This window comes from Heptranchias perlo, chromosome 16 (genome assembly GCF_035084215.1).
Source record: "Heptranchias perlo isolate sHepPer1 chromosome 16, sHepPer1.hap1, whole genome shotgun sequence".
Classification (NCBI taxonomy): Eukaryota; Metazoa; Chordata; class Chondrichthyes; order Hexanchiformes; family Hexanchidae; genus Heptranchias; species Heptranchias perlo.
The window spans coordinates 48,334,856-48,465,731 of record NC_090340.1 but is presented as its reverse complement, the minus strand read 5'-3'; the positions used below and the strand labels follow the sequence as shown (position 1 = coordinate 48,465,731).

Sequence of the window (130,876 nt, the reverse complement as noted above, 5' to 3'; positions counted from 1 at the left end):
TTGGCAATTGCAGTCTGTTGGGCCTCTTCGTTGTACAGCCCAATGGGGTGGTATCAGATACGTGCAATGCCACTAGAACATCTACAAGTACAAAGAGAGCATCACTAATAAAAAATCAGCTGATCAGGTCAGCTAAGGATCTGGATTTCATGAGACCAGTTTTTAAAAGAAGATTGCTTCCCAAACATTGAGCATCGCTGCAGTATTATGGGGGCCACATCAAGCAGCATGCTACAGCTGGCCGCTCGGGTGGAGGAGTCCGCTAGTTTAAGTACACAACTGTTTGTCAACATTGCAGTGTGTGGGTGGCCTGGCCTGTGTCAGTAGGCTTCTTAAAGCTGTATGTAGTATATTTATTTATCTGTATTTTTGTTGCTGTTTGGCCTGATTTTTTTTTTGGCATTGCAAGATTTTTATTCCCTAAAATGTATATCCTCTGGTCTTACTTTCTGACTAAATTTTAAACTGTACTCTGGGTTTACCTTGTTTATATAATTTCATATTTTGAGTAGAAGCTTTATGCAGCAGACCTTAAGGGATAGGAGCTTCATACATTGCTGTGTTGTTTTGATTAATAAATCACAGGGGAAAAAAAATCATTGACATGCATAAGTGTCCGTATGAATTAGGAAATGAATTAGGCGCAAGTCCAACATTTGCACGTATAAAATTAATCGCTTTGAGAAACAATAAAGGCTGTCTTTTTGTTAAATGGAAATTAAATTCAAGTATGAAAGGTTCCCTTTCTGAGTTGGCTGAAAGTGAGCGTCATTAATGCTGGTTTGCTATCCAAACTACAGTGTTGCACATGTCTGCTAAAAGCAGATAAAAGATTCAGCGGTCATCCTAGTTAGTAGCTATACAATTTGTCATATTGTCAGGTGAGTGTTACAACCAGAAAGATTGATTAACCATCCTGTTTGAAGTCTGTTTGAATGATCCAAACTGTGAGAATTAGATATTAATATGTTAGAGATTACATTACAATTAAAAAAGAAAAGAGGGAGTAATCTTATTCACGTGATCTGTCACATGGATATGTTGAATGTGCTTTTTCTAAATAGGATTAAAGCAACAGAAAACATTTAGGTTAAATGCTTAAACAGGAAAATAAATTACAAAAAATATTTTGCTGCTAATTTCTTTCTGCAAAACCTGGAACCAGAGACCTCCTCGATGTTAAATTATCTTATGTTCTCCCGCTGTTCTATAACATGGAGCACACACTATGTACAATTACAATCTTGGGGATAATATTAACCAAACTCGCCCAGTGGGAAATTGATGCGATCACATCGGCCGCCCGTTTTACATTGAAAGTAAAATCGAGCAGTGGATAAAACAGGCGTAGATCTGATCGTGTCAGTTTCCCCCCGGGGAAGTTAGGTTAAAATAACGCCTTTATTTTTTCAAATCAAATCTACATTTATAATTGTTTATTCTTAGCATGCAGTTGAACAAAGAGAGTGAAAGGTAGATGGCAACTTGCAGCGGTTTTAGTGCCTTATCTTAACTTTAAATTTAGCACCTTTACTACAGGCACTAAAATAAAGTGCCCCAACACAGGTGGGCAGGGAAGTTCTCCTGTTGTCCTGACCAACATTTATCCCTCAACCAACATTGCTAAAAGAGATTATCTGGTCATTTATCTCATTGCTCTTTGTGGGATCTTGCTGTGTGCAAATTGGCTGCCATGTTTCCCCACATCACCACAGTGACTACACTTCAAAAGCACTTCATTGGCTGTGAAGTGTTTTGAGACATCTTGAGGTCAGCAAGGCGCTATCTTACCCACACTCACACTTTCACGGAATAATGTATTTGAATTCCTAGGTTTCTGTTTATCCAGCATATTTCTGTTGTATGCTCCCATTCCTTGATTTTCAATTAAAATATATTATCTCACACTTCTCCACATTAAATTGCACATGACATCTGCCTGCCCTTTCTGTCTATGTACTTCTTAAGGCTTTTAGTCTGCTCACTGTTTGCCAAACTTCCTACTTTTGTGTTGTCACAAATTTTGATAGCTGATACTGTTCAAGTTTGAATCATCTTATATATATATATATATATATCTATAAAAGTGACCCACATTGACTCCTGGGATACACCACCTTCAACTCTTCTCCAATCTGAGCAACACCCCTTTAACCCTAATCTTTTGTTTCCTGTCCATCAACTAACTGTCTATCCATGCTGCTACATTTCCTCCTACCAGATGCCTGAATTTTTGTAACAAGGCTCCTGTGAGACATTGTATTGAATGCTTTCTGAAATTCCATATGCAAAATACATTCCTTATGCATCTGATACAAACACTCCTAATTCATACGGAACCTTGTAATCTCCTGCGAGATAAAAACCTGGGCCAATTATGGAAAAAAATCTGGAAAATTTCTCTCCGACCCGCGTTAGGTGATTAAAACTAGTACAGGAGATCACATAGACCCAGATTTATATTATGGGATACCTACCTCTTGTACAAGGTGATCTCCGCCCCAGCTAGAAACAGGTCCAGCTCTGTCTTGAAGGAACACAGCAAATCAGCATTCACCACACAAGCCGGCAACCTGTTCCCCAGGTCTCCTGTTCTCTGGGAAACGAAGAACTGCCTAACATCCAATCTGGTTCTGCCCTTACATAACTTGTGAGTGTGACCCCATGTCCTCCCTAGCCTTTTCAGTTGAAATAATTGGTCCACATAAACATAATCTAGTCCCTTTGTTATTTTATAAACTTCGATCAAATTGCCTCTGAGTCTATGCTTTTCAAAAGTATACAGAACCTGCTCTTTGAGCCAATCTGGGTAACTAAGGTATTCTAAACTAGTTATTATCCAGTGGCCTTCTTCTGCACCCTTTCCAGAGCCTCAATATCCCCCACCATATGAAGAGACCAAAACTGGACACAGTATTCTAACTGAAGCCTAACCATGGTCTAGTCCAAGGACAAAATGGTATGCTTTGTTTTATAGTGAATTATCCTGTGAATACAACCTGGAACGTATTTGCTTTAGCTGTAGCTTCATGGCATTGGTTATGATCCTTAACAGTGATATACCAAATCATCAAAATCTCTATCTTTCACCACTGGCTTTAAATATGTTCCCTATAGGGTGTAACTATATTCAGCATTTGATCTGCCCACATGCACTTTTCCAAGTTAAACTACATCTACTGCATGTTCTTTATCCAATTGGTCACTTCTACAAAAAGCCCTATTAAATTTGTAAAACATGGTTTGTCTTTAACAAATGCACACTGGCTGTCCTTGATTAACCTATGCATTTCCAGATGCTAATTTGATCTTGAATTATGAACCATATCAAAGTAAATCATACCACAGCAAAGGGAGCGGAAAGAAAAAAAAATAGAATAACAAGAGCATGATTTGATGCAAGTATCAATTTCTTGTATCTAGCAATTGAAGCTGGGCTGCTTTTTTTTTCTACAAAGTAAGACCCACTGGTATCTTGCTTTCACTTCCTATTCTTGCCACATCCAGTCACATGTAAGTCTACATTGATTTGTGATATTTTTGCTGAAGTGTCTTGCGAAAGAGCAAAGACTTTGGGGGAAAAATTGGATAAGGGCCGTTTTTGGGCGAGGGTAGCGCAATGCCCTAATACCCCGCACCCAATGGCCTCTGCACAGGTAGGATGAGACTTTCGTCAGACCTGAGGACTCACCTGCAATTTGAGTTGAGAATCAGCATTGGATTCCATGCAATTTGCACTTTCCACCAGCAGAGGGAGCTCCAATCTCTTAAAGGCAGACTGATTGTTAGAAATCTCTTAAAGGTAGCTGGTACCTGTTATCTGCTGAAAATAACAGTCTGCTGTCTGCATGGAGATCAGACATCGCACACATAAAACACAGATGCAGGTCCCATCCCTATGTTTACACACTGATGAGTTATGTTAAAACATTGAATAAAGGTTGGGCACCACTAAATCCCACATCCTCCAATCTGCCAATCTGAGTTGATACCAGGCCTGAGAGAGTGCGTGCACCAAGGTTCTCTGCTGATGCACTAGAGGCCTTGGTGCAACAGGTGGCTAGAAGGAAGGACATCCGTGGGAGGGGAGGGGGGCAAGATGCCCTCCAGACATATACCCAAAAGGCAGTGGGAGGCAACAGGGGACGAGGTCAATGCCAGGCGCACAGCATCATTAACGTGGATGCAGTGCAGGAAGAAGTTCAATGTATTGACATGAGTGGTCAAGGTGAGTGAGGTCAACTGTCATGTGGCTCCTCCTACCAACTACACCACACACTACACCCCCCATCACCCACATATCAACAAACTCTTTCCATCAGTACTCAACTCTTCCAATCAGATGTTTCCTTTCATCCTTACACATTACCACTGTTGCAAGCCATCCACCCACAACTTACAGGCCACACACACTGGCAGCTATTCAACCATGACAGGCACATCACCCAGACACATGTCCTGCTTTCTTGGAGGAGAAGATGGAGCATATCAGAAGGCAGCAAGTGGCAGTGGCCTGTAGCCCCTCAAGCCTGTTCTGCCATTCAATGAGATCATGGTTGATCTGTGACCTAACTCCATATACTCGCCTTAGCCCCATACCCTTGGTTCACAGAAATCTATCAATCTCAGATTTAGAATTCACAAATGAGCTAGCATCAACTGCCTTTTGCAGAAGAGCGTTCCAAACTTCTCCCACCCTTTGCGTGTAGAAGCATTTCCTAACTTCACTCCTGCATGTCCTGGCTCTAAATGTTAGGCTATGTCCCCGCATCCTAGTATTCAAGTATAGGAGACCTCCAAAAACAGTTACAAATGTCTCGGCAGTCAGAAGTAATAATCCAGCCACTAACCTGTAAATCCTGCATGGTCCCTTTAAATAACGCTGGTGGGGGTCCTTCAGGCACTCGGGATTAAGACTGTGCGTTGAGTTGAGCATTAAGTGCCAAAATGTTGTCTATCACTTTAAATCAGCGTTGCACACTGATTGTTTCCATTTTCTCCTTACTTTACATTCAGCCGACGTTCGTTATCTGCACCTGCGCTAACTCCTATACCAAGATGGCGTCCGGCGCATATCACGCTGGAAATGTGCGTGTGCAGCCAAGACGCCATCTTGGATGTCGGAGAGGTCGTGCAGAGCTGAAACAACGGACGCTACACGGTCCAATTTAGCGCCCAATGAGTTTACCAATGAAACACTTCATGTGCTCGTAATGATTACCCTGTTATCCTCTTCCAGAGCCTATGTGTTGTAAAGCTGTGTTTGTGTTTGAATTTCAGTCAGGATCCTTGGTGTTGTTCCATTGACTTTGGCTAGACTTTCGAACAGGACACATCCAAATTCCACAGTAATTGCACAAGTGCTGACAGTCACGCAATCTGAGGGGCATTTAGTTTAAACTTAAAGGTCCAATTATTTCAGTGAAATATCATGGTTAGATTAGAATTAGGATAATGAATGAAATCATGTTAGTTAAGATCCTCTTATACAGTGACCTTAATAAGGATTTCACAATTCTAATTAAACAATACTCACAAGAATCAGATTATAGTTATGCTGTTACATACAACAACTTGCATTAAATGGTGATTTTAACGTAGGAAAACGTCACAAGGCATTTCACAGGAAGGCAATAAGACAAAAACTGACACTGCACCAAAGGAGGAGATATTGGGATAGGCAACTAAACGCTTGGTCAAAGAGTTAAGTTTTGAGGAGGGTCATAAAGGAGGAGAGGTGGGGAGACAGGAAGGTTTAGGGAGGGAATATACATTACTTGACTTTCTGCATTTTAAACTATGAACTACATATTTTTACTTGCTGGACAACATGGCATTATAGTGTAGCATCATTACTGTTTTTCATTGTCTTATCTTACTTTCATGTTGCACTATTAATTTTTTCTTTAATTCCTTGATGCTTTGAAATCTGCTCAGTACATACCACAAATTACTTAGCACACTTACTCCAGGCAGTAATGTTCAATCTAATGATTTGTAATCATATTTGTCAGTATTTTATTCCATAGAGCACTGAATAATCTTCACAACTTTAAAAATGAACAGCCACAAAAGGGTCCAATTTCTACCCCTATCTGTCAAATTATATAAAAATAAGAATGTGTTGTTAGAAGTCACACTTAAACCAGAGCTTATATTAGTCAGCATTAATTCTAGGTCAGCAACAATGTAGGAATTTTTATAATAAAGGTTATAGGTTTTGATTACACAAAATGAAGAATAACGATTGCATTCCAGCCACCGGATGTGCTAATTTATCTCATTAGGTTATCGGTGTTACTGTTCTCTTACTCCAATTGTTGGCAGCAATTCACTTTGGTTACTGCAAACCACAAAGAAGTTCTTCAAAGTTTAATTTTCAAATGATTAAAGTCCCAGGTAAGTGCCATTGGACAAAGGAACAATTTTATGAACCTGAATATATGGATCCTCTCTGAGGTTAAGCTATTGGTGCTGCACCTGTTATCCCACTCCTCAAACAGAGCGACTATTAGATAGAATTCTTTTCTCCACTGGTGCAAGCTGGGGCCTGCATATAGTGACACCACTATTCCCGACCAGAATGGAGATGATTGAGTAATTCCCCCATTAATCACGCCTGGAGGCCGCACTGCTGTAAGTGACTGGGATTGATTTTACGCACATAATTTGTCTTATGTAACTATCCTGCACTCACTGCGTTTTGCTGGAGAAAATACCGTGCTTTTATTGGGAGAAGTTGCTGCAGTTTCTGTCATAAATTTTGTTTGCTGCAGTTCGAAGAGACTCTTTTTAAATAGACTCTGTAAATAGATTTAGTTTGCTTTGCTGTTTGCTGAGTAAATAAACTTTGTTTGTTTTGCTGTTTGCGAAACTTGCTGTAAAATACATGTTTGCTGTAAGTCCTGCCATCAGTCCCGCCCCACCTCCAACTCATTGGCAGACATAATGGTGTCAATGACACTCTGCAAGCCTGGGTGGGGGGAGGGAGAGGGGACTCACAATTCTCTAGCAGCAGACATTTGCAGAAAAATTGTTGTAGCATAATAGGGGAAACAAACACAGCACAAGCATTAATTACACACACTTTGGGTTTGTAAATAAATGATTTGGTACTTTATTTCTCATTTGTCTCAATCATTTGTAAAGTCTCTAGAATCTCAAAATATACATATTCTGTCCAGTAAATGAAATGTCTCAAATGATTTCTTTTCTATATCGGCTACTTGGACACTTTGTACATTTTTATATGATTGCAATAGCCTATTGTTGATCCATATAACTCATGATATTTGAATAAAATCATAAAATAGTGAACACAATACAAAAATGTCAGTCACTTTCATAAAATTTAGCCCGTCATTCTTTATATGAACTGGTTTTCAATCACTTGGTTAAGGCAGCATCAGGACATCACCAGGGGGAGATGGTTTAAGTTTCTCTTCCTCAGTTTGCATTGTACATACATCCCTCATGAAATTGAAGTTGCAGATCCCTCTACACTATCCGTGATGCAATATATAGCACACTGCGAACATTTTGCACACTTCACTAGGTCGTTGTATAAGGCAACTTTGAATTAATCCAGACATCTTCAACTTTGTTTCAGCTTTCCAAATGTACCTTCAATAACACACCTCGTACATTTATGCGCCTGGTTATAATTACATTCCACTTCATTTGATGGGTTTTGCACATGCCCATGAAATATGACCTTGAACCATATCCATAGTTACACAAGAGCCATCCTCACAGATGTTCTGAACTACCTCTTGTACAATTTTTTACACTGCACTTAGCAGCACCAGTATAATTACTGGTATGAGCCTGGTCATTTGTTTGAGGAAATCAAACTATGTTCAAATGATAGAGGAACAAGATACTGCAAGTAGATAATCTAACATTTTTAAAAAATTTTTCCTCCCCCTCTGCTTACTTTGCTATCCACTTTCCATTGCATTTAGATTCTTTTGCACTTTATTTCATGACTTTTTCAAAATCTTTTCATTTCTGCGTTTTGTCTCTTTTATCTAATTTTACTCTGTATCTTTTTATCATTGGGGATCCTTAAATTGTTGCAGCCTCACACTTCAGACTAAGCCTCATCTTCCAGATTAAACCTATACTGGTTAGTTCAACTCCATAACCGTGTGCAATTTCAATCATGAATTTTAGATTTATTTTGAAGGTATTGATTATATTGATGTATAATATTTATTCCAACAATATTAAAAAAGAATCATTAAGAGAGTTTAAAATGTCAATAATACCACTTTAAGAAAAGAAAAACTACAGCAAGACTATTCAGCCCATCAAGCTCACTCCACCCAGAGTCTATGTATAATTATTCTATAATAGACTTCCTCTCTATACTAGCTGTTGATCCCCTACTACTAAATTCCTTCCCCTAAAAAAGTTGTAGTATTTTAATATTGCTATAACCTTTAATCCTCTTTCTTAACAAATATCAATCCAGCTCTATTTTAAATGTACTAATTGAACTCAAATCAACTACTTTCCCTGTGAGTCTAGTCCACATGTCCATGATTATGTGAAGTCTTTTTTGATCTTTAACCTTGCTCAATGCTTTGTACTTTGATCACAAAATTACTTAATTCAGGATGAAATAAATAAGACACTTCTCTTGATTGCTTCACTACACAGGCTTAAATGTGCACTGAAATTCATAGAAAAGAGAGTAAGAGCGTGGTGTGAGAGCCACCTGGGGACATGGCGGGGTCAGACTTGGCGGGAGGGTCGGGCATGGCCGAGGGGGGGAGGGGGGAGTCCGATCAAGTGTGTGGGATTGCGGCATGTAGGCTTGTTGGGCCTGGAGAAAGTACTCCTGCTCCTCCTGGCCCACAAGCAGTGCAATAAAGGCACTTACCTGCTGATCCTGGCCTTCTCACCTCCTCTTATGTGGTGTGAAGCAGAAGGCCCGGGAATCCCGGCCCCCAGCAGTTAAAAATAAAAAAGCTGTCAAAATGGAGGCCCACAGCCGCCTTAAAAGCATTCACTGACCGACCCGCCTCCTAAGAGCGGGTTGGTTGCCCACTCCACGACCCACCTCCGTTAAAACCGGAAGTGGGCGTGTTGGGGGCGGGTTTTAGTTTTTTAGAACTTTTACCTTCCCACCTGCCCCCAACCCACCCGTTTGTGGGGTTAAAATTTCCCCCCCATATATTTTTATTTTTTTGTACTCAGCTCCTTTTCAGGAATGAATATGCCATGCAGATCAAGGTATAAATCAGCGGTAACTGATGCACGGCCCAGTTCTTTGAAATTTTTTGCATCAAGTACAAGTAAAAATGAAGATTTCTTGGCATCAGTAGACACGATGGAAGAAAGCAGGACACCTGAAAAAATAAATTTCAAACATGAGCTTAAACTTTCTCCATATTTAGTAATCTTTTAAAAATTTATATTTACTTCAAGTTTAGTGTCAGTGCAAAGTGGTTTCAGTTGCACACTGACACTAAATTTGTGCAGTGTAAATTGGATATTAAAGCCGAACTGACTCCAAAGCGAAGAGGAATCTTATCCCACTCTCCTGTCATGAATCTGGATTCATGCTGCATTCACATTATAATTGAAGCATTAGTGTGAACTCAATTACTTTGTACCAGGACTATAGTTGCAGTGTAAATGCACCTGTAATCTGGTATAATTAATATTATTTAAGGTCTAGAATGAGGGGTCATACGGCGCTAAATTAGGCCGCGTAGCGTCCATTGTTTCGGCGCTACATGGCCTCTCCAACACCCAAGATGGCATCTTGGCTGCGCACGCACATTTCCAGCGTGACATGCGCCGGACACCATCTTGGTATAGGAGTTCGTGCATGCGCCAGAAGCATGTAAAGTAAGGAGAAAATGGATACAATCAGTGTGCAATGCTGATTTAAAGTGGTAGACAACATTTTAGCATTTAGCGCTCAACTCAATGCACAGTCTTAACCCCGATCATCTGAACGTGTCTTAGAGTGCGTGGAGGACTCCCAACAGCGCTATTTAAAGGGACCATGCAGGATTTACAAGATAGTGGCTGGATTATTGCTTCTGGCTACCAAGACAGTTGTAACTGTTTTTGGAGGTCTCCTATACTTGAATACTAGGACTAGGGGATGTAGCCTTACATTTAGAGCCTGGATGTGCAGGAGTGAAGTTAGGAAATGATTCTACACGCAAAGGGTGGAAGAAGTTTGGAACGCTTGTCTGCAAACAGCAGTTGATGCTAGCTCAATTGTGAATTCTGAATCTGAGATTGATAGATTTCTGTGAACCAAGGGTTTTAAGGGATATGGGGCTAAGGCGGGTATATGGAGTTAGGTCACAGATTAACCATGATCTCATTGAATGGGGGATCGGGCTCGAGGGGCTAAATGCCACTGCCACTTGTTACCTCCTGATATGTGCCACCTTCTCCTACAAGAAAGCGGGACGTGTGTCTGGGTGATGTGCCTGTTATGGTTGAATAGCTGCCAGTGTTTGTGGCCTGTGAGTTGTGGGTGGGCGGTTTGCAACAGTGGTAATGTGTAAGGGTGAGAGGCAGCATCTGATTGGAAGAGTTGAGTACTGATGGAAAGCGTTTGTTGGTATGTGGGGGATGGGGGTTGTAGTGCATGGAGGAGTGGATGCGGCTAGTGGTGTAGTTGGTAGGAGATGCCACTTGACAGTTGACCTCACTCACCTTGACCACTCATGTCAAACCATTGAACTTCTTCCTACACTGCGTCCATGTTCATGATGCTGTGCTCCTGGCATTGACTGCATCTCCCATTGCCTCTCACTGTCTTTTGGGTATATGTCTGGAGGGCCTCTTGCCCACCCCCCTCCCCCACCACCACCTGCGGATATAGGATGTCCCTCTTTCTGTCCACCTGTTGCACCAAGGCCTCTAGTGCATCAGCAGAGGACCTTGGTTACGCACTCTCGCAAGCCTGGTACCAACTCCGATCGGCAGATTGGCGAGGTCTGGCATGAAAACTGGAGGATGTGGGATTTAGTAGTGCACAACCTTTATTCAATGTTTTAACAAAACTCATCAGTTTGTAAACATAGGGACAGGATGTGCATGTGCGATGTCTGATCTCCGTTCAGACTCCGTGCAGACAGCAGACTGTTATTTTCAGCAAATAACAGGTACTGGCTACCTTTAAGAGAAAGCTTGCTTTTAAGAGATTGGGGCTCCTCCTGCTGGTGAAAAGTGCAAATTGCATGGAATCCTCGTGTCAAAGCAGATTTGGAACGCTGTTTGAAGGTAAGTCCTCAGGCCGCATGAAAGTCTCGTCCTGCCTGCGCAGGAGTCATTGGGCACGGGGTAATAGTGGATTGCGATACTCCCACCCAATAATAGGCCCTATCCAATTTTTTCCCCCCCCCATAGTCTCAAGATAAGGGGTCAGCCATTTAGGACCAAGATGAGGCAAAATGTCTTCACTCAGAGGGTTGAGAATCTTTGGAATCCTCTACCCCAGGGGGCTGTGGATGCTCAGTCGTTGAGTATATTGAAGACTGAGATCAATAGATTTTTTGAATGCAAACAAAATCAAGGGATCGGGCGGGAAAGTGGAGTTGGGGTAAAAGATCTGCCATGATCTTACTGAATGACAGAGCAGGCTCGAGGGGCCGTATGGCCTACTGCTGCTCCTTTTTCTTATGTTCTTAATCTAGACTTTAGCTGATATTGACAACAAACTAACTCATAACTAAATTCCACTTGTTTTGCTGATCTTATTGCCCTCTGCAATTATGATTATGAATCCCAGACCTTTGCATGACCACAACCTGTGAATGTAATTCTAACTTACCAAATATAGAGTAAACAGGATGCTTTAACTCAGACAACATGCGTGATCATTGATCAGGTATTCAAGTAATAAAGTAAAAACAATCATAACTGGCTGTAAGAAGATGTGGATGCATCTTAAAAATAGGTGAGCCAAATGACACACTGGTTGGAGGGTGCAGACTGACTGAAATAGAATTGAAAATTACCTGGTAAGGTAATAGTAACATCAAGGACTCAATTTCTAAAAGTGAGAAAATGTTAAACATTAGGCCTCAATATACATAGCCCAGAATTAACTGTAGGTCAATCATCATAGGCCACAGCCAGGGCAAAGGGCTGTTCTAGCAATCTCTGTAACCTTAAACTTTAAAATAAAACTTTTATAACCTCACTGCAGTCAATGTTTCTGTCTGACCTCAGTGCTGGCCTAGCCCAATGACATCGAGCTCGCATAAGAGAGAGAAATAAGCAGTCAGGGGTCATAGGAACAGAAGTAGTCCCTCAAACCTGTTCCGCCATTCAATTAGATCATGGCTGATCTACACCTCAACTCCATTTACCCACATTTGTTCCATATTCCTTGATACTCTCACCCAATAAAAATCTATCAATCTCAGTCTTTAAAATTCAAATTGACCCAATGTCCACAGATTTTGGGGGCAGCGAGTTTCAGATTTCCACTACCTATTGCGTAAAAAAGTGTTTCCTAATTTCACTCCTGAATGGCCTAGCTCTAATTTTCAGATTGTTCCCCCTTGTTCTGGATTACCCCATCAGAAGAAATAGTTACTCTGTATCTACCCTATTGAATCTCTAAATCATTTTAAATGCCTCGATTAGATCACACCACAACTGTCTAAACTCAAGGAACACAAACCAAGTTTGTGCAATCTGACCTCATAATTTAACTCTTTAAGCCCTAGTATCATTCTGGTGAATCTGCATTGTACCCCCTTCCAAGACCAACATATCTTTTCTGAGTAATACTCCAGATGGGGTCTGACCAACACTACGTACAACAGAAACATCACTTCCTCACTTTTGAATTCCAACTCTCTAGCGATAAAGGCCAACAATCCATTAGCCTTTTGATTCTTTTTGTACCTATGCACTAGCTTTTAGTGATTTGTCTACATGGACACCTAAATCCCTTTGATCTTCCACAGCTCCTAGTCTCTCGCCATTACGAAAATATTCTGATTTGTCTTTCCGAGATCCACAATGGATGACCTCACACTTCCCCACATTGCACTCCATCTACCATAGTTTTGCCCACTCACTTTGTCTCTCTATTTATTTTTCTAACTTCTTGCTCCCATCAACACAACTTCCTGTGCCTCCTAACTTAGTGTCATCTGAAAACTTGGATATACAACTCCATATTCCTTCATTCAAGTCATTAATATAAGTGGTGAAAAGCTGAGACCCCAGTACAGATCCCTGAGGAACACCGCTTATCACATCCCACCAATCAGAGAACGAACCCTTTGTCCCTACTCTCTGTCTCCTACCTCCCAACCAATTACCAACCCATAACATAAGGTTCCCTACAATTCTGTGCACTCTCAATTTTGCCAATGATCTCTTGTGCAGAATCTTATCAAACGCCTTCTGGAAGTCGATATAGACAATATCCATAAACAATCCCCTATCCACCATTCTAGTAACCTCCTCAAAAAATTCAACTAGATTGGTCAGATATAACCTACCTTTCACAAATCCATGCTGACTCTCTTTGATCAGTTGATACTTGTCCAAGTGCTCAGTCACTCTGTATCTGATGATAGACTCCAGTAACTTCCCCACACTTGATGTTGAACTGACAATTCTGTAATTACCTGGTTTCTCCCTCCCTCCCTTCTTAAATAATGGAGTGACATTTGATTGATTGTTGGTGTAAACACATAAGAAGCCATTGGGATGAAAGTGTGAGAAATGTTATTTCAGCCAAGAAAAGACCATTCAACTTATCCATTGGGAAACTTTGTGCGAGATGTTTGGGTTTGGTTCTGAATGGGCACGATATTGGAGGTGCGCCTGGGGCACCCACCAACAAGGCAGTTGGGAAACCCGAACCAATTTCAGGTTAGGGCCTCCTTAACATTTATTTTCAGTGAGCTGCTGGCACCAAACGGGCACTTTACTGCAGCTCATCGATTTGTTGAGGAGGAAAATCGGCTAACTACCACACAGTCGGCAGGTAAGGGAGTCGGATTCCAGGGGTGGGGTGGGGGGGAGGGCAGTGGGCCAGAAGAGTTATGTGGCTCCTCCCAGCCCCACAAAAATATTTTAATAAAAACAAAATAACGTACCTTTTGGGAGAGGCCTCCAGCAGTTTCTCTTAGGACCGCTGGTTAGACCTCTCAACGCCTGGTGAAAGTGGGACTGGCATGCGCTGTGTATGCCTCAGCCATTTCTCCTTGGAAGTTGCATTCAGATTCCCACAACAAGTGTTGAAGCCTGTTTGCATCTTTAAACAGCCTCCCGCCTGTTTTGGACAGGAGTGCTGTGTGCCCATTCAAAGGCTTGCCGAAACTTGATTCAGGCGGGCACAAGATCCCCACCAGATATTCGACTGCTGGTAGACAGTTTTTCAAGAGAAATGGGTGGCCACCAATTGAAAATCACCCTCTTTAACTCTCCCAATATCCAGTCATATTTTGAATGTCCCTTATGTTTCTGCCTTTAATTACTACCCTGCCCACAGAATATTCCAAGTTCTTCCTGGTATCTGTTTAAAATTCATTATTCATCAATGCAAATTTCTGGCCTCTGGTCCTATTTTCCTGGTTTAATTTGAAGCAATATACTGGATGTACTTTAAGTATACCATTTAATATTTTGTGTACCTGGATGAGCTCACCCCCTCCCCCATCCACCTTCTTTATAGACTGTAGAGTTTGAGCTTTTCTAGCTTTTCCCCAAAGCTCGTCGCTTTAAACTTCTCCGGACCCTCTCCAATATTCACATTAACTGCTGCCATTGTTCAGTTGCTTTAGGTTAAGGAGCACTTACCATCATCTTCGTCTTTGGCTTCTGGAGCTTTGACGAACACTGGCTCGGCTGGCCAGCATTGTTCTTCCATCCACTCAAGGTGGCTTTTGATCTGAATGTCACATTTAATTATCTGGAAAAAGATTTATTTTTCTTTTTACAACAGCATGCAGTAGAAATTTATCCTTAATAGGACAGTCAATTTCCATATCAGATTAATAAACCGTACTGCAAAAAAAAATCTTCAGCAACATAGGAAAGAAAATTCAGGCCCCAACCCCAGCAGTGCTGGTACAGAGTAAATTGACTGGATGAAATCTGCACACAAACATATAGTCTAGTCACATTTTTCTAACACCTGATACATAGACACACAGAATGGTAACATGAGCAGTGCAGGTTAAAGGTTTAGCTCCCAAAAAGAAAATGAACACCCTTAAAATGAAACGGTATAAGAAAGCAATACCAATATTAACCTCTAAACAGAATTCCTCATATATTAGCAAGCATTTTAAGGCAATAGAGTTTTGTCTCAGAAAAGATTACAGATTCATTGTATTTACATTTGGGGGTCGACCAGTTTCCGGTGGGCTGGGGAGGTGTGGTGGGAGATAGAGTGTGTGCAAAACGCATGTACTGGAGAAGATTTGAGACCCTGGCTATTTTACACTGAAGGACAGAAATCACCCCCTGTACCTTTTATAATGATAGCCAGACCAAACAATAGTATTATCTAGTGGCAAAAATATTGTACTCTTTGGGATTCTGCTTTGAAGTGTCAAAATTCAGATATCTATGAAGCTTATTTTGAATATCTAATCCAATAGTCTCTCTAGATTGCTATGGAACACAGAAGCATCCTTGAATGTGCTGCCAAGGCAAAAGAATATGTATACTCACTCTATGATGCCAGGGATTGAATGCAGATTCTTCCACCACCCCAGAACTGATTAGATTACCAACACCAACATTCACAAATAATGGACAATCAACTTCCAAAAAAACATACAGCTCTCCCATAAGGACTAATGAACCCTCTCCAATTAGACTGCCAGGGAAACCACCACATGTAGATCACCTAGGACCCTGTTGAGACAGGTAAGTAAAGGCCGACCTTTGTTGCAGTGCTTGCAGTTGGTCATTCATCACCTAATAGAAAACTTAATGGATCATTTACATATTTAAAGGCACGGATCAACTCAAAATGATCCAATTTGTAAAAAGAAAAATAGTAGCCATTTATGAGGAAACCACAAGTAACTCAATACAGGTCACTTGCATTCTCCACTTACGCCTTGTCCAACTCACATATATATTTAATATTCTACCTTTGTTGGAACTGGTCGCCACTCAAATTTAGATGCTTAAATGTATCTGTACTTTTTGCCATTGTAATCATAATTTATTCGAGGAAGTTCTATTCCTGGAAAACAAAGAAATATGTTGTGATATTATTTCGAATATATTTTTATGGTTGAGCTATTTAACAAATAAACCCTTAATAATAATGCTGTATCTTTGAACATACAGATGAACTGCCATGTCTAAATTTTATGTTATTTGTGTTTCATGCTACTCTCTCTTTTTATGTATCTTTGTGCTGGAAGAGCTGGGGTAGGCTGTTTTGTACCCACAATGCTGCTCCATAACTGCCTGCTGATTTTCTTCTTTAAATTATACATTTTTATATTGTTGCCTTTCTTTCTATTATTTCTGGTGGTTGTTAATTCTGATAACTTTTCATTATAACATCCCATCTGTTATGATGTTAGTAAACTCTTGGTTATTAAGGAGGATCAAGGGTTTTTTTTTAGCACTATTTAGCTCTTATTTGCAACAAGTTAAAAGTTCATAATTACACAATACATAATATTTTAGAACAACAGAATATTAACTTTTATTTAAGTTACCTTCAAATAACACTTCAGGCTTGCAGTACACATATCCATCTTTCTCCTTCAGTGCATATGCTGTTGTGTGTTCAAGTCTGACAATGTTTGTACCCAACTCTGTGTTCTATAAAAGTAACAAACATTTAAAACAGATTTTTCCTCCTATTTTCTCCCCTTAGCCCTCACAGTTCTATCGATCCTCGGACCTCTTGCTTCGAGCGCGCACTGTGAATCACAGCAGAGTCTGGGCCCAAAATCGGGCCCAAGCGAATTTTTACCCCACTACCTTTTAATCACAATTGTAAACAATTTTACAACACCAAGTTATAGTCCAGCAATTTTATTTTAATTTAAAATAAAATTGCTGGACTATAACTTGGTGTTGTAAAATTGTTTACAATTGTCAACCCCAGTCCATCACCGGCATCTCCACATCATTTTAATCACAAAATGGAGTCCTCAGTAGAAGATGGAACCCAAACACAATCTCACTTAATAGCTTCTCTAACAGTCTGGAGGCCTGCCAGAAATGATGCCTGGAAAATAAGCAGGATTCTTGTGAGTGAGTGAGGGTGAAGTGGTCACCCGATGGATACGTTGCTTTGAGTCAGGATGACAATGAAGCAAATGCATCAGAGGGTGACTATCAGACAGATGGATTACATTGGATCAGGATTGGGGTGAGTGGGAGAGGTGGGTGCACAAATTGGGGGGTGAAGAAGTGCACAGAAGGTGAAGGTAACTTGACACTGAGCCTTAAGTGGGTGTGAGGAGTGATGTGATGGAGTGGGCTTCGCAGGGCAATGTGAGGGAGATAATGTTCACGACAGAATGCAGGTCAATCAGTAACTGTACTCACTTTTCCTGACCTGACCGTGCGATTTTTTTCTCCAGGTTTCCCACCCGATCTATCCATCTCAGCCTTGAATTTATTCAATGACTCAGCATCCACAGCCCCAAGGGGTAAAGAATTCCAAAGGTTCACAACCCTCTGCGTGAAGAAATTCCTCCTCATCTCAGTCTTGAATGGCCGACCCCTTATCCTGCGACTATACCCCCTAGTTCTATACTCTCTAGCCAGGGGAAACAATCTCTCAGCATCTACCCTGTCAAGTCCCTCATAATCTTATATGTTTCAATGAGATCACCTCTCATTCTTCTAAACTCCAGAGAGTATAGGCCCATTGATGACTGCATTTCCTTTGTTACAAGCTCCTATTATTTTGTGATTAATACTCTGTTCAACGGTATTGTTACTATTAGGGGGCCTATAAACTACTCTTACCAGTGTTTTCTGCCCCTTGTTATTTCTAATTTCCACCCATATTTATTCTACTTCCTGATCTTCCGAGCCAAGATCCTTTCTCACCACTGTCCTTATGTCATCCTTTATTATTAGGGCTACACCCCCTCTTTTTCCATTCTGCCTGTCTTTACTAAATGTCATGTACTCTGGAATATTTAGTTTGGGAATATTTAGAGAATTTGGCACATGCCTGTAGAAACCTCTTGGTCGCAAACCAGCTGCGCACTGATAGAGTGATATCCTTTTCTATTGATGAACATTCCTGGTTCATGTGGAGGTGCTCGGATTGCCATGTGTGTGCAATCAATTGCGCCCTGTACCCGTGGGAAGCCAGCCAGAGAGTGGAGACCCACTGCCCTCTCAGTCTGGCTGATGTTGTCAATGGGGAAGTTGACATAGTGGAATGCCCTGGCAAACAAGCCATCTGTGACCCGTCATATACACTTACGGGCAGACGACCGAGAGATCCTGGTGCTGTCACTGGTAGCGCCCTGGAAGGTAGTTGAGGGTAGTGGTGACTTTAACTGCGATGGGCAATGCTTGACCACCAGGTCCTGTCGAGAGCAGCTCTGCATGAAGGAGCCTGCAGATGTCTGTGACCACCTGGCTACTCAAACTTAGCCTTTGTAGACACTGCTCCTCAGAGAGGTCCAGGAAGCTCAGCCTCTGCCTTTAGACCCTCTCACATGGCTAGTGCCTCCTGCGATGTCGGGCCCTCCGTTGTTCTCCTCTCTGCTCTTCTGCAAGACTCTGTGGCGCACCTCTGTCTTGTGGAGCTCCAACTCCCAGAACTGCACGCTGTGCCTGGTGTGGATGGTGATGTGCCTCGTCCTCAGATGTAATGCTGAATACATCCATTGCGCCCCCCCATCCTGATGGTGTCAGTTTGAAGGGGTCCAAAATGCAGACAAATATGTCTGAACAGAAGAATTCTGAGTGTGAACAAAGAAATCTGAGTCTAAACACTACGAACTCCCAGCCAAGTGTTTGTCTGAGAGAACTGCTTGCTCTGCTGCAAAAACTCACTCTTAATCCCCATTTGTCAATCACCGGATTAAATGTCCGGCTGCTGGCTGCAACTCGCCTCTGTTTCCATGGCACATTTCAGAGGCCACTGGAGACACATTCAGGCGGAGTTAGAATCGTTTGTCTGCCTCAATCCCCATAAATTTAATTGATTTAAGTACTTAACGATGTTAATTCCCCCTTTCAATGTCATCCCGCTGGATTTAATTGCCGGCGGGACTTCCGGGTTTCTGAAGCGTGTGCGCACCCAGATGCATCTGGGTGAAACTCATTTTTTGGCATGTTGGAGCTGGGACTCGTTCCTGCTCCAAACTTTAAAAATTTTTGCTGCCCCCCCCCACCAACCTGTTCTTCAGAGTTAAAATCATGCCCCATGTCTTTCAAACAGATTGATCTCCCAGTTCTACCATTGAGCCCTTTATACAATCCTATTTTATTGTAGCAAAATGGCTGAAGTTTTACCTTGTCATGCTCCAATGGAATTACAAATCTTTTGCAACATGGAAGAGTGAAATTTTTGCAGTGCATTTCAAATTCATTGTCATCCAGCTTCATGTTTGCTAAATAGAACAGTTCATACAAACTGTTGTCTTCATATGCAATAATATCGAAGACAACATGACTGTCTTCCTCATACGCACTGACATGATGATAAACCACTAACGCATCCGTGAAGAACTTCGTGGGTAAAGCCTTCTTTGTTTTTCTGTCTATGATAAGAATATATGTCTGAAAAACATAGAATTGATAGTATAGTGAATTCAAGAAATATAAATGGGAATGCTTTCTAGTGTCCCTCAATTGGCAGCACCTTTGCCTCTGAGTCACAAGATTGTGAATTCGATTCTTACAACTGAAATTTGAGCTAATAATCTAAGCCAGTTTAATACTAGCGGACTGCTGTATTGTCGGTGGTACAGTCCTATGGATGAGACATTAAATTGAGGTCACATCTGCCTGTTTAGGTGGATGTTAAAAACCCTGTGACAAAAATGAAGCATTGGGTTACTGGCCTGAATTGAACCCAGTTATTGCATATTGATGAGTATCGAGAGTATGTTGCATCCATACAATACCCATGCACTTTGTTTAGAGTTTAGATTGGTTAAATGTAAAAGAAAGACTACCTTTTCACCTGGGTACCAACACAGACAGCTGGCCCAGTTCACTCCTTTGAAGTAGGCTGTAGCCATTTTAAATATATCCAGTTTAAATGGCTGTTCTATGAAGACAATGTAGTTTTCGGTCATACCAAAACTATGGTAGTAACTGGGACTGAGCAGCGAGCGACAAGCAATGGAACAGAATATTTCACAATTTTTAAAGCATGAGTTCTTCTTGTCATCTGTTTGTTTCAAAATAAAGAAACAATAGTTACAAAATTGCAGAAAATAAAGATTTTAAAAACTAATATGGCACTTTGCAACCATGCAAAGTAATGGAAGTTCATAGAAAAGTCCAGTAAGGGGAAAGTACTTCTTAACAAACTTAGTTGAATTTCTCTTATTCAAATTTGAAGCTGTGTACTTGCTGCCCCAAATCCCAGCCCTATTTATATTATTACTAGGGTGGAATTTCATGATGGCTGTTCCAATGACTGAGTGGCTTTAGTCAGTGAGTAGCTGAACCACAGAGACCTGGAAGGTTTGATTTTTGGTCTGTGCTGAGATGACTGCTCTCAGCTGGGGCAGTAGTGGGGGGGGGGGTTACAATTGGTTGCAGTTCCCTTGGATTGGGGGGGACAATAATCAGCCAGGCTTCCTCCTCCTGATCACTATCTAGCAATCCCTGTTGGGAATGCCCTTGTGGCACCTTGTCAAAACTGACCCCCAAGGCTCACATGTGAATTGTGACTTCATGGGAGATGCATCAGAGACAGAAGTCATACCCCAGCAAAGAGTCAGCACCTTCAGGAGAAAAAAATTGGCAAGAAAACAAAAAGGAAATTTTACGAGGGTATTTCTACACAAAGTGTCTGCTTCTAAGGGTAAGAGGGCAGCAAGAGGTGACTGAGAGACAGCAGCAAGTGCATAGGCTATAGAATTTTATCATTTATTATATTGCAATGCATGGCAGGTGGTGACTGGAATTTGAGCGCTGTGGGGAGAGTAGTTTAGTTACCTGACTGTAGTCGCACCTGCACCTTGCAGCCTGCACCTGGTCCCAGCGACAGAAAGACAGGTCGAAGAAGCCTGTGAGCAGAGCGGGAAGAGTAGAAGATGCCATCAGAGCCTCGGAACAGGGCAGGAAGATGCTGAAGAAGTCAGTGAGTAGAGCAGGAACAGTAGACGATGCTGATGGAGCCTCACAGTGGGGTAGGAAGATGTGGAAGAACTTCACAAGGTTGGATATTTAATCGTTTAGTTATTTTATTACAGTTTATGTTTTAATGCGCTGGGGCGGGGAGGGGGAAGAGGGGTAGAACGGGGGCAGAGTTGTACGCGCAGGGGGCCCGAATGTTCTTGGTGCCCAGAGCCCCAGGAATTCTTAATGCGGCCCTGGGAGCACTAATGCATCCAACTGATTGTCCTGTCCATCTAGGAAGTCCCCACTCGAGACTGCTCCATTTTGTTTTGGACTTCGGTACTTGACCATCTGATTTTTGGGTGCTTTGAATTCAAATTTGTATCTTCCCCTAGTTTAGTATCTGTCAGAATTTTAATCGAGTTATAGAAATTGTTAACATTGAACCAAAATGTGTGGCTGTCATTTACTGCTGATGTGTTCTGGTGCAGTTTCTATAAAAGTGCCAGCTTGACTCAGGTTGATAGCCCTCTCACATCTGAGTCAAAATGTTCCAGATTCAAACCCACTTCAGAGGTGACCGCATAATCTATGCTGACACTTCAGTGTAAAATTGCAAGAGTGCTACATTGTTGCAGGTGCTGTCTTTCAAATCAGACGTTGAAGTGAAACCCAAAGGCCTACTCAGATTGATGTAAAAGATCCCGGCCCAGAAATTGGATTTCTCTGAAGGGTCCAATATGACGGACGGTGTGCGTGAGCTCATTCCGTGCCGGAGGTGCGCCACCAGCCATAATGGTTAGGACTGCACCATAGACGTTTAGGGCGTGTGCCTGCTACTGACGTTAAGCCCATTGCATACGCAATGCCCGTTTCAGGCCCCTTTGCAAAATTAGACTGAGAATGACTGCAGCATCAGTGACTGCTGGAGGCTGTCACCTGAAAGGTAAGTTTGAAGTTTTTTTACTTACTGTATTGTGGAGCCAGGAGGATCAGGAAAGCTTCTCCCAGCTCCACATTAAATCTGCAGGATGCTGCAGGCCACCGCTCACCCACCTTCTGATTGCCTCCTACCTCTCCTGAAGATTTTGGCTGGCCTCTGAGCCAACCAATCCAGCTACACCACCGTCCCCCCCATCATTAACTCCGCCCCCCACCCACAACTGGCAAGCTGCCTCTGGAACCGCGAATGGTGCCCTCAGCTCACTGTTTCTATCCTAATGAGACTGGCGGACCAATTTTCCATGGGCCTGCCATCGGCCTCATTAAGTGTGTGCAATCTGTACAGCACCAGGAACATGCCCCAGTTCAAGCATGACCCAATTTCTAGACCCCCATGTCACTGAGCAGTGAGATGTCCTGGTCAACATTCCTGCTTGAACTTTCAGCACCAAAAAATGGATTATTTGGTCATTTCTTTACTGTTTGTGGAACCTTGCAATGCACACAATTGGCTCCTGCATTTGCCTGCATAACAACAGTGATTGCACTGCAGAAGTAATCCGTTGGTTGTATAACACAGTGAGATGTGCTAAGGATGTTAGAAGGCTCTATATAAATGCAAGTTCTTTATTTTTTTTTTATTCGTTCATGGGATGTGGGCGTGCTGGCGAGGCCGGCATTTATTGCCCATCCCTAATTGCCCTTGAGAAGGTGGTGGTGAGCCGCCTTCTTGAACCGCTGCAGTCCGTGTGGTGACGGTTCTCCCACAGTGCTGTTAGGAAGGGAGTTCCAGGATTTTGACCCAGCGACGATGAAGGAACGGCGATATATTTCCAAGTCAGGATGGTGTGTGACTTGGAGGGGAACGTGCAGGTGGTGTTGTTCCCAAGTGCCTGCTGCTCTTGTCCTTCTAGGTGGTAGAGGTCACGGGTTTGGGAGGTGCTGTCGAAGAAGCCTTGGCAAGTTGCTGCAGTGCATCTTGTGGATGGTACACACTGCAGCCACAGTGCGCCGGTGGTGAAGGGAGTGAATGTTTAGGGTGGTGGATGGGGTGCCAATCAAGTGGCTGCTTTGTCCTGGATGGTGTCGAGCTCCTTGAGTGTTGTTGGAGCTGCACTCATCCAGGCAAGTGGAGAGTATTCCATCACACTCCTGACTTGTGCCTTGTCGATGGTGGAAAGGCTTTGGGGAGTCAGGAGGTGAGTCACTCGCCGCAGAATACCCAGCCTCTGACCTGCTCTTGTAGCCACAGTATTTATATGGCTGGTCCAGTTAAGTTTCTGGTCAATGGTGACCCCCAGGATGTTGATGGTGGGGGATTCGGCGATGGTAATGCCGTTGAATGTCAAGGGGAGGTGGATAGACTCTTTCTTGTTGGAGATGGTCATTGCCTGGCACTTGTCTGGCGCAAATATTACTTGCCACTTATCAGCCCAAGCCTGGATGTTGTCCAGGTCTTGCTGCATGCGGGCTCGGACTGCTTCATTATTTGAGGGGTTGCGAATGGAACTGAACACTGTGCAATCATCAGCGAACATCCCCATTTCTGACCTTATGATGGAGGGAAGGTCATTGATGAAGCAGTTGAAGATGGTTGGGCCTAGGACACTGCCTTGAGGAACTCCTGCAGCAATGTCCTGGGGCTGAGATGATTGGCCTCCAACAACCACTACCATCTTCCTTTGTGCTAGGTATGACTCCAGCCACTGGAGAGTTTTCCCCCTGATTCCCATTGACTTCAATTTTACTAGGGCTCCTTAGTGCCACACTCGGTCAAATGCTGCCTTGATGTCAAAGGCAGTCACTCTCAACTCACCTCTGGAATTCAGCTCTTTTGTCTATGTTTGGACCAAGGCTGTAATGAGGTCTGGAGCCGAGTGGTCCTGGCAGAACCCAAACTGAGCATCGGTGAGCAGGTTATTGGTGAGTAAGTGCCGCTTGATAGCACTGTCGACGACATCACTTTGCTGATGATTGAGAGTAGACTGATGGGGCGGTAATTGGCCGGATTGGATTTGTCCTGCTTTTTGTGGACAGGACCTATCTGGGCAATTTTCCACATTGTCGAGTAGATGCCAGTGTTGTAGCTGTACTGGAACAGCTTGGCTAGAGGCGCAGCTAGTTCTGAAGCACAAGTCTTCAGCACTACAGCTGGGATGTTGTCTTTGCCCATAGCCTTTGCTGTATCCAGACCACTCAGCCGTTTCTTGATATCACGTGGAGTGAATCGAATTGGCTGAAGACTGGCTTCTGTGATGGTGGGGATATCGGGAGGAGGCCGAGATGGATCATCCACTCGGCACATCTGGTTGAAGATGGTTGCAAACGCTTCAGCCTTGTCTTTTGCACTCACGTGCTGGACTCCGCCATCATTGAGGATGGGGATGTTTGCAGAGCCTCCTCCTCCCGTTAGTTGTTTAATTGCCCACCACCATTCACGACTGGATGTGGCAGGACTGCAGAGCTTTGATCTGATCTGTTGGTTGTGGAATCGCTTATACACACTACTTTGAAATAATCTATTTTAGTCAAAAAGTATTTTTTAACCAGAGTAACATTTTCTTCTCAATGTTTCTTGTATTTTCTCACCCTTGTGTAAAAAAATAAATTGTAATTTAAATAGCAATATTTTGCTAAAGTTGAACACTTCACAACATTTTGAACATGTAATAACAAAAAGCGTAAAAAATAACGAAGCAGATAGCTGAGTCAGCAAATAAACCATGTGATGTGGTACTGTACTATAACAATCTCTGATCCGATATCCAGTTTCTACTGTCAGTCGATCTCTGCTGCAACACAGTGAGAGGCACTACATTGGCTTCCGTGCCTCTGACCTGAAAGGAGCGGGGGGGAGGGAGAGGAAATAAGCCAGGGCTCCCACACCTTGTCAATGATCCCTTACCCCATCAGGAGCTACTTCTTCAAGAAATAATTTATTTCTTAAAAAACAAGCTGACAAAAACTTTTGCTTAAAGGAAATATCAAATAACATAACACTGAACCATACATACAAACTAAAACCAAAACCAATCTTTCAGACTTCACCAGATGATAAAACTTGATCAGTGCAGTTACCTGGCTTAGTATTTGGTATCTTCACAATCAGGTACTTTGTTTTGCCTTTCCCAGCAATAGAGGTGTCCATGTTATAAGTGTTTCCATTTCCATCATAATGTGGATGAGATGTTGCCAGGTTCAGAGCAACATATTTTGTGTAGTCAATCTATTTAAAATGTACCAAAAGTAAAATAAGCCACCTTTGATCATCCAGTGTCATTTACCACTTTAAAACACACACTTTTTTTTATTAATTTGCACTTAAGAAAATGATTTTAGCAAAAGTTCAATTCATAAATATTAGAAAGCACATAGAGAATTAAAAATTAAAACCATTTATAAAAATTCCACTCCCAAAAATAGTGCCGCAGTGATGCTGGACACTGATGCTGTAAAAGGTACTGTACCATGAAACTCAGTTTTTCTGAAGGGGCTCAGGAATATAAAACAGTGCTTGAACTTTGGGACCTTTCAGAAGGACTCCAATGGTTTTCTCCCATTCCTGTACATTATTTCAAGGCTTTAATATGTTTGTACCACTATGAAGTAAAATCTAGGCCCTTCCCCACATGTCGGGTGAGACAATCAAAGGGATGAGTCACATCAAGCAGATCTTGTACACCTGCTATTCGCTCATTCAAGTGATATTAGTAGAGGCTTGGGAGTGGGTAGCCTAATCATCCTCCCTTCCAGAAAATGGTATGTAATGCAAGTGAGACAATAAACTTTAATTCAGGAGGAAGTTTAAAACAGAAGCATTCCTGGCCAATTGTTGCAACCTAAAGATATCTAAAATGATATCATAACTGTTGAATATATGTCAGTTAAACATTGGTAACCATTTAAGTGTAAACACAACAGTTTATAGAGATATAAATCAGAATCCCTCCAACAGAGTTTCTTTTAATCAATCTTACCTTCTCCAATGTATCAAGAGATGTAGGGTCTATTCTTCTGATATAGTTGACCTCTGATGAAGCATAGTAATCCTCACCATATTTAATTATATTAATCAAACAGTTATCAGTGAAATCAGGAATAGCATGTGAGAGATAGGAAAATGCCCTGTAAAATAAAAACAAAGGCATGTTACTTGCTTACTTTTAATTCAATTGTTATCCATTTTGAGTCAAGGTACAATGGAACAATTGATAGAGTTAACTGTACTAAAGGAATTGGTTCTGATAAACTTAGTAGAACTCAAAGTGGATAAGTCACTGGACCCTGATGGTGTGCACATAGGTTGTTGAAAGAAGTCAGAGGAGAGACAGCACAGGCTCACAGCAGAATTATCGCTAAGACCGTGAGAGAGGGTTAGGAGAAATTTCTTTACCAGAAGGCTGTTGCGAGTATGGACTGCTTTGCCACAGGGAGTGATTGAAGCAGAGGCCATTGCTTCTTTTAAGGGAAAATGGGATAAATATTTGAAGCAGGGAAAGGTACAAGGCTATTAGCAGGGCATGGGGCAGTAGGACTCGTTTTAAAATCCTGGAACTCCCTTCCTAACAGCACTGTGGGAGAACCGTCACCAGACGGACTGCAGCGGTTCAAGAAGGCGGCTCACCACCACCTTCTCAAGGGCAATTAGGGATGGGCAATAAATGCCGGCCTCGCCAGCGACGCCCACATCCCATGAACGAATAAAAAAAAGATTGCTCTACAAAGAGCTGGCACAGGCACAATGGACCTAATGGCCACCTTCTGTGTTGCAAACTTCTACAATTCTATGGTATAGTATTTTTTTGATAGTAAAATAACTAGGAAACATCAGTACTTCCTTTCATGCTTACTGGGAAAAAATATTCTTGCACGGATCTGAGTAAGCCATTGTGCCGAACTCTGACACCACAATCCTATTGGCTTCTATGTTATTCTTGTAAGTGTCACTGCAGAGGTACTTACTTCTGTAGAATACCTCACCTAGATTTAAGAATATAAAAGCCAGTAATCACTCCGGTTAGTAGAAATTAATTTTCAATTCCCAACTCTAGTCTTGGAAACTCAGAATCTGAACTTTGTAATATTCATCCACTTTCTATCGTACAACTTTAGGTTCTGTGATCTGCTGCACTTGCACTACCTCAATTAGTCACAAATTGTCCTGCATCCAAATGGTAGTACCAATCTGCATCAATTCAGGTTTGGAAATGACTAGGACTCATCCTAGTACAATTGAATGCTGATGAATATATACAGAGTGCTAAAATATTTGGAGTTAAAAATGTATTTGTTTTCCTGCTACTGGTACTTATGTCACTGCTTGATTTAATTCCATGCAGCATTCTATACTCCCATTAAGAGTAAGCAATTGGCATCCATTTCTGTGGGGCTTTTGTGTTGGTGCCAGTTTCACAATGGGGTGTCAGCAAGGCAATGACCTCACACATAATAGAATAATTAAGGATAATTTCCTTCACATGCATGGGACACAGTAAAGAAAACAGAACACTAAGGCTGTTGGACACATCTGCACAATAGGCAGAGGACCACAGCTAAAATATCTCTTTTTCTTGCCAAATTTGCATCCCTCCCATCTAAAGGCATTGACTTCTTTCTGGTTATATATCCATGGGTGCTGAGCTATGGGACACTGGGTGGCTCTCATTAGGAAAAAGGGAACAAAGATAGCCATAATGGACCAATGGCAGCCGACAGTGAGGCTTGTATTTTTCCCGTGTCACTCTGAGAATTTCACTTTTTAATTCTATGGGACTACAGTTCTGTATTTTCACTTCACTTGTAATATGACATAAATCAGATCTCCTTCTCACCATGTGCTACTATCAGACTACCCAGAGCAGTACATGTATTGATCTATTGCTGCTATTGTAACATCACATTAACTACCATCACTGCTCTCATTATTACAGCAGTATAAACTACACAGAAGTGACATTCAATTTTAAATATATCAGAAATATCTCTGAACAACTAAAATAAAAACCTGCACTGAATATGTTTCTAGCCATTTCTTTAATATAGAGGTTGTTACACTATTACACAGAGATAGGGATAAAAGATTAGTGACAAAACATTTGATGAAAACAAAATAACATTCATGAGACTATATTGAGTTGATCTGATTTTTAACAGTTTTCAAATCCAGCTTATTGAAATCTCTGTAAAGCCACAATTTAGCTTTACCTGACAAACATGAACCATTCCTCCACTGGGCCATTGACAAACATTTTTTGAAGACTATCCATCTAGATCTTGCACGCAGATTATGTGTTTAATGAAGCCCCGCATACCTAATTAAACTAACGGACAGTGAGAATGTCCATAATTGTCCTGATATTTATCATTTTCACAAATGGAAACAGGTTAATGGTGTTCTATAGTAACATACCATTTTCAAAAGTGAAACTATGCAGCAGTGACAACCCATCAAACCAATGGTTGTAGACAGTGGGCATCATTTTAGCACCCGCTATCGGGTGCGTTCCTGGCGGGAGCCCCCGAAAATCGGAGAATCCCGGAGTGGGTCGGGAGCCCGACTCCAACCCGCCCACTTCTGGGTTCCCCACTGACACGCTGGCGTGCGCGCGCAGCCCCCGCTGGTGGGAATCCCGCAGGCAATTAAAGCCAGCGGGGTTCCACTTGAAGCTATTTGCTTTGCTTGTTCAGGTCATTAACTGACCTAATTAAGGGATTATGTGAGGAGGGGTGTGATTTTATAGCAAACTGGGACTGTTTCCCATACTGGGGGAAACACTCCCAGTTCAAATGGACCTGTTGCAGCTGTCAGCCTGTGGCAGCTGCAAAGGTCCATTTGACGGGGGGGAGACCCTCACTCATTGCAGGAGGCCACTCTGTCACTTGGGACAAAGTTTGGCCTCCACCAACATCCTCCTGACAATCAAAGTCACCAACTTGCACACTTACCCCGGGGTCCAGAGACATGTACCTACCTTGCGGACCCCCTCAGATGTACATCTTCCGGATGGGGGCCACCGTAGCTGCAGTCATGACCTCCTCGGAGGGCGAACAGCATCACCAGCCTCGCCATCCACGCCGTCCACCTCTGACACGTGGAGCTCCACAACAGAGTGCTGTGACACATCCACCTGCACAGCAGGAGGGAGGGCTACTGCAGAGAGAGATGCGTCGCAGAGGGTACAACCCTCGCCACAGGGTCCACAGACTGAGGCTCAGCTTCCTGGACCTCTCTGAGCAGCAGTGCACAAGGAGGCTCAGAGTCACTCGACATGTAGTCGTGGACATCTGCAGCCTCCTTCATGCCAAGCTGCTCCTGGCTGGCCTGAGCACCATCTTCTTACCTGTCGCTGTCAAAGTCACCACTGCCCTCAACAACTTCTCCTCCGCATCCTTCCAGGGTGCCACCGGGGACATCGCCGACGTCTCTCAGTCGTCTGCACAAAAGAGCCCTGCAAATACACCTACACCCACTCTGCAGTGACACAATGGGTGTCATCAGTTGTGGGTCTTCATAGTGATCCTCAGGAAAGGGCATTATTGCACAAACCAGACAAGATTCGCAAAGACATGGCAGTAGTGGTGCCAATATATGTAATGTGAGTTGGTCAGAAATGCAATATAAGTAACAACCATGACAAACCCTCAAACACCCTTGTGCATCCCCTTCATGCTCACGACACGTTTGCCTTACGCTGCCTACTGCACATATGTGATGCATGCCCTGTGGCTGCAGCACAGGTAGTGGCAGGTTGAGTGAGGCTGACCGTGAAAGAGATGCACGAGAGGGTGAGTATGAGATAGAGCCATGAGATTGTATGAGGATTGGGTTGAGTGGTAGTGGTGGGATGAGTACTGGCGAGGTGAGTCAGTGCAGGTAAGATGAGGATGAGGTTTGAGTGGGTATGAGGGGTGATGTGACAGAGTAGTGTTGGCAGTGCAGAAGGAGGTGTGGGGTGGGGGCGGTGATGTGGCAGACGGAGTGTAGGGGAAAGAGTAAGTGTACTCACTTCGGCTGATCTACTGAGGTCATTGGAGCGCCTCCTGCATTGTATGCAGGTGGGCGATATGTTGGTGGTGCAGGTGACCTCCTCTGCCACCTCGAGCCAGGCCTTCTTGGTGGCAGAGGCAGGCCGCTTCCTCCCGCCCGCCGGGGGGAAGATCTCTGTCCTCCCCCTCCTCCTCACCCCATATATTGATACCTGGAGTGAGGCATCATTAAACTGGGAGCAGCCTTCCCCCTGGGCTGCTCCATGCTGTAATTTTTTCTATTTGTTGCAGCATCTGTCAGTGGAGGACTGCCCCTTTAAATAGAGCTCCTCCAACTGACAGATCTTACTGCGCATGCATAGCCCGCCCGACGCGCAGATCAGCAGTGGGGAACCCGGAAGAGCAGGTAAGTGGTTCCAATTGGGCTGCGATCGCGCCGGTGGCAGACTAATTTCACCGGGCGCGTTACCCACGCGCCCGATAGCCCCCCCCTGCCGCGAACCCGCAGCCCTGCTAACATCGAGCCCAGTGTCTCCAATTCTGTGCATGCCTGGTCCATTTCGAATGAGTGTCCTTTGCAGCCATTGTGGAATTTGACCTATTTATAAAATCCGTAAAATAAAATCCGTAAAAAAAATCTTATTGCATAGATATTTTTACAGCCCATGATGTGGAAATTCAATGCAATGTAAATAATACCTTGTACACATTAACAAACGAAACACATGCATAGTTGATAGTGAAGAGGATAGCTGTAGACTCCAAGAAGATATCAATGGGTTGGTGGAGTGGGCGGAAAAGTGGCAAATGGAGTTCAACCCGGAGAAGTGTGAGGTAATGCACTTAGGGAGGGCAAACAGTAAAAGGGAATACGCAGTGAACGGGAATATATTGAGAGGGGTAGAGGAAGTGAGAGACCTTGGAGTGCATGTGCACAGGTCCCTGAAGGTGGCTGTACAGGTAGATAAGGTTGTGAAGAAGGCATACGGAATGCTTTCCGTTATTAGCCAAGGTATAGAATACAAAAGCAGGGATGTATTGATGGAACTGTATAAAACGCTGGTAAGGCCACAGCTGGAGTATTGTGCGCAGTTCTGGTCACCACATTACAGTAATTGCTCTGGAGAGAGTGCAGAGAAGATTTACAAGAATGTTGCCAGGGCTTGAAAATTGCAGCTATGAGGAGAGATTGTATAGGCTGGGGTTGTTTTCCTTGGAGCAGTGGAGGCTGAGGGGTGACTTGATTGAGATGCACAAAATTATGAGGGGCCCAGATAGAGTCGACATGAAGTACCTGTTTCCTCTAGCGGAGAGTTCAAGAACTAGAGGGCATAGATTTAAACTAATTGGCAGAAGGATTAGAGGGGATATGAGGAAAAACTTTTTTACCCAGAGGGCGGTGGGTGTATGGAATTCGCTGCCTGAATTGGTGGTAGAGGCAGGGACCCTCAACTCTTTGAAAAAGTACCTGGACCTGCACCTAAAATGCAGTAAGCTGCAGGGCTACGGACCGGGTGCTGGAAGGTGGGATTAGAATGGGCACCTGGTTGTTCTTCGAGCTGGCACTGACACGATGGGCCAAATGGCCCCCTTCTGTGCTGTATCTTTTCTATGGTTCTATGCAGGTCCTGTTCCTTATTAGCAATTAAAAGCAGCTCTGGTGATTGCAACAACTTCCGGTACAAAATTCTCCATCTGTTATGTTGCTACGGGCCTTTAAGAGCTGCTGTTTCTGTCACCAGCAAAATTCTATCACCACCCCCGATTCCGAGTGATGGCAGAATCTGAGTCGTTAGTCTTGCCCAAGATTTATTTTAAAATAAACTGAGCCCAGAAACACAGCAAGTTCGAAACAGATGTGTGCAAGACATGATTTACGCTGGAAAATGAAGATCAACTTCTACAAATTTAGCGCTGATGCGATGCGGTTTCGACTTCATGCAGACTTGAAGTTCGTGCAGTTGAAACCAGACCGACTCTGAAGTGAAGGAAAATTCCTTCTTCCAGGGAGTCTCACTCCAGTTGGCCCTGGTGTCTGGCCAAGTCCTCACTGGGCTTTTACACTATACCTGTACCCTTGGTGCAACCATTGTAGTTGAATGCGCCCAAAGTAAACAAAGCGGCTTTCGGTTACCAGTTTTGGTCCCGGTACATTTTGATCTTTCACAGAAAGCAGCGCACGTCAAAAGTGCAACAGGTTAGGACATGCGCAGTTACTTTCTAACCAGACACACAAACAGTAGTCCAAGATCTGATCAATATCGGTTATTTCCTGCGATTTGCAGTAGTTTAAAGTGCTGAATTGCTGCGGTTGGTATAGATTATATAATTTCCACCGTACGAATTTTAAAAATGCCAAAAAATTTTGATTTGCAATATACAATATATATTTTTTTAGTTTCCATTAAACTGAGTCACAACCAATGTTTGATTATACTGTAATCAACAATACTTCTTACCTTGAATTTCTGCTTTGGACTTTCCCTTTTATTGTTACTGAACAGCGATTGCACGGCGATACAGGGCGCGGACACTGCACTCAGTGCCCGCACTACCCCAACCCTTTCACTTTTTATACGGCCACACGTCCACTCTACTGAGAGCGCCATCAAGCTATAGGTTATTCGGTTTTCACGCACTGTATTGCTGACCTAATGTGGCGGAAAGCAAAGCACAAACCGGAACGTTCTAAGTAAAGGCATACTCCAATATACAATGATAGTTTTGCTTTCTGTCCACAATCATACAATTGGAATACCGCAACAGTAATACAACAGTCCAATGGGTAGATTTTTTCTGCCCCACTTTGTGCCACCAATTTCAAAGTTGAAAGCTCTTATTTTTAAGAACGACTTTATATGAATATCTTGTTTACAGCAAGATTTTGTAAGCCAGATATCCACTTTCAACAATCTTGCAAAGTCTTGTTGAACTTCTTAATATTCTTAACATAATCCTATCAAATTTTCAGATCTTGGCAATCCCGTATTTTTGCCTACACTTACTTGCATTAAACATTAAAGGAATACGGTTGTAAAGATGTCTAAATTCCTGCTCAGAGGACGATTACTTCCAAACTAGTCTTAATAATTGAATGAAAACGAAATTCGAGATTCTGACTGTTTACAATAAGCATAGGAACACTTAAAATAAGAAATTGTGAATACTAACCAGCTTCTTTGATGTTTTCCACTCAAAGGCCTCAGCTGTGACTGGCCACAAGTGTCACACACGAACGTTCCACTGAACTCCTAGCTTTGGTTGCATATAAACCGGATGAAATTAACCTATTGAAAAGTTTTTTTTTTAAAAAAGCCAAAATATTTCACAACCCGAAATGAGCCACAAAGCATTGAACCACGAAAGTTATCAGCCGATTAAGCTGTGTCTTTACTCCAGAAACAATTTTCAAGATTCTGCTTTCACAAACCGCACTTGCCTCAGATCTAACAAGCATGAATATAGATTTTAAAGTAGTATCTTTATTGTTAATAATCTGGTTATGTATTTGAAAGAGCCAAACAATTCAAATGATTACTGTTACTACATTCAGGAATCCTAAGTGCAGTGCTCTTTTAAAGCAATCTTATGCAAGGCACTTCAGCATTAACCAACTTAAATGATTTTAGGGAGAAGTTTACAAAGCACCATGACTAGATAGTTCTTGTAGTTCAACCACAAGTTGATCCACAATTACTGTCCCGAGTATTTCTATGAAATGAATTTATGTTGTATTTCAAACTAACTAAATTGAATCTAGTCAAAGAAAAATGGCATTTTTCTAGCCTATTTAAATGAAACTGATATTTTTCAGCATATTGACTTGTTCTGTCTGAATTCTCAGCATCTGAAGTTTATGAAGTCACAGAATTAGCTAATTTGATTTGACACCATGTGATTAGAAGCAGCTATTTTCTGTCCACAAATCTGAAATAATTAGTCTGCCGTTTAGTTTTTCAAGATTTGTTGACAAATTCCTGGCCACTCAGAGAACTAGGAATTAAAACAAAACTAGCTAATAAATTACCATGTTATCAAATTCTTACTTTTCTATGAACATTAAGCACTTTCAGATGCATATTGTTACAGAACCCCCAATTGCTTTAAAGCTGGGAGGTGAAAGAGCACTATCCCACCACTTGGCCTCTACACCTTGCACAGTATAACTCCCAGCCCATTGCAAAGCTAGATTAAAATATTAGCAGGCTGTACAGTGGATGGCCCAGAGCTTTTCTAAGCTTGAATTTGAATGTTAGAAGGGAGGGGATACCTCCACACACTCTATTTGAACATTAACATTTAATTGACCGGCAACCATCGTCACCATGCAGAGTGAAAGGCATCATTGGCAGCACGATGACTGCACATCACGTTCCATAGATACTAGTTTGAGAGTGGTACCTGTAGTAAAACGCCATTCTTATTGCGCTATACTTTATATTGTGCAAATAAATCACTATGCTTTGATTAAGACAATCACTTGGGTCAACAAATATGTCCAACATTATAAGCTTGTACAGAACCTTTACTCTATTATAACTCAACATGGTACAAGCTTGAACCTGTCAGAGTATAGGTGATTTTGTTTATTGGTATAACAGGATTTTGACAGAGGGAACTGTAACATGGATATTTGATTCAAGGCCACTGATACAATCCCAATTTCATCAGGTCAGCACACTAGTTATCATTGAAGCAATAAAAGGACAGTTGTTATTTTGCAGTAATTAAGTACATGCTTTGTATAAGGGTTTGTACGCAAATTATTATGTCACATTATCTGAAACTAATGGACAGGAAAATGACGTCCAGCTATACCACTGTCGTTTAGCACTAAGCCTACCAAACTGAGAGGAATGCATGTATGGAAGGAATCAAAATGTTGGAATTGCAAGGGGAGGAACATGCATTTTATTTAACAAGAAAACCAATACAGTATTTGATGATAAACCATACACTTGTTCAATATTTGCACATGTTCAGTAATGACCTAAAAATGTAATATGGAAGTGCAATTTCATTTTGAAAGATGAAAACATTGTGTTAAATGCAATATGAGAAATTAAAATGTATAGCTGTGCCTTTGCTTGAACATGCCAAAAAAAAATCAATATTAATCTTTGAGTAAAGTGCTTCATTTCAATTTGTAGGCTGCAAGAACTGCTTGAAATTTGTAGGATATCATTACAACTAGTGTTTAACATACAAAGGGAAATCATCAATTGTTCCCACTTCTGTTTAATATCCAGTAACCCATTTCTGAAAAGAGATTGTGAGAAAATTGGGCAAGGACAGGCTGGAACTTGTGCCTCCAATTTCATGGCCAAATAGCCTAATAAAACCAACATAACGACATTCTGCAAAGTAACTAGAGGGCTGTTGCAGCCTACAAAATGAAACTCAGCATGAGTCTTAAGGAGGTGGAGACAAATATATAAAGTGTCGATGTATAAATTAGAGTCACTAGTGATGTTCTTAATGGAAAAAGCAATCTTGGCAAAATAGCACTCAGGCAAATTTCAGACTTTTATTCAGTAATACATGTATTGGCTGTGATCCATGATTCCTATAATCAATTATCTTTTATGTTGATGCCTGGACTAGTCCACTCTCACCTCCAACAAGTGTGAGGACCTCATTGACTACTTTGTTACTAAGATTGAGACCATGCGTTCAGCTGCCTCTGCCTCTTTCCTTCTTCCCCTAAGCCACCAGGTCAAACTTTCCCTACGGTTCCCCCTGCCCTAGCCCTGAACTTGCATTTCTCTCCTATCACCCCTCAAGTCTTCTCTGAGCTCATCTTGACCATGAGACTCACCTCAATCCTATTCCCACCAAACTGCTGACCACCCAACTTCCCTAAGACCCCATGTTAGCTGATATGGTTATGGTTCCCTCTCCTCAGGTACTGTCCCCCTCCCTTTTAAATCTGCTGTGATCACCCCTCTCAAAAAACCCACCCTTGACCCTGGTCCTTGTAAACTACCACCCTATCTCCAACCTCCATTTCCTCTCCAAAGTCCTTGGACGTGTTGTCACCTCCCAAATCCATGGCCATCTTTCCTGCAACTCCATGTTCGAATCCCTCCAATCAGGTTTCCGCCCCTGCCACAATACTGAAATGGCCTTTATCAAAGTCACAAGTGACACCCTTTGTGACTGTGACATCGATAAACTCTCCCTCCTCATCCTTCTCAATCTGTCTGCAGTGTTCGACACGGTTGATCGCATCATCCTCCTCCAATACCTCTCCTTCAGCCAGCTGGGTGGGACTGCACTCATCTGATTTCGTTCTTATCTATCCAGGCACAGCCAGAGAATCACCTGCAATGGCTTCCCACTCCCACACCGCTACCTCTGGAGTCCCCCAAGGATCTATCCTTTGGCTCCCTCCAATTTCTTATCTACATGCTGCCCCTTGGCGACATCATCTGAAAATAGATCAGGTTCCACAAGTCTGCTGACAACACCTAGTTCTACCTCACCACCACCTCTCTCGACCCCTCCACTGTCTGATTTATCACACTGCTTGTCAGATTACTGGGTGAGCAAAAATTTCCTCCAACATTGGGAAGACCGAAGCCATGGTCTTCGGTCCCCATCACAAATTCCATTCCCTAACCACCGACTCCTCCCCTCTCCCTGGCTACCGTCTGAGGCTGAACCAGACCATTCGCAACCATGGCGTCCTATTTGACCCGGAGATGAGCTTCCACCCACTTAACCGCTCCATCACCAAGACCGCCTACTTCCATCGCTGTAACATCGCCCCTCTCTATCCCTGCCTCAACTTATCTGCTGCTGAAACCCTCACCAATGCCTTTACCTCTAAACTTGATTATTCCAATGCCCTCCTGGCCGGGCTCCCATCTTCCACCCTCCATAAATTTGAGCTCATCCAAAACTCTGCTGCCCGTATCCTAACTCGTACCAAGTCCTGTTCATCCATCACCCCTGTCCTCGCTGACCTACATCGACTCCTAGTCCAGGAATGCCTCGATTATAAAATTCTCATCCTTGTTTTCAAATTTCTCCATGGCCTCGCCCCTCCTTATCCCTGTAACCTCCTCCAACCCTACAACCCCACGCAATCTCTGCTCTCCTCAAATTCTCTGGCGCATCCCTGATTTTAATTGCTCCACCATTAGCGGCTGTGCCTTCAGCTGCCTAGGCCCTAAGCTCTGGCATTCCCTCCCTAAACCTCTCCACCTTTAAGATGGTCCTTAAAACCTACCTCTTTGACCAAGCTTTTGGTCATTTGTCCTAATAATATCTCATGTATCTGTCAAATTTTGTTTGATAATCATTCCTGTGAAGCGCCTTGCGATGTTTTACTACGTTAAATGGGCTATATAAATACAAGCTGCTGTTGGACTACAGCGGTCATGCTCAAAATTTGTTGAAGCTGTCCAAGAATGTTACATATGCTCCTCCTAGTGGCAGCGTGCTGTTACCCTCCATTCCTCCAACATCCTAATAAAAACAGGCAACAGCAGATAGGATTTAAACTCTTTATTTCAAAATATAAACATATTAAGACAAAACAAATTTTGAACTGTCAACTTCCATTTTAATTTTCACATAAATAATCAAATTAATCCATCAAAAAAAATCAGAGCCCAAAACAACCAACATATTAAACTCATCCACACAACAGAATATAATTATATCAAAAGAATATATCTAAAATGAACCAGGTACCTACTTAAATGTTTGGAAAAGTCGAAAGAGCAAACTTACCATTACAATACTTATAGTGCAAGAATGAATTATAGAATGAGTATTATTAAAGCATTTCCCACATTTTAGGTAGTTTAGCTCAACATGCTTTTCAGGAGGCAGCCCTGATCTTCATGGTCCATGAACATGTTAATATTATTCTAGTTTATATTATAACAGCAGGTAATCATCATTCAGGCACCACTGGAACAGGACTGTAACAAAATAATTTAAAGGCATTATTTGTATTAAGCCAATAGAAGAACCAATTATAGCTTGACCAGCAAAGTAAATGCTTCAAAGTTCCAAAACTGTGTGGTGTTATTGTTTTGATACAATTATATTTTTAACAAGTTTGATGATTAAGCAGAGTCAATTTCCTGGTTATTTTACCCGATTTGGTTACCAGTTTCAAAACTGCACCTTAGCAAAACTATAGCCTGTTTTGGAAAGAATTCCTGCCCAAATGCATTTATCCTAAATTGTTGAAGATTGAGGAGCAGAAAACTGCTGACAAACATGTAGAGTGCACTGTATTAACATAGAAAGTGTTAGTCTTCAAAAATAAATTAGCAGATAGACCGCTATGGGTTCTAGAACAAGTGATAATTTTACCACTTGATTTTGTCTCAATAGTTTTTACTAACACAAGACAAAAATCAATTGTTGGAATGGACTTGGTTGTGTTGCAATTTGATTATGTCCTTAATCTAAAAAGGTTACTGAAACAGTTGAGGCACAACTGGATGAATTTAGGGCATCTGTTGAATTGATTATAGACTACCAACTTAAAATCAAAGCTACATTGTAGATAACACAAATATTTAGGCATTTCTGACAAGACTTTACATGTAGGAGTGAAGCACCTTAACCAGAGAATATGGTGGCTTGTTCACAACACACACACACACACTATTCTGATGGGATGAAAGCACTACCTTTTTCAATGGCAGGTTTCACACAAGGAAAGAGAATATTAGAAGGGGCTACATCATCTTGCATTAAAAAAGTTTAAACTTTTGAAGACTTGATTTCCAAAAGCACCATTACAAAACTTGGGACGCCATGGCTGTTGCCATGTTGAACACATCCAGATTGGCACAATATTTTTTCCCCCTCTTGAATGATCTAGTCCCTCCAAGTCTGAACTGCACATATTCAAGTTACAATTTAAAAGGTACATGCAAATAATTTATGCTGTATAATATCTTGTATCCCAAGATGCGCATATTCCTGCTACTTGTGGTAACAAACATTCTAGAAAGTACAGTTAATTGTAATCAGTATGTATTTCCATGACTGGTATTTCTACAAGTCATACATTGTTAACATATCAGCATTTTGAGAAGAACAGGACAGGCATTGACAAGAGGCACTTATAAAAAGGCCAGATTTTGTTCAAATTCTTAACTGTGTTAGTGTTCTTGTTTGGTTAACAGAGCAATGGCTGAAAATAAACCTGCCCCATAAATGTTTCTTGGGCTTCAGGTCTATTCACAGGAGACAACCAACCAATTGTTTATGTATGTTCTAAAGATATAAAAAGATATCAACCAAGCATACCTAACTAAAGCAGCCCCACCGCCCTATTCTTTACAGCAGAAAGATTCTCTTTACTTTATCTCCTGGTCTTTGAGTCTATTGCCCATGCACAAAAGACATCAGAACATTTTACTGGAAATAACAGTCTACAGGAAGAGTGCACACATTCTGCAGGACAAATTCACTTCAGAAGATATATACAAAAGAATTTTTAATCCTTTCTTCTCCCCATCAAGAAGTTTGCAAAATTCTCAAAATCAAGTCTGAAAAATAAAATCCTTGCAGCATTTTCTAAAACATGCAATAAAACTTCAGATGGTCACTGGTTCTGTGCATGTTGATAATGTAGTCTTTAAAATATCCAAGTCTTGTGGGCCTGTGCTAAGACTACAAGCATGCAGCCAAGTATAGTATTTTCACTACAGATCTGAAGCACGCTTGAAAATCAACTACGCATCTGTACATCATATTACTGTAAAAGCATTTAGGGCTTTCCTGCCAGAAAATAATCACTTTATTTTAAATTCAATAATAGAGATTAAGATTTTAATAGCTGCACATCCCTTAAAAGCTCATCCTTTAATATACAAATTCTTTTTAATTGAGACCAGCTTTCATAATGGTTTAAGAGTGAAAGCAGCCAATCAAACTAATAAGTGAAAGTAAATGTTTTTGGGCATTATACAGATTGTACATTTAAGTGTCACTGTAACATTGTACAAAAGATGATGCAGGATTATACACAGGTGTTCAGGATTAGATGCCAACCCCACCTTCAATTCCTCAGAGCAGCCAACCTGAAAAACATTGAAAGGTCACAAGAGCTTCAGTAATAATTAAAAAATACTTATTCACATTGTAATCTTTAATTTTAAAACAAAGCTCTAGATTATGACTTACAACAAATAAAAATGTCATCCTCTATTTTGTTTGTGGGGGTGGGATCATTGTACATTAATACCACCTCAGTGATCACTTTACCACAAAGCAAAAAAAGTGCTGAAATAATTACTGCCAAAGCTGAAAGCAGGAATGCATACAACTTATTCATTATTGCTATTAGATCACAGTTTTATTAACACTAATTGATCTCCCATGGCATTGCAAATGGATAGCCTGTGGTCCAAGATGAAGTTGTGTGTAACCTGCCCAGTCCCTTTAAGGAATTTGCATGGAGAAGTGGTGTAAGTTGGCACACCCTGAGGACAATTAGAGATTAATTGTTGGAACTTTCTGTAGATTGGCAGCTGTTTATAAATCTGTAATTCTTGCCTTTGAGGAGAGACTACATTACCAAGGTCAGAACAGCAGAAAACGACTAGCTTGCTTTTTTTTTAAAAAAAGAAAAATAATGTTGAGATTTGTTGCTGTTTTATTAATGACATATGAACCTATCAAGGTAAGTATGATACACAATGTGCATTGGTCTCAAAGCATTACACAAGTGTCATGGTCATGTGCTAAGCCCAAGGCATATAATCTGTGGCATTGCTCACAGGTGCTTTGGAGTATAATTGTAATATTTAACTATTAATCTGGCCTGTCCCTTTAAGGCCACTGGACAGCTACTCCTTGTGTGGGAAGTAGTCTAAATAGATCCGGAGGTTAATTAGAAGTAAGTTATTGTTGTTGGCCGTTTCTCTAGATTGGAAACTGCTTAGTTCCTCGTCATCTTAACAATTTCTCCAGGTTATAGCGGTCAGAAAAGCTGCTGGGTTTCTTTTCCATACAATTTTTTTTAAAAAAAGAAAGAAAGATTGTACAGTTGTGATTTGTCGGTGTGTTATACAAAGCAACATCTGGAATATGGTCGACGTTCTCAATTTATATAACCTAGCAGTTCTCCCATGGCACTGCTCACAGTTAGGTCAGGCATTTTTATAAAAGGACAAAAGCATATTACAACATGTAATGCACAAGGCATTATTCTGCTGCTAGAGTGAAGCTGTGTGCAACACGGGGTCTCTTTAATGCCCCAAAATCCAATTGCTGTGCCTTCTTGAGGTCAGTTCGAAGCAATTGCTCTTTGGCAGATACTCAGGTCAGTTAGAAGTCAAAATGCCCTTTTATAATTTTCACACTTTTTAAAAAAAGTGTACATTAAATTTGAATCAAAGTGTAAGCCAATTAAAAAATGTGACGTAATGGATGGAAAATGACTACTATTGTACATGGCCATTCTGCACTCCACTGTTAGACAAGTTTGAGTGGAATACCTTTATTACTGGGAGGTACAATAGTTTTATAGGCTTGTACAGGCCTACTCGTACAAAGTAAAAGGTAAACCAGCATGAATCAGATTCATTGCTGAGTGAATGATCTCCTTTTATTTCAGCTTTTGTACTGCATTTAAATGCTGAAATTATCAAAAGAACACTGGATGAAGTAATGGTTCCTGTCAGGTCTTTAAAAATTCCAATGCCAGGATCTAAAAGAAATTATTTTGTTAACATGCTCATTATTTATGATACAGGATGTGTAGAACAATGTGTTTGTATGGAGGTTTTGTAAAGTTTCCTTCTTTCTCTCGTTCTGGAGATTTCCCAAAACTCAACAACTCTAATAAACTCAAGTGTGGTGGAGCAACAGTCACAGACCTACAATCCAATGGAGAGCTGACATTCTAATTAGTCACCATAGACAGGATCAAACTGAACAATCCTTCAATACTAAAGAAATTATGAAAAGGTCATCGAGAATTGATATTCTGCCATGAGATCAACAGCATATTCAGTAAATACTAAACCATGTTTACAAGGAGCTAAACACATCTATAAAGCAAATCCAGTTACTACTTGAATCCTATTGCACTTTATAAGATTAAACAAAAAAAACTAAAGAGACTTCTATTCTATTCAGATATCGGCCACAACAACTTGAGATGTAGCTGTGGAATCAGGGGACGCTTACGGCAGACAGTAGAAAAGGGGAACGTGGCTCTCCCTGGGCTGTACAGCAAGTAGACTGTGAGCACAGAGCACGAGTGCCAGATAGTGGGTACGGAGTGCAGACGAGAAAACGGCCCAAGAACGGTCTGCAGACCAAGGAACAGGAGGTGGGGATGAGGTGGCAGGTCTGATTATTCTATGGGGTAAAAGAGTGGCCGGGGAGCAGGGGGGGGGGGGGGGGGGAGGAAGGAAAACAGCAAACTACATAAAAGAAATAAGAAGTTAATACTCACCTTTAACAAAATAGTTGAGTTTAAGAAACCAGGAATTGTCAGGCCACCCAGTGGCTAGAAAATAGAACTGCAGCTGTACCAATCACCATCACATTCCTTTGAGAAATTCTATTAAGCCAGCATTCCCATCACAGGAATAGGGTTACATAGAATTTCTCAGTGGAATGTGGCAGGACATAGCAAAGTTAATAATACAGATTTAATAGTGACACTTCAATTATATAAAATAGTTCATAGCATCATAGGAAATGCCCATTCAAACTCACTCAACATCGCCCATAAAAGTTTTGGTGCAGTTTTGTTGCATTACTTTTCCCAGGGCCACTACAGTAAGAATGTTGCCCAAAGTCTACAATTTATCTTCAATGTTATATAAAAATAATTTAAAATGCAAGTGCCCCACAGCTCCCACCTTTTTGAAAGCTGGTCCTGCTTGTCCTGGTCACGAACAGAGGATTCACCAAGGGATGCTGCACCATCTGGGAGCTGGTTCAGTTGGTCCATGATTTCCAAACCATTCTCCTCTGCAATCTGCACAATGAGACTATCAACCTGTTCCTGAGGAGTGGTCAGTGTCATTGCAGAGCTCATAGAGTCCTCCATCACCTAAAAGTATACACATGCCTCTGAGTAAAATAGTAGCTATAAATTAAGCAAAATTTTACATTTAACAATAGGGACAGACAAAAAAAAAAGGGAGACATGAGAAATATTACAACAGGTTAACGTACAATGAACAGTAACATTTATGGGAAATGTGACATATTTTAAGAGTAACGGAAGATCCGAAAAGAGACACACACATTTCACCTTAGTCTTCCAACTATGTAAAAGTTACATTTGAAGTACTTACTGAAGTGTGGACGTCAAGGTTCTGAACCTGTTGTTCAAATTTGTCCATTACAGCAGAAATTTTTTGTAGGTCCATGGATTTCAGTGCTTTATCCAGTCCTTGCGTAACACGCGCCATATTCTTTGTAACCTAGATATCAGAAAAAAACTCCTAAGTCTGTTTAAAAATTGATTAGCCTCAGAAACTAATATGGGTTTGGTTACCCGGGCCTCAATTATGAATCAAGTGCTCAACAAGTTGCACATGTCCAGAAGTCTATCCTACCCACCCAACTTAAGTGCACATCATTGGCTTTAATTTTCCCACAATTAAATATTAATCAACTATAACCTCTTGGGAGAGTGATCTAGAATCTGTGGTGCACAAACAGAGACAGCATAGTAACAATGATTACACCAACAAATCTCAATTCCACGCCACATCTCATTTTCTCAATCTATATTTCTGTCTCCGAGGACAGTGTGCTGAGAGTTCGGTAAGTGTGGGAGTTTGGTGAAGTGGGGGAAGGAGGTGCTGCTTTGCCTTGCTTTTCCTGCAGAGCGGTAGTGGACCTGAGAGTAGAAGACAGAGATTGTGGAATAAAAGCAGCAGCAGACCTGCACCAAGAGACCACTACTGTGCGACATCACAGGGACTTAACTCCTGGACCTAAGATAAATAAGAAGCAAAAAGTAATCCAAGTGGGACGTCACCAAGGAAGAGGTAAGTGATTGGCTGGTGAGTATTTTCCTGCTGAATTTGTCTAAGGTTAGAGTTTGTGGATTCTCTGGTCTCTGTTGTGTAGTGGGGGACTGCTGTTCAGCAAGGGCCCTTGAGTATACCTTTTTAATTGAAGTGAAATTGGTGGGATTCATTTAATTTGAATTAATTAGTTAAAGGGTAAGTCATGTCAGGACAGCCCAGCCCCGTGTTATGCTCTTCCTGCTCTATGTGGGAAATCAGGGACCCTTCCGGTGTCCCTGACGACCATGTGTGCGGGAAATGTATCCAGCTGCAGCTACTGACAAACCGCATTGCGGCACTGGAGCTGCGGATGGATTCATTATGGAGCATTCGCGATGCTGAGAACGTCGTGGATAGCACGTTTAGTGAGATGGTCACACCGCAGGTAAAGGTTGTACAGGCAGGAAGTAATTGGGTGACCACCAGGCAGAGTAAGAAGAGCAGGCAGGCAGTGCAGGGGTCCCCTGTGGCCATCCCCCTCTCAAACAAATATACCGCTTTGGATATTGTTGAGGGGGATGACTTATCAGGGGAAGGCAGCAGCAGCCAACTTCCTGGCACCAGGGGTAGCTCTGCTGCACAGGCTGGGAGGAAAAAGAGTGGAAGAGCTATAGTGGTAGGGGATTCTATCGTAAGGGGAACAGACAGGCGTTTCTGTGGCCGTAAACGTGACTCCAGGATGGTTTGTTGCCTCCCTGGTGCCAGGGTCATGGATGTCACTGAGCGGCTACAGGGCATTCTCAAGGGGGAGGGTGAGCAGGCAGAGGTCGTGGTCCACATTGGGACCAACGACATAGGTAGGAAGGGAGATGAGGTCCTGCATCAAGAATTTAGGGAGCTAGGTAGCAGATTAAAGAGCAGGACCTCAAAGGTTGTAATCTCTGGATTACTCCCAGTGCCACGGGCTAGTGAGTATAGAAATAGGAGGATAGAACAGATGAATGCGTGGCTAAAGAGTTGGTGCAGGAGGGAGGGTTTCAGTTTCCTGGATCACTGGGCCTGCTTCTGGGGAAGGTGGAACTTGTACAAGTCGGACGGGTTGCACCTGAACCAGAGCGGGACAAATATCCTTGCGGGGAGGTTTGCTAGCACTGTTGGGGGGGGTTTAAACTAACTTGGCAGGGGGATGGGATACAGAGTGGAGCTACAATAGGGGGTGATGTGCAGCCAAATACAGAGAAAAAAACAAGTCAGCTTGGAAGACAGGGCAAATATGTAAGGGCAAGGCTGGATGGCATCTATTTTAATGCAAGGAGTCTTGCGAATAAGGTGGATGAACTGAAGGTGTTGATAAACACATGGGAGTATGATATTGTTGCTGTCACAGAGACATGGTTGAGGGAGGGGCAAGACTGGCAGCTCAATATTCCGGGGTACAGAATCTTCAGGCGAGACAGAGGGGGAGGTATAAGAGGAGGGGGGGGGTCGCAATATTAATTAAAGAATCAATTACTGCCATAAGGAGGGATGATATATTAGCAGGTTCCTCTAATGAGGCCATATGGGTGGAGCTTAAAAACAAAAAGGGGGCAAGCACTTTGATGGGAGTGTACTATAGGCCCACAAACAGTCAGGGGGAGATCGAGGAACAGATATGTAGGCAAATCTCAGAAAATTGTGCAAATAATAGGGTAATAATCGTGGGGGATTTCAACTTCCCCAATATTAACTGGGATACTCAGAGTGTAAAAGGCTTAGAGGGTACAAAATTCTTAACGTGCATCCAGGAGAGCTTTTTGAGCCAGCATGTAGAAAGTCCTACAAGAGAGGGGGCGGTACTGGACCTAATTCTAGGGAATGTGGCCGGCCAAGTGGAAGAAGTGCTAGTAGGTGAGCACTTTGGTGACAGTGATCATAATTCGGTGAGATTTAAGGTGGTCATGGAAAAGGACAGGGAGGGGCCGGAAATAAAGGTTCTAAATTGGGGGAAGGCCGATTTTAATAGGATAAGGCAGGATCTGGCCAAAATGGACTGGGATCAGCTGCTTGTAGGAAAATCCGCATCGGAGCAATGGGAGTCTTTCAGAAGGGAGATTGAGACCATACAATGGCAACATGTTCCCGTAAAGGTCAAGGGTGGTTCCAAGAACTCCAGGGAACCTTGGATGTCAGGGGATATACGAGAATGGATTAGGAAAAAAAGGAGGGCTTTTGGCAGATACAAAAGGCTAAAGACGGAGGAAGCCCTAGAGGAGTACAAAAAGTGCAGGGGGATACTTAAAAAAGAAATTAGGAGATCAAGGAGGGGCCATGAAATAACACTGGCGAGAAAAATAAAGGAAAATCCTAAGATGTTTTATAAGTATATTAAGGGTAAGATGATGACTAGGGAAAAAATAGGGCCCATTAGGGACAAAAATGGCAATGTGTGTGTGGAGCCGGCAGATGTAGGAGGGGTTCTAAATGAATTTTTTGCATCTGTTTTCACTATGGAGAAGGACGATGTAGACATAGAAATACGGCAGGGGGACTGTGATATACTCGAACATATTAACATCGAGCGGGAGGAGGTATTGGCGGTTTTAGCAGGCCTAAAAATGGATAAATCCCCAGGCCCGGACGAAATGTATCCCAGGCTACTGTGTGAGGCAAAGGAGGAGATTGCGGGGGCTCTGACACATATATTCAGAACCTCTCTGGCCACAGGGGATGTGCCAGAGGACTGGAGAACCGCTAATGTAATACCATTATTCAAGAAGGGGAGTAGGGAAAAACCGGGGAACTACAGGCCAGTGAGCCTAACATCAGTGGTAGGAAAATTATTGGAAAAAATTCTGAAGGACAAAATTAGTCTCCACTTGGAGAAGCAAGGATTAATCAGGGATAGTCAACATGGCTTTGTCAAGGGAAGATCATGTCTGACTAATTTGATTGAATTTTTTGAGGGGGTGACTAGGCGTGTGGATGAGGGTAACGCAGTGGATGTGGTATACATGGATTTCAGTAAGGCCTTCGATAAAGTCCCCCACAGGAGACTGGTCAAGAAGGTACGAGCCCATGGAATCCAGGGTGCCTTGGCACTTTGGATACAAAACTGGCTTAGTGGCAGAAGGCAGAGGGTGATGGTCGAAGGTTGTTTTTGTGACTGGAAGCCTGTGGCCAGTGGGGTACCACAGGGATCGGTGCTGGGTCCCTTGCTGTTTGTGGTCTACATTAATGACTTGGATATGAATGTAAAAGGTATGATCAGTAAGTTCGCTGATGATACAAAGATTGGTAGGGTGGTAAATAGCGAGGAGGATAGCCTCAGTCTGCAGGACGATATAGATGGGTTGGTCAGATGGGCGGAACAGTGGCAAATGGAATTTAACCCGGAAAAGTGCGAGGTGATGCACTTTGGAGGGACTAACAAGGCAAGGGAATACACAATGAATGGGAGGACCCTAGGCAAGACAGAGGGTCAGAGGGATCTTGGTGTGCAAGTTCACAGATCCCTGAAGGCGGCGGAACAGGTAGATAAGGTGGTAAAGAAGGCATATGGGATACTTGCCTTTATTAGCCGAGGCATAGAATATAAGAGCAAGGAGGTTATGATGGAGCTGTATAAAACACTGGTTAGGCCACAGCTGGAGTACTGTGTGCAGTTCTGGTCGCCACACTACAGGAAGGATGTGATCGCTTTGGAGAGGGTGCAGAGGAGATTCACCAGGATGTTACCAGGGCTGGAGCGCTTCAGCTATGAAGAGAGACTGGGAAGATTGGGTTTGTTTTCCTTGGAGCAGAGGAGGCTGAGGGGGGACATGATTGAGGTGTACAAAATTATGAGGGGCACAGATAGGATGGATACTGAGGAGCTTTTTCCCTTTGTTGAGGGTTCTATAACAAGGGGACATAGATTCAAGGTAAAAGGCGGGAGGTTTAGAGGGGATTTGAGAAAGAACTTTTTCACCCAGAGGGTGGTTGGAGTCTGGAACTCACTGCCTGAAAGGGTTGTGAAGGCAGGAACCCTCACAACATTCAAGAAGCATTTGGATGAGCACTTGAAATGCCATAGCATACAAGGCTACGGACCAAATGCTGGAATATGGGATTAGAGTAGACAGGGCTGATGGCCGGCGCGGACACGATGGGCCGAAGGGCCTCTATCCGTGCTGTATGACTATGACTCTATGACCTTTGTGCCGTCTTCACCTCCTGCCCAGTCCAAGTGCCTTTGCTTCAGCAAAATTTTAACATATTATCTTGTTGCTGCTCCTTCCTGATACCACGAGACAAATCCAAGAAGCAGTACTGGCAGGCAGAGCGATCCTTGTGCTCTGAAATAAGTTTAAATATAATAATAGGCTTATTTCATAGTGTGAGGGAACTGGAGGAGAATTTTCTTGAACTCAAAATTAGTGTTATATTGTAGAGGCACATTGAGCAGGAGGGGCAACTGCTTAGTGCACTCGAGGTCCCATCGGCACTATTTGCATATCTGTGGCACATAGGCATCTATTAATATCAAAGCCGGCATATGGAGGATGGTAACGAATTCTTTTAGAAAACCAACGCACTGCCAGCTATTCCTTACCCCTTTCATCGTAATTGCCGTCTGCACCTTCGATGCCACTGCATCAACTCGGGAAGCTGTCCGTAACCAGTTCAGACCTTCATTTTTCTTTCTGATTGCATTTTCTGCATAGATCTTTGCTCCTTCAATGTTTTTTTGTTGAAGAGCCTTTGAAAAAAGCCGGAAGGTGGTTACCATACTAATATTTCACCTTCTGGTTTTACTGCTTAAAACTGGAAATATACTCACAAATGAAACTGTGCAGACGCTAACAAAATACGCATCACTTGTAAAACATAATAAAAATGACAAATGTAGAATTTAAGTAAAAGCAAAAACAAAGCTGCAGGGGTTAAAACGAGTGAGCTTTCATGGGCCTTTCCTGTGACACCATTAAATACTATACAATTGAGTGTAACACTTAAACATTATTGACAATTATTTGCATATTTGTGAAATAGACTTTAAAGATGTCATTATCTTTGACAGTTCTGCCCTGCTCCCAACCATCTACTAGTTACAGAATCGGATCTAACCAACAAGTGATAAAACAAATGGAGCAAGAAAATGCTATCCAGTCCATTACACGCATTCCATCTGGTACATTAAAACAATATTAAAAAGAATGTAATTAATTAAGTTGGTTTTAGCTGGGGTAACTTCAATTATGTATACAATATATGTAAAGCGAGCGCTAACCTTCTTCACTTTAGCTTGTTCAGATTTAGAGTCCTTTTCTGCCTTCTTGGCCAATCTCTCCAGCTGTTTTGATGTAAACTGTAAAAGATTTTTACTTAAAAAATAAGTAACTTTCTGCATATAGGGCAAAAATGAAGAGCAAAGCGATTCCTGTCCTTTTCCAGTAAATAATCCTCCTTGCCACAGTTTTTTGGGCATGGTCCCACAGGTTATCCAAGTGACCACTTTTCATGTATGACCCTGAACAATGAGTGTCAACAGACTTAACCATGGGCAACATCACAGTTGAGCCTGAGACCATGCACATACACGAACTTTCCAGTGGCAGGAAGAGGAGATGGAATTACTGGATAATGATCCAGATGAGAAGCCCTGGCATTTTTCTTTCCATAGCCTAGGCACATGAAGCCAACAGTAGTACCCCACCGCACTGGCTTTTCTGTCCAAGACCAGCTAACTCAGCGAGACCAAGAATTAAACCTGCAACCCGATAGCCAGAATAGAATATTTTATTAATAATCAACATTACAGATTGTTAATGTTATTCCTCATTTTGGTACTTGGTAGACAAATTCAAGTCTGGGGAAATTCTCCAGGTTGCATTCAGAGTCCAAATCAATGCCAATACAGATTTGAACTGAGTGCCTCATGGGATTCCAACCATCTTGAGCTGTAGATCCTGAGCCACTCCAAATGGGAGTTTTAAAGTTAATCTGGCATCTATATGAATAGTCCACAGGGCTGGAATTTTAATTTTTTATCTCCACAGTAAGTAGAACAGATTAAAAAAAACCTAAAAGGAGGAGCAGTATTCATTTAAAGAATACATTACCAAGGAGATGCATCCTGAAATATAACAAATTTCTGATCAGTTTAGCCAGCTGCATAAAACAAACAATAAATTCTAGAACCGAATGAAGTCATGAGATTGTTAGCATAAGCTGATAAAAAAGAAAAAGACTAGCATTTATGTAGCACCTTTCATGACTTCAGGACATCCCAAAGTGCTTTACAATCAATTAAGTACTTTTAAAGTGTAGTCACTGTTGTAATGTAGGAAATGCGGCAGCCAATTTGCGCACTGCAAGGTCCCACAAACAGCAATGTTATAATGACCAGATAATCTGTTTTAATGATGTTGGTTGAGGGATAAATATTGGCCGGGACATCAGGAGGAACTCCCCTGCTCTTTAAAATAGTGCCTTGGGATCCTTTACGCCCAACTGAGAGGGCCGGCAGGGCCTTGGTTTAACATCTCATCTGAAAGACGGCACCTCCAACAGTGCAGCACTCCATTGGAGTGTCAGCCTAGATTTTCTGGAGTGGGACGAACCCCTGACCTCCTGATTCACAGGCGATAGTGCTACCCTGATATGGTGAACCCTGAAGGATTGTGTTCTCCGAAGTCAGCTGCAGTGACGATACAGAATAGGATCACTCTCATCCACATCACTCACCCAGGAACGGTACTAAATCTTGCAAATGGGGCATAGCAAGTGGCGTAGAAAACAGTATGATCATTTTAATTAAAGAGAGGACCAAATGTTAACTATCGGAGTTGCTCTTGGATGAAGGAGGGGGGTAAAGAGATAGTTTCTTTAAACCCATTAATCCACCCATCACCCTGCTACAAAAAAGACAAACTTGCATTTATATCACATCATTGGAACATCTCAAAGTACTTGAGCCAATTCATTACTACTGAAGTGCAATCACAGTTCTGTAGGCAAATATAGCAACCAATGACAACACAGTCCCACAAACAGTAAATCAATGAAAGACCAGTCATCTGTTTTGTTTGGTGTTACTGATTGAGGGAGGAACATTGACCAAAGCACCAAGAGAGCCTGCAGCAAGACCTGGACAACATCCAGGTTTGGGCTGAGGAATGGCAGAAATGGTAACATATGTATCACATAAATACCGGACAATGATTGTCTACAAGAAAAAGCCCAACCACCTCACCCTGACCTTCAACAGCATCACCTTATCAAGTCCCCTATCATAAGCTTCTGGTCAATAGTAACTGTCAAGATGTTCAACCGGGCCAGCCATATCAAACTCATGGCTACAAGATCAGGATCAAAATCTTGTAATTCCCTACCCAACACCGTTGAGGGGGCACCATCACCTAAAGGGTTCTTTTTGGGGGTGGCGGGGGTTCAAGAAAGTAGCCCACCTTCTCAGGGAAACTACAGATGAGCAAAAAATGTGGCTTTGCTAGTATTAGCTACATCCCCGGAATAAAACATACCCTGCTAGTCTTTAAATAATGCCATAGGATCTTTTATCACCTCCTCAAACAGGCAGACAGGGCTTTAATTTATGTCTCATCCAAAAGATGGTACCTCCAATAATGCAGCGCTCCCTCAGTATTGCCATGAAATATCTGTCTAGATTATGTACCCAAGTCCTGAAGTGGGGCTTGAATTTACGACCTTCTGACTCAGGAGGTAGAAACTGTTACTAACTGAGCCAAAGAAGAATTAAGAGATGACTGTCAGTGCTGTTGAAAAAAATAGGTTTTGAGAAGACTCAAAAAAGGTGGGAAAATAAGCTGCAGGGTGAAATGTCTTAGGGAACAAACTGCAACGTGGGGCCTTGACAGCCAAGGCTGCGCTACCGATGGAGGTGGGAAAGAGAGAGGGGCGGTGCACAGGACAGCAGAGTTGGAGAACGGATGGTTATGGGATGGTGGAGGCTGCAGCGGTGAGGCGGGGCGAGGCCATGGAGGAATTTGTAAACAAGGACAGGGGTTCTGAATTCAATGGAGGCAGGGTGATGGACAAGCAGGATATCCATGGCTCAATGTTAGATAAGCATCTTGACAGTACAGATGTGATATGAAGTTGAGGGTGAAGATGATACAGGCTAGCATTATCAATATACTTGTGGAGATTGACTCAATGCCTACAGTAACATTGCCAAGAAGCAACGTATAAATGAAGAAAAGGGGCTGGAAAGGGGGCAACAACAGAGCTTGGGGTAATCAAAGTGACTACATGGAAGCGGAAGGAGATGCTGTTGCTGTAGATGTGCTGGCTACATAGGAGTGGAACAGAGGGTGTGTGGGCCCACAGAGGTGGGCCAAGGAGGAGAGGATGAAGTAATCGATCCTGTTGCTGCAGATAGGTTGACGACAAGTAGCATTATATATAGTAAAAAAAAAAGCCTACTGCATCACTGTATTCCAATCACATCATGGCCAATTTAAGAGATATGAAAATGGACATTTGATTCATTTTTAAAATTACAACAGAAAAAACAAATTAGACAGAATTTTAGTACTTACCCTTAACTGAAACAAAGTATCTGTAAAGAACAAGAAAGTTAAATATGATTACCAGTTATTGACACTTAGTGCACTTGCTATCACAAATATCAAACATTTACAGCACAATTGCATTATATATAAATATATAATATTTGTACTGCCCCAAGAATAGTGCACCTGCTTTCCTGTGCCAAATACCATGAAATTCTACACTTGCCGATTTACTGTCCAAGGACTGAAAATGCTGGTGTCTGAGCAATAAACCACTTGCTGCATTAAATTACTTCTTTCAACTATGACTTTTCTCAATCTTCACATTTGAAGGGGAAAGCTGTCTACATAAAACCTATTTATCCACAATAGTTCAAATTCCTGCTTTTCATACAACTACAAATCAACTGGATTTTCAATTTTAGACAAAAAAAATGAAGAAACTGACGACAGAGGATTTCAGTGTCTGACATGTGTATGCATCTTCTAAGCTAAAACGTATCATGAACGGGACCCTTTACAAAAATAGCAATTAAGTGTGCGAGAACATTATTTTGTGGTGTGATGGGAGATACTGTTGACCTTGGAGTACCATTTGATTGCTGTATTTCTGCAGTAATCATCAGCCTCTCTAGCATGACATTATAAGCCCTCGTAACAATTTGAGCAGTCCCAGTCCAGATTCCAGAGTGCATGGGGTCGCAGCACTGTTGCAGATCAGACATCTGTTCTGTTTAATAACGCAAGGACCTCTTCTGTTTTGGGGGGGTTTCAGAGCTGCACCGGCATTGTGGTCACTTAACTTGGTTACCACACTGCTGGGCGCACAGCCTGTCTAGACAGGAATGCCCACATTATCTCGATGATGACTCCAACATCAATGGCTCATTATTATTTAGTGAGTGAGACTTTGGGTACCCTTTCTTCTCTGGTGGGTTCCTTTTCTTTACACTGAGGAAATATGCACCACTAGGACTAAGTATTTGGAATAGCAGTCTTCTCACCTTGTCTTTATCAAATGACAGAAGACTTACAGCCCACCTAGGTGACAGAACTAAATAACATTGATCACCAGGCTGTGATCTTCCCATTTGTATGCCTATGCTACTGTGCCAGGCTATTGAATTGCCATTTTGATGCCCGTCTCCACACGGACAATCTGTCTAGACTTGTTGCATCTCTGAAGTCTATTTCTGCTGACAGTTTTGATTTCTCTGCAGGTACCCTTTTTGATCCTCCTTTATCTCAATTTGGACTCCAAAGAAGGAGCCTCCAAGAATGAAAGATTAATCTCCTGAGCACTTCTGCGAGCAACCCAGGAAAGAAATCAGAGACATTAAAAAAAGTGTGATTTTTAATTTTCTTTGAACATTTTCATTTATTAGTTATAAAAATATTGACGATGGGGAAAAAGGCTGTTTGACTGGGTAAGGCAGTTGATGAAAGAAATACTTGTATCTATATAGCGCCTTTCATGACTGCAGGTCATCCCAAAGCATTTTTGAACCGTAGTCACTGTAGGAAACATGGCAACCAAACACGCACACAGCAAGCTCCCACAAACAGCAATGTGTTTTACTGATGTTGGTTGAGGGATAAATGTTGGCTAGGATACTGGGAAAACTCCCCTGCTCTTCTTCGACTAGTGCCATGGGATCTTTCACATCCACCTGAGAGGGCAGACGGGGCCTCAGTTTAATGTTTCATCCACCTCAGACAGTGCAGCACTCCCTCAGTACTGCATTGGAGTGTCAGCCTAGGGTTTGTGCTCAAGTCTCTGGAGTGGGACTTGAACCCACAACCTTCTGACTCAAAGAATGCTACCACGGAGCTAGGCAGGAGGTTGTGAGATGAAACCTTCAGGAATACGTCCAACCAGAGTCGGCAATCCTAAGGTTAACTGTTTCTCTTCTGATAGAAAAGTTTGTTTCATCTTGTTTTTTGAAATTTGGAGGAGGAAAAAAAAAATCACCTAAGAAAAGGACTTTTTAAATCAATGTTGAGCATATGCAGCACTAGCACTAGAAGCTGTAAATTAAAACTCCCTCTATAATGTATGTTATCCTCTTTCTCTGTCTCTTGTGCATCCCTCACTTTGTCCCAATATTGGCAGCCATTCCTTCAGCTGCCTAGGCCTCACCTTCTGGAACTCCCACCATCTTTCCACCTTCCTCTCCTCCTTAAAACCCACCCCTTTGACCAAGTTTTTGATCACCCCTCCTAATATCTCCTTCTTTGGCACAGCATCTATTTTTGTCTGATTATGCAAGGGAAAAAAAAACCTGTTTTTCAGAAGGGAAAGTGTTAACCTGAATCAGTTCAACACAGATACATTTAGTATATTGTAACTGTCATTTTAATTTAGTCAGACTTGAAAATAATCATGAAGCTCTGTCAAAAGAATTTGTAGGTTTTACAGGTGATACTACACGACTAAGCAATTTATCCCACGGAATTTATACTGTTCAAAATATTTAGTCTTTTTGTGAGCAATAAGCAGGCATAGTTTCTACAGCAAACCTATTTCCCAAACAATAACTTCTATTGCATTATACAAATCTGGTGAAAAGGATATATCTTATCCCAGTTGTTCTCCATCCTTTCACTGAAATTATTTATTTCAACTTCCATTTATTTTCTGTCCAGTTCCTCTGACCTGCCTGCATGGTACAGCAAATGCAGTAGAGGAGATAACCTCCTCCCAAGCCACTTGCTAATGCATCTCAGAAGCTGACCACTAGAAAGTATGTTTCTCGAGGATGTGAAATATCCATTTCTCTTTTCCCTTGCCCCCACCTACATAGTATTTAATACTGAACTGTTCCCAGTTCTTTTCAAAAAAAATTCTTCTCAGGATCTAGGCAACACTGGCACGACCACAATTATTGCCCACCTCTAATTGCTCAGAGAAGGTGATGGTGAGCCTTCTCCTTGAACTGCTTGCAATCCTTGTGATAATGCTCCCATAATGATGTTAGGTAGGGAATTCCAGGATTCTGACCCAGTGACCAGAAAGGAATCAATCCCTCTCTAAAAGCAACCACTACAATGATACACTGAGGAATGACAATGCTTTACCAGTTTCCTCCACCCCTCGAACACTCTGGTCACCCAAGTTATATTACTGGACTAGCAACCCAGAGGTCATGAATTCAAATCCCACCATAGCAAGTATTCAAAACAAATCTGGTAATTTGTGGGTTAGCACCAGAAAATGACCATGAAAGCTGCTGGACTGTTTTTATATAAACTTTACTCAGTCTGTCCTACATGTGATTCCCATTCCACACAACCGGCAATAAATATTGTCCTGGAAGTGTTGCTCAAATCCCAGTAACATGGAAAAAAATGGGGACAGCAACAAGGGAAAAAGCACAAACCTGATTCCATGGCACTACCATTATTGCATCAACATGTTTGAGGCCTGGAACAGGTTGTTCAAAAATTGAAACAACTTCTGCTTTCACAAGAGCTACTTTGGATCACCATTATCTTTATGGCATGCAAATAGGATTTTAGGCTCTAGTCTAACAGCATCACGTTGTTTTACTCACATTTCCGTGACTGGGTGTTTTAAAAAGAGAAAACAAATAAATTTACATTTTCACAGCTAAGCACATTATCTACACCAGAAGCCAGAGATCCCAAGACCCAGTCCTCCAAATACTTAACTTCAGTAACTAGGCAGGTCATTTTAAAGCACCCAGTGTGCAAAAATTCCTCTCCTTCATGTTTTGATATTAAACATTATACTAACTCTAAATGTTCTTTTAGTGTTAAGCAAAAGATTTGGAATCTACCTGCACCAATGAATCCTGAGTTAGATACTGTCTTATATACCAAGTAGCAAATTTCCCTGCAATCAGCTGAAAAATTAAAGATGCTACTGTAGGTACTACAAACATTATACTGTAGAACTTGCCATGTATTCCAACAAACTTCAGATTACATCAATTTGGTAATATCCTTTATTCAACCTGTGCCTTACAGGGTGTGGTTTCAGACAGAAACCAGGAAGTGGCACATTTGTCAACTTGCCTTCAGCTGCCTAGAGCTGAAGGTCTGGAATTCCTTCACTTAAACCTCCCCGCCTCTCTACGTCGCTCTCCTCCTTTAAGACACTGCTTAAAACCTACCTCTGGTGACCAAACCTGTCCTAATATCTCCTTATGTAGCTCGGTGTCAAATTTTGTTTGATAACGCTCCTGTGAGGTACCTTGGGACGTTTTACTACATTAAAAGGTGCTATATAAATGCAAGTTGTTGTTGGAAAACCCAAACCAGGAAAAGTCAGCACAAGCTGAACACTGCTGCATACTTGGTTGGTGTTAACTTTTCCCAGTTCAGGAATCTCAGTTTGAAGTAAACCTAGCCGACAAGAAAACATTTCCAAGTTACTCTATGGAGCCGCTCCTGGGACTTGCATTAGGGCAGCCCATGAGAACATGGGAGATCCAAAACGATGGGTCCCATTTAAATTGTCCAGTTTCCAGGCAAGCCCAGCCCCACAAGGGTACAATGAAGTGACTCCTCTCTCCAAAGTGCAGAAAGAATTCCAACTGCAAAGATTAGACTTTACTTTGTTAAACTGAAAGCAGTTCATCCTTTCTTCTCTAACTGCACGCCAACATTTTGCTATCATAATTTATGACATCATCCTCTGAATCCCAAGGTTGGAATTACTGTTCTGCCGTGCTCACTTACAGGCAGAGCAGAACTTAGCATTATTAAAATCAAAAATGTGAAAAGATTGCTTATTCTTTCCTGAACTCTAATGCATGCATTGCTATCCAAGGAAAATACACTTGCCAGTTAACCCTGTTGATAGACGATATAACAGTGTCTGGTCAGGAGTATCACCTGGGATTGCAAATTACATACAGAAAATCGACTTTGGCATAATCCAATAACAGCACCCACCAAAAAGCCTACCAGGATGGCATTTAATTAGACTCCAAGCCGAGTGTCAAACCCCACATCCTCTCCATCACAAAGACCACCTACTTTCACCTCCGTAACATCGCCTACCTTTGCCCTACCTCAATCCATCAGCTGCTGAAACCCATATTGATGCCTTTGTCACCTCCAGACTCCACTATTCCAATACTCTCCTGGCCGGCCTCCCATCCTCCATAAACTTCAGCTCACCCAAAACACTGCTACTTGTATCCTATCCTGCACTTAGTCCTGCGGATCTATAATGGCTCCGGGTCCTCCAACAGCTTAGATTTACTACTTTCATCCTTGTGCTTAAATTCCTTCATCCTCACTCCTCTCTATCTACGTGACTTTCTCCAGCCCTACAACCCCCATCCCACCGCCCCCCCAATTTCTGCATTCCTCTGGTATGTGCATCCCCCACTCCTTTCACTCCATTGCTGGCTGCCGTGCCTTTCCCCACTTAGACCCCACACTTTGGAATTCCCTTCCTAAACCCCTCCACCTCTGCACCTTTAAGACCCTTTTTAAAACCAACCTCTTCGACTAAGTTTTTGGTCACTCTTCCCAGTATCTCCTCCTTTGGCTCATTCTTCATTTTTTCCCCTTCTGCCTCTGTGAAGCTCCTTGGGACATTTTCTCTATGTTAATGGCACTATAAAAATGCATGTTGCTGTTCTTTACAGTCAGCCTGGGCTCAATGGTAGCACTCTCATCTCTCAGTCAAAAAGTCATGGGTTCAAGCTCCACACCAGAGAAGCGAGTACATAATTCAGACTGACACTGCAGTGCAGTACTGAGGTAGTGCTGTACTGTTGGAGGAGCTGTCTTTCAGATGAGACATTAAAACAAGGCCCTCTCAGGTGGGCACAAAAGATCAAATAGCACTTTCCAAAAAAAGTGAGTTGTCCAGTCCAACACTTATTCCTCAGCCAACACCACAAATGCAGATTATCTGGTTGTCTATCTTATTTCTGTCTGTGGGACCTTGCTGTGTGCAAATTGGCTACAGTGTTTGCCTACATAACAGTGCCTATACTTCAAATGTATTTCATTGGCTGTGCAGCATTTTAGGATGCCTTGAGGAAGTGAGTCATTTTATAAATGCAAGTTATTTCTTTCTATCGCTCTCCACCATGCCTCCTTAATTGTAAACAATTTTACAACACCAAGTTATAGTCCAGCAATTTTATTTTAAATTCACAAGCTTTCGGAGGCTACCTCCTTCCTCAGGTGAACGATGTTCTTTACAGTCAGCCTGGGCTCAATGGTAGCACTCTCATCTCTCAGTCAAAAAGTCATGGGTTCAAGCTCCACACCAGAGAAGCGAGTATAACTTGGTGTTGTAAAATTGTTTACAATTAAGGAGGCATGGTGGAGAGCGATAGAAAGAAATAACTTGCATTTATAAAATGACTCACTTCCTCAAGGCATCCTAAAATGCTGCACAGCCAATGAAATACATTTGAAGTATAGGCACTGTTATGTAGGCAAACACTGTAGCCAACATCATTTTCCACATCGTTCACCTGAGGAAGGAGGTAGCCTCCGAAAGCTTGTGAATTTAAAATAAAATTGCTGGACTATAACTTGGTGTTGTAAAATTGTTTACAATTGTCAACCCCAGTCCATCACCGGCATCGCCACATCATGCCTCCTTAAGCCCTACCTCTTTGAAAGCACTTTCAACCACCACCCCTCACCTCATCAGATCTCCCCCCTGTGAAGTCACCTCCCCATCACTCCTGCTCGGGATCTACTTCTCCTTGTAGCACCTTGGGGCGAGCCGCGACATTAAGGGCCACTGTACAAGCAGAGACTGACGCTGGTGTCTCCAGCTAACATCTTGGACATTTTCCAGGAGGCCTGGTGCTAAAAACTAGAGGGCGACAATCCAAAACCCAAAGAAAGTTAACTCCTCGAAGACTAGTATCAATAATAACAGATATAACCAGCCATGTTTAAAAGGACGAGGCTCAGGGCAGCAGGCGCTGTATTTCAAGGTAAAGTGAATGGAGAAGGAAACACAGCGCCGACACCTCACATCCCAGAGGTGGGGCCGTGTTTACCTCTCCTCCCCACCCAAAGCTTTATTATTAAACTAATACCGTTCCCTACAAAATGAATAAATGAGCCGGGGGACTCCCGTACCGTCCATGCTCTCCGAGTTGCAGTAGGAAATTGCCCAGATCTGCCCCCTTCCTTCAGCGCCCACAAGAACCTTCCCTATCGATCCGATCCGATCCGGCCCGGCCGCTGCTTCCAACTCTCGCGATGCTTTATGACGGAACAATCGCGCTGCCGGTGAAGCCGTCGTGGGTGAGCGCGCTCCTTGTCACGTGATGCGTGTCATCATGAAAGTGACGTAGCCACTCGCGCAACAAACGCCGCCTCCCGGTCCGCAGCGGGTGGTGCAGGTTAGTAGCAGCGAGCTCTCTGACTCAAGCGGCTCCAGGTCATCTTAGCTTATTCAATGGGGCTCTCAAGCAGCACCACGAAAAATATGAAGGGTAAAGTAAAAGAGTTAGTAATCAGTTGGCTATAAATATTTTATTTCTTTCTGTTATATGTATTACAAATTAATTTAAAATCTGCTCCCCTTTTATCTGCACTTGCCTTTTCTGTTGTTTGTACAATTTTGACTTTCCACAAATTACATTATTTTAAGGGACATTCTCTTATGGAAATATATGTTTTTCCCAATAAGTTTTTTAAATCAACCGGGAAACCCCATCGCCATACAATGTTGCTGAGAATTCTATGCAAGTAAAGTTTCTGTTTGCACTCTATGCTCATAGGACCATATCCCATTTACCTGAGTATTAGAGAGCTTAGCACAGGCTTAGGGACACTTACACAGGGATACTGCTGGAGTTTAACCAGCTAAAACCGCACATCTTACCAGAACATAGCGCTGATGACTTTCCTGCCAGCCTAACCATTAGGGAATTAGCTTGCAGGATTATCTGGAGTTAAATCAGGTATCCTTTTTCAAGTCCTCTTAATGAGCCAGGCCGGTTGGTCAATCATCATAGAATCATAGACAATTACGGCACAGAAGGAGGCCATTCAGCCCAATGTGTCCATGCTGGCCGAAAGAGCTATCCAGCTTAACCCCATTTTCCAGCACTTGGTCCGTAACCCTGTAGGTTGCGACACTTAAAGTGCACATCCAAGTACTTTTTAAATGAGTTACGGGTTTTTGCCTCTACCACCCTATGAGGCAGTGAATTCCAGACTCCCTCTGCCCTCTGGGTGAAAAAATTTCTCCTCAGCTCCCGTCTAATCCTTCTATCAATTACTTTAAATCTATGTTCCTGGTCATTGACCCCTCTGCAAAGGGAAATAGGCCCTCCCTATCCATTCTATCTAGTCCTGTCATAATTTTATATACCTCAATTAAATCTCCCCTCAGCCTCCTTTGTTCCAAAGAAAACAACCCCAGCCTATCCAATCTTGTCTTATAGCTAAAATTCTCAGTCCTGGCAACATCCTCGTAAATCTCTTCTGTACCCGCTCTGGTGCAATCACATCTTTCCTGTAATGTGGTGACCAGAACTGTACACAGTACTCAAGCTATGGCCTAACCAATGATTTATACAGTTCTAGCATAACCTCCCTGCTCTTATATTCTATACCTCGGCTAATAAAGGAAAGTATCCCATATGCCTTTTTAACCACCTTATCTACCTGTCCTGCTACCTTCAGGGATCTGTGGACATGCATTCCAAGGTCCCTTTGTTCCTCTACACCTCTCAGTATCCGACCATTTATTGTGTACTCCCTTGCCTTGTTTGCCCTCCCCAAATGCATTACCTCACACATCTCTGGATTGAATTCCATTTGCCGCTTTTCTGCCCAACTGACCAGTCCATTGATATCTTTCTGCAGTCGACAGCTTTCCTCCTTACTATCAACCACAGGGCCAATTTTTGTATCATCTGCAAACTTCTTGTTGAAGCCCCCCACATTCAAGTCCATCAACTATCCCAAAGTACCTGCTTGCTCAAGTACTGTATTATTGAGTCTGCCATAGAGGAGTGGCTTGGTTCCAATCTTCTTTTGCTAGGGTTGCCATCTTAGAGTGAACTTGACCCCAAAAAGACTCCACTTCTCTCCCATCCCTCCCCCAGGAGGGTAGTCAATCGTTGTTTATTTGAACTGATAGGCATATGTTTGAATCCTTTGAGGTGACCAGGAGATAACAGGAATTTCTTACAAATAGCATGCTGAGCAGCACAATTGAACATAATTTGAGTGCATTACATAGAATTTACAGCACAGAAACAGGCCACTTGGCCCAAAAGGTCCATGCCGGTGTTTATGCACCACACGAGCCTCCTCCCACCCCTCTTCATCTAACACATCTTTCTATTCCCTTCTCCATCATGTGTTTAAATGCATCTATGCTCAACTACTCCTTGTGGTAGCGAGTTCCACATTCTAGCCACTCTCTGGGTAAAGAAGTTTCTCCTGAATTCCCAATTGGATTTATTTGTGACTATCTTATATTTATGGCCCCTAGTTCTGGTCTCCCCAGCAAGTGAAACATCTCTACATCGACCCTATCGAACCGTTTCATAATCTTAAAAACCTCTATCAGGTCAACCCTCAGTCTTCTTGTTTCTAGAGAAAAGATCCCCATCCTGTTCAATCTTTCCTGATAGGTATAGCCTCTCAGTTCTGGTATCATCCTAGTAAATCTTTTTTGCACCTTCTCAAGTGCCTATATATCCTTTTTACAGTATGGAGACCGGAACCTTTCACAGTACTCCAGTGTGGTATAACCAAGATGCTACACAAGTTTAACATAACTTCTCTGCTTTTCAATTCTATCCCTCTAGAAATGAACCCCAGTGCTTTGTTTGCTTTTTTTATGGACTTATTAACCCACATAGCTACTTTTAGTGATTTGTTTATCTGTACCCCCAGATCCCTCTGCTTCCCTACCCCATTTAGACTCTTAGGGCTCGATATTAGGAGGGCTGCGGGTTCGCGGTAGGAGGGGGGGCGACTGGGCGCGTGGGTAATGTGCCCGGTGAAATCAGTCTGCCCCCCGCGCGATCGCAGCCTAATTGGATCCACTTACCTGGTCTTCCGGGTTCCCCACTGCTGAGCTGCGCGTCGGGCGGACTGCGCATGCGCAGTAAGGTCTGTCAGCTGGAGGAGCTTTATTTAAAGGGGCAGTCCTCCACTGACTGATGCTGCAAGAAATAGGAAAAAGTACAGCATGGAGCAGCCCAGGGGGAAGGCTGCTCCCAAGTTAATGATGCCTCACTCCAGGTATTATTGGATGGGATGAGGAAGAGGAGGGAGAGGACAGAGAACCTCCCCCCGGCGGGCGGGAGGAAGCGGCCTGCCTCTGCCACCAAGAAGGCCTGGCTCGAGGTGGCAGAGGAGGTCACCTGCACCACCAACATATCACGCACCTGCATACAGTGCAGGAGGCGCTGCAATGACCTAAGTAGGTCAGCCAAAGCGAGTACACTTACTCATTTCCCTACACTCTGTCTGCCACATCATCGCCCCCACCCCACATCTCCTTCTGCACTGCCAACACTACTCTGTCACATCACCCCTCACACCCACTCAAAGCTCATCCTCATCTTACCTGCACTTACTCACCTCGCCAGTACTCATCCCGCCACTACCACTCAACCCAATCCTCATACAATCTCATGGCTCTTTCTCATACTCACCCTCTCATGCATCTCTTTCACGGTCAGCCTCACTCAACCTGCCACTACCTGTGCTGCAGCCACAGGGCATGCATCACATATGTGCAGTAGGAAGCGTAAGATAAACGTGTCGTGAGCATGAAGGGGATGCACAAGGGTGTTTGAGGGTTTGTCATGGTTTTTACTTATATTTAATTTCTGACCAACTCACATCACATATTATATTGGCACCACTACTGCCACGTCTTTGTGAATCTTGTCTGGTTTGTGCAATAATGCCCTTTCCTGAGGATCACAAATGAAGACCCACACCTGATGCCACCCATTGTGTCACTGCAGAGTGGGTGTATTTGCAGGGCTCTTTTGTGCAGATGACTGAGAGACGTCGGCGATGTCCCCGGTGGCACCCTGGAAGGATGCGGAGGAGAAGTTGTTGAGGGCAGTGGTGACTTTGACAGCGACAGGTAAGAAGATGGTGCTCGGGCCAGCCGGGAGCAGTTCAGCATGAAGGAGGCTGCAGATGTCCACGACTACATGTTGAGTGACTCTGAGCCTCCGTGTGCACTGCTGCTCAGAGAGGTCCAGGAAGCTGAGCCTCGGTCTGTGGACCCTGTGGCGAGGGTAGTGCCCTCTGCGAAGCATCTCTCTCTGCGGTTGCCCTCCCTCCTGCTGTGCAGGTGGATGTGTCACAGCACTGTGTTGTGGAGCTCCACGTGTCAGAGGTGGACGGCGAGGCTGGTGATGCTGTTTGCCCTCCGAGGAGGTCATGACTGCAGCTACGGCGGCCCCCATCCGGAAGATGTACATCTGAGGGGGTCCGCAAGGTAGGTACATGTGTCTGGACCCCGGGGTAAGTGTGCAAGTTTATGCATTTGATTGTTAGGAGGAGGGTGGTGGAGGCCAAACTTTGTCCAAAGTGACAGAGTGGCCTCCTGCAATGAGTGAGGGTCACCCCCCCCCCCGACCTGTCAAATGGACCTTTGCAGCTGCCACAGGCTGACAGCTGCAACACGTCCATTTCAAGTGGGAGTGTTTCCCCCAGTACGGGAAACAGTCCCAGTTGTTTCTAAAATCCCACCCCTCCTGAAATATTCCCTTAATCAGGTCTGTTAACGACCTGAAATAGCAGAATAAATACTGGCAAGTGGCACCCCGCCGGCTTTAATTGCCTGCGGGAGTCCCACACGTGGGGGCTGTGAGCACACGTCAGCGCGTCTGTGGGGAACCCGGAAGTTGGGCGGGTTGGAGCCGGGCTCCCGACCCGCTCCGGGATTCCCCGATTTTCGGAGCCCCCCCTGCCAGGAACGCACCCAATAGCGGGTGCTAATATTGAGCCCTTATTATCCAAGTAATATGTGACCTCCTTATCCTTCCTACCAAAATCTACCACCTCACACTTATCTATATTGAAATTCATTTGCCAATTACATGCCCATTCTAAAAGTTTATTAATGTCTTCCTGTATTTTGTCACAGTCCTCCTCTGTATTAACTCAGCATTGCTGAGTATAGAAGTAGGAGGATATTGCAGATGAATGTGTGGCTGGAGAAATGGTGCAGGAGGGAGGGCTTTAGATTCCTGGGGCATTGGGACCGGTTCTGGGGGAAGTGGGACCTGTACAATCCAGACGGGTTGTACCTCAACAGGGCCGGGACCAATATCCTTGCTGGGAGGTTTGCTAGTGCTGTTAGGGAGGATTTAAACTAGCTTGGCAGGGGGATGGGAACCTGATCATGGATTCAGAAGGGAGAGACGCAGAGCTGGAAATGGAAGGCAGAAAAGTAGTAAGCGAGTTTGGACGGCAGAGGAAACAAAGGTTAGAAAATAGACAACAAAGAAGTGCTTAATGGTATATACTCCAATGCAAGGAGTCTTGGGAATAAGGCGGATGAGCTAAGGGCACAGATAGACGCGTGGAAGTATGATATCTTAGCTATTATTGAAACATGGCTTAAAGAGGGGCAGGAATGGCAGCTCAACGTTCCTGGTTACAGGGTTTACAGATGAGATAGAGAGGGGGATAAAAAGGAGGAGGGGGTGGCAATAATTGGTTAAAGAAACAATTACAGCTGTGAGGAGGGATGATATGTTGGAAGGATCATCAATTGAGGCCGTATGTGTTGAGCTAAAGAACAAAAAAGGGGCAATCACACTGCTGGGAATGTACTATAGACCCCCAAACAGTCAGAGGGAGATAGAAGAGCAAATATGTAGGCAAATTTCTGATAAGTACAAAAATAGTAGGGCAGTAATAGTAGGGGCTTTCAACTACCCTAATATTAACTGGGATACAATCAGGGTAAAAGGTATAGAGGGCGCAGAATTCTTAAAATGCAATCAGGAGAACTTTTTTAGCCAGTAAGGAGCAAGCCCAACAAGAGAGGGGGCAGTTCTGGATTTAGTTTTAGGGAATGAAGCTGGGCAGGTGAAAGAAGTATCAGTGGAAGTCCATTCTGGTGGCAGTGATCATAATTCAGTTAGATTTAGCATAGTTATGGAAAAGAACAAAGATGGAACAGGAATAAACATTCTCAATTGGGGAAAGGCAAATTTTACTAAGCTGAGAAGTGATTTAGCAAAAGTGGACTGGAAACAGCTATTTGAAGGAAAATCAGTGTCAGAGCAGTGTGAGGCATCCAAAGGGGAGTTAGTGAGGGTTCAGAGCAAATATGTTCCTACAAAGAAAAAGGGTGGGACTGCCAAATCTAGATATCAAGGAGCATACAGGGTAGGATAAGGCAAAAAAGGGAAGCTTAAGTCAGATACCGAGAGTTCAATACTGCAGAAAGCCTAGAGGAGGTTAAAAAGTGCAAGGGTAAAATTAAAAAGGAAATTAGGAAAGCAAAGAGAGGGCACAAAAAATACTGGCAAGTAAAATCAAGGAAAACTCAAAGATGTTCTATAAATACATAAAGAACAAGAGAATAACTAAGGAAAGAGTAGGACCTATTAGAGACCAAAAAGGTAACCAATGTGTGGAGGTGGAAGATGTGGGTATGGTTCTTAATGAATACTTTGCATCTGTCTTCACAAAAGAGGGAGATGATGCAGTCGTTGTAGTTGAGGAGGAATGTGAAATATTGGATGGGATAAACATAGTGAGAGAGGAAGTATTAAGAGGTTTAGCATCTTCGAAAGTAGATAAATTGCCAAGCCCGGATGAAATGTATCCCAGGCTGTTAAGAGAAGCAAGGGAGGAAATGGTGGACCATCATTTTCCAATCTTTCCTGGCTACAGGCGTGGTGCCAGAGGATTGGAGGACTGCTGACGTGTACCGTTTAAAAAGGGAGAAAGGGATAGACCGAGTAATTATAGGCCAGTCAGCCTAACCCTGGTGGTGGGCAAATTATTGGAAACAATTCTGAGGGACACTATTAATCGTCATTTAGAAAGCCACGGATTAATCAAGGACAGTAAGCATGGATTTGTTAAGGGAAGGTGGTGTCTGACTAACTTGATTGAATTTTTTGAGGAGGTAACAAGGAGGATCGATGAGGGTAACATGTTTGATGCAGACTATATGGATTTTAGCAAGGCATTTGACAAGGTTCCACACGGTAGACTGGTCAATAAAGTAAAAGCCCATGGGATCCAAGGGAGAGTGGCAAGTTGGATCCAAAATTGGCTCAGTGGCAGGAAGCAAAGGGTAATGGTCGACGGGTGTTTTTGTGACTGGAAAACTGTTTACAGTGGGGTTCTGCAGGGCTCAGTACTAGGTCCCTTGCTTTTAGTAGTATATGTTAATGATTTAGACTTAAATGTAGGGGGCATGATTAAGAAGTTTGCAGATGATACAAAAATTGGCCATGTGGTTGATAGTGAGGAGGAAAGCTGTTGACTGCAGGAAGATATCAATGCACTGGTCAGGTGGGCAGAAAAGTAGCAAATGGAATTCAATCCGGACAAGTGAGGTGATGCACATGGAGAGGGCAAACAAGGCAAGGGAATACACAATAAATGGGAGGATTCTGAGAGCTGTAGAGGAACAGAGGGACCTTGGAGTGCATATCCACAAATCCCTGAAGGTAGCAGGACAGGTAGATAAGGTGGTTAAGAAGGCATATGGGACACTTTCCTTTATTAGCCGAGGCATAGAGTGTAAGAGCAGGGTGGTTATGCTAGAACTGTATAAAACACTAGTTAGGCCACAGCATGAGTACTGCGTACAGTTCTGGTCACCACATTACAGGAACAATGTGATTGCACTAGAGCAGGTACAGAGGATATTTATGAGGATGTGGCCAGGACTGGAGAATTTTAGCTATAAGGAAAGATTGGATAGGCTGGGGTTGTTTTCTTTGGAACAAAGGAGGCTGAAGGAAGGTTTAATTGAGGTGTATAAAATTATGAGGGGCATTGATAGAGTGGATAGGAAGGACCTATTTCCCTTAGCAGAGAGGTCAATAACCAGGGGGCATAGATTTAAAGTGACTGGTAGAAAGATTAAAGGGGAGCTGAGAAGAAATGTTTTCACCCAGAGGGCGGTGGGGGTCTGCCTGAAATGGTGGTAGAGGCAGAAACCCTCATCATGTTTAAAAAGTACTTGGATATGCAGTAAGTACTTGGGATTAAGCTGGATAGCTCTTTATCGGCCGGCACAGACATGTTGGGCTGAATGGCCTCCTGTGCCGTAAATTTCTATGATTGCCACTGCCTTCTTGACCACAACATGGACACATACCAAACTTGCATATAGGAATAGGTGGTCTTGTACCCAGCCTCCGGATAATGCCTTTTAATAGGTGTCATACCAAACCTCAAAGTTTCCTCACACGCCATATAATATTAGCATGGTGGAAGATCCATGTAGGACATCTTGCACTATATCGGTCACCTTGTAGGTCCAGACATCCAAATCCAGTGCCATGTACCAGGCATAATTGTCAATAATTGCCTGATTTTGGTCTTCATGTGAAGGGTTTTTCCAAAGACATGTGCCAAATATGAGGCTGCCTCTGCTTCAAGGCCTCTGAGTGGTAAGTTGGTGTAGGCTGGACCTCTCCCTCCCTGCAATAATTTCCCCTTTTTGTCACAAATCCATCTTGGACCTTGCACATGAGCTGAAGGAAGCCTTTCCATTACATGCATAGGAGCTGTGAACCATGAAGCGTAACCTTCATCTTTGAATCCCTTCTCCCTAGCAAAACTGTTATTCTCTCTTATCCTGGTCGTTCCCCCTGACTCCTATCTTTGCTCCCTCAAGTCTAAGGGGTGTACACATGGAATCTTACAGCACAGAGGGAATGTTAGCCTTCATCACAAGGGGACTGGAATACAAAGGGAAGGAAGTTATGCTTCAGTTGTACTGAGCCCTGGTCAGACCCCATCTAGAGTACTGCATTCAGTTCTGGACACGGCACCTCAGGAAGGATATATTGGCCTTGGAGGGGGTGCAGCGCAGATTCACCAGAATAATACTGGGGTGAAAAGGGTTAAATTATGAGGCCAGGTTATATAGATTAGGCTTGTATTCCCTTGAGTATAGAAGATGAGAGGTGATATAATTGAGGTTTAAGATGATTAAAGGATTTGATAGGGTAGATAGAGAGAAACTATTTCCTCTAGTGGGCGGAGTCCAGAACAAGGGGGCATAACCTTAAAATTAAAGCGAGGCTGTTCAGAGGTTATGTCAGGAAGCATTTCTTCATGCAAAGGGTAGTGGAAATCTGGAACTCTCCCCAAAAAGCTGTTGAAGCTAGGTCAATTGAAAATTTCAAAACTGAGATTGATAGATTTTTGTTAGATAAGGGTTTCAAGGGATATGGAACCAAGATGGCAAAATGGAGTTAAAATACAGATCAGACATCAATTGAATGGCGTAACAGGCTCGAGGGGCTGAATGGCTTCTTCCTGTTCCTATGTTTCACTGCCTCTGTGTTGTTACACTGCTTGTCCGATATCCAGTTTTGGATGAGCTGCAATTTTCTCCAGTATAACATTAGGATGACTGAAACCATCATCTTAGACCCCGCAACAAACTCCGTACCATTACCACCAATTCCATCCCACTCTCCAGACACGGTCTTAGGCTGAACTAGGCGGTTTGCAACCTTGGCATCCTATTGGACCTCAAGCCGGGCTTCTGACCACATATCGGCTCCATCACAAAGATCGCCTACTTCCAACCCTACTACAGCCTATCTGCCACCGAAACCCTTATCAAAACTCTGCTGCCCATATCCTATCTCACATTACATCCTGCTCACCCGTCACCCCTGTCCCCTCTGACCTACACTGGCTTGCAGTGCCCCAACACCTCAAATTTAAAATCCTTATACTTGTGTTTAAATGGAGTCTCGCCCCTCCTTATCTCTACCTCCTCCAACCCTACAACCACCCTGCTCTGAACTCTTCATTGCTCTGACTCTTGCCTCTTGTGCATCTCTCCCTCCCTTCACCCCACCAATGGTGGTCGTGCCTTGTCGCTTAAGCCCCTCACACTGGAATTCCTTCCCTAAACCCCTTTGCTTCTCCTCCTTTAAGACCTTCCTCTGACTGAGGTTTTGATGACCCCTTCTAATAATCTCCTTTTGCTCAGCATCCATTTTTGATTGCACCTCTGAAGCACTTTGGGATGCTTTTCTACATTAAAAGGTGCTATATAGCTGAAAGTTGTTTTTGTTTGGACACAAGCTTAACCTGCACCGTTCTGAAGAACTGTGTTGAAACTAAAGTCAGCAGCCATCAGAAGTTCGAGCTATTAATATAAATAATTAGGACTGACAATCCTTAAATCTTCCAATTAATATGAACATAGAAGAAGGGGGAAGAAAAGACCACCATGGTCCAACCTTCTACACAATTCAATCACTCTCTAACCACGCTACCTACTCAAGAGGCAAGAAAAAAAAAACTGAGGCCAATTCAGGAAGAATCCTGGGAAATTCCTCTGCAACTCTTTAAGGCAATCAAGCAAGCTCCAGGAGAATGTGGCATCCCATAATTCTTCACAGTTGCAACTAACTAGCCCCGACACTATATAAGTGACCTTTCAGAAGCATGTCATATTCCCGTTCAAACGATTATAGCGGCTCCTTACCCACTGCATATTTCCACACTTTAAGTTTGAGATCCTCTCAAGTTGTGCAAAGCCAATACACCACAAGTCGGCACACTTGTCCATCATAGCCCACCAGTTAACCCATTGTTTGGGATGGTGAGTAGAGTGCACAAAGTCCCATCACCGAGTCCCCCCAAAGCAATAGGAGCACTGTAGTTCATCCAGAAATGTCTTGAACAGACATTCGGGCCCCGATGTTAACGGCGGGCCGGCAAGGGTACGGGGGCAAGGCCAGGGACATGGAGGCCCTACCGATCTTAACAGCAGGGCCTCATTAACATATTGTAAATCCACTTCCCGTCCGGCAGATGGCCAAATGGACAGTTTGGCCAGTGGATTGGAGGAAACACTAATGGCATGAGGCTGCAGCCGGGGACCTTAGGGGACGGTCCCCAGCACTTGGGAGCTCCGAGCGATGATCGGGAGGAGGGGAATAGGTCGGTGATCGAGAGGGCTTGGGGGAGATGCTGTGATCAGGCGGGCTGGGAGGAGGTCAGAGATTGTGAGGGCTGGGGGGAGAGCACTGGAGAACGAGGCTGGGGGAGGCCGAAGGCTTCCTTGAGGAGTCTGGGAGAAGCACGCCTACTCCTTCTGGCCCACAAGGAGTGCTCAAAGAGCCGGCAGCTCCCACCTCGGATCAGCTGCCGGGAATCCCACAGGTCGTGCCTCCTTGTCACGTACTATTAAATTCAAGGTGCAGCGCCGATGATGTCATCAGGTTGCGACTTTGGTACGTTAATTAGGCCCCCCGTCTGCCTTTTGCGGAAGCCTCGTCCTTGGCCTGATTCTTGCACTTTAATATTTAAAGAGGCATGAAGGGGGCGGGTTGTCTGATCCTGATATTTTAAATCCCACCCCCCCCCCGACCCTTTCCTGCCTGTCGGAGCTGGTGGGGGGGGGGGTGGTGGGGAGAGAGAGGTAGTTAAAATCAAGGCCATGGAGTCTGTCCTTTATGATGCCACCGAACCGATGAAGATGGTAATTACTATGATATAGTTTATTTGTCCTTCAGAGACTTTTAATAAAGTTCTGCATGAACGAACTAATTAAACCAAGTCCTGAGCATCCAAGGTAGATTATGAGACTGTATACTCATTTGTTTGAAGGATAGGAAACAAAGTTTATTAGTGAAAGGTGTATTATTGAAGCGGTGTGCAGTGGAGTGGAGGGAGAAGGGAAGAAAAGGTGTTGAGTGGATTCCTGCAGGGGTCAGTACTTGGATTGCTATTGTTTCTTATTTATACAAACGACTTGTATATTCAAGTCAAATGTAAGACTGCTCAATTTGCAGATGGCACAAAAATAGGAGAGCAGTAAAAAGTGGAAGATGCAAACAGATAGCAAAAGAAATTTAATATTGTCCAATATGTTGCAGAGTGAGTGAAATAATATGAGTCACAAGTACATAAGGAGTGGAAGAAAATTAACACAGGAAGAATCAGAAAAGGACCTAGGAATCATCATGGTCTTGTCCTTGTCAATGTAGTGAGACAATTAAAAAAGCCAGTAAAATGCAGGGATCTATCATCAGAATAGCAGAATAATAGTTTACTGCACTTATGTTGAGTACGTACACTGTATTGATCAGACACATTTAGAGTAATCTGTTCAGTTCTAAAAAAAATATGAAAATACTGGAGAAAGTTTCGAGAAGAACAAGAATAATTATTCCAAGTTTAAGGGGAATGTGCCTTGAGGAAAGGTTTAATGAAGTTCAATCTCCACAATCTAGAGTGAAGATAGTTAAGGGGCACCTTCTTGAAATATATGATGTACTAAATGTTAACACCAAGGAAGAATGCGTTAAAATGAAAGAAAGCATTAATAAACTTGCAGAATAGGCGTGTAATTGGCAAATGAATTTCAATATAGACAATGTGAGGTGGTGCGTTTTGGTAGGAAGAATAAGGAGGCCGTATATTGCTTGGATAATAAGAGTCTAAATGGGGTAGAGGAGCAAAGGGATCTCGGGGTACAGATAAAAAGTAGCAATGCAGTTAATAAGGCCATAAAAAAGGCAAATCAAGCACTGGGGTTCATTTCTAGAGAGAGAGAATTGAAAAGCAGAGAAGTTACGTTAAACTTGTATAGAACCTGATTAGACCACACTTGGAGTTCTGTGCACAGTTCTGGCCTTCGTATTATTATAGAAAGGTTACAGCACGGAAGAAGGCCATTCGCCCATCGAGTCCGCGCTGGCTCTATTCAAGAGCAATCCAGCTAGTCCCACTCCCCTGCCCTATCCCCATGGACCTGCAAATTTTTTCCTATCAAGTACTTATCCAGTTCTCTTTTGAAGGCCACGATTGAATCTGGCTCCACCACCCCCTCAGGCAGTGCATTCCAGATCCTAACCACTCGCTGTGTAAAAAAGCTTTCCAATCACCTTAAATCTATGTCCTCTGGTTCTTGACCCTTCCGCCAATGGGAACAGTTTCTCTCTATCTACTCTGTCTAGACCCTTCATGATTTTGAATACCTCTATCAAATCTCCCCGCAACCTTCTCTGTTCCAAGGAGAACAACCCCAGCTTCTCCAGTCTATCCATGTAACTAAAGTCCCTTATCCCTGGAATCATTCTAGTAAATCTCTTCTGCACCCTCTCTAAGGCCTTCACATCCTTCCTAAAGTGTGGTGCCCAGAACTGGACACAATACTCAAGTTTTGGGCGAACCAGTGTTTTATAAAGCTTCATCATGACTTCCATACTTTTGTACCCTATGCCTTTATTTATAAAGCCCAGGATTCCATATGCTTTTTTAACCGCTTTCTCAACCTGCCCTGCCACTCCCAACAATTTGCGCACATATACCCCCAGATCTCTCTGTTCCTGTACCCCTTTTAGAGTTGTGCTCTCTAGTTTATATTGCCTCTCCTCGTTCTTCCTACCAAAATGTATCACTTCGCATTTTTCTGCATTAAATTTCATCTGCCATGTGTCCGCCCATGTCACCAGCCTGTCTATATTCTCTTGAAGTCTATCACTATCCTCCTCACTGTTTACTACCCTTCCAAGTTTTGTGTCACCTGCAAATTTTGAAATTGTGCCCTGTACACCCAAGTCATGAATATATATCAAGAAAAGCAGTGGTCCTAGCACCGACCCCTGGGGAACACCACTGTACACCTCCCTCCAGTCCGAAAAACAACTGTTCACCACTACTCTCTTTCCTATCACTTAGCTAATTCTGTATCCATGTTGCTACTGCCCCCTTTATTTCATGGGCCACAATTATAAAAAGGATATAGAGGCATTGGAGAAGGTGCAAAAAAGATTCACAAGGATGATACCATAACTGAGAGGATATCCTTCTCAGGAAAGGCTGTACAGGCTGGGGCTCTTTTCTCTAGAAAAGAGAAGGCTGAGAGGTGACCCGACAGAGGTCTTTAGATAATGAAAGGGTTTGATAGGGTAGATGCAGAGAAAATGTTTACACTTGTGGAGGAGTCCAAAAGTAGAGGTCATCACTATATATCCAATAGTCACTAATAAATCCAATAAGGAATTCAGGAGAAACTTCTTTATCCAAAGAGTGGTAAGAATGTGGAACGCGCTACCACAAAAAGTAGTTGAGCCAAATAGCATAAGGGGAAGATAGATAAGCAGACAAGGGAGATAGGAATAGATAGGAACGGGTTACGGGGAGCGGGCAGGAAATTGGACATGAATTTAGATTTGAGGTTAGGATCAGATCAGCTATGATCTTATTAAATGGCGAAGCAGGCTCAAAGGGCCGATTGGCCTACTTCTGCTCCTATTTCTTATGTTCTTATGTTCTTAAAGATATGCTGATAGGGATAGATGAAGTAGGGAGGGAGGAGGCTCGGGTGGAGCATAAACGCTGGCATAGTCCAGTTGGGCCGAATGGCCTGTTCCTGTGCTGTAGATTCAAAGTAAAAGTATTGTAAAGTAAATCTTTAAATTATATCACGACCAGGTATCGTAAGTGTATATTAGTGAAAAGCACACTTGAATCAGCAAAGGATAATAAATGTTTCAAGTAGGAAAGTTTCAAAATGCAGTTGAATGCTCGGCTGGAAGAGTTCAAGTAGAAGAGGGATGAACTTTGGCTGTGTGGCTTTTTGTCAAACTCCAATTTTCAAATGGGTAAATAAGAATAGAAATAATATTGGGATAGTAATTAGTGATTGGTTTTTCATCTGTGTCGTTTTAAGGTTATAGCACAGTACATTGGACAAAACAGGAATGGATTACAAATTAAATAATGCAAATAAAATCAGAGGTGTGAAGCCTCACGTTTTAAGTTAAAAATGTGTCACACTACTTTGAAAACAAAATACATAATAGGCTAGTAAGTCATTGCAGTTTTTGAATGCATAAGCCACAAGTTTACTTATATATTAGGAAATTCTGTTAAATCTTTTATTTTGTAGTGCTTGGGGTTTGATTATTTTTTTTAATCTCTTTAGATAACCGCCACACGACACACAAGAATAGAAAGAAAAACAGAAACGTAACAGTTCCTACAATTGTAGTTACATCTGCATCGGCCTCGGGTAGTGAGAAAAGTAATTTATCTACAGACATAGAGACATCTGATAAAAGACAGACTAAAAAAGAGACAGTGCCAAGAGTTCATCAGAAACAAAATTAAAATTGTCAGTTTTGTAAAAAAAAATTAACTTGTAATTATAAACAAAATTATTCCTTGCAGACTGTGGAAACATATTAAGTATTTTGAAAATGCAGTTCTTTATAAACGTTTGCAAAAAGCAGCTGATACCTTTATTTTGTGTCCATGTGTAATTGAAATCGATAAAACAATTATCTATACATTTGAAAGGTACTGAATAGACGCTGAAGCTTTAGGATTGGTACTCATTCATTGTAACTTAGTATCTTTGTATCTATTGAAATACTGTTGTTCAATCCAGATTGCCCTAAACTAACCATCTTTGGCTGGAGAAGAACTTGGAGTGGGAGGGGGAGGATTCAGTTGTCGTGGTCCAACGACATAGGTAGGACTAAGAAAAAGGTTCTGCTGCAAGAGTTTAAACAGCTAGGGACTAAATTAAAAAGCAGAACCACAAAGGTAATAATCTCTAGATTATTACCTGAGCCATGAGCAAATTGGCATAGGGTAAATAAGATCGGAGAGATCAGGTGTGGCTCAATGATTGGTGTGGGAGAAGTGGGTTTCGATTCGTGGGGCACTGGCACCAGTACTGGGGAAAGAGTTGTTCCATTGGGACGGACTACAACTGATCCATGCTAGGACCAGAGTTCGAGCGAATCAAATAACTAGGGAGGTAGATAGGGCTTTAAACTAAATAAGGGGGGGGGGGGACGGTCCCGGTGGAGAGAAATCTAAAATGCGAAAGAGAAAAGAGAAGAAGCAGTGCAGGAAAGTGATTGGGGTAAGGATAACCATATTGTGTCAGGAAGGGATATAACGTACAAACAAAAGAGTGCACTAACAAATAGGGTCTGGGTAAGAAAAAATGGTAATATGACAAATAGGGCCATAGTACAAAAAAATGTTAAGATGTCTAAAAATGTTAAAAAGACAAATCTAAAGGCAATGTATCTGAATTCACGAAGCATTTGTAATAAGGTAGATGAATTAACACCGCAAATAGATGTAAACGGATATGATATAATTGCAATTATGGAGACATGGCTGCAGGGTGACCAAGGCTGGGAGCTGAATATCCAAGGGTATTTGATATTTAGGAAGGACAGGCAAAAAGGAAAAGGAGGTGAGGTGGCGTTGTTAGTAAAGGATGAAATCAGAGCAATAGTGAGAAAGGATATTGGCTCAGAAAATCAAAATGTAGAATCAGTCTGGGTGGAGTTAAGAAGCACTAAGGGGCAGAAAACATTGGTGGGAGTTGTCTATAGGCCTCCAAACAGTAGTGATAATGTAGGGGATGGTATAAAACAGGAAATTAGAGATGCATGTAACAAGGGTACAACAGTAATCATGGGTGACTTTAATCTCTACATATAGACTGGCCAAACCAAATTAGCAATAATACTGTGGAGGAAGAATTCCTGGAGTGTGTACAAGATGGTTTTTTAGACCAGTATGTTGAGGAGCCAACCAAGGGAACAGGCTATCCTAGATTGGGTATTGTGCAATGAGAAGGGATTAATTAATAATCTTGTTGTGCGGGGTCCTTTAGGGAAGAGTGACCATGACATGATAGAATTCTTCATTAAGATGGAAAGTGAAGTAGTCCAATCTGAAACTAGGGTACTAAATCTAAACAAAGGAAACTACGAAGGTATGAGGAGTGAGTTGGCTATGATAGATTGGGAAGCTTCGTTAAAAGGCATGAAGGTGGATAGGCAATGGCTAACATTTAAGGAACAAATGCATGAATTGCAACAATTATACATTCCTTTCTGGCGCAAAAACACAAAAGGAAAAGCGGCCCAACCATGGCTAACAAAAGAAATTAAGGACAGTACTAGATCCAAAGAGGAATCATATAAAGTTGCCAGAAAAAGTAGCAAGCCTGAGGATTGGGAGCAGTTTAGAATTCAGCAAAAAAGGACCAAGAGATTGATTAAGAGGGGAAAAATAGAGTATGAGAGTAAACTTGCAAGGAACATAAAAGTGGATCGTAAAAGCTTCTACAAGTATGGAAAAAGAAAAAAATTAGTGAAGACAAATGTAGGTCCCTTATAGTCAGAAACGGGAGAATTTATAATGGGGAACAAGGAAATGGCAGAGCAATTAAACAAATACTTTGGTTCTGTCTTCACGGAAGAGGACACAAATAACTTCCCAGAAATGCTAGGGAACCATGGGACTAGTGAGAAGGAGGAATTAAAGGAAATTAGTATTAGTAAAAAAATAGTGCTGGACAAATTAATGGGACTGAAAACCAATAAATCCTCAGAGCCTGATAATCTGCATCCCAGAGTACTAAAAGAGGTAGCCATGGAAATAGTGGATGCATTGGTTGTCATCTTCCAAAATTCTATAGATTATGGAACAGTTCCTGCAGATTGGAGGGTGGCAAATGTAACCCCACTATTTAAAAAGGGAGGGAGAGAGAAAACAGGGAACTACAGACATCAGTAGTAGGGAAAATGCTAGAGTCTATTATAAAGGATGTGATAACAGGACACTTAGAAAATATCAACGGGATTTGACAAAGTCAACATGGATTTATGAAAGGGAAATCATGTTTGACAAACCTACTGGAGTTTTTTGAGGATGTAACTGGTAGGATAGATAAGGGAGAACCAGTGGATGTGGTTTATTTGGATTTTCAGAAAGCCTTTGATAAAGTCCCACAAAAGAGGTTAGTGTGCAAAATTAAAGCACTTGGGATTGGTGGTAATATACTGGCATGGACTGAAAATTGGTTAACAGACAGGAAACAGAGAGTAGGAATAAATGGGTCTTTTTCGGGGTGGCAGGCAGTGACTAGTGGGGTACCGCAGGGATCGGTGCTTGGGCCCCAGCTATTCACAATATATATCAATGATTTGGATGAGGGAACCAAATGTAATATTTCCAAGTTTGCTGACGACACAAAACTAGGTGGGATCATGAGTTGTGAGGAGGATGCAAAGAGCCTTCAAGGCAATTTAGACAAGTTGAGTGAGTGGGCAGATGCAGTTTAATGTGGATAAATGTGAAGTTATCCACTTTGAAAGGAAAATCAGAAAGGCAGCATATTATTTAAATGGTGATAGATTGGAGAATGTTGATATACAAAGGGACCTGGGTTGTCCTTGTACACCAGTCACTGAAAGCAAACGTGCAGGTGCCGCAAGCACTTAGGAAGGCAGATGGTATGTTGGCCTTCATTGCAAGAGGATTTGAGTACAGGAGCAAGGATGTCTTACTGCAGTTATACAGGGCCTTGGTGAGACCACACCTGGAGTATTGTGTGCAGTTTTGGTCTCCTTACCTAAGAAAGGATATACTTGCCACTGAGGGAATGCAGCAAAGGTTCACCAGACTGATTCCTGGGATGGCAGGACTGTCGTATGAGGAGAGATTAGGTCGACTCGGCCTGTATTCACTCGAGTTTAGAAGAATGAGAGGGGATCTCATTGCAACATATAAAATTCTGACAGGGCTAGATAGACTGGATGCAGGGAGGATGTTTCCCCTGGCTGGGGGGTCCAGAACGAGGGGTCACAGTCTCAGGATACGGGGTAGGACATTTAGGACTGAGATGAGGAGAAATTTCTTCACTCAGAGGGTGGTGAACCTGTGGAATTCTCTACCACAGAAGGCTGTGGAGGCCAAGTCACTGAATATATTTAAGAATGAGTTAGATAGATTTCTAGACACAAAAGGCATCAAGGGGAGAAAGCGGGAATATGGTATTGGGATAGAGGATCAGCCATGATCATATTGAATGGCGGAGCAGGCTCGAAGGGCCGAATGGCCTGCTCCTGCTCCTATTTTCTATGTTTCTATGTTTGACAATTTGTAGGAGGATAATTACTGCACCAGGGTAACTATAGTCTCAAAACTTCCAGCAACATTCTCATTTTTTCTAGCTAGAGCATGAATTTTCCATCAATATGAATATTTCAATACTTTTTCAAGCTTAAAATTACTAATACCTCTTTTAATTCAATTTCAAGTATAAGGAGATCAGTCTTCCAATTCATTGTTAGTAAAATGTACTGCAGTTGTGACTCCAGCCCAGTCAGTACTAGTGCACTTGACACAAGTTCAATCTCAGCTGTTATGCAATCCGTGTTGCTGATGGTAAAAAACTTGACCACATCAGAGTGGGTATAATTCACCTCATTCAAGTAATACTTGTATAGCAACTCTAAAACCCTCTATACACATTTATTGAAGGAGTGTGAATCTAAAAATCAATATATGGATGCCTCCAATATGCTAAAACTTGGTGAAGGCTGCAAAACTTGTATATAAAAAAGAGTAAGTGGAGCTCGTGAGAACAATATTAGATTCTCATTGTTGTGTAGCCTGTCACTTCTGATGAGTTGCACACAAAACATTAACCAGTCTCTCATTCAGATGCTCACTGACCTGCTGTACATTTCTAATTTTTTTTCAAATTTGTTTGCATTGCAAAATATTGCATTGATAAGAGGTATCAAAGGCAATACCAGTTTATTTTGCAAAATTGTAATAAAGATGATAATTTTTCATGAGGTAAATTTATTTCTGTACATCGCTGGTGCTAGAACAATGACATAAATATCTGACTTTTGCAAAAAAAGACATGTTGACCTATAAACTTACAGGTGTGCCATGAAGGGACTTGCTGCTACAGGACAAAGGTCCAGTTTGTCCTTCACTTTGCCTATGTCAGCATGTCTGCAACAATTCTTCCACATGAATAAAATCCTAATTGTAAGATGGTTAGAGATAAATTCACATTCAAACTTCAGAAATTATTTCCACTAATAGAAATCAAAATATTAACTGTAGACTTTACCAATAACAGATCAGTATCGATGTATTAGGAGGCGCAGTGGGTTGAGAAGCAAAGGGATCTAGGGATACACATTCACAATTATTAAAAGTAGCAACGTAAGTTAACAGGGCCATAAAAAATGCAAACAAAGCACTGATGTTCATTTCTAGACGAATGGAGTTGAAAAGCAAGGAAGTTATGTTAAACTATAGCCTTGGTTAGACCACGTGTGGAATACTGTGCACAGTTCTGGTCTCCATATTACAAAAAGGATGAAGAGGCACTGGAGAAGTGCACAAAAGATTTACAAGGATAGTACCAGAACTGAGAGGTTTTAACTATCAGTAAAGACTGAACAGGCTGGGATTCTTTTCTCTAGAAATGAGAAGGCCTTAGAGAGGGTGCAGAAGAGATTTACTAGGATGATTCCAGGGGTGAGGAACTTTAGTTACTTGGATAGACTGGAGAAGCTGGGGTTGTTCTCCTTGGAACAGAGGAGGTTGCAAGGAGATTTGATAGAGGTATTAAAAATCATGAAGGGAAACTGTTCCCATTGGCGGACGGGTCAAGAACCAGAGGGCATAGATTTAAGGTGATTGGCAAAAGAACCAAAGGTGACATGAGGAAAAACTTTTTTTTACAGAGGCAGTGGTTAGGATCTGGAATGCACTGCCCGAGGGGGTGGTGGAGGCAGATTCAATCATGGCCTTCAAAAGGGAACTGGATAAGTACTTGAAAGTATAAATTTGCAGGGCTACGGGGATAGGGCGGGGGAGTGGGACCAGCTGGATTGCTGTTGCATAGAGCCGGCACAGACTCGATGGGCTGCATGGCCTCCTTCCGTACTGTAACCTTTCTATCATTCTAAGGCTGAGGAGTGACCTAATAGAGGTATAAAATTATGAAGGGGTTTGATAGGGTAGATGTAGAGAAGATGTTTCCACTCGTGGGAAAGTCCAAAACTTGGCCATAAATATAAGATAGTCATTAATAAATCCAATAAAGAATTCAGGAGAAACTTCTTTACCCAGGCAATGGTTAGGATGTGGAATTTGCTCCCACCTGTACTTTGGGCAGCATTTTAGCACCCGCTATCGGGTGCGTTTCTGGCGGGGGGGCCCCGAAAATTGGGAAATCTCGGAGCGGGACCGGAGCCCGCCTCGAACCCGCGCACTTCCGGGATCCCCACTGACGCGCCGGCGTGCGCGCGCAGCCCCCGCTGGTGGGAATCCCGCAGGCAATTAAAGCCAGCGGGATGCCACTTGAACGTATTTATTTTGCTTGTTCAGGTCATTAACTGACCTGATTAAGGGATTATGTGAGGAGGGGTGGGATTTTAAAGCAAACTGGGACTGTTTCCCACACTGGGGGAAACACTCCCAGTTCAAATGGACCTGTTGCAGCTGTCAGCCTGTGGCAGCTGCAGAGGTCCATTTGACAGGTTAGGGGGGGGAGACCCTCACTCATTGCAGGAGGCCACTCTGTCACTTAGGACAAAGTTTGGCCTCCACCACCCTCCTCCTGACAATCAAAGTCACCAACTTGCACACGTACCCCAGGGTCCAGAGATATGTATCTACCTTGCGGACCCCCTCAGATGCACATCTTCCGGATGGCGGCCGCCGTAGCTGCAGTCATGACCTCCTTGGAGGGCGAACAGCATCACCAGCCTCGCCATCCACGCCGTCCACCTCTGACACGTGGAGCTCCACAACAAAGCGCTGTGACACATCCACCTGTACAGCAGGAGGGAGGGCTACCACAGAGAGAGATGCATCGCAGAGGGCACTACCCTCGCCACCGGGTCCACAGACCGAGGCTCTGCTTCCTGGACCTCTCTGAGCAGCAGTGCACAAGGAGGCTCAGAGTCACTCGACATGTAGTCGTGGACATCTGCAGCCTCCTTCATGCCAAGCTGCTCCCGGCTGGCCCGAGCACCATCTTCTTACCTGTCGCTGTCAAAGTCACCACTGCCCTCAACAACTTCTCCTCCGCATCCTTCCAGGGTGCAACCGGGGACATCGCCGACGTCTCTCAGCCGTCTGCACAAAAGAGCCCTGCAAATACACCTACACCCACTCTGCAGTGACACAATGGGTGTCATCAGTTGTGGGTCTTCATAGTGATCCTCAGGAAAGGGCATTATTGCACAAACCAGACAAGATTCACAAAAACATGGCAGTAGTGGTGCCAATATAATATGTGATGTGAGTTGCTCAGAAATTAAATATAAGTAACAACCGTGACAAACCCACAAACACCCTTGTGCATCCCCTTCATGCTCACGACACGTTTGCCTTATGCTTCCTACTGCACATATGTGATGCATGCCCTGTGGCTGCAGCATAGGTAGTGGCAGGTTGAGTGAGGCTGACCGTGAAAGAGATGCATGAGAGGGTGAGTATGAGATCGAGCCATGAGATTGTATGAGGATTGGGTTGAGTGGTAGTGGCGGGATGAGTACTGGCGAGGTGAGTAGGTGCAGGTAAGATGAGGATGAGGTTTGAGTGGGTGTGAGGGGTGATGTGACAGAGTAGTGTTGGCAGTGCAGAAGGAGATGTGGGGTGGGGGCGGTGATGTGGAAGACAGAGTGTAGGGGAAAGAGTAAGTGTACTCACTTCGGCTGACCTACTGAGGTCATTGGAGCGCCTCCTGCATTGTATGCAGGTGGGAGATATGTTGGTGGTGCAGGTGACCTCCTCTGCCACCTCGAGCCATGCCTTCCTGGTGGCAGAGGCAGGCCGCTTCCTCCCGCCCACCAGGGGGAAGATCTCTGTCCTCCCCCTCCTCCTCACCCCGTGTATTGCTACCTGGAGTGAGGCATCATTAAACTGGGAGCAGCCTTCCCCCTGGGCTGCTCCATGCTGTAATTTTTTCTATTTGTTGCAGCATCTGTCAGTGGAGGACTGCCCCTTTAAATAGAGCTCCTCCAGCTGACAGATCTTACTGCACATGCGCAGCCCGCCCGACGCACAGATCAGCAGTGGGGAACCCGGAAGACCAGATAAGTGGATCCAATTAGGCTGCGATCGCGCGCGGGTGGCTGACTCATTTCGCCGGGCGCGTTACCCACGTGCCCGATAGCCCCCCCGCCGAGAACCCGCAGCCCTGGTAACATCGGGCCCTTTGTTTCTTTAATTTAAGATGATCAGCTACATCTAGCAACAATCATTCCACTGATATTTTCTGTTTTCTCCCCTCCCCTCTTATTTTTCAGTTCTGAAGGGCATGAGCTTAAAATGTCATCCCTTTGTTGTGCATACTTTATTTCCACGAGTTTCATTGTTACAGAATCACACACATAGAAAAGGTACTTTTGAGGTTTGTTCCTAAGCCATTACTTAGCTCTGAAGTGATCAGTAGTCAGATATCTGAGAGAGAAGATTGTATCAAAAACTTAAATTTTAAGTCTCAAGAAACTGCTTGCACTTGCAACAAATGTCTGACAGAGTCCACTTATAGGAAGGGCTTTGAATCTACCAATCACTATGAACTGAGTTTTAGGAATGTACCATGCTCGAGAAATGCCCTGAACGCTAGTGTGAAGTCTGTATAATGTAAACTTATTTCAGTTAGTTATGAATTGCTTAATATGCCAAATGCTTAGATAAAACATCCAAATATTCTAGTACAGAACAAGTTTGTTAACGCATCTAACTTTTTTTTAAAACGAGAGATGGTTCAACATTCAGTGCATTTCTTTAGCATGGTGCAACAAGCTAAAAGTGACTGCAAATCATGTCAGCATTTTAAGCCATTCTTTAGTAGTTCACATCACCTGTAAGTATTTCCCATTGAATCGTTACCAACTCTGCAATAGATTTCACTGACAGCCAACATCCCCACTATTGTCTGGAATCTGGTGATGTCAGCAATAGGAGGGAGGAAAAACATGACTGGCACCTTCCTTCTTACATACATGCTAACCTAAAAAAATAGTGAAGCCAACAACAGGCTCCAAAAAGTTGACAACTGAAGAACAGGCTTGGTTAGAAGCAATGTGATATGTGAAAATAAGGCTTCTATCTTAAACAGTAGATATAACCAACATACCTACACTTTTATTGGAGGATGGTGGGCAGAAAAACACAACTACAAATGTCAAAAAAGGAACTACAAATGTTGAAGGAACAAGATTTATTTGCTGGGAGGAGAGAAGAAGGGGGTGGGACCTTCTACCCCTAAAAAAAATTGTGACTTTATTTAGTGCATTTTCTAGTATTTTGGAATTTACAACAAACATAGGCTTTGTATTTATTACATTTAAAAAGAAACATTTACTGAATTTTATTGATAATTACTGTTTTTGCCATTTGGGGATTAATTATTTCACTTAAAACTACTTTTCTTTCTCCCAGTAGAGACAAATAATCTTATTGATCATGGGATCATGTAGGCAGTAAATTTAGAACTGTGCATGCTTCCAGATGTGGCTCCTTGCCCACATAAGCCACACTTATCATGGTTCAGGGACATGCTTCCACAGTAAACTTTGAAAAGTGGTGCATTCTGGTTAATTTTTAAACACTTTTTTACTTTGCAATTAATAGATTTTTAATCTTATAAGAAGAAAAAAATTAAGTGATATTTGGACTTTGAGCATCACTTCAACAGTCACTCTGTAACTTCCCAAACCCCTCTCTCCCCTCCCAGTTCACAGAGGCACTCTATTCCCATATGAACACAATTCAGAGATACTGGGGCCGATTTTCGGGTAACGGAGTGGGTGCGTTGGGGGCTCCGAAAATCGCTGAAATGCTGAGCAGGTTCGGAGCCCGGCTCTAACGTGCTGACTTCCGGGTTCCCCAGTGACGTGTCCGGGTGCGCGCGCGCCTCCCGAATGTGGGAGTCCCACCGGCAATTAAAGCCGGCGGGATGATAATTTGCATTGTTTGTCCGATAGTTGAGGTACTTGAACTATTTGATTGACTAGACATTTTGAAGCATCCTCAGCGTATTTCCCGTGCTGTGGGAAACACTGTCGTAACAGACGTGTTTCAGCCAGCAGCCAATGGGAGATGCAAATGCTAATTTGACAGGTGGGGAGAAAACGTCATTTACTGCAGCAGGGCACTCTGTCACTTCAGACAAAGTTTTGGCTGCAAGACCTTTGTGTTTTCACTCAAAATTCTCACTTTCCACCCAAAACTCTGCTGTGCAAACATATTTAACTACTTTGCGGACCCCATCAAACTCACACCATCAGGATGGGGGGGGGGGGGGGGGGCGCCATGGCTGCCACCACTACATCCGAGGAAGAGCAACATCACCAGCCTCACCAGGCACGGCGTCCACCTCCGCCATGTGGAGCTCCACAACACAGTGCTGTGCCACAGGCCCCTGCACAACAGCACAGAGGGCAACAACAGAGAGAGTGACGTCGCAGGAGACACTACCCTCGCAACAAGCTCTACAGACCGAGGCCCAGCTTCCTGGACCTCTCTGAGGAGCAGTGCATACGAAGGCTCAGAGTCAGTCACCAGGTAGTCGCAGACATCTGCTGCCTCCTTCATGCTGAGCTGCTCCCAGCTGGGCCAAGAAGCATCTCCTTACCTGTCGCTGTCAAAGTCACCACTGCCCTCAACTTCTTCGCCTCCAGATCATTCCAGGGTGCCACCGGGGACATCGCCAGGGTCTTTCAGTCATCTGCACACAAGTGCATAAGGCAGGTCACCAATGGCTTGTTTCGCAGGGCCTCGCACTACATCAACTTCCCCATGGACGACCTCAGCTGGACGAAGAGGACAGTGGGATTCCATGCGGTGGCTGGCATCCCATGGGTGCAGGGTGTAATCGATTGCACCCATATATCAATATGAGCACCTACACATGAGCCAGGACTGTCCATTAACAGGAAGGGCTATCACTCCATCAACATTCAGTTTGTTTGTGACCACCGCAAGAGATTCCTTCACGTGTGCGCCAGATATCCTGGCCGCTGCCACGATTCCTTCATGCTCTGGGAATGCAACATCCCACCCCCTCCCACGCAACAAACACCCGTAAGGGCTGGCTCCTCGGGGACAAGGGATACCCCCTGCACACGTGGCTCATGACACCTCTGAGGAACCCCATCACTGACCAACAGTGTCGATATAACGACAGCCACATCGCTACCAGGTCTACAATTGAGCATGCTATAGGGCTGCTCAAGATGAGCTTCAGGTGCCTTGATTGTTCTGGGACAGAGTGGGATGCATTATAGTCGTGTGCTGTGCCCTACACAACATGGCACAAAAGAGAGGGGTGCCGCTTGAGAAAGCCCCATCCACATCTGCCACCCACATGGAGGAGGAGGAGGAGCAACCCATGGGCAGAACAGCAGCTCACTGATACGTGAAAGGTTTTCCTAACATCAGACAGTATGAAGAGTCCAGTCCTCACACCACCTGGATGGAGCAGCGCCCACGCCAGCCCCCCACTCCCTGCACAAAATAGTCCTGCAACTACACATACCACTCACTGAAGAGTGACCCAATGGGTGTTATCAAGTGTCAGCATTCATGGTGAACCTCATGAATGGGCCTTATTACAGAAGCCAGTCAAGCATAGCCAAGACGTGGCAGTGGTGGTGACAATAACAATATTTAATGTGAGTTTAACAAAAAGCTAATATAAATTAAAAAAAACATGAACAACTGTCAAACACCCTTGTGCATACCCTTCATGCTTACAAAACCTTCGTCTTTCGCTTCCGACTACTACTACGTGATGCATCCCCTGTGGCTGCAGCAGAGGTTGTGGCAGGTTACTCTTGTTCATGCCCTGACCAATTAGATGCTTTGGGCCTACTCCTGGGTTTTGGTGCCTGTGAAGGGCCCCTCCACAGACTGCTCCACCTGCACCGATGCAGGGATAGACTCGGCCACCTGGAGAGGAGGCAGCATTGCGGGTACTGGTTGAGAGGGGGGCAACAGGTGAGACGTGGGGGCGCTTTGAGTAGTGTCCCCCCTTCTATGTTCCCTTTCGCCATCATCCCTCCCCGGGCCAGGCCCACACCACTCCTGCCACTCTGCTGGACGACAGTTTGGAGGACATGTGTGAATCCTTGTAAGGCCAGTGCTAGTGTATCTGCCTGCCTATTTAAGGCGTCAGAATGTTGTTCACCCAGAATCCAAATGGCCGTTGTCAGAGCCTGAATGGACTCATTTGTGGAGCTTGAAGCTCCACGGAGGCTAGCCTTCCCTCCATCACAGACGTTCCCGCACTTATCCGCGACACTATCTCAGAGATTCCCTCCCATACCTGTGCCACCATTCCACTCATGCAGGAGTTGGACTCCTCCACCCTCTGCGCGATTGTGGAGAGTGCGTGTGGCACCTGTTCCAGCACCTCGCAAATGTGCTGCTGCCCCTTGATCATTCTCCTTTTAAAAGGATGGCCCCTAGGGTTCAGTATCTGTGTCCAGCTGAGCAGAGCCTGGAGAGGAGTGCTCCCACTGACGCGGACTCTCCACAGCTGCCCCTGCCACCAGTGTCGGCTCGTGCTCACTTGTGTGGTAACTCACCAGATGCGACCCCAACTAACTGCGGACCAGGATTCACCGAGGTGTGTGTATCTGTGCTGGTGGATAGCTCACTCAGATGCACCCTCAGAGGCCGGCAGGTCTTCTGAGGAATCGCCCCCTGCCATCACAGCGGTCACTGAAGGCCCTGCAAGAGAGCAGAAGGCAATATTAAGCATAATCACAGATGTGACATGTTGCGATGAGCATACTGAGGTGCTGAAGATGGCAAGGCATGTTAACATCAATTCATATCGTGTGTACTGAATGTTAAAGTTCTGTCACGTTTGTCAGGTGCCAGTCTCGGTGTCCCCGACAGACAGGCATCAATGGTGCGGCTCAGCTCCAGCACCACCTACTCTGCGTCTGTGAGGATGACGATCTGTTGCGGTCCCCTTCCAGTCCTCGCCCTCTCCCATGCATTCTGGGCTCACTTCTATAAGGGGAGAAATGACAGACCCGTGAGTGAGTGATGGTGATGTGGCCAACCGATGAATGCATTGGTTTGGGTGCGGCTGACCGTGAAAGAGATGCATCAGAGGGTGAGTATGAGACAGAGCCATGACGTTGTATGAGGATTGGATTGAGTGGTAGTGGTGGGGTGACTAATGGGGCGGTGAGGAAGTGCAGGTAAGTTGAGAATGAGCTTTCAGTGGGTGCGAGGAGTGATGTGATAGAGCAGTGTTGGCAGTGCAGAATGAGTTGGGGCGTGGGGGCGGTGATGTGGAAGACGGTATGTAGGAGAACGAGTAAGTGTACTCAATTTGGCTGACCTAGTTAGATCATTGAAGCGCTTCCTGCACTGGATCCAGGAGCGGGAGATGTTGCTGCTGCTGGTGACCTCCTCTGCCACCTCAAGCCAGGCCTTCTTGGTGGCAGAGGCAGGCCACTTCCTCCCGTCCGCCAGGTAGAAGACAGCCCTCCTCCTCCTCACCCCATCCAGTAACACCTGAAGTGTGGCATCACTAAATCTAGGAGCAGCCTTTCCCTTGTGCTGTGTGGGTGTTTGCTCCAACAGCAGCCATTGGAGGACTGCCCCTTTAAGTAGAGTTCCTCCAACTGACAGCCTGTGATGCGGGTGCGCAGTCCACCCGCTGCGCTGCTTACGGACGGCAAACCTGGAAGCCATGTTAAGTGGCTCCAATTGACCCGCAATCGCGTGGGGAACGGACAGATTTTATTGGGCAGGTTACCCACATGCCCAATCACCCCCCTGCTGCCATCCCGCCTCCCCGCTAATATCGGGGCCACTGTGTCCCACCAACTACCCACTCTTTCCTCCAATCCTTGCAGTTAATGCTGGCACTCTTTTCTCTCTCTCCCCACTCAATTCAATCTGACATTCTCTTCCTCCATCCCAATTCAAGCTAGAACTCTATGAATGTTGGGGAATGATAAATCATTTAAGGAACCATATTCATCAAAAGAGATGAATCTTTAACCCTTTTACTTCAATTCCACATTAGGTTGGATAATTTAAGGTGTCTAAGATGCCTAAATTTAGTTTGCCTTTTAACTGTTTTATATAACCCAGTATAAAGTATAACAGCGACAGTTACATAAACCAAACCAATCACAGCAGGAACATAGATAACATGCTACTAACTCTTAATTGACAGTATTGAAGATGAAATCAAGCAGAGATGCATCAACTATTTCACTTTATTAACATATCTATGATAACACATATAACACCAAAACAAGGTTAAGCACCGAGAATTATAATAGTTAATAATAGCTAAAATACCCAAGTCTAAACTGTTATAGGAACAAATGTAGTTTAAGTGTATCATAGAATCAGCTGGGTTTTGCTTTGGAACACTAATGCTCAGTGCCCAAGATTACCGTATGGTTGGCAAGATTATGTTTACAGTTTCTATTTAATGTGTCACTGAAAAATTAACAGCTTTAGGTGGACTGACTTGTGGTCGAGTTGGGTGATTCTGCCTCTGCAGCAAGTCACCATGAGGTCATTCTCCTGGTTCCTCGGTTGCCACCTTGTCCTAGCTTATATAACCTTTCTTTTATTCGTTCATGGGATGTGGGCGTCGCTGGCGAGGCCGGCATTTATTGCTCATCCCTATTGCCCTTGAGAAGGTGGTGGTGAGCCGCCTTCTTGAACCGCTGCAGTCCGTGTGGTGAAGGTTCTCCCGCAGTGCTGTTAGGAAGGGAGTTCCAGGATTTTGACCCAGCGATGATGAAGGAACGGCGATATATTTCCAAGTCGGGATGGTGGGAGACTTGGAGGGGAACGTGCAGGTGGTGTTGTTCCCATGTGCCTGCTGCTCTTGTCCTTCTAGGTGGTAGAGATTTCATTGTGTGCAATTTACTTGTAAAGAATATCACTTTTGTAACAGCTCAACTCTCGTCAGAACAGATATAGAAAGTAACTTATAGCAAGTGAGATAACATATGTGCAAGCCTTTCCACCATCTACAAGGCACAAGTCAGGAGTGTGATGGAATTAATATTTTCCTTTCTTTACAGATGCTGCCTGACGACCCAAGTCTCTTTTTTCAAAAAATTTCAACATCTGCAGTATGTCATTGCCTTGTCACATCTTAGATACATCTCAAAGCTCTTTTGGAATGCACTGATTTATATAGATAAGCACTTAAGGAATTCAAAGAAAAACATGGCATTTTCACTTCTATGCTAATTATCTTTAATATCTGACTTAATCTTTGTATATAAAGTTAAAAATGGAAATTTTAAAATTACAAAAGATCATGAATCACAAAAAGGCCATCCTGTCTATTGCACCTGCACTTTGCCACTTCTTGAACTGGAACTATATACTCTAATCCCATAACATCACCCTATTTTTCTTCCAAATATTATTCAGTTCCATTTTAAATGATAAGTCTCCACCACAAAAACCACATGCAACCTCATACGTTGCAGGAAAGGATGCCCTGGAGCATGGTACATTTGGCGAGACCATGCAGACACTGCGACAACGGATGAACGGACACCGCGCAACAATCGCCAGACAGGAGGGTTCCCTCCCAGTCGGGGAACACTTCAGCAGTCAAGGACATTCAGCCACTGATCTTCGGGTAAGCGTTCTCCAAGGCGGCCTTCGAGACACACGACAACGCAAAATCGTTGAGCAGAAATTGATAGCCAAGTTCCGCACCCACGAGGACGGCCTCAACCGGGATCTCAGGTTCGTCACGCTACACGTAACCCCACCAGCGGAAAAAAAAAGTTATCTGTTTTTAATACAACTGGTCATTCTCTCTCTTTCTCTTCCTTTCGGATGTTTCTCTCTCTCTCTCTCTCTCTGTCTGTCTTTGGTTCTGGCCGTTTGTATATTCAGTAGTCTTGTATCTAATGTCTCTCTGTCTGAACACTATTCAATTCCTTTGATTGCCTTGATAACGGGCAGTTGGAAAGATTATCTGTAATCACCAGGCATTGTTCTCTGACTATATATGCAGTAAATTTCAAGGAATCCCACACTCACCTGACGAAGGAGAAAGCCTCCGAAAGCTTGTGATTTTCAAATAAAACTGTTGGACTATAACTTGGTGTTGTAAGATTCCTTACACTCGTAATAAAACATTCCATGTTCTAATAACCCTGTGTTTCGTTTACTGATCAATATCTCATTGAGCTCACCGCACTAGTTTAAATGTCTAGTCCTTGACAAATATTTCAAGCTGTGCCTCACTGTGACATTTTTCTCACCCATCTTTTTAACAAAGCTTTGGATCACCTCTCCTTATCCCACTTTGTCTCAGTATCAGTACTTTAATCTATTTTTCCCTTTCCTTCTCCCCATCAGTCCGTCAAGGGCCTTGGGGTATTTTTTATATATATATTAAAAGGTGCTCGATAAAGAAATTGAATTTATATAGTGTTGTTCATGACCTCAGAACACTGTAGTTCATTGCAAACGTCTTTCAAGCGCCACTCTCAAGAAGGCAGAGAAAAATTTAAACGAAATTCCCACGAGTTCCAGAGCAAACTGGGAAAAAAAAAGATTTAAACAGTCTAAACTGCAAAGCGACCATTGGCGGATTTCTACTACTGATAACCCTAACCCTAAATCGTGCGCCGCGGTATCAATGGTTATTGTAACGTCGTCGTTGATGCAGGGAGGCCGCGTCAGGCCGATGCACCTAGAACACCGGACGGCGATGGTTGGCCATCACAGCGGGGTTTTTTTAAAAAAAAGAAGACCCCCGAGAAAGCAATCACTTGTCCACCCGCGGTTCCCAAGGGGTTGGGCGCGAAGCTGCTCCGAGATCATGGGCGATTTTAATGACGAACAGGATCAAATCAGGCTGAAATCGCTGAAGTACGAGGGGAGCTTCACTGTGCCGCCCGACGACAAGGTAGCGGGGCCTTAAACCCGACTGGAACCGCCTGGCAGAGAGGAGTAAAAAAAAAAATCCCCCTTTTTGTCCGTAAACCTGGTCCACGAGCCGACTGACGGCTGCTGAGAGCGCATGCGCAGCGTTCATTTTTTTTCAGTCTAAGCTCCTTAAAGAGGAATGTTGGGTGTAAACGTGTCTTTGTGTCATGACACTGGGGCCACCCATGTCATCCCGACAGATCACTTTAAAAAAAACAATTAAATGACTGTTTTATTGTTCCTGCCTATTGTTCACTCAGGTTCCTGCGGTGCCCACCGGTCACGGAAAGCCTCAAGCGTACCGGCTCCTGCTCCTTCTCCAGGGCCACCCGGGCACAGAGAATGCCACGGATGAGAGGCAGAGGCAGGCAGCTGGAGCAACCATCCCCCAGGGGCCGTGTCTAGCCTGGACCTGTAGATGGACACCTTGATCAGGGCCAGGAGCAGCACCAGGAGGAGATCCTCCAACTTGCCCGCTCCTCCTCACCAGGTGGCCAAAGATCAGGAGTGTGGGACTGAAGTGCAACCAGAACTTGAAAAGCAGCTCCTTTTTAAATATTGGCTGCAACCTCTCACACTCGGTATAAATGTGGAAAAGGGACCTGTCCAGGCCGCAGAAATTACAAGCAGCCTGGGTGTCCATAAAATGGTTTAGCAGCTGGTTTGTGGGCACTGCTTCATGCAACGTTCTCTACTCCATATTCCAAATGGTGCAAGGGAGGACTCCTCTGTAGAGAGACCCCCATCGGGAACCCCCGCCTCCTCTGGACAATGTGCAACGTTGTTTGGCAGTTTGTATTCCAGCGCAGGTCTAAATCTGGCACATCAAGAGTCAGTAACAAAAACAGACACTGCTGGAAAACGCTCAACTCTTCTGCTCTCCCCACAGATACCAATGTTCCGGTGTGGACTTAACTCAAGCATGTGACCACATGCCATAGATTTACTATTGTCAACTGAAGGAATTTGGGAGTTCCGCATTGGACATTGAGGGGAAATTGAAGCCCAGCCAAGAATTGGGACATGGGAAGCAGACTGGAGAGCAGGGACTAGTCAGTGGCAAACACATGACTAATAATAATGGTCATGTGGTTGTCACAGATCAGTCAAATCACCAGAGTCACATGATTCTCACAGCTCACTAGGTGAAATTGGTCCATTCAGTTGATCGGATGGCCAGTGGGGGATCTTCATTGAATGTTTTAGGTAATAACGTGCATTGAAAATTAATCAGCAGGTATATTGTATGCAATTCTCTCAGGAGAATAAATAATTTCTTAGTGTACAATCTGTTAAAAGAGGTAAACTGAATATAACATCTAGTTCTAGATTTATATTTGAAACGTTTAGGAAGAGTACATGGATATGAGATAGAGTATATTATTTATTCTGTAATAGATTAGTTGGTTAGAGATTGTCTACACTGTGTGTTATTTCTAATACTTAGTTAATTATGATCAGTAATAGCCAGAGGAGGGGGCAGGGGAGTGTTAGAGTTTTGGTAAACATCAAACTTGTGTGGTACTCTAGCCAAAGTGAAAGGGAAAATGCAAAAATCAGTAGTTCCAATTGTATTATTAATGGTCACTATATAACCATATAGAAAAAAGTATATGACATCTTACAAATAAATCCTTATTTTGTGAAACCGATCTTTACAACTCCAAACAAGAAAGCAGCTAAACATTTAATTGTTTATTGCACCTGCAAGAGAGAGAGAGAGAGAGAGAGGTAATTTGTTTCTGTTTTCACCTCGGATAAGTTTGCGCCTCTCTATGAAATATGTGTTGTGGGGACATGTGTGGGCCTTTATGAAGTGGGTCCAAATTGCTCCGTACTTTCCCAGTTCCTGGCAGAGGCAGTATATCTCACACTGACTGGCATGTGTCTCACAGTTGCTTAATCCATGTGTTTGTGAGGATGGTGGAGGGGAGGTACAGCTTTGTCATAGCAGGGGAAGTGCATCTTTTTGTTTCTAGCAATAACAGTTGTGCTAGTTTGTGGATCTGGAGTAGTCCCAACAGTCAGGGTAATGGGTCTCAAGGCTTCTCAGTATTGGTCATAGCCTTTGTGGTATCCCGAATCCCTGCCCAAATGCTTGGATCTGGGGCAGGAACAAAAAATATATAGGGACATGCTCGTCTTGTTGTATCCTTTCCAGCATTCACCCAACAGGGAGGGGTGGAATTCATGAACCTGAAGCACTATATTCTGTATCCAAGTTAGCGTTCATACATGTTGCATAAGTGGCAGTTATGATAGTTTATTCACAAATTTTCTTGCATTTTTCTAGGTCTCACTTTTAGACTTTTTGTGGAGTATTTCAGTGTGGAAATGATAGCTGTGTACATGGCAGTGATCTGTTTATGTATGTCTTTTGGGTTGAGGATGTTTGAGGACATGTCTGAGGATGTGGCATATCGTTTGCTTCTGGAAGAGCTGAGCGATTTAAGATATCTGCTTCATGCGGTTGAATTTCTATGTTTGCTGCTGGAAGGATCTTTTAAGATAGAAGAAGATACTTCTATCCATAATACTAGTTCTCTGGACTGAAGCTTATTTGTGTGAAATGGATTTTTTAATGTTTTCACTGCAGCTGGGAAGAGGCAGAAGTGTGAAAGAATTTGTAAAGTTAAATCGCATCGGTGAAGGAACCTATGGTATTGTTTGTAAGTCTAGTATAATATACTTTTACATTTGCTTTAGAGGATTTTTAAAATTTATGCTTAGATGTTCTATCCCTCAAAATCAATAAGATTCTTAAAATGTTGAGGTCAAGCATTCATAGATTTATTAGGCATACGGTACGTACAATAGTACTTGAATATACACTTAAAAGATAGTACTTACAACCACAGCTGATGGTTGGAGACTCCAACGTGTTTCAGTTCTGAGCTCAGTATTTAAAGCCGATCAAACTTTTACAAATCTAAATACTCATTACAACTGGCCACTTTTTATACATTTCTCTCACCCCGGCTATGTGACAATTGCCATTTTTCTGAATTATATGATTATATCAAATGTTAAAATTCAACTCCATTTGAGGAGAATCTAATTAGACTTGTACTTTTACAACAACTTCAGTTAATAAATTGGTTACTTTACTAACAAGCTCTTTTTTTCATTGGGCTAACAAGATCAGTATAACTCCCTTACTTTGTTATTATCAATAATTTTGCTCTTGTTACATATAATTGCTATTCCACCAAGTTAAACTTTTAATTGTAAGTATTTCTGATTCTGTACCAAACAGCATCAGCTAATTTCCCCATTCTGTATAAAGCTGCATTTTATTTCAACAGGAAATAGTAACAGAAGCACCAATAGAAGCACAATTCCTCACCAATGTTCATTCAGGCAACCTGTCTGTGTTCCCACCAATGTACAGGTGGGAGCAACCAGACCATACATACTAAGGACTTCCAGAACTATGTGCATCTCTGCCTTTCCATGAGCTGAAAAATTAGCCAGGCTGTACTGTAAATTCCCTCCAGTTTGAAGAAAACAGCTAACAATAACTGATCTTAACTGTGTATGTACTGTTTTTAGTAATAAAGAATTCAAATCAGGAGGCTAATACATTTTTTTTGTCACATAGGGCAAAAACTGCCTCATTGGACTAAATTGGTAGTGTCATTCAGATGTCTAGATTTTCTAATCAATATTATTTTAATGTCAGTTAAAATAAATGTGTTACTGCAAGTGTTAAAATAATGCCGATTGGAAAATGTAGGCTAGAAAGACCATAAGGATGGTTGTTGTGTGAATCAAATTGTTCACACTGGTGCTGTAGGGCAATGGTCTCCTAAGGTTGGGGTTAAGCACATTATTGGAGCTTTACTACGTATCTGACTCAAGCTATACCTGGCCTGGAAGTATTCAATGTTATGAAGTATGAAAATTAGAATTCAAAGCCTTTCAATAAGGCTTCTGCCTTGCCCACAGCACCAAAACTGCTCTGGTAAAAGTTACCAACATCAGACGTGACTGTGACTACAGTTCACTGTCTCTCCTTGATCTGTCTGCTGCCTTGGACGTTGTCAACCACTTCACCCTCCTCAAATGTCTCTTCTCCTCTGTCCACCCCCATAGCAAGGCTCTCCTACATGTTCCACTGTGGACATTATATTGTTTCAAATAGTTTCTCCTCCTGTATCTGCATGGTTGCCTCTTGACGTAGCACAAGGTTCCATTGTTGACCTCTTCAATATTTACATGTTAATGTTATATTATGCAGAAGTACAGGTCAGATTTCACATGTATGCTGATGTCACCCAGCTCTACCATGCCACCTCCTCCATCAACCCCATGACTGTTGCTACTATCTCCAACATTAGGCCTGGATGATGCAAAACTACTTCCAGCTTAATGTTAGCAAAAACAGAGCTATCTTCTTTGGCTTCTGTAAACACTTGCACATCTCTGGTTTCAACTTCATCTCCCTCCTTGGCTGCTACCTCAAACTTAGCCCAGAAGTGTAGAACCTTGATGTAGCACTCAACCCTGAGCTCAGCTTCCTCTACCACATTCAATCTGTCACCAAGACTGCTTTCATCCAAGTTCAAAATATTGCCCACTTCCACCCATCTCTCCCTTTTCACGGCCAAAACCCTAATCCACACCTTTATCACCTTGCTACTGGGCTTCTCCATTGCTCTTCTAGTTGGCCTTCCTGCTTCTACCATTCATGGACTACTAGTCATCCAGAATGCGACAGCCCATAACTTCACCCACACAGAGACTTGCACCCACATCACCCTTGTACTGGCCAAATTCCACTAGCCTCCTTTGTCCTAGAGACAGTTGTCCTAGAGATCACAGAATTCGCATCTTCAATTTCAAAAGTCTCCATGACCTCACCCTTCACCACTTCCATGATGATCTCCAGCCTGTGTGCACCTTCTGTCCTCCAACACAAGCCTACTTCTCCTTCGCCACTCTTTCCACTCTACCATTCATGGTTGCTTCTTAAGCTACCTTGCCTCTTCCCTCTGGAACCCCGTCCCTCAGCATCTCCACCTCGCCAGCTCCTAACTTGCCTTCAAGAATCTCCTTAAGACTCATTTTCTTCACTGTGTTTTAGCCTCCTCCTGATCATCTTCCATTCTCTCCACCTCCCCCTTCTCCCATCTCAACTGGGTGTCCACTGCCATGTAATGCATTGAGATGTTTCTTTATATGGAATGAGCACTGTTGAATTCCTCAACTCTGACTCCTACAAACTTGTGATCACAAACATTTTTTGTTCAAGTATGATGATTTGACCTTACTAGTGTTGATTATGGATAAGCTGCAAGGTAGTAGTTTCTACATTAACTGTTTGTGTTGCTTTAGACCGAGCCCATGATACAAAAAATGATGAAATTGTTGCCCTTAAGAAGGTTCGAATGGATAAAGAGAGGGATGGTAAGTCAGGAATATCCAAGTTAAAACCAATGGCATGTCTAACTTGCTGTACTTAACTGAATTCATTTTTTAAAAATTTGCTGGACTGTTTAACAATAATGTCTGAAATCAATTGCACACCTAGTGTATATTTTGAACCACTGTTACCAAGGAAGAAGATGTTGCCAAAGTGACAATAACAGAAGAGGTAGTTGAGATACTGGATGGACTAAAAATTTGAAGAGGAGGAGGTATTAGAAAGGCTAGCTGTACTTAAAGTAGTTAAATCACCAGGCCCAGATGGGATGCATCCTTGGTTGCTGAGGGAAGTAAGGAATGAAATTGTGGAGGTTTTTTTTTATTCGTTCATGGGATGTGGGCGTCGCTGGCAAGGCCAGCATTTATTGCCCATCCCTAATTGCCCTTGCGAAGATGGTGGTGAGCTGCCTTCCTGAACCGCTGCAGTGCATGTGGTGAAGGTTGTCCTACAGTGCTGTTAGGAAGGGGTTCCAGGATTTTGACCCAGCGACGATGAAGGAACGGCGATATATTTCCAAGTCAGGATGGTGTGTGACTTGGAGGGGAATGTGCAGGTGGTGTTGTTCCCATGTGCCTGCTGCTCTTGTCCTTTTAGGTGGTAGAGGTTGCGGGTTTAGGAGGTGCTGTCGAAGAAGCCTTGGCGAGTTGCTGCAGTGCATCCTTTGGATGGTACACACTGCAGCCACTATGCGCCGGTGGTGAAGGGAGTGAATGTTTAGGGTGGTGGATGGGGTGACAATCAAGCGGGCTGCTTTGTCCTGGATGGTGTCGAGCTTCTTGAGTGTTGTTGGATCTGCACTCATCCAGGCAAGTGGAGAGTATTCCATCACACTCCTGACTTGTGCCTCCTTCCATGCTGAATGGCCTCCTTCCATGCTGTAACCATTCTATGATTAGCTTATTTTACCAGTTACTCCAGTTATGTATAGTGTTCCTGCTGGTGCATATAGAATAAGAAAAATAAATGGGGATAAAATGTAAACAGTGTCACCTTGTGTAATTTTAAAATTGTTATAATTGTTTTTATTTTTTAAATTGTGAAAATGACAAAAGAAACTGCTGCTTGAGTCTAATAACCTCTAGTTGCACTTAAGTGTGTGTCAAAATAAAATTGAAATCACATATCTCTATGGTACACAAATATCAAACACAGTAAAGGGTTATAATGGTGAACCGATGCTTATGGAAATGATCGATAGTGTGTTGCAGCACCTAGATCATTTCTATAGTCAGTGTCCTTTTTTAAATGATAACAGGTAGCCTAAAGTGGCAGTGATTTTTATTATTCTATTAAGCATTATTTTTATCACTAATGATGTGTGTTCACTCATCATCATCGTCACACGCTTGCTGGCATCATTGCAAACTGGGATGCTAATGTGGATTAAAGGGTAATAATGAAAACAATTTTCTAACACGAGAGTCCGAGCTTTTTGTCTTTGTGGGCCTTACAGCTGTGTGTCATGGAGACTTGGAGAACACAAAGTTTGAATCCGTTTTCCACAATCTCAAATTGCTGATATTAACAGATCTTGATGTTCTAATTTAGGATTTATCCACCAATTAGGCAACAGCATGAAAGACAGCTCTTCTCAAGCGTCCAGACCCACTAATTCAAATAGGAAGTTACAGAAAATAAGAAATATAAGCATAAATAGAACTCGGTACAATAAAATCTAATCCACTGCATGTACAAGCTTCTAGGTTTCTTTTGTTCATTTGCAGGAATCCCTATCAGTAGTTTGAGAGAGATTAATCTGCTCCTCAAGCTGCAGCACCCTAATATTGTGGAGCTAAAAGAAGTAGTGGTGGGAAATCACCTGGACAGGTCAGTGATTTGAATCGTAACACTAATGTGTCTTCCTATCATCTGCAACCAGTGAGTTATAAACTAGCCAGAAGTTTGAAACATTACCTTTTAAAAGTTGCCAGTTTAACGTGTCAATCTGTGACCTCTTTTATTTAAATAGAAGAAAAAAATTGTGCCCTCTTTTAGATTCCCCTACTTTATGTACCATTGCCTGACAAAGAGGACAGACAAACTTTTGCTTTGGTTTGGAGAATCTCGCTCACTTTCCTCCCTACAATACAGAATCAGACCCACAATGTGAGACTTGAGCTAGCTTTCACTTGCTAGCAGTAGAAGTTACATATACATTAAGTAATTAAAAAATAAAGATAAACAATAATATTCTGGGATATGAGTGAATGCCACACTGTAACCTGTCTCTTTTGTTGTTGCTTTGTTCCTCCTCTGGCCTGGGTTTTGCTTCGCTATCCCAACCTAGATAGAGAAGGGGGGGTGGGGGTGGGGGTGGGGGGAAAGGGAGAAAGTACAAAGGGAGGGGAGGGGGAAGAGTCAAAAGAGACTTTGGGGGTAATTTTAACCCCCAAGGATGGGTGGGTTGGGGGCAGGTGGGAAAGTAAAAATAGTAATAATGTAAAAGCCGATTCCAACCCGCCCACTTCCAGCTGCCCCACAATGTGTCTGACCCCCACCTTTCCCCTCCCACCCACCCCCACAATGTCTGGCCCCAAATCTCCCGACGTCAGACATACCTGGTTTCCGCTTCCCGGCTGCTTTCCTGTCCGACGGGCAGCAAGCCTGTCAATCTGGCTGCCTGTTAGGCAGGGGACCTGCTGAAAAAGTTTAAAAGACGTCCTGACGTCAAAATCAACTGGACATCCAGGAAACCCATACTTCCGAGCTTCCTGTTCCAGAAGTACTACCCACCTCCCGCTCTCCAGAGTGAAAATCCAGGCCTGTGTCTCAGTGGAGATGGGTAGTGCCCCAGTTCAAATTTTGCCTTAGCTTGCTGGGGATGGGGGGAGGGTTGGGGGTTGTGGAGGTGAGAAAGCTGAGGTTTCTAGGATGTGATCTCTGCATCAGCATGGGAGAGGTGTTCGGCTGGTCACTTGTGCCTCAGTGGGAGGGTTCGGTATGAAATCTGTAATTGAAGAATATTACCCTGTGTTGGTAACATTTTTCTGTTTATTAAACACCAAAGCAATTCTGTTCCAAGGTTGACAATGATTTTCTGTATTGTCAAGATACAAAATCAACTGGCCAACATCAGTATTGCCACTGTCAATAAGATGTATTATAACTTTCTTTGAATGTTTTTCTTTCAAATGACCAAGGAAGGTTTTAAATATCTTTACATCTTCTACAAACCTGACCCAAGAGAGCTCACTAAATATAATATTAACAATGTTAACCCATGTAAAGATTGTTTTGAAGAGTTGGAATTCCTTAAACTTTAAGCTATGAGTCAGGGAAAACTATTAAAATAGTACTTGTGCCTCTGGTACATACTGAGTTTGTTCCCATTGTGTGCCCTATTTTACTTTTTAAAGAAACCGCATGTATTAGTATCCAGTTTGATACAGAATGGAAAACCACCTTGCCCTCAGTTAGCAAAAAACAGCTCTTAGAAGAGAACTGGAAAGAATGTTTATGTTGACTTTATTACTGTTTAACTTTTTGGATCAATCCAAGTTTGTCCTTAGAAAATGTCAGAGACACTTAGTAATAAAAGCTACTTTGAAGAACTGAATCATTTTCTCATTGCTTCATTCAGGGCAAACTCAGTAGTGGATGGGATGGAGAACTAACTATTTTATTGTCATGATCAAGGTTGTTATTAATGTTTAGAACAAATTTTCATTTAAAAAAAAATATATGCACACTCACAGTTTTCCTGCAGCAGATGTTTCTTTTATTACTTTAGTATTTCATATCAAAATTCACAGATTGTGTGTTGGTTTTTATTTCCCTGTATTCAGTTTTACTTCCCTTTAACAGGGAAAGAGTGGATCATCTAGTAGTAAGTTCTATAACTGGTAACTGTCCAAGAAGACCGTCCTTTTATAACAACAGATTATTGCCAGAAAATGTTTATGCTCTGAAGCTTAATTTTATTTCTTGCCACATCAAATGCACATTGCTGGTTTGCACTGATGTTACTCCAGTGCAGTACTGAGAGAGTACTCCATTATCAGAAGTGCCATCCTGGTGTCAAAGTAAGGCCTTTATCTACCTGGATGTTAAAGATCTAAGCCTCTATGATTTTAAATACTCTTAAGGATAATGTATTGTTACACCATTGGCCTGTATTATCATGTGAGGCTCTATTAAGATAGTATGTGAAGATAATTAGGAGACAGATGAAGTTGTCACTTCTTTCATACATTTTTTCCACAGTATTTTTCTGGTAATGGGATACTGTGAACAGGACCTTGCCAGTCTTCTGGAAAATATGCAGTCACCGTTCTCAGAGGCTCAGGTAAACATGGAACTGTCTCAAGATTTTAGAATTTTTATAGTAGTTGTTTGTTAAAAGAAATTCAAAACCCAGCTTGCAAACTTTATTCTCAAATAAAAGTACCACATTCTCACTTTTAGTTCTTTTTATATTCTCGTAGTTTTAGACAGCACTTTTCAGTCACTATTCCTTTAGCTTTCTAAAATTTTATACACTGACTATTGGATTGCTTCCATTTTTCTTAAGGTAAAATGTATAATCCTGCAGTTATTGAAGGGACTGCGATATCTACATGAAAACTTCATTATCCATAGGTGAGTGAATTGAAAAAGTAAGTGCCATAGTTACTTTTAACACAGACAGTGATGTAAGATGGCTGGAAACAGTCATTTACAACATTTGGTCAGTCTACCATTTTAAAAAAAACATTTTGACACTGACAAGTAGAAGAGGAGCGAGCTGCAAAAGGCCATATAAATCTGATGCAGCAAGAAAATACAGAAAGAAACAATGATTGATTGAAACTGGAGAACTAAACACACTAACTTTCACAAGTGGACTGGTTTCTTTTATCTTTCAGCTTTCTAAAGTTGGAATATAATCAGACCTTGGAATGTGGAGTTTTCCAACACAGAATTGCTCTTGCTCTTTGCACATGAAATTCAAATATTAATTGTAGCCAATGACCGAGACTTTATGAAAATAGATTAAGTTCAACACAGCAATTAAGGTTTCTTGCCTTATATTTGATCTCAGGATGTGTGGCCAACACTGGCCTATCCCTAGTTACCCTAACAACTGTATGGCTAAAGAGTCAGCCACTTAGTGGGATTGGAGTAGTGTGTAGGCCAGACCAGAGATGGCAGGATTATTCCCTGAAGGAACTAATGAACCAATTAGATCTTTACAACAATCCAGCAGCTTTCACGGTTATTTTTGTGGTGCTGGCCCATAAATTACTAGATTTACTGAATTCAGCTTTTACAATTTGCTAGGATGGGATTTGAGCTCATGACCTCTAAATTGCTAGTCCAAGACAATAACCACTACACTAAGGTACACGATCTATTAATTTGATTTTGGAGGGTGGGGGGTGTGAAAATCATATATTTTTCACATCAGATTAGATTTTGCCAGCTTATCCTTTACAGAAATATTGAGCACTTCAATTGTAATAACTGCATGGAATTCCTTTTATTAAGCAGCTTAAGCAATATTGATTTTCATTAGATTATATCAAACAGGTGCAACGCATACCATCATGATGCCATTTACTTTTTCAAGTTCCTCTCCAGTGCACCATCAACTTATTTAAATGAATATTACCTGAATACATAAATTGCAAGATGCAGAGCATTCTCCATAGAACTGTCTTCGTGCATATGTGTAATTTTGAAAGTGGTCATGAAGTTTAATTCTACCACTTATGTTTTGTAATTAACTAAAGCACAACTGCAGAGTTCTTTAGAATGGCTTACTTATTCGTTATTATGTGATTTGCTGAAAGATATTGATGTATTGGGTAGGAGAGATTTTGAAAGCATATATCAAAATAAATAAATGATGGTCCAATTCAGGAATATGTTTATAAAGGTGTTTGTATGAAACAGTGTGATCCAATTGTAGCTACTATTCAAATCGGGTTTCTAAAAATTCACATTTGGGCTGTCAGAATTAGTTGCACTTATCAAGTACTAACATTTAGATTAGTGAAGAACAAAGTTTAATTTATTAGCAAGTTTGATTATTTAAAGAAATATACAATGAAATAAAAATGTTAGCAAACAAATGTATAGTTTTAATCAACTTTATTAGGGCATGACTAAAACAACCATAAGCCTCTGTCCAGCCATTTAGAACGTAGAAGTTAAAATGCAAGATAATACGTTTGAGCATATTTCTACAGGAAATTTGGATGCAAGTTCCTGTCAGCAAGATTGGCACAGAAACCAATCTAAATTTTGGCATAATTTCCACATAAGTTTGATGCAGGAAATTCCAGGCCATTATGTTGTTCTGTTACTTGTCAAAAAGTAGATCCTGTAGCAGCTGTATCCTACTCTCATATCAAAGCATCAAACTCAACAAGCATGGCACAAGTGATTTAAGATAGTTACATTATGAACAAGGAACTAGCTGGCCAACAAATTACAAAGATTTGTTGTCAGCTTTTAAACACACTGCTTCAGATTGGTAATAAATGCCTTTCTTTTCTGCAGAGACCTTAAGGTGTCCAACTTGCTGATGACTGATAAAGGGTGTGTGAAGATAGGTGAGATTTGTAACCTATTTGTATTTATTCTCATTGGTGGCATTAGCTTTTGGCCTTGTAAAAATGTTTGAGTCAGCTGTAGTTACACACTAGTATCTTTCATCAATTCCATATTTTTGAAAATTTAAGGTGGGCCTTCTGCAGACAAATATGGGCTGTGCTTTGTTTTGTATTGTATTGCATGGGACCATTTTGGAATAAGCTTTTAAAAATTCAGCAGCAGTTTTCAATTCAGTGTTTGTATTGTCAGTTCTTTTTTCATTATTTTCCTCCCTGCTTTTTAGGCATTTTGCACCCACATACTATCTGCGAAGTTATCTCATTACTGTTTATGGGACTTTGCTGTGCACATATTAGCTGCCACAATAGTGACTACATTTCAAAAGTAATTCTTTGACTTTGAAGCACTTTGGGATGCCCTGAGGTTGTGAAAGGCGTGCTATAAATACAAGTTATTTCTTCTTTCTAACCATTGTACATAGATTTCCTACTTTAAATCTTCCAAATGTATTGTTCTTCATTGCAGCGGATTTTGGGCTGGCACGTGCATATGGAGTGCCTCTGAAGCCCATGACTCCAAAAGTGGTTACACTATGGTAAGTTGGCTGAAGCAAATTCCTCTAGGTCCTATCTTCTGATGATTGATATGATTTGATACCAAGCTAGGTGTGTAGCTAGGATTCCATTTTTGGATTGTGCTACACGTGCTTTCGTGCTATCTTCCATTCATTACCCCTGTACATTTATTACTAAAAACATCTCTGTGGGCTAAATATAAAACTCTATACACAGTTATTCTACCATATATATTATAAAATTGCTGCACTTGGATTGAGGGGGAGGGGGGCGGTGGTGCGAAGAGTGTAAGGGATTGTAACCTCCCCCAATCTAATTCAAAATCTCTGGACAGGAGGCAGTTATCCTTTTTTCCAGTGAGTTACCAGAAACTCAGAACTGCAATGCTACATGAAGAGTGGTTCTGCAAATCCTTGGAAGTAGAATCACTCACATTTTAATAAGTTTGAAAGTAATACCTACAGGAACAGAGTCTTAAAAAGAACTAAAGACATTTTTGTTTATAATTCCCCCAGGGCCCTCAAAGATGCATGGGCTTTACACATATCGTGCATTCCCTGCCCTTGGTGGCTTTGAGGTTTCAGTCCTGTCCTCCATTAATTGAGCTACATAACCATTTGTCCAAAAAAATTGCAGATCATGCTTGAAAATTGACTCCAGGGGGGTTACTTTAACCCCTAAGAACAGGTGGGTTGGGGACAGTAAAAATAGTTGCTTTTTGGAGCGGGACCACGGGCTCCAATGTGTCCACTTCCGGGTTTAACCCAGCCGTGTAAGGATGCGCGCGCAACAGGAACCCGGAAGTCCTGTCCCCACGAAATGCCGGCAGGCTGATAGTTAAAGAGGCAATTTAGGTACTTTTATATACTTGAGGTACTTAACATTTTGTGTATCCTGAAACAAAAATTTATTTAATTTCTCCTGAATGTGTCTCCAATGGCTTCTGAAACATGCCACTGAAACGGAGGCAAGTTGTAGCTGAAGTTCATTTGGCCCTTTAAACCAGTGATTGACACATCTCAATAAAAGTTGAGATATTGCAGCTGGGCACTTAGTTCTCTCAGGCAAATGTTTGTGTTTAGATTGTGAGTTCTTTGAGACTAAGAATTCTGGTTTTCAGACAAATTTACCAATATTTTGGAGCTCCTCAAACTGACACGATCAGGATAGGAGGGCGCGATGGATCTATTCCACAGTACATCTGAGGAGGAAGAGCATCATGTCGTGCAGTTCTGGGATCTGCAGTAGCACAAGACAGAGGTGCGCAACAAGGACCTGGAGAAGAGCGGAGGGGCCAACGTCACAAGAGACACTACCCACATGAAAGGATCTACAGGCAGAGGCTGAGCTTCCTGGATCTCTCAAGGAGCAGTGCCTACGCAGGATCAGATTGAGTTGGCAGGTGGTCGCAGACATCTGCAGCCTCCTTCAGGAAGAGCTGCTCCTAGCTGGGCCTGGTGGCCACGCATTGGCCATCGCAGTTAAAGTAAACACTACCCTCAATTTCTTCACCTCTGGATCCTTCCAGGGCGCCACCGGTGACATCTCCAGGGTGTGTCAGTCATCTGCACATAAGTGTACACAATGGGTGACAGTTGGCTTGTTTGCCAGGGCATCCGACTACGTCAACTTCCCCGCAACGACATCAGCCAGACTGAGAGGGCAGCGGTTTCAACTCTCTGGCTGGCTTCCCACGGGTGCAGGGTGCAATCAGTTGTGTACACACGTGGCAATCTGAGGACCTTCACATGAGCCAGGACAATTCATAAACTGAAAGGGATATCACTCCCATCAATGCACAACTGGTGTGCGACCACCAGAAGAGATTTCTGCAGGTGTGTGCCAGATTCCCTGGCAGCTGTCATGATTAATTTTTGCGCGAGTCCAAAATACAGGACTTCTTCCACACACCAGATGGACTTGAGGGCTGGCTCCTTGGAGACTAGGGATACCGCCTGCCGACATGGCTCACGACACCTGTGAGAAACCCCACCAACGGATCATAGCAGCAGTACAATCAGAGCCATTTCACCACCAGATGTGTCATTGAGCAAGCCATAGAAATGTTGAAGATGCGCTTCAGGTGCCGGGATAGATCTGGGGAGCTCTTCAGCACTCGCCAGTGAATTTATGTACAATAATGGTTGTGTGCTGCATCCCGCACAACATAGCGCAGCAGAAGGGGTTACAAGGGGAGGAGGTCGAATGCATTCATTAAGTATCCTCATCTGGCGGCAACATTGAAGGAGAGGAGGAGCATTATGAACCCATCGCCAGAGCAGCGGCACACATTGCTGCCCATTTTGCCAGGGATTCCCTCATCTCTAACAGGTTCTCTTAATGAATGTGCAAATTGAAGACTTTGAGCTACTCCGGCTGCCTGGAACAACCACTGCCAGCAATGCCCTCCTTCTCTTCCCTCTTCCCCCTCCCCTCCCCCTTTGCACAAAACAGTCCTTCAACCAGGCATGCACCCAACGCCCAATGGGTGCTGTCATGTCTTGGCATTCACGATGAAGCAAATGAAAGGGCGAATTCACACATGAGACGCAATAATGACCAAGACGTGGCAGTGGTGATAATGATTAAATTTAATGTGCCATAACAAACAAAATATATAAATGAACAACATGACATTTCATCACACCCTTGTGCATACCCTTGGTGAATTACAATTGCTTATCCTTTCTCTTTCTAATGCTTCTACGTGGTGCATCTCCTGTGGCTTCAGCAGAGGTAGTAGCAAGTTGCTCTTGTATCTGCCCTGACTGCTAAGATGCTCGTGGCCTATGACCTCTCTGTTTTGGAACCAGTGAGGGCCCCGCCAAAGACTGCTCCACCTGCACCTGTGCAGGGACAGACTCGGCCGTCGGGAGAGGAGGCAGCATTGCAGGTACTGGTTTGGGGGGGGGGGGGGGGGGTGCAATGGGTGAGACGTGGGAGCGCTTGAGAGAAATCCCCACTTCCATGTCCCCTTTCGCCATCATCCCTCTCCGGGGCCAGGCCACATCACTCCTACCACTCTGCTGGACAGCAGGTTGGTGAGCAGATGTGCTGTAAGGTCACAGATAAGATATCAGTAAGCCTGTTTAAGGCGGCTGACATGTTTGCATTCAGAGTCTGCACTGCCATGGTCATGGCGAGCATGGACTCATTTGAGATCTGTGCTTGAAGCTCAATGGAGGCTGCCACTCTTTCCATCGCAGACACACTCGCAGTTACCTGCTCCAACAATCCATTAGCGATGGAGTTGGACTCCTCCATCCTCTCTGCTATTGTGGAGAGTGGACGTGGCACATTTTCCAGTACCTCACAAAGACGCAACTGTACCTCTATCATTCTCCTTCTCCCTGATGGCCCCTGGGGTTTGGCATCTGTATCCAGCAGAGCTTGGAGAGGAGTGCACCCCCCCAACGCTGCCTCTCCACAGCTGCCCCTGCCACCAGTGTCTGCTTGTGCACACGAGTGGTGAATCATCAGATGACAACCCAACTAAAGACCCACCGAAGTGCGATTATCTGCGTTGGTTCATGTCTGTATGTCCTGTGACGGTGCACCCTCGGAAGGAATGAGATCCTCTGAGGAATCACTTTCTTCCATTTCGGCAGATTCTTCTTTAAAGCGTGAAGGCACTGGAAGAAAACAGAAACCGATATTAATTATTCATGTGTGAAAGATGTTAAAGTTCTGTCACCAGCCATCTGCAGAGTGCCAGTCTCTCCATCTCTGACGGATAGGTGTGCAACGGTCTCACTTATTTCCATTGCCAGCTCCTGCACATCTGTCAGCTCCACTATATGTAGTGGACCACCACCATTTTTGCTCCTCTCTTGTATTTTGCGCTCTCTTCTACAAGGGGACTAACAACAGACCTGTGAGTGACTGAAGGTGATGTATTCACCCGATGAATGCATTGCTTTGGATGAGGCTGACCATGAAAGAGATGCATCAGAGGGTGACTATCAGACATTTACACGATATTGCATCAGGATTGGGGTGAGTGGCAGTGGTGGGTGAATAAATTGAGGAAGTGCATAGAAAGTGAAGGATGGTTGCTGCTGAAACTTAAGTGGGTGTGAGGTGTTATATGATGGAGTAGGCATGCCAACACAGAGCGGCAGGGGGGGGGGGGTGGTCATGTGTGTTGAACAACACAGGATGTAGGTGAATCAGCACTTTTCCTGACTTAGTTAGATCATTAAAATGCTTCCTACACTGCACCCAAGACCTGGACACCGTTGTCCATTTCAACACTCCAATCCCAGCCTCTTTTCAGACATGGCATGATACTGCCATCAGTGTTAAAGGTCTAATGGCCTATCTTTCTCGATCTCTGAAAACAGTTTGCACAACTACAAGCCAAGAAAACGTCAATGATATCCATAACTGCAAACTTTTTTTTCTAAAGCCAGTGTGCTTGTGCAAAATCATGTGGCTACAATTTCCCTATACCGTTCATATCAATAACATCAGTACTCATTAATGAGTCATAGAGATGAAACTGACAATTTCTCAAGTCTTTTGAAAACTACAGACTTGTAAAAATGTGCCACTTTAATAATTGCAATTCCGTGCCATGTTTCAATACCCTTCATTTTTCAAAACTCAGTAACTGCATTATTTAAAACCCATGCGATACATTATTTAAAACAATTATGTTAGATATTTTGACACTAACTTTTTAAAAATTGAGGTTTTATGTGTTTTGGGGGCTTTGAATTCCTGATTGGATCTCACATGCTTACATTTTTTAGGTACAGAGCACCAGAATTACTATTGGGAACAAAGACCCAAACTACAGCTATTGATATGTGGTGGGTATCTTATTTACATGGCCTTTCTCAGCACTTTTTGTTGCTAAACCTTGTTGCAGATTTTCTCATAATCTGTTCTTTTTGCTATTCACAGGGCGGTGGGTTGTATCCTTGCAGAGCTGCTGGCTCACAAACCTTTGCTTCCAGGAAGCTCTGAGATTCATCAGATTGACCTGATAGTTCAGTTATTAGGGACTCCAAGTGAGAATATATGGCCAGTAAGTCATGGTGTAAACTTATCAGAGGTCTGCTATCTTACTACAAGTACGGAATATATCCTATTTATTAAGGTGTAATAAATGCTCTAAGGCCATGACTCTGAGTGTGGAAACTCAGAAACTTGAAGTGTAAATTTGTTTTTATTTTGTTAGCTTTTAAGTAGTCCTTCTCTAGTCTAAAATCAATGCTTTGTTGACCAGATGGGTTCCGATACGAGCATCAATTCAAAATCCTCCTCTTGTATCAACGACCATCGCCTCTAACTAGTTACTCATGATGAAACAAACTAGAACATGTAGCTTTGAAGAGCGCACCTTCCCGCTAGCTGTTCTGGGCTTTGGTTACTGCTATGTTTCTGGAGCTTGCATTGATTACTTAAGCCTTCCGTGCCGATAGAAGAGCACACCTATTGTAGACATGAAAACGTGCTTTGTGGATGTGTCAAATTATGATGCAGATAGAGAATACTACCTGGATCACAGTCTGATAGCACATTTAATCATCGTGCAGACCTATGTGGTGGTCCATTTCTAAAAGTGACAAGTACCTTTAATGCTTTTTAGTGCTCATCAACGAGGAATGTGATAGTTGCATGCAGTGATGTTTCACATTTCTACAGTTTTGTAGCTTAGAGCCAAAGATAGCAGGTTTGAATGTAGCTGATGGGTTTCTTTAACAGCTTTTACAATTATTTTTCCACATGTTACATAGAATTAAATACATTCCACATGTTGAAGTCCATTCAAGATTTTCTTTGGTGTTCTTCTGTTTTTGTTCGATGGGTTCTTTTTTGCCTAGTTTTGAGAGATTTGAATGGAGAAGAGTGACAATGATTTGGTTACATGGTATGCCTTGAAACAGTTCGAAATAGTAAGTTCCTGAATAAGTGGTATCACACATATTATCACACTGCTTCTGATGCTACTCCCATTTTATTGAGTAGCTATTTACCTCTGTTTATGATGTGATCTAGGGTTTTTCCAAGCTGCCATTAGTGGGTCAGTACACTCTGAGAAAACAGCCTTACAATAACCTGAAGCATAAGTTTCCATGGCTGTCAGAAGCAGGCCTCCGACTTCTCAACTTCCTCTTCATGTATGACCCAAAAAAGAGGTATTTTAAACATCTGTTGTTGTATATATGGTGAGAGGCTTTCGTTATGATGGAAATAGTTTCTTTGGGGAAGTTAGTGCTTCCATGTATTACTTTATTATTATCTCTGTTGAGATAGTACAGCAAAATAAGGTTGCACTCTAAAAGCCAGCCTAGGTCTGGTAGTAATACAGGTTGGGAGTGGGTGGTGTCCCTCAGTCTAAAGATTCTTACCCTTTACGCTTCTGGATACACCAGGGAAATTCCAGACTTGCTGATTTGGCCTTTCTTTTAAATTTTCAGCTTACATAATGTTGAAACAAGCATTTATATTACAGTAATAAACCTACTCAAATGTTGAGAGCTTTACTGTAGCATTATTTTTGTAGTATATGGTCAGTAATAGAGTAATAATGCTGCTTCTGATCTTTGATTATTTTTATTACAGTAATATTAACTCTTCACTACAAAAATAAACTTTTTAAATTAAAATTTTAAAAACTTATTCCCCCATTATTTGTTTCAATTTTTGTTTTAGATTCACTTTTTTATTTTTTCTATTTAACATAACCTAATCTATTCTATAGCTTTTTAATGAAAAATAACTCTTCTGTCTCCTGGATACCACCAGTGGAGATGGGAGCCAATTCCAAAAAGCTGGCCTTTGGCTGAAAACTGACTTGAGAGGCAGTTTTTTTTTCAGCCAGTCTAGACCTAGAAATGTGAAAATTGGGATAGTCGCCTCATTGGAGCATAAATTTCACAAAGAATCTCTACTGGTCTAGTAGCTCTCAACTAATGCAATTGTGTACTTGTGTTTTATAGCACTGTGATTCTGTATTTAGCATGCAATACAACGTGCTGATGGATATAATTCTGTGTTTTAAGGGCTACAGCAGAGGATAGTCTGGACAGTTCCTATTTTAAGGAAAAACCATTACGTAAGTAATTTCAGAAATAATTTGCAATTTTCATTACATACAGAAATACACACCGAATGCTGAATGTACCAATTTTTCTTGAACAAAATAAAATTATCATCACATATTGGAACTCATACAATCAATTTCATTTTATCAAAGAAAAGCTGATTGTAATAAAATTTTGATCTTGCTGCAGTATAAATTACATCTAATTAAAATGTATGAATCAAAATATTCCCTTCACTGTTTAAAAGTAAATGATTTGTCTCCTTGCCTGCCTTCTGCAACAGTATCACTTCTATTGGTGGCCTGTATGGATCTTCCCCCTGGTGTTGGCCAGATTTTCAAAATCGCAAACCCAGCATCTGAGAAGCTGCACAGTTGGTTCCATTATTGCAAAATCATCCTTCGTATTAAAAGGACAAATTTAGCAGCAAGGGAATTGAAAGTTGTTAAACAATTTAAAAATCAGTATTAAATACAATGTAACTGTTCCACATTGATCTTTCCCAGGAACCTATTATTACATTGTCACTAGTGCATATAAACGGACTGCACGCGTTCATTGTACATGGATATTTATGTGTTCCTAAAGGCCACAGTTGCATCATGTTTAGAGTTGGATAATGTAAACAATAGTTCACTGAAGGGTAGTGGCACTAAGACACTGTAGCACAGAGTGGTTTGGTTGCACAGTTCTCCACATGCTGTATTGTCATTTGCAGCTATATCAGTATGAGAAGGCACCAAATGGAAGTCAGGTGCTTCTCCACTATTTCATACAGCTTCAAAGCAGAATTGGTGGAGGCTTCTGAGCATGTTGTCTAGGTTAGATATGATGCAAGGAACCCAAGGAAAAAGAAAAAAGTTACTTCAAAAAGTCAGAGGAACCACTATATGTAAATATACTTGAAAAATTGGGGCTTTGCTTATTAGAACAACGCAGATTACGAGGTGATATAATAGATATGCTTAAAATTATGAAGGGAGTGGGACAGGGTAGAAGGAAGCAGATCTGATTTCCAGTAGTTGTGGGTTCTAGAATGAGTAGCCATAGGTATAAAATTAAATGCAAGAGATTTAGAACAGAGAGCAAGAGAAAGGTCTTTACACGGAGAGTGGTGAGGATGTGGAAACACTTCCAGTGTTAGTGGGTAAGGCAGAAACTATGGCAACATTCAAGATTATATTGGCTAGGTGGATATGGGAACAGAGCAGGTAAATGTGATTAGGATTAGTTACCAATACAAACTGGTTGAGCTGAATGGTCTGTTTCTGTGTTATAACTTCTATATACTACTGAAGAGTTGATTGAATAGATACTGCTGTAATTCTGCTATGTCCGATCTCCCAACACTTCAAACTTAAGCCCACAGTAAAAATGCAGTTTTTCCTATGATCAGAAACTTTCATTCATTTTACAGGTATGGTTGCGTGAGAGAGTATGCCACAGGACTAACAATTAGCCTTGTACCTTGAAATTGTGCACTGGAGGATATGTCAGCTGCCCACCACATTCTCCTGCCCACTGAACAATAGAAAATACCAGTCAGACCTTTGTGTTCAAGCAAAAACAAAGTCACATTTATTTAAAAGTAGGGAATATTTATACAGATGCAGAAATGGCAGTATAATCATTGATTTACACAATACATAAACTATTCTGAAAATAAGAGTCCAAAATCTTAGTTCTTTCCTGAAACTTTTCACCAAGACACTGGCAAATCATTACCTTGACCACCTTGTATAGAAAATGCAGTGAGAAGCATGGAACTGGAAAACACATCCCTCTAACACAATCCTTTTTGAGTTTCTAAAAGGCACATTTCCTGTAAAGATAAAAGATGTTCTTTCTCAATAGTCAGACTATTAATCATTTCTACCACTCAAGTAGATAAGTTATAAACAGCAGTTACTCGGTTGACTGCTGAGTCATTTCTCCTCGATGCCTAGCTGCAACAGAAATTATTAACAATGTCCAATATGAGTATGCCAGTTTAATATTTCAAAGACATGATGGACTAGTCAAACAACTTGACCTGTTTAGTTTCTGACCAGGCAGTAACACCAAAACAATGACTGACTGCCTCTCCACTCGCTCCCTATAAATAAAAAAATGTTTTAAGATTGCAGCTACCCAAAGCAAGTCTTTACATTGATCTAATGGAAAACAAATTGCTAAAATTTCTCCAGTTTGAGACATGACAAAGCTGCGCTTCCATCACTGATGCATTGAACCATTGTAAAACTAGTACAACATCCTAGAATGCATTGTCAATGCCATATGTGATAAAGGTGTGGCACTCCAGCTGTATAAACCATGGTTGCTCAGAGTAGAACTTTTATCCAAATACCTGGCTGATTAGTAGAAAGAAAAATCTAAAATATCAGTGTTTTTGTTACAATTTGAAATGCTGTCTAAATTTTATTGGGAAGTAATAATTTGAGTTGTTATAAGGGGGGATTCCTTGCTTTCCTTTGATATCTTGTAACACTTGCATAAGTAGACACTCATATAGACAGTTTAAGAAGTTGATTTAGGACTGAATCATAATTATCTTTTAAATTGGTTCTTTGTTTGCCCAAACTCTCTAACATAGCCTTCACTTCTGTTTTTGTTCAGGGAATTTAACTGATAATTTCAGGGAAATTGTCTTGAGTGAATCGCACTAAATCAGAACCTTTTTTCTGTTTCTCTGAAGCATGTGAACCAGAGCTGATGCCTACCTTCCCCCACCATCGTAATAAGCGTGCTGCTTCTAGTGTGGATAATCAGCAAAAACGTCTAAAAGTGTGATGCAATGAGTCTGGTGCCTAAGGCCATCTCAGGTACAGGGCTGATTCTTATCCTTATATATATGGTGGCTCTATCTTTTGTCATTGCCAAGGGAACAAGACTGTAAAACTACCAACACAATCAATTGAGCAGGCCCTTGCACATGAAAATAAAATGTAGCTTTTCCAAGGGCCAATTAGAATAGTCTTTAAAAGCAAAACATGACCAAACTGTTTCACTAATATCCTTCAGGGAAGGGAACATCCATCCCTATCCAGCCAGGCCTAAGAATGTAAAATATTTTTGAGAAATCCTGGCTTTTTTTTTGTTTACTGTAATTTTGGTATTCTTAATCCACATTTGAAGTTTTACACCTCAACTTCTATGCAAAAGTATTTCATGCATGTTATAGATTAAGTACTTTAAATTTACCAGAAAATGTACTTTTGATCGGTCACAAGTGAAGCTATTACAGCATTGTAACATTCTAATTAAGAGAATTCTATCATAGATCATAGTGCAAGCCTAACATTATAGAAAACTTCAATAAGTAAATTATGTCAAAATATTGTAACATTTTCTTTTTTCAGCTGTTATGCATTCATTCAGATTATGCTCAAAAGAGACAAGGAAGAATGTGCTGTTCCTGATGTGTTTTATCCCACGCCTTTGTGGGTGGAGGTGAACATTACAACGTACAAACCTAGCACAAGACAACTTTTTGGCTAAAACAATGCTCAGGAGTGGCAATGGTCTAAGGGGAAAAAGGCAATGAATTAATCAAACTAGTGTGATTGTGTTTTCTGTAGTTGAATACACTTTATTTAAATTAGTACAGAAAATAAAACAAAATATCTGACGCTTCCTCTTCTTAAAATACTTTAGATTGTCACTGTTGTAAAAGATTCCAGTTAGTTGGTTTTATACAACATATTTGCTATTCAGTCACCTGACAAACAAAAAGTCAAGAAGCAGTCCTCAAACTGAACAATCGGCCAACATTTAATTTGCATACTACACTATCATATGCTCTGGGCCCTTTCAAAAATATAGTGTGATGTTTTTCTGATACTTACACTCTTGACAAAATATTCTTGTTTTTTTCTGCTATTTTGACTTTTTGTCCCAACAAGATCATTGTTCCATAAAAAGTCTACTCTATTGTTTTAACAGCTTAACAGTTGTGATTTTATCTTCTGTAATAATGTCATAGCTATGCTGTGATCAGAACTCCATAATAAATCCACTGTATGCTCACAGAAATATGTTGAAGTCTTTTGTTACTTTAAAGCTACTTGAAATTAATTTTGTACAAATTTTATTTAATTTTGTGGTATTTGAAATTGGTTGAAACGTCTGTACATTTAGAAAGTCTGAGTTCAAAAAGAAAAAAAATGGACCAGTCATAATTTGAGATCTACATCAGTGTCAAAAATGTCTTATGAATCACAACTCACTGGAACCTATTCTATTTGGTATTTAATGGTACCAACACAATACTGCTGCAGATACCTCCAATCCAGATTTGTGCCAAAAACAAGTATAATCACAGTTCACTACAATCCTGATAGTGTGCTTCTGTTTTTAAATTATACTCTGATGATACCAGAAGTTTAAAACAATTCCAGACCATTACATTGTTGGCATTTGTGTCTCCAGTTCTTTTTAGAACATCTGTTTTATTGTAATATTAATGGAATTTGTATCTCATTTTGCACTGGCATAGGTAAAGTTCTTTAGAACAAAGAGTCAGGCCAGAAAGCACATTGAATTTTACACATTTTGTCCCCATGTGTTGGAAAGTGTTGAAATAATCTTTGCTCATTATTTTGGATTTAACTTTGTGAACACATGTACTAGAAACATTTTAATTTATCTAACATTATATTAAAAAAATGCACAAATCTTGGAAGGTGGCAGGACAAGATAATACAGCTGTTCAAAAAAGCATACAGGATCCCTGACTTTAGAGGCATGGAGTACAAAAGCAAGGAAGTTATGCTAAACCTTTATAAATCACTGGTTAGGTCTCAGCTGGAGTATTGTGTCCAATTCTGGGCCCACACTTTAGGAAGGATGTCAAGGCCTTGGAGAGGATGGAGATTTACTAGAATGATGTGGAGAGACTAGAGAAGCTGAGATTGTTCTCCTTAAAGCAGGGAAGGTTGAGGGGAGATTAAATGGAGGTGTTCAAAATTAGGAAGGGTTTTGATCAAGTAGATAGGGAGAAACTATTTCCACTAGCAGGAGGGTTGATAACAAGAGGACACAGATTTAAGATAATTAGCAAAAGAACCTGGGGAGAGTTCTGCTCTGGAATGCACTACCTGAAAGGGTAGTGGAAGCAAATTCAGTAGTAACTTTCAAAAGGGAATTGGATATACACTTAAAAGGAAAAGTTTGCAGGACTACAGGGATAGAACAGGGGACTGGGACTAAGTGGATAGCTCTTCCACGATGGGCTGAATAGCCCCTTTCTGTGCTGTATGATTGTGACTTTACAAATGCACGATGCACCATTCAATTTTCTCACCACTTCCTATTTTTTTTTGAAAGTAGGATCATTCATTAAAGCATCTTCATTAATTGGGCCTTGCCATGTTCTTTAGCATCCCTTGCTGACTTGCTTCCAGCTTTCCCTAGCGCTGCTTTAAAACTTGCTTCTTGGAAATACTTAAACAGTCTGACAATGACTTTGCTTCCCCCCACCCTTCCCTGTGAAGGAGGTCCTAGCTTCTTCTCCAGATTACTCCATGGTGAACTCAGCATGAATTGTCCCAAAAATTAGGAAACCCTAATATGCAGTTTTAAATGAAATGCAGAGGTATGTAGTGTTTTGCTTAGTGTAGTGACATTGCTAAAATGCATCAACATTGATGCACCAATGGCTTCATTACAAACAAGGCATTTTTCAAAACATTAAATTACAAATAAAACAAAATAATTTAACCATGGATGTCCAGTCCCTCTACACCTCCATCCCCACCAGGACGGCCTACGGGCCTGCCGCTTCTTCCTTGAAAGGAGGCCCAACCAGTCCCCATCCACCACCACCACCACCACCACCCCCCCTCCGCCTGGCTGAACTTGTCATATTGAACAAATTCTCCTTTTGATTCCACTCACTTCCTCTAAATAAAAGGAATATAGAAATAAAGGGCTACAGGAACCTGCATAGGTCCTAGCTATGCCTGCCTATTTGTGGGATACATAGAACATTCTTTGTTCTAGTCCCACTCAGGTCCCCTCCCAAACCTCTTTTACTGGTACATTGATAACTGTGTTGGTTAGGCTTCCTGTTCTTACCCCGAACTGGAAAATGTCATCAACTTTACTTGCAATTTCCACCCATCTTGCCTTCACATGGTCTATCTTCGACTCTTCCCTTCCTCAACTTCTCTCTCTCCATTTCTGGGGACAGGCTATCCACCAATATCTACTATAAGCCCACGAACTCCCACAGCTACTTTGGTTTCACTTCCTCCCACCCCACTTCCTGTAAGGACTCTATTCCATTTTCCCAGTCTTCGTCGCATCTGTTCTGACGATGCCACCTTCTACACCAGTGCTTCTGATATTTTCCTTTTTCCTGAATCAGATTCCCCTCCACTGTGGCTGACAGGAGACTCTGTCCCATTTCCCAAACTTCTGCCCTCACCCCTTTCCTTCCCTCCCAGAACCATGATTGGGTCCCCCCCTATCTTCACCTTCCACCCCACCACATTCAACGAATCATCTTCCACCTCCAGCATGATACCACCACTAAACACATCTTCCCCTCCCAGCATTCCAAAGGGACTGTTCCCTCCGTGACACCCTGGTCCACTTTTCCATCACTCCCTAACGTCCACTCCTTTTCCCCGGCACCTTCCCGTGCAAGCACACAAGATGCAACACCTACCCTTTCTCCTCTTTCCTTCCCACCATTCAAGGCCCCAAACACTCCTAGGTGAAACAGCGATTTACTTGTACTTTCAACTGTATACTGTATCTGCTGCTCATGATGCAGTCTCTACATTGGGGAGACCAAACACCAATTGGGTGATTACTTTGCTGAACATTTCCATTCACTCTAAGTGTGACTGAACTTCCGGTTGCTTGCCGTTTTAACTCTCCAGCCCACTCCCACTCAGACCCCAGCCTCTTACACTGTTCCAATGCTGCTTATTGGAAACTTGAACAACACCTCTTCTTTCAATTAGGCACTTTACAACCTTCTGAGGATCAACATTGATTTCAACAACTTCATAACTGCTGCTCCCATTTTTTTGGACAGCAGGGGGGTGATTTTAAATCCCAAGAACGTGTGGGTAGGAGTTGAAAATAGTTGGTTTTTTTGGGTCGCAACCACATTTTCAGACTTTGCATTCCCTGTGGGAAGTCTGTACTTTTACGCGCCGACATTAAACCCAGAACTAAAGCTGGGTTGCGGTCGTGACCCAAAAAACAACTATTTTCAACTCCCAACCCATCCGTTCTTGGGGTTTAAAATCACCCCCCCCGCTGGTAATGATTCCGCTGTTGCCATTTACAGCTCCTCTAGACCCATCTTTTGTTTCTTCACTTAGTCCATTACCACCCACTTTGGCCTTGCAACATCCCTTTTGTTATTTAATCACTCCTGCCCTAGAGTAGACCTTCCCTTTTGTTAATCCCCTCCCTCCCTTTTCTTCCCTTGCTCTGTACTTATAAACTGTTAAATCTCTAACTTCTTCCAGTTTTGATGAATGTTTCAGATCAATGACCTTTCACTCTATTTCTCTCTCCACAGATGCTGTCTGACCTGAGTATTTCCAGCATTATCTTTTTATTTCATTTTAATCTCAGTTGAGATGTACATCTGAATACTATAACTAAAATGTTTAAGAAGTGGTATGTGCAGAAAACCTAATGTGAAAAAGACAGCCAGTTTTAGAGAATCTGCAAGTGCAAGGAATGGGGACATTTGAAAATTGGGAACAGATTATGCGTTAGATTATAGCATGATTCTTTCAACTGTAGAACTACAGTTCAAATTCAGCCCAAATTACTTGGACTGAAGTCCCTCAGCTTTAAAGATTTTAAACTGGTGGATTCAATAAATCTCACTTCAATTCATTGTAAATTTGAACTGCAACACAACTAAAGACTTCCAGCACTAATCGACAGCAAAAGAGTCCCAGAAGGATGGCTGGTGTGGAAATCTGAAAACGAGTGTTTCTCTGACACAAGAATCAAGTTGTGGCGCTGTAGATGAAGCATTATTCTACATTTAACCAGTGTGATGTCTAACCCAGGAGTGTTGCACACAAGTATAATGAATTAAAAATACTGTTGCTTAGCACTAATATTCTTCACCTTGAATGCAAAGTAAAGGGAGGAGCCTGTTAGTGGTGTACCAGTCGTTTACAAATTGCTGCCAAAGGCCAACTGTACCAGCAAACTGACAGGACCCAGTAATGTCCTTATTTAAGAGGTGCCATTTTGTGTGAAGAGTAGGAAGCAACTTGCTCAACAACTTGCATTTATGTAGCACTGCACAGGAGCATTTGGCACCGAGCCACAGGAGGAAATTAGGACAGGTGACCAACAGTTTGGTCAAAGATAGATTTCAAGGAGTGTCTTAAACAGGGGACGAGGTGGAGATGTTTAGGGAGGGAGTTCTGGAGCTTAAGCCCTAGCCAGCTAAAGGCACAGCCTTTGGTGGGGTGAAGGAAATCAGGTATGCACAAGAGGCCAGAATTGGAGGAATGCAGGGCTGGAAGAGGTTAGAGATAGGGATGGGCAAAACTATGGAGAGAATTGAACACAAGAATGAATTTTAAATTCAAGGCGTTGCTGGATCAAGAGCCAATGTAGGTCTTAGAGCACAGGGATGATGGGTGAACTAGACTTGGTGCGAGTTAGAATAAGGGCAGCAAAGTTGAATTTGGCTGGTTTAGAAGTTATTCTAGTTACCAAGTAATAGACTGCCTACACATTTAGACAAGACATTTTACAAATGCCAATACCCAAAACAGTAGATATAGATTAAAATTGAAGTTCATATCAAAATTGCAGTAAAGTACTTATTTCAAATCGAAAAATCTTTTACACCTTATCTTTGTTTTGCAAGCTTTAAAAAGTTATAGAAGAACTTCTGTCTAAAGCATTGAAATTTTTGCCCAATGGTAACAATTATATAGAAAAGTACATTTCCTTACAACTCCAAAGCCAGAAACTTTCTCATCACAAAAATATTTCATCCCTGTTCTAATATTTTGCTTTCTTGTACATATCTGATATAAAGTGTTGCACTCCATCCACAGTCAACATTATCCATATTTACATTTGAAGTTAAGATTTAAAAGTAGAATTGATGAACCAAAAAAGAACTGTAGGTATTGATATTTAAAAAAAGGAGCTTTTATTTTTCCAGGTAATATATTCAAGATAATTTTCCAGAGTTTGTGATTTTAAAGAGTTAATGATTTTAAAAACAAGTAAAATTGCTTGAACTGTGTGCATAACCCTAAACAATGATCAAGAATTTCACTCAGCTTCCTGCAGCTTAAACTATTACAAAATGACAGTAACATCACTGCACATGTTCAGAAAACAATAGAACATGATTATTTCCATTTAACATGCCTGGTCAGTTATCGAAAGGTTCTTAAACAGGTCACAAACAATAAATGGTATGTGCCAATACATACGTAAGCAGAAGAGACTAAATGGTGCTAAATATTTACAGTAATAGTTTTTACAAATAGAGCCAATGTTCCCAACCCATCACATACAATTACTATATATTTGTATATGTATAAACATTGGTAAACCAAATGTTCTATCATCCTAAACTATTGAATATTAAGCTAGTGACAGATTTTACCAGGATTTAAGTAATCAAGTTTATCACCACAGTTCTTGCATTCCAATGAATTTTTATAACCACATTGCACACACACATGCACGCCACATTTACAACAAAAATACACAGATGAACATCTACAAATCCTGCAGCATGGATCTGTTTTTAATATGTCTGCATATGATGGTTTCCTTAAGTCACTGTTAGAAGCTTCAGCCTTTTGCAAGTAGGTTGAGTTATCAGCAGCAAAAAATCTAAGGGAATGATGGTCACACGTTTTAAGAGTTTCACACATAATGGTGTGTACTGTGCGACACGTTTCACAACAGTAGAGAGCAGATTCACCATTAGCAAGGCAGCTGTGTTCTTCGTATTTTTCAATACTGCTGATGTCTCCTTCTAAAAGTACCATTTTCATATTTCCATTTGTATTTGGGTTACTAATATCAGAGTTAAAGTCATGTCTGTTTTTAGATAGATCTTGGAGCTCCTCAAATTTACTATCCTGGTGACTCAATGAAAAAACACAATCCGTACCAGGAATTCCAGTAATGTGTTTGCTATAAGCATCATCCTTGTATTGGTCACTAGCAGTAGTCCGGGGTAATCTCTGAGGCGGTGAACGGATTACACTTCCATTGTACTCCCTCTGGGAAGGAGAACCAGCTTGATTCCATGCACTAGAATTCACTTTTAAATCTGTGTAAATATTTTCTCCACTAGAAACAGTTGGCGGTGTTCTTTCGAGCTGGCTTTCTCTCTGGCTTCTATCAGCAGAACGGCTCATTTTTAGTTTATCTACACAGGTGTCAATGCTTTCCATCGATTTCCTTTCCCGAATCAATTCATCAACTGAAATTTTGTAGTGCTCCAACTTTCCTACTATTTCCAACAAGATTTCACATTCAATTCTTGTAGCAAAGAATTCAAATGCCAGCCTGATCGACTCCAAAGAATGTGGAGTGTCTTTAATTTCCAGTTGGAGATTATCCTTTGGTTTATAACCCATTTTCTTAAAAATTCTTACAAGGTCTTCATTACAGATTGCAGGTTTTAGGTAGTGCACATAAGCTCCTGAAAATGTCTAAGCAAAAATGTTACACGATTAGGACATTTTTGGGGGGAAATTAAGTCTCCTATAAATAGTGGAACCTTAATTGTTTTCCAAAATGGGAAGACATCCCACCACTTGCCCCAGTGGAGGTTGGAAATTGGTGGATGATCAAGAGTACCCAGATTTTGGGATGGCATAAATGGTATAGCAATAATCAGGGCATGAGAATGAAGATAAGTGTTATACAAATAACAATTCATTAAAATTTTTGTTGAACATATTTGTTTTACAACATTTCAATTCCTCAATATGTTGTAACACATTGGCTATGCAAGACAATATATGGCTTTTAAAGTTACATTTACTGAAATATTTTATTACTGTATGAATGTTCAGTAAGGGACTTACGTTTATTGTTTTGAACTCCTTTCTCCATGGGTACAGAAAGAGGTTGACAGCAGCCAATTCCAATAATTCAAAGGCCCCAATCAGCAACTTTAATGTACTTGTGTAATTCAGTGTCCTGCACAGAGAATTCAAAATAGTTTCAAACACATCATCCCATGGGAAGATGTGCAGATCAGCACCCCTTTTTATTAACTGCTGTTTGATTAGTCCTTTTAATTCTTTATCATGGCAAATTCCATCATGCCCTGAAAGACCATCTTCATAAAACTTCTTATATTGTTCATAAATATTTCTTACTCCAGTGCTCATTCTGAAAGAAAGAAAATCCCATACAATTTATTTTATCAGGATACATATGACAATGAATTGTTTCCATTAATCACTTCCATATGGTACCTAAAAAAGGTAAATATGCCTGAAATAGGACAATTACCAAGGTTAACAGTAAGCTCCAAAGGCTTTAGCAAAATCTACAGAACACACCACCTGTAATACAAATTCCTTAATTTCCTCCTTTTATTTAAAAAAGAGGCACGCATTTGCAGCCTTCATTTGGTAATGGTCTTGGACCCGAGTTAAGAAGGAACCAATAGAAAAAGACTGAATTTGAATACTTAGGGGGAAAAAAAACTGAATTTAAGTGTTCAAATTCAGTCTTTTTCTATTGGTCCCCTCTTAACCCAGCTCCAAGACGACTCATGTTTTTGTTGTGCACACCAATAAATGACAGCTGCCTCAAACACCTATGCTGCCAGCTAATGGGAAGTGTGTTGAGGGGAAAGGGTCAAATAAATTTCACTTAAAATAGTGTTTTCATTAATGCTGAATTGCTCTCCAATTAATATTTCAAACTGGTACAAATGAAGGCAATGGAACAAAATCTAGACAGAATACATGCTTTTTCCATGATTTACATTAAATTTAGAGATTGCAGGGAAGTCATACTACAAGCATTTGTTTTACAACTCTAGTAGGTGACTATTTTGTCTGTGCAGTGCTTCCAATCCAAGATTTATACAGCAGCTAGCAGCCATTTTGTAAGTGGACTGAGAAAGTATACACACCATTAAAATATTCACTGAAAGGAATTTAGTTTCCCCCCTCCTTCAATACAGTACATAAAGTTCATGCCAAATCGTAATACCCAAATATTTTAGATACTAAACAATGCTACTTTCTGGTTTTGTAACTTCTATGAACAAATAACAGCACATAGAGGAGATCAGTGCCCCTTGTAAATAATATATGCAGAGCAATCTCAAAACAAACAATTTACAAAAATCTTATGACCCATTAACAACAAAATCTCAAACTGGTTTCACATACTTGTTAGTAACCAGTTATCAAGCAGGTGATGGAGATAAAAATACACAGCACTGAGAATTTGTTTAATTGTTTTAGTATTATTGCTTAAGGATTTCTGTTATATTATCAAATATATCCCTCAAATCTCAAGTTATGTCTTAAAGTATAGTCATTAACATTTTTTAAAAACTAGCTGTACAGCAGGTTTTCAATTTCTACTGACTGAAAAGAGCTGATGGGGCAGGCTGTTCCTTTCAATCAGTAGGAACTTACTTGATTAAGAGGCTACTAAGTAACACTTCATGCAGGCCTGTTGAATGGACATGCAGAGTCCCGCCTTCTCCCACTCCAAAAGGACAGGAGCAGGCAATGTGAATTTATTTTGGCAATCAATGTTCTGCAAATGCTTTGGCACTGTACCAATGCAGCTTAAGGGCAGAATCAGTTTCCCAGAGTTATCTCCAGGTCCCTGGACCAGCAGATATGGCTGGTGACACAATGACAGGTGCTGGCAGTCTGGCTCTGGTGCCTGATCTCCCCATTGTGCCCTTTTTCCATTTAGCATCACTTAAAAGTATGGAAAACTAATTGGGGTGGTTTCTTGGCAACCCCTAGCAAGTCAGTCTCGAGATAAGGGGTTGGCCATTTAGGATCAAGATGATGAAAATTTTTTTCACTCAGAGGGTTGAGATTCTTTGAAATTCTCTACCCCAGGGGGCTGTAGATGCTCAGCCGTTGAGTATATTCAAGACAGATATCGATAATTTTTTGGACACTAAGGGAATCAAGGGATATGGGGATAGGGCGGGAAAGTGGAGTTGAGGTAGATGATCAGTCATGATCTTACTAAATGGCGGAGCAGCCTCAAGGGGCCATATGACCTACTCCTGGTCCTATTTCTTATGTTCTTATAAATAAATGACTTGCCAAAGGACACTGCATTTAGCATAGCTCCCAGTTAGATGCTGTGGCACACCTATGACAAAATGACCACTGGTATCATGGGGGACACTTTACAAATCTCACCTTTAACCATGCTCCTATTCTGTACAACTCTTGGAACAAGTTTCTGTACAGTCAGTTTCTCTGATATTGGTAGCAATGACTCTGTTCCTTCATTTGTTACATAAATGAATACACTTTACATTGCTCCAGTTTTAAAAAATTAAATCAAAAATGGTTGCTTCAGTCCCTTTAAATTGGTACTTTAAGCTGCTTCTTCTTTACACCTGCTTTTCATGGACAAAAATGTTTGCAGACTTCTGTCCAGATATCAGAAAAATGAATGAACATGTCTGCTAAAAGTCCTCATCAACATGTTCCAATACTTGATTATCTCCTGTGTTCATGGCAAAAATGCAGTTTCCATGAGCAAACCTAGTCTCCAACAATCCAAAACCTGGCTCCTTATATGTATCATGACTGAGAAAGCATGCCCATGATTTGGACCCAACTGTGATATTAAAAACTCTGAAGAACACGTGGGATACCTAGGCTATTTCCTTGACTTTTGAAAGAGGAAAAATACCGTGGTAACAAACTAATTCGTACAAGGTAAAACTAATAGAATTGTTTACCAACTCTACAAACACACATGCAGAGAGCTCTGCTAGTGGGCAGCAGGCAACTTGGCAGCCCGAAAGTAACTCCGATGGTGCAATCTACAGTATAAACAACTATAGGATAAGTTTTCATTATATAGGTAATAAATAATATTTCATAGCCTCAGAGTTTCACTGGTGCAATGGGCAGGGTGGAGTGTCATGATTATGGCACGCCGTTTCATAAACCATCACAAGTAACGTGAACCATTCCCAGATTTGCTTAACAAGGTCAGAACAACGGAACAGAAAGTGAAACTCAGGATGATGCAGTTGATCTCCGGCCCAAGGCAAAACAACCCAACTTCCTGAATTTTAGTTCCCTTTTAGAAGTTAGAAGCATTTAAGCAACCAGCAACAACTGAACATTTAACTCATTCTACTCGAATGTTAAACATCTTCTGTATGCTTCAAATACATAATTGGGAGTTTGGTACCGAGCCGATCCTTTGACCCAATTACCCCCCGTCGCTGAACTCACCTCTCAATCACTGGTGAAATGTTCTATCCCCAGAAGAACACGACTCACCAACTCTAACCAGTCAAATGCGTGTTTTTGCAAACTCTGCGTTCTGTAGAGGTAACAACAAAACCTACTTAGATTACCACTTCCCGTGAAGCATGTGACACAGACAAGTCCTACCTCCAGCCGATCACTGGTGGAAGGGAATGATTGGCACATTTGTGTTTGCTGTCATGCGCAGTTTGGTTGACTGGTGTACACCTGCTAAGTGTCACTCATTAGGAGTGTCTATCACACATTTTTGTCCAAAAATATAAACATTTTCATGTAGGTATCTCTTTTAAAAAGTGAGCTTGCAATTAATGTCTTCCTTACTTGTTCAAAATGATGAAAGAACGTGCATTTCTATAGCGCCTTTCATGACCACAGGATGTCCCAAAGCACTTTACAGCCAATGAAGAACTTTTAAATGTAGTCACCCTTGTGATGTAGGAAACCTGGCAGCCAATTTGCGCACAAGGTCCCACAAACAGCAATGAAATAAATGGTCGGATCATCTGCTTTTGGGTCAAACAAAAGCAAAATACTGCAGATGTTGGAAATCTGAAATAAAACCAGAAAATGTTGATCTGATGAAAGGTCATCAACCTTAACTCTGTTTCTCGATCCACAGATGTTGCCTGACCTGCTGACTGTTTCCAGCATTTTCTATTTTTTATATCAGTTTTTAGGTGTTGGTTGAGAGATAAATGTTGGCCAGGACACCAGGAGACCTCTCCTGCTCTTCTTCGAACATCCACCTGAAAAGGCAGGTGGGGTCTTGGTTTAACGTCTCATCCAAAAGACGACCGCTGACAAAGTTTTGATAAGATCATCACCAAAAGAAAGAAGGGAGAGGTTAGGAGAAAGAGAGGAAATGTAATGACATGGATAGAAAGTTGGTTGGCAGACAGGAATTAAAGGGCTAGGGTTAACAGGTGTTGTTCAGGCTGGAGAAAGATTACCACGTTTCCCTACATTAGTAACGACACGTCAAAAATACCTAAATGGCTACAAAGCATTTTGGGATGTCCTGAGGTTGTGAAATGCAAGTCTTTCCCATTTCCTTTAACAACAATCATAATGCAGAATTATATAATGTTCATGTAAAATAAACACTCAGACCCCTTTACATGAGGACAGATGGAGACCGAGCAGGAGGTGAAGCAATCTGGAGAGGAGGAGCTGGTATCATAGTATGGTAAAGCATAGAAGGAGGCCATTTGGCCCATCGTGCCTGTGCTGGCTCTTTGAAAGAACTAACAATTAGTCCCACTCCCCTGCTCTTTCCCCATAGTGCTGCAAATATTTTCTCTTCAAGTATTTATCCAATTGTCTTTTGAAAGTTACTATTGAATCTGTTTCCACCGCCCTTTCAGGCAGTGCATTCCAGATCATAACAACTCACTGCGTAAAAAAATGTTTCCTCATGTCACCTCTGGTTCTTTTGCCACTCATCTTAAATCTGTGTCCTGTGTTTACCGACCCTTCTGCCATTGGAAACAGTTTTTCTTTATTTACTCTATCAAAACCGTTCATGATTTTGAACACCCCTATCGAATCTCCTCGCAACCTTCTCTGCTCTAAGGAGAAAAACCCCGGATTCTCCGTCTCTCCATATAACTGAAATCCCTCATCCCTGGTACCATTCTAGTAAATCTCCTCTGCACCCTCTCTAAGGCTTTGACATCCTTCCTGAAGTGGTGCCCAGAATTGAACACAATCCTCCAGCTGTAGCCCAACAAGTGTTTTATAAAGTTCAGCATAACTTCCTTGCTTTTGTACTCAATGCCTCTATTAATAAAGCCAATGCTTTATGCTTTTTAAACAGCCTTCTCAACTTGTCCTGCTACCTTCAAAGATTTGTGTACATACACCCCTCTGTTCCTGCTCTCTCTTTAAAATTGTACCATTTAGTTTATAATAAAAACAGAAAATGCTGGAAAAGCTCAGCAAATGAGGCAGCATCTGTGGAGAAAGAAACAGAGTTAACGTTTCAGGTCAAAGACCTTTCGTCAGAACTGGAAGATGTTAAAGAGTTAAAGTTTTTAAACAAGTTCAGAGCCAGGGAAAGGGAGGGAGACGGAGGCGGGGGGGAAAAAACAAAAGGGAAGGTCTGTGATAGAGTAGAGGGCAGGAGTGATTAAATGGAAAAAGGGGTGATAGTGCAAGGCAAGGAGGGTGGTAGTGGGAAAAGTTAAGAAACAAAGATCGAGTAGCTGTAAATGGCAACAGCAAAATCATCACCAGCACCTATTGTCCAAAAAAATGGGACCGGTGGTTATGATCTGAAGTTATTGAAATCAATGTTGTAGAGGTTGTAAAGTGCCTAATCGAATTGTGAGGTGCTGTTCTTCGAGCTTACGTGGAGCTTCATTGGAACAGTGTAAGAGGACGAGGGCAGAGAAGTCGGAATGGGAGTGGGAGTGTTAAATTTCATCTGCCACGTGTCTGTCCATTTCACCAATCTGTCTATGTCCTCCTGAAGTCTGTTAATATCCTCCACATTGTTTACTGCATTTCCAAGTTTCGTATTATCTGCAAACTTTGAAATTACACCCTGTATACCTAAGCCTAGGTCATTAATATACATCAAAAAGAGCAGTGGTCCTAATACCAACCCTTGGGGAACACCACTGTACACTTGCCTCCAGTCTGAAAAACAACTGTTCACTACTACTCACTGGTTTCTGTCCCTTAGCCAATTTTGTATCCATGCTGCCAATGTCCTTTTAATCCCGTGGGCATTAATTTTGCTAACAAGTCTAATATGTGGTACTTTATCAAATGCCTTTTGAAAGTCCATATACACATCATCAACCACACTATCATCATCAACCTTCTCCGTTACTTCATCAAAGAACTCAATCAAGTTAGGCAAACATGATTCTCCTTTAACAAATCCATGCTGTCTTTCATTTATTAGCCTATACTTTTCCAAGTGCAAATTAATTTTGTCCCGGATTATTGTCTCTAAACGTTTCCCCCACCACCGATGTTAGGCTGACTGGCCTGTAATTGCCGGATTTATCCCTTTCCCCTTTTTTGCAATCCTCCAGTCCTCTGGCACTGGCCCCATATCTAAGGAGGATTGAAAGACTGGCCAGACCCTCCGCAATTTCCACCCTTTCTTCCCTTAGCAACCGAGGATGCATCCCATCTGTACCAGGTGACTTTTCTACATTGAGTACTGCCAACCATTTAAGTACCTCTTTATCTATTTTTATCCTATCCAATATCGCTATTATCTCCTTTACTGCTGCAATGGCAGCATCCTCTTCTCTAGTGAAGACCAAAGCGAAGGAGAGGAGAGGACAATGATCCTAATCACAACGAGAGATTCATGTAATCTCAGTCCTTTGAGTAGTTTACAATCCGTATTAGAAGAACTCAGTTGCCCAATTGTGCCCATCACATGCGTTGCTGAGCCAAGCTACTGTGACAATGGTGTCAATGTTATTGCAGAATATTTTGAACACATCCAAGCCCCCAAGGCATGTGGGTGGACCCATACTGCAGTACTTCCACAAATTGATCCAGCCTCTGATGTATGGGGCTAAATTGTCCTTCCTGAGAGCTCTGACACGGTAGTGGGGATATATAGGGACCACCAGTGAAAGCTGCAGATCATTGATGTGTTTTGATTGTTCCCCAACTATGTTTGCAACTTCTAAACTTTGTTCATTTTTTAGCAATAATATGCCAACCATGTCAATAGCCCATTATGGCAGTATTATTGTTTTCATATCTAGAAATGAACGTTGTAGTTTGTAAATTGCATTACTAAAATTTTCTGTATCATTGTAGAAAATCCACTGTGTGTATGCTGTGGTGATACCATTTTCCTTTGTTTACGAGTGACGTATTTCTTTATTTAAAGAGGAAGCAAAGAGTGTTCCCTCTTTGTGTGAAGTAACATCTTCACAACATATTTCTTCAAATTTTTAAAACATTAGTTGATCTCCCATGGTGTTGCACACGGTGGGGTCAAGACCAAGTGTAGTCTTCAGGTGAAGCTGGGTGAGAGGAGATATTTGGCCCAGGTGTGTAGGCATAATTCAGTCCCCATTTTAAAGTCATATATTCTATCCTTATTTTTATATTTCCATTATAAATTCCTATGTCCATATTTATATTGGAAACTGCCTACGTAAACTTGTCACACTGTAATTAAACCTTCCTGCCAGTGCGCTCCTGTGGAATGGTTGAGTAAATTTGGCCCTTCTGGCTCTCTTTCTGAGCCTAATATTTCTTTGAAAGTTTATAGAACACACAACAAAGCTACAACAGGTGTGTAATCAGTAGGCATCTTTTTTTTTTACTTACACACACACAAAGGGGGTGATTTTTAAACCCCAAGAAGGGGTGGGTTGGGGGCCGGTGGGAGTTGAAAATAGTTGTTTTTTTGGGTTGCAACCGCAAAATTTTCAGACTTTGCATTCTTTTATGCACCCCGGAAATAAAGCCGGGTTGCGGTCACAACCCAATAAACAACTATTTTCAACTCCCACCCGCCCCCAACCCACTCCTTCTTGGGGTTTAAAATCACCCCCAAACTCTCTATTTAAAAAAGACAATATACATTTAACATGAATAAAGATTTAGAAATTTGTCTCGACCTATTCTTCAAATATATTTGAAAAGCTTTTCAGCATAAACTACTAGAAGCTAAAGGTAGATATGCATCACTACAGCTGACTGAATAGTACTGATGTATCCTGGGAAATTAGGTACACTGCACATGCTCAGACTGCACAATCCAAATTCAACTCGGAGAGTCACAAGACTGGGCAATAATGTCAAGTCCAAGCTCAGGTTTTTGGGAGTGGTTGAGACCTTCAAGAAGTACTTTGAAGAAAAAATATTCCCCTACACTTTCCTTCACCATTAAGGCAGTAAACTGAAATAATCACAAATGAGCGAATATTGTTTAGTGTTGTCATGATGGTAGATTCAACAGTGTTAACAAGTTTAATATTTATTTAAGATCCACCAAAGTGCCTTTCTGCTTATAACTTGGGTGATTCAGGTCTAAATATTTGGGATCACAGTGAAAATATTTGAGGTTATTCTGAAAAATAAGGCAATTTTGTTGTTCCTCCAGACCTATGGTACTGCATTATAAGTAATACTGAAGAAAAAACACTATTTTACTGATATCAGCAGCACACTTTCCAGCTTGCTGGCCATCTACTTGCCAACCGGGAACTTCCCAATGAATGACT

The 130,876-nt window shown here is 42.3% G+C and overlaps 4 protein-coding genes across 6 annotated transcripts; 1 reads left to right on the top strand and 3 right to left on the bottom strand.

The window, feature by feature from the left end:
• Window positions 1-9,186: 9,186 nt before the first annotated feature.
• Window positions 9,187-37,438, bottom strand: LOC137333433 (beta,beta-carotene 15,15'-dioxygenase-like). Its single transcript, XM_067997583.1, is given in 13 exon segments — window positions 9,187-9,356; window positions 14,806-14,917; window positions 16,113-16,207; window positions 16,695-16,800; window positions 19,471-19,737; window positions 20,136-20,353; window positions 25,273-25,420; window positions 26,172-26,319; window positions 27,045-27,174; window positions 28,604-28,659; window positions 30,706-30,778; window positions 32,640-32,664; window positions 37,415-37,438. Coding segments are annotated over 13 exon segments (1,572 nt in total).
• A 239-nt stretch (window positions 37,439-37,677) lies between these two features.
• On the bottom strand, window positions 37,678-59,922 carry chmp1a (charged multivesicular body protein 1A). Its single transcript, XM_067998090.1, has 7 exons — window positions 59,744-59,922; window positions 52,682-52,701; window positions 49,390-49,467; window positions 48,712-48,858; window positions 43,476-43,604; window positions 43,035-43,228; window positions 37,678-40,238 (listed from the first exon to the last, which is right to left on the bottom strand). The coding sequence occupies exons 1-7, from the start codon at window positions 59,748-59,750 to the stop codon at window positions 40,217-40,219; spliced, it is 597 nt and encodes a 198-aa protein (XP_067854191.1). The 5' UTR covers window positions 59,751-59,922; the 3' UTR covers window positions 37,678-40,216.
• Window positions 59,923-91,418: 31,496 nt separating this feature from the next.
• On the top strand, window positions 91,419-114,816 carry cdk10 (cyclin dependent kinase 10). Of its 3 annotated transcripts, none has more exons than XM_067998087.1 (14): window positions 91,419-91,568; window positions 94,185-94,257; window positions 96,926-96,997; window positions 98,741-98,843; window positions 101,220-101,301; window positions 101,527-101,594; window positions 103,500-103,552; window positions 104,079-104,148; window positions 108,883-108,942; window positions 109,037-109,160; window positions 110,135-110,274; window positions 111,142-111,194; window positions 113,879-114,005; window positions 114,543-114,816. In XM_067998087.1, exons 1-13 carry the CDS (start codon window positions 91,482-91,484, stop codon window positions 113,971-113,973), a joined length of 1,080 nt encoding a protein of 359 aa, XP_067854188.1. In that variant the 5' UTR covers window positions 91,419-91,481; the 3' UTR covers window positions 113,974-114,005; window positions 114,543-114,816. The 3 variants fall into 3 exon arrangements, with proteins under 3 accessions (XP_067854188.1, XP_067854190.1, XP_067854189.1); XM_067998088.1 differs by lacking the exon at window positions 91,419-91,568 and adding an exon at window positions 92,177-92,794; XM_067998089.1 differs by lacking the exon at window positions 94,185-94,257 and having other exon boundaries at window positions 91,420-91,568.
• Window positions 114,817-120,320: 5,504 nt separating this feature from the next.
• Window positions 120,321-125,780, bottom strand: spata2l (spermatogenesis associated 2-like). The gene is made up of 3 exons (XM_067997505.1): window positions 125,631-125,780; window positions 122,244-122,553; window positions 120,321-121,865 (listed from the first exon to the last, which is right to left on the bottom strand). The coding sequence occupies exons 2-3, from the start codon at window positions 122,550-122,552 to the stop codon at window positions 120,786-120,788; spliced, it is 1,389 nt and encodes a 462-aa protein (XP_067853606.1). The 5' UTR covers window position 122,553; window positions 125,631-125,780; the 3' UTR covers window positions 120,321-120,785.
• Between the last annotated feature and the right edge of the window lie 5,096 nt (window positions 125,781-130,876).

Excerpts from the sequence above, each read along its gene's own strand:
- spata2l (XM_067997505.1), bottom strand. The coding sequence starts at position 122,552 with ATGAGCACTGGAGTAAGAAATATTTATGAACAATATAAGAAGTTTTAT. Across the intron at positions 121,866-122,243 it reads AGGAGTTCAAAACAATAAAC|ACATTTTCAGGAGCTTATGT; the intron begins GTAAGTCCCTTA and ends ATTTTTGCTTAG.
- chmp1a (XM_067998090.1), bottom strand. Across the intron at positions 43,229-43,475 it reads ACCTTGACGTCCACACTTCA|GTGATGGAGGACTCTATGAG; the intron begins GTAAGTACTTCA and ends GTATACTTTTAG. Across the intron at positions 40,239-43,034 it reads CAGGACCAGCTTTCAAAAAG|GTTGGCTGCTCTGAGGAATT; the intron begins GTGGGAGCTGTG and ends AATGTTTTTCAG.
- cdk10 (XM_067998087.1), top strand. The coding sequence starts at position 91,482 with ATGGGCGATTTTAATGACGAACAGGATCAAATCAGGCTGAAATCGCTG. Across the intron at positions 96,998-98,740 it reads AATGGATAAAGAGAGGGATG|GAATCCCTATCAGTAGTTTG; the intron begins GTAAGTCAGGAA and ends GTTCATTTGCAG. Across the intron at positions 109,161-110,134 it reads CAAGTGAGAATATATGGCCA|GGTTTTTCCAAGCTGCCATT; the intron begins GTAAGTCATGGT and ends GATGTGATCTAG.